This window comes from Tachyglossus aculeatus, chromosome 7 (genome assembly GCF_015852505.1).
Source record: "Tachyglossus aculeatus isolate mTacAcu1 chromosome 7, mTacAcu1.pri, whole genome shotgun sequence".
In the NCBI taxonomy this organism is placed as follows: domain Eukaryota; kingdom Metazoa; phylum Chordata; class Mammalia; order Monotremata; family Tachyglossidae; genus Tachyglossus; species Tachyglossus aculeatus.
In genome coordinates, this window is record NC_052072.1 from 11522064 (window position 1) to 11666242 (window position 144179).

The following is a 144179-nucleotide window of genomic DNA, read 5'->3' on the forward strand; positions in this document are numbered from 1 at the left end:
TTGGAAAGTACAATTCGGCAAAAAACAGAGACAATCCTTACCCAACAAAGGGCTCACAGTCTAGAAGGGGGGAGACAGACAACAAGTAGCCAGGAATCAATAGCATCAAGGTAAATAAATAGAATTATATATGTATACACATCATTAATAAACCAAATAATAAATATGTACTACTAATATACACAAATGCTGTGGGGTGGGGAGAGGGGTAGAGCAGAAGGAGGGAGTCACAGTGATGAGGAGGAGCAGAGAAAGTACTAATAGTGCTGCCACTAGCACAGTAATCAATTCCTCCATGGAGTTTCTTGGTCTGGGAAACTGAGGCCTGAGGCTCATCCATCACTCCCTGAGGACTGTAAGCTCCATGTGGGTGGGGATCCTATCTACCAACTCCGTTGTATAGTGCTCTCCCAAGCGCTTTATACAGAGCTCTGCGCACAAGAAGCGTTCAATAAATACAATGGATTGAGATTCCAAAACTAACAACATGAATTGAGCAGCTGTGGGCAGGGCATTGTACCAGAGACACGGTTCCTGCCCTCTACTTTGCAATATATTGGGAGAAAGAAATCAATTGTGCCAATCAAAAAAAAAATTGATATTCACTCAAGTGTATTTATTGAGCGCTTACTGTGTGCAGAGCACTGTACTAAGCGCTTGGAAAGTACAATTTGGCAACAGAGACAATCCCCACCCTACAATGGGCTCACAGTCTAGAAGGGGGCGACGGACAACGAAAGTAGACAGGCGTCGTCAATATCACTAAAATAAATAAAATTATAGATCTATTCCTGACTCCCAGTGACCACAAATCCACTAAAAAATATAAAGGCCTCAAGTACCATATGTTTTCTTTCTTATATCTCTAACAACATCTTGGATTAAGGACAACTGATCTGGAAATGAATTGCTCCTGATTTATTCATCTGATTTTCCCTGTCTACAGTTGTAAACATGCCAGATAAGAAGCCGGGCCTTCATTCTGTTTGTATTTATAAGGTTGTTAATGTCCCTGTGGGCATAAAGCTCGAGTCCCAGCTTCAGCTCCTATGCGCTGGGACTTCTCTGTGCCTCAGTTTCCCCATCTCTAAAATGGGGGTACCGAAGGGCACGATGACTGGGTGAGGAATAAAAATCGCTGGAAGGTGCTGAGGGGAGGAGGCAGGTTGCAGGCATTAGTATTATTATCAATCAATCAATCAATCGTATTTATTGAGCGCTTACTGTGTGCAGAGCACTGGACTAAGCGCTTGGGAAGTACAAGTTGGCAACATATAGAGACAGTCCCTATCCGACAGTGGGCTCACAGTCTAAAAGGGGGAGACAGAGAACAAAACCAAACGTACTAACAAAATAAAATAAATAGAATAGATATGTACAAGTAAAATACATAAATAAATAGAATAATAAATATGTACAGACATATACATAGATAATAATATTATCATTATTATTGTATTTGTTAAGCACTTATTGTGTGCCAAGCACTGTTGTAAGCACTGCTGTGGATACTTGACAGGTTGGACACAGTCCCCGTCCCATATGGGGCTCACAATCAGTGGTTTTTACTGAGTGCTTCACCTTTGCAGAGCACTGTACTAAGCGCTTGGGAGAGCACAATAAAACAGAATTAGCAGACACTTTCTCCGCCCGTTAAGTAGGACTGACTCCCAGGCAGAATTTGTTAATCGCTGAGTGCCTTTGGGCAAGTGAAGCAGCGTGGCTCAGTGGAAAGAGCACGGGCTTTGGAGTCTGGGGTCATGGGTTCGAATTTCCGCTCTACCAAATGTCAGCTATGTGACTTTGGGCAAGTCACTTCACTTCTCTGTGCCTCAGTTCCCTCGTCTGTAAAATGGGGATTAAGACTGTGAGCCCCCTGTGGGACAACCTGATCCCCTTGTAACCTCCCCTGCGCTTAGAACAGTGCTTTGTACATAGTAAGCAGTTAATAAATACCATTATTATTATTAAGTCACAACTTCTCTGGGCCTCAGTTCCCTCAGCTGTAAAATGGGGATTAAGAATGAGCCCCACATGGGACAACCTGATCACCTTGTATCCTCCCCAGCACTTAGAACAGTGTGTGGCTCATAGTAAGTGCTTAACAAGTACCACCATCATGTGCCAAGCACTGTTCTAAGCATGGGGGTAGATACAAAGTAACGAGGTTGTCCCAAGTGGGGCTCATTGGGACTCCAGTCTGGCTTCCGTCCCCTACATTCCACGGAAACTGCGCTCTCAAAGGTCACCAATGACCTCCTGCTTGCCAAATCCAACGGCTCATACTCCGTCCTAATCCTCCTCGACCTCTCAGCTGCCTTCGACACTGTGGACCCCCCCCTTCTCCTCAACACGCTATCTGACCTTGGCTTCACTGACTCCGTCCTCTCCTGGTTCTCCTCTTACCTCTCCGGGCCGTTCTTTCTCAGTGTCTTTTGCAGGCTCCTCCTCCCCCTCCCATCCTCTCACTGTGGGGGTTCCCCAAGGTTCAGTGCTTGGTCCCCTTCTGTTCTCGATCTACACGCACTCCCTTGGTGACCTCATTCGCTCCCACGGCTTCAACTATCATCTCTACGCTGATGACACCCAGATCTACATCTCTGCCCCTGCTCTCTCCCCCTCTCTCCAGGCTCGCAACTCCTCCTGCCTTCAGGACATCTCCATCCGGATGTCTGCCCGCCACCTAAAGCTCAACATGTCCAAGACTGAGCTCCTTGTCTTCCCTCCCAAACCTTGTCCTCTCCCTGACTTTCCCATCTCTGTTGACGGCACTACCATCCTTCCCGTCTCACAAGCCCGCAACCTTGGTGTCATCCTCGACTCCGCTCTCTCCTTCACCCCTCACATCCAAGCCGTCACCAAAACCTGCCGGTCTCGGCTCCACAACACTGCCAAGATCCGCCCTTTCCTCTCCATCCCAACCGCTACCCTGCTCGTTCAAGCTCTCATCCTATCCCGTCTGGACTACTGCATCAGCCTTCTCTCTGATCTCCCATCCTCGTGTCTCTCTCCACTTCAATCCATACTTCATGCTGCTGCCCGGATTATCTTTGTCCAGAAACACTCTGGGCATATTACTCCCCTCCTCAATAATCTCCAGTGGCTACCGATCAATCTGCGCATCAGGCAGAAACTCCTCACCCTGGGCTTCAAGGCTGTCCATCCCCTGGCCCCCTCCTACCTCACCTCCCTTCTCTCCTTCTCCAGCCCAGCCCTCACCCTCCGCTCCTCCGCCGCTAATCTCCTCACCGTACATCGTTCTAGCCTGTCCCGCCATCGACCCCCGGCCCACGTCATCCCCCGGGCCTGGAATGCCCTCCCTCTGCCCCTCCGCCAAGCTAGCTCTCTTCCTCCCTTCAAGGCCCTGCTGAGAGCTCACCTCCTCCAGGAGGCCTTCCCAGACTGAGCCCCTTCCTTCCTCTCCCCCTCGTCCCCCTCTCCATCCCCCCCTTCTTACCTCCTTCCCTTCCCCACAGCACCTGGATATATGCCTATATGTTTGTACATATTTATTACTCTATTTATTTATTTATTTAACTTGTACATATCTATTCTATTTATTTTATTTTGTTAGTATGTTTGGTTTTGTTCTCTGTCTCCCCCTTTTAGACTGTGAGCCCACTGTTGGGTAGGGACTGTCTCTATGTGTTGCCAATTTGTACTTCCCAAGCGCTTAGTACAGTGCTCTGCACATAGTAAGCGCTCAATAAATACGATTGATGATGATGATGATGATGATGGGGGGGATGCAGAGGGGGACGAGGGGGAGAGGAAGGAAGGGGCTCAGTGTGGGAAGGCCTCCTGGAGGAGGTGAGCTCTCAGCAGGGCCTTGAAGGGAGGAAGAGAGCTAGTTTGGCGGATGGGCAGAGGGAGGGCATTCCCGGCCCGGGGTCGATGGCGGGACAGGCGAGAACGGGCCCCGCTGCTTAATAATAATAATAATAATGGCGTTTATTAAGCGCTTACTATGTGCAAAGCACCGTTCTAAGCGCTGGAGGGGTTACAAAGTGACCCGGTTGTCATCATCACCATCAATCGTATTTATTGAGCGCTTACTGTGTGCAGAGCACTGTACTAAGCGCTTGGGAAGTCCAAATTGGCAACATCTAGAGACAGTCCCTACCCAACAGTGGGCTCACAGTCTAAAAGGGGGAGACGGAGAACAAAACCAAAACATACTAACAAAATAAAATAAATAGAATAGATATGTACAAATAAAAAAAATAAACAGAGTAAAAAATAACCCCACGGGGGGTTCACAGTCTTCATCCCCATTTGACAGATGAGGTCACTGAGGCCCAGAGAAGTGAAGTGACTCGCCCAAAGTCACACAGCTGGCTTTTGGCAGGGGCGGGATTTGAACCCATGACCTCTGACTCCAAAGCCCGGGCTCTGTCCACTGAGCCACGCTGCTTGAGGAGGAGGAGGAGGAGGGGAAGGTGAGCGGTGAGGGCCGTGCCTGGCTCCTGTGGGCGGGCTCCCCGGGCACCGGGCACTGCCCACAGAGGGCACGGACTGGGCAGGAGGGCACACAACGGGGGGGGTCAAGGGCAGGCCAGGACCCACAGGCCTTGTTCCTTACCTCGTCCGAGGGCACCGCTCACCCACCGACGGGGGGCACAAGGTGGGCACCGACCCGCGGGGGGCACCGACCCACGGAGGGCACCTGTGGGCAGGGCAGGGCAGGGCACCTGTGGGCAGGCCGCCGGCTGCTGCTGCTGCTGCTGCTGCTGCTGCTGCTGCTGCTGCTGCTGCTGCTGCTGGCAGGCCCCCGCCACCCACCCAAGATGGCGCCAGCCGACTCGGCAATTTCCGGACGGCGCGCCCGGCCCCCGCACCGCGTTCGGCCATCTCCGGACGAGGGGGCTCCCGTAATCTCCGGCCCGAAGAGGCTTCGGCAATCTCCGCCAAAGGAGGCCTCGCTGACCTCCGGCAAAGGAGGCTTCGGCGATCTCCGGACGAGGAGGCTTCGGCAATCTCCGGACGAGGAGGCCTCGGTAATCTCCGGCAAAGGAGGCTTTGGCAATCTCCGCACAAGGAGGCTTCGGCAATCTCCGGACAAGGAGGCTTCGGCAATCTCCGGACAAGGAGGCTTCGGCAATCTCCGGACAAGGAGGCTTCGGTAATCTCCGGACAAGGAGGCTTCGGCGATCTCCGGACAAGGAGGCTTCGGCAATCTCCGGACAAGGAGGCTTCGGTAAGCTCCGGACAAGGAGGCCTCGGCAACCTCCGGCAAAGGAGGCTTTGGTCATCTCCGGCCGCAAGAGGTTTCGGCAATCTTCGGCAAAGGGGACTTCGGTAATAATAATAATAATAAGAGCATTTATTAAGCACTTACTATGTGCAAAGCCCTGTTCTAAGCACTGGGGAGGTTACAAGGTGATCAGGTTGTCCTACGGGGGGCTCACGGTCCCCATTTTACAGATGAGGTCACTGAGGCACAGAGAAGTTAAGTGACTTGCCCAAAGTCACGCAGCTGACAATTGGCGGAGCTGGGATTTGAACCCATGACCTCTGATTCCACAGCCCGGGCTCTTTCCATTGAGCCACACTGCTTCTCCGGACACTGCTTCTCCCCCTCCTCCCCCTCTCCATCACCCTCATTTTACCTCCTTCCCTTCCCCACAGCACCTGTATATATGTGTATATGTTTGTACATATTTATTTCTCTATTTATTTATTATTATTATTATTATTATTATTATTATTATTATTATTTATTTTACTTGTACATATCTAATCTATTTATTTTATTTTGTTAGTATCTTTTTGGTTTTGTTCTCCGTCTCCCCCTTTTAGACTGTGAGCCCACTGTTGGGTAGGGACTGTATCTATATGTTGCCAACTTGTACTTCCCAAGCGCTTAGTACAGTGCTCTGCACACAGTAAGCGCTCAATAAATACGATTGATTGATTGATTGACAAGGAGGCTTCGGTAATAATAATAATAATAATAATGATGGCATTTATTAAGCGCTTACTATGTGCAAAGCACTGTTCTAAGCGCTGGGGAGGTTACAAGGTGATCAGGTTGTCCCACAGAGGGCTCACAGTCTTAATCCCCATTTTACAGATGAGGGAACTGAGGCCCAGAGAAGTGAAGTGACTTGCCCGAAGTCACACAGCTGACAATTGGCAGAGCTGGGATTTGAACCCATGACCTCTGACTCCAAAGCTCGGGCTCTTTGCACTGAGCCACGCTGCTTCTCTATACGATTGGTAATACGATTGATTTGATTGATTGATTGAGAAGGAGGCTTCGGTAATCTTCGGACAAGGAGGCCTCGGCCATCTCCGGACAAGGAGGCTTCGGCATTCTCCGGCCGGAAGAGGTTTTGGCAATCTCCGGCAAAGGAGACTTCGGCAATCTCCGGCCAGAAAAGTCCCCGGCAATCCCTGGCAAAAGAAACTTCGGCAGTCTCCGGCTTCAATAATAATAATAACGATGGCATTTATTAAGCGCTTACTATGTGCAAAGCACTGTTCTAAGCGCTGGGGAGGTTACAAAGGTTAGTAGATGTCCCACAGGGGGGCTAACAGTCTTAATTCCCATTTTACAGATGAGGGAACTGAGGCCCAGAGAAGTGAAGTGACTTGCCCAAAGTCACACAGCTGACAATTGGCAGAGATGGGATAGAGACTTCGGCCAACCGCGTGTTCGACCGCTTTCAGAAAGCAAATTAAACGGTCATCATTTTTGATCCCCCCCATCTTACCTCCTTCCCTTCCCCACAGCACCTGTATATATGTATATATGTTTGTACATATTTATTACTCTATTTAGTTATTTTACTTGTACATATCTGTTCTATTTATTTTATTTTGTTAGTATGTTTGGTTTTGTTCTCTGTCTCCCCCTTTTAGACTGTGAGCCCACTGTTGGGTAGGGACTGTCTCTAGATGTTGCCAATTTGTACTTCCCAAGCAGTTAGTACAGTGCTCTGCACATAGTAAGCGCTCAATAAATACGATTGATGATGATGATGATCCCAGAAAGCTCCGAGGTTTATATCACTACATTTGTTTACGATTTTTCGACGATTAGAATAAAGGCGCCTCTCCGGCTAATTCGCCTCCTCCAGGAGGCCTTCCCAGACTGAGCCCTCTCCTTCCCCTCCCCACAGCACCTGGATATATGTTTGTACAGATTTATTACTCTATTTATTTTACTTGTACAGATTTACTATTCTATTTATTTCATTTTGTTACTATGTTCTGTTGTCTGTCTCCCTCTTCTAGCCTGTGAGCCCGCTGTTGGGTAGGGACCGTCTCTAGATGTTGCCGACTTGGACTTCCCAAGCGCTTAGTCCAGTGCTCTGCACACAGTAATGGCTTAATAAATACGATTGAGTGAATGTTTATTCATTTTATTTTGTTAATATGTTTTGTTTTGTTGTCTGTCTCCCCCTTCTAGCCTGTGAGCCCGCTGTTGGGTAGGGACCATCTCTAGATGTTGCCGACTTGTCCTTCCCAAGCGCTTAGTCCAGTGCTCTGCACACAGGAAGCGCTCAATAAATACGATTGAATGAATATTTATTCATTTTATTTTGTTAACATGTTTAGTATTGCTGTCTGTCTCCCCCTTCTAGACTGTGGGCCCACTGTTGGGTAGGGACCGTCTCTAGATGTTGCTGACTTGCCCTTCCCAAGCGCTTAGTCCAGTGCTCTGCACACAGTAAGCGCTCAATAAATACGATTGAATGAATGAATTTGTATTAATATGTTTCCGTCTAGACTATAAACTAACCTGCTGTCGACCCCCTGGCCCACATCCTCCCCCTGGCCTGGAATGCCCTCCCTCCGCACATCCAAGCTCGCTCTCCTCCTCCCTTCAAAGCCCTACTGAGAGCTCACCTCCTCCAGGAGGCCTTCCCACACTGAGCCCCCTCCTTCCTCTCCCCTTCCTCACCCTCCCCATCCCCCCACCTTACCTCCGCCCCTTCCTTCCTTCAGTATTTATTGAGCGCTTACTGTGTGCAAAGCACTGGACTAAGCGCTTGGGAAGTCCAAGTTGGCAACATATAGAGACAGTCCCTACCCAACAGTGGGTTCACAGTCCTCTGACTCCCACGGAGCCATGCTGCTTCTCCATACCGTAATAGTAATAATAATGGCACTTATTAAGCGCTTACTATGTGCAAAGCACTGTTGTAAGCGCTGGGGAGGTTGCATCATCGATCATCATCAAATCGTATTTATTGAGCACTTACTGTATGCAGAGCACTGTACTAAGCGCTTGGGAAGTACAAGTCGGCAACATATAGAGACAGTCCCTACCCAACAGTGGGCTCACAGTCTAAAATGGGGAGACAGAGAACAAAACCAAGCACACTAACAAAATAAAATAAATAGAATAGATATGTACAAGTAAAATAAATAAATAGAGTAATAAATATGTGCAAACATATATACATATATACAGGTGCTGTGGGGAAGGTAAGGAGGTAAGATGGGGGGGATGGAGAGGGGGACGAGGGGGAGAGGAAGGAAGGGGCTCAGTCTGGGAGGGCCTCCTGGAGGAGGTGAGCTCTCAGTAAGGCCTTGAAGGGAGGAAGAGAGCTAGCTTGGCGGATGGGCAGAGGGAGGGCATTCCAGGCCCGGGGGAGGACGTGGGCCGGGGGTCGATGGTGGGACAGGCGAGAACGAGGTACGGTGAGGAGATTAGTGGCGGAGGAGCGGAGGGTGCGGGCTGGGCTGGAGAAGGAGAGAAGGGAGGTGAGGTAGGAGGGGGCGAGGGGATGGACAGCCTTGAAGCCCAGGGTGAGGAGTTTCTGCCTGATGCGCAGATTGATTGGTAGCCACTGGAGATTTCTGAGGAGGGGAGTAACATGCCCAGAGCGTTTCTGGACAAAGACAATCCGGGCAGCAGCATGAAGTATGGATTGAAGTGGGGAGAGACAGGAGGATGGGAGATCAGAGAGAAGGCTGATGCAGTAGTCCAGACGGGATAGGATGAGAGCTTGAACGAGCAGGGTAGCGGTATGGATGGAGAGGAAAGGGCGGATCTTGGCAATGTTGCGGAGCTGAGACCGGCAGGTTTTGGTGACGGCTTGGATGTGAGGGGTGAACGAGAGAGCGGAGTCGAGGATGACACCAAGGTTGCGGGCTTGTGAGACGGGAAGGATGGTAGTGCCGTCAACAGAGATGGGAAAGTCAGGGAGAGGGCAGGGTTTGGGAGGGAAGACAAGGAGTTCCGTCTTGGACATGTTGAGTTTCAGGTGGCGGGCAGACATCCAGATGGAGATGTCCTGAAGGCAGGAGGAGATGCGAGCCTGGAGAGAGGGGAAGAGAGCAGGGGCGGAGATGGAGATCTGGGTGTCATCAGCGTAAAGATGATAGTTGAAGCCGTGGGAGCGAATGAGGTCACCAAGGGAGTGTGTGTAGATCGAGAACAGAAGGGGACCAAGCACTGAACCTTGGGGAACCCCCACAGTAAGGGGATGGGAGGGGGAGGAGGAGCCCGCAAAAGAGACTGAGAATGAACGACCGGAGAGATCAGAGGAGAACCAGGAGAGGACGGAGTCTGTGAAGCCAAGGTCAGATAGCGTGTTGAGGAGAAGGGGGTGGGCCACAGTGTCGAAGGCAGCTGAGAGGTCGAGGAGGATTAGGATAGAGTAGGAGCTGTTGGATTTGGCAAGCAGGAGGTCATCGGTGACCTTTGAGAGGGCAGTTTCCGTGGAATGTAGGGGACGGAAGCCAGACTGGAGGGGGTCGAGGAGAGAGTTGGTGTTGAGGAATTCGAGGCAGCACGTGTAGACAACTTGTTCAAGGAGTTTGGAAAGGAATGGTAGGAGGGATATGGGGCGATAACTAGAAGGTGAGGTGGGGTCAAGAGAGGGTTTTTTTAGGATGGGAGAGACATGGGCATGTTTGAAGGCAGAGGGGAAGGAACCAGTGGAGAGTGAGCGGTTGAAGATGGAAGTTAAGGAGGGGAGAAGGGATGGAGCGAGAGATTTCATGAGATGAGAGGGAATGGGGTCTGAAGCACAGGTGGCCGGAGTAGCACTTGAGAGCAGGGAGGAGAGCTCCTCTGAGGATACTGCTGGGAAGGATGGGAGAGTAGCGGAGAGCATTGAGAGCCGGGGGGTTGGAGAAGCGGGGGGAGTGACTTTGGGGAGGTCGGACCTGATGGATTTAATTTTGTTAATGAAGTAGGAGGCCAGATCGTTGGGGGTGAGGGAAGGAGGAGGGGGAGGAACCGGGGGCCTGAGAAGGGAGTTGAATGTACGGAAGAGCTGGCGGGGGTGATGGGCATGGGTGTCAATAAGGGAGGAGAAATAGTTTTGTCTGGTAGAGGAGAGGGCTGAGTTAAGGCAGAAAAGGATAAACTTGAAGTGAACGAGGCTGGCATTTTGTTTAGACTTTCGCCAGCAGCGTTCGGCAGCTCGAGCATAAGAGCGAAGGAGGCGGACAGTGGCAGTGATCCAGGGCTGTGGGTTAGTGGTGCGAGAGCGGCGAAGGGAAAGGGGAGCGAGCGAGTCTAGCTGAGTAGAAAGGGTAGAGTTGAGAGCAGTAATCTGATCATCAAGACTGGGTAGAGAGGAGAGGGCGGCGAGGTGGGGTGTGAGGCGCTCCGAAAGATGGGTGGGGTCCAGAGAGCGGAGATCTCTGTGAGGGAGTAATACGGATTTACAGGGGGAAGGGGTGTGAGAGAGGAGGCAGGTGAGAAGATTATGATCAGAGAGAGGGATTTCCGAGTTGGTGAGGGTGGACACAGTGCAATGGTAGGAGATGATGAGGTCGAGGGTATGACCAAGTTGGTGAGTGGGCGAGGTGGGGTGGAGGAAGAGGTTGGCAGCGTCGAGGAGTGATAGAAGGCGGGCGGCAGAGGAGTCGTCAGGGATATCCATGTGGATATTGAAGTCTCCGAGGATCAGAGTGGGCATGGAGAAGGAGAAAAGGAAGGTGAAGAAGGGGTCAAAGTCGTTAAAGAAGTTGGAGGTGGGGCGGGGGGGGCAGTAGATGAGGGCTACAAGAATCTGGAGGGGGTGGGAGAGGCGAATAATGTGGGCTTCTGACAAGTGCTCAAGGCTTCTGACAAGTCCTCAAAAACCTCCAATGGCTACCGATCAATCTGCGCATCAGGCAGAAACTCCTCACCCTGGGCTTCAAGGCTGTCCATCACCTCGCCCCCTCCTCCCTCACCTCCCTTCTCTCCTTCTCCAGCCCAGCCCGCACCCTCCGCTCCTCTGCCGCTAATCTCCTCACTGTACCTCGCTCTCGCCTGTCCCGCCATCGACCCCCGGCCCACGTCATCCCCCGGGCCTGGAATGCCCTCCCTCTGCCCATCCGCCAAGCTAGCTCTCTTCCTCCCTTCAAGGCCCTGCTGAGAGCTCACCTCCTCCAGGAGGCCTTCCCAGACTGAGCCCCTTCTTTCCTCTCCCCCTCGTCCCCCTCTCCATCCCCCCGTCTTACCTCCTTCCCTTCCCCACAGCACCTGTATATATGTATATATGGTTGTACATATTTATTACTCTATTTATTTATTTTACTTGTACATTTCTATCCTACTTATTTTATTTTGTTGGTATGTTTGGTTCTGTTCTCTGTCTCCCCCTTTTAGACTGTGAGCCCACTGTTGGGTAGGGACTGTCTCTATGTGATGCCAATTTGTACTTCCCAAGCGCTTAGTACAGTGCTCTGCACATAGTAAGTGCTCAATAAATACGATTGATTGATTGATTGAAGTGGTGGAGGTGAGATTTGAACCCATTCATTCATTCATTCATTCATTCAATCGTATTTATTCCCCTCCCCACAGCACCTGTATATATATATATGTCTGTTTGTATATATTTCTCTTATTTATTTTACTTGTACATATTTATTCTATTTATTTTATTTTGTTAATATGTTTTGTTTTCTGTCTCCCCCCTTCTAGACTGTGAGTCCACTGTTGGGTAGGGAAGCAGCGTGGCTCAGTGGAAAGAGCACGGGCTTTGGAGTCAGGGGTCATGGGTTCGAATTGCCCGACTCCACCACTTGTCAGCTGTGTGACATTGGGCAAGTCACTTAACTTCTCTGAGCCTCAGTTCCCTCATCTGGAAAATGGGGATGAAGACTGTGAGCCCCCCCCCAGTGGGACAACCTGATCACCTTGTAACCTCCCTAGCAGTTAGAACAGTGTTTTGCACATAGTAAGTGCTTAATAAATGCCATTATTATTATTAATAATAAATGCCATTGTTATTATTATTATTAATAACAAATGCCATCATTATTATTATTAGGGACCGTCCCTATACGTTGCCAACTTGGACTTCCCAAGCGCTTAGTCCAGTGCTCTGCACACAGTAAGTGCTCAATAAATAGCACTTACTATGTAAGTAAATATTTAACTACTTAACTAAATAGCGCTTACAGTTACTTCCTAGCGCCCAGAAGCAGCGTGGCTCAGTGGAAAGAGCCCGGGCTTGGGAGTCAGAGGTGGTGGGTTCAAATCCCGCTCCGCCCCTTGTCAGCTGTGTGACTTTGGACAAGTCACTTCACTTCCCTGTGCCTCAGTTACCTCATCTGTAAAATGGGGATTAAGACGCCGACCGGGACTTCGCCCTGTCGGCGGCGGAGGGATCCTTCCAGCGGTGGGACTATATAAGCGAGCGGTGCAACTATATAAGCGAGCGGTGCGATGCGGCTGGGACTTTGCCCTGTCGGCGGCGGAGGGATCCGTCTCGCGGGGGCTTATATAAGCGAGCGGCATGGAACAGCCGGGACTTTTCCCTCTCAGCGGCGGAGGGATCCGCCTCGCGGCGGCTATATAAGCGAGCGGCCTGGCACAGCCGGGACTTTGGCCTGTCAGCGGCGGAGGGATCCGCCTCGCGGAGGCTTATATAAGCGAGCGGCATGGCACAGCCGGGACTTTGGCCTGTCAGCGGCGGAGGGATCCGCCTCGCGGCGGCTTATATAAGCGAGCGGCATGGCACAGCCGGGACTTTGGCCTGTCAGCGGCGGAGGGATCCGCCTCGCGGCGGCTTATATAAGCGAGCGGCATGGCACAGCCGGAACTTTGGCCTGTCAGCGGCGGAGGGATCCGCCTCGAGGCGCTTAAATAAGCGAGCGGCATGGCACAGCCGGGACTTTTCCCTGTCAGCGGCGGAGGGATCTTCCTCGCGCGGCATATATAAGCGAGCGGCGCGGCGCGACCCGCTCTTTTCGGCGCGGCGCCGACGGTGGTCGGACGTGCGGGAGCTGCTGCCTCCTGACCGTGCCCAACCTCCCCTCCATCTTCATCGCCCCCCGCCGCCGCCGCCGCCATGGGCTTCGGAGACCTCAAGTCCCCGTTGGGCCTGCAGCTCCTCAATGACTTCCTGGCGGACAAGAGCTACATCGAGGGGTGAGGGCGGCGGCGGCGGATGGGGCGCGTCCCCCAGCCCTCGGGGGGTGCAGCGGCCCCGGCGGGAGGCGGAGGGCGCCCCCTCCCGGCCGGGGGAAGAACGGCCCCAGCGGCGCACCGCGAGTGGGGCGGGGCGCGCACGCGCGCGCGTGGCCCAGGGGAAAGAGCGCGGGCCTTTCATTCATTCAGTCGCATTTATTGAGCGCTTCCTGTGTGCAGAGCACTGCGCTAAGCGCTTGGGAACTACAAGTCGGCCACATCTGGACATGGTCATTCATTCATTATCAATCAATCAATCGTATTTATTGAGCGCTTGCTGTGTGCGGAGCACTGCGCTAAGCGCTTGGGAACTACAAGTCGGCCACATCTGGAGACGGTCATTCATTCATTATCAATCAATCAATCGTATTTATTGAGCGCTTACTGTGTTTGGAGCACTGCGCTAAGCGCTTGGGAACTACAAGTTGGCAACATCTAGAGACGGTCATTCATTCATTCATAATCAATCAGTCGTATTTATTGAGCGCTTTCTGTGTGCGGAGCACTGCGCTAAGCGCTTGGGAACTACAAGTCGGCCACATCGAGAGACGGTCATTCATTCATTCATTATCAATCAATCGTATTGAGCGCTTACTGTGTGCGGAGCACTGGACTAGGCTCTTGGGAACTACAAGTTGGCCACATAGACGGTCATTCATTTATTCGATCGTATTTATTGAGCGCTTGCTGTGTGCGGAGCACTGCGCTAAGCGCTTGGGAACTACAAGTCGGCCACATCGAGAGACGGTCATTCATTCATTCGATCGTATTTATTGAGCGCTTGCTGTGCGCGGAGCACTGGACTAAGCGCTTGGGAAGTACAAGTTTGCCACATAGAGAGACGGTCATTCATTCATTCGATCGTATTTATTGAGCGCTTGCTGTGTGCGGAGCACTGCACTAAGCGCTTGGGAACTACAAGTTGGCCACATAGAGAGACGGTCATTCATTCGTTCGATCGTATTTATTGAGCGCTTGCTGTGTGCGGAGCACTGCGCTAAGCGCTTGGGAACTACAAGTCGGCCACATCTGGACACGGTCATTCATTCATTATCAATCAATCAATCAATCGTATTTATTGAGCGCTTACTGTGTGCGGAGCACTGCGCTAAGCGCTTGGGAACTACAAGTTGGCAACATCTAGAGACGGTCAATCATTCATTATCAATCAATCGTATTTATTGAGCGCTTACTGTGTGCGGAGCACTGGACTAGGCTCTTGGGAACTACACGTTGGCCACATCTAGAGACGGTCATTCATTCATTCGATCGTATTTATTGAGCGCTTGCTGTGTGCGGAGCACTGGACTAAGCGCTTGGGAACTACAAGTCGGCCACATCTAGAGACGGTCATTCATTCATTATCAATCACTCAATCGTATTTATTGAGTGCTTGCTGTGTGCGGAGCACTGCACTAAGCGCTTGGGAACTACAAGTCGGCCACATCTAGAGACGGTCATTCATTCATTATCAATCAATCAGTCGTATTTATTGAGCGCTTACTGTGTGCGGAGCACTGGACTAAGCTCTTGGGAACTACAAGTTGGCAACATCTAGAGACGGTCATTCATTCATAATCAATCAATCAATCGTATTTATTGAACGTTTGCTATGTGCGGAGCACTGCGCTAAGCGCTTGGGAACTACAAGTTGGCCACATCTGGAGACGGTCATTCATTATCAATCAATCGTATTTATTGAGCGCTTGCTGTGTGCGGAGCACTGCACTAAGCGCTTGGGAACTACAAGTCGGCCACATCTAGAGACGGTCATTCATTCGATCGTATTGAGCGCTTACTGTGCGCAGAGCACTGCACTAAGCGCTTGGGAACTACAAGTCGGCAACATAGAGAGACGGTCATTCATCCATTCGATCCTATTTATTGAGCGCTTACCGTGTGCAGAGCACTGGACTAAGCGCTTGGGAGCTACAAGTCGGCAACATCTAGAGGCGGTCATTCATTCATTATCATTCACTCATTCAGTCGTATTTATTGAGCGCTTACTGTGTGCAGGGCACTGGACTAGGCGCTTGGGAACTACAGGTTGGCCACATAGAGGACGGTCATTCATTCATTCGATCGTATTTAGTGAGCGCTTACTGTGTGCGGAGTACTGGACTAAGCGCTTGGGAACTACAAGTTGGCAACATCAAGAGGCGGTCATTCATTCATTCGATCGTATTTATTGAGCGCTTGCTGTGTGCGGAGCACTGCACTAAGCGCTTGGGAACTACAAGTCGGCCACATCGAGAGATGGTCATTCATTCATTATCAATCAATCAATCGTATTTATTGAGCGCTCACTGTGTGCGGAGCACTGCGCTAAGCGCTTGGGAACTACAAGTCGGCCACATCGAGAGACGGTCATTCATTCATTCATTATCAATCAATCGTATTTATTGAGCGCTTACTGTGTGCGGAGCACTGGACTAAGCGCTTGGGAACTACAAGTTGGCAACATCTAGAGACGGTCATTCATTCATTCATTATCAATCTCAATCAATCGTATCGCTTACTGTGTGCGGAGCACTGGACTAGTCTCTTGGGAACTACACGTTGGCCACATCTAGAGACGGTCATCCATTCATTCGATCGTATTTATTGAGCGCTTGCTGTGTGCGGAGCACTGGACTAAGCGCTTGGAACTACAAGTTGGCCACATAGAGAGACGGTCATTCATTCATTCGATCGTATTTATTGAGCATTTGCTGTGTGCGGTGCACTGCACTAAGCGCTTGGGAACTACAAGTTGGCAACATCTAGAGACGGTCATTCATTCATTCATTATCAATCAATCAGTCGTATTTATTGAGCGCTTTCTGTGTGCGGAGCACTGGACTAAGCGCTTGGGAACTGCAAGTCGGCCACATCTAGAGACGGTCATTCATTATCAATCAATCAATCAATTGTATTTATTGAGCGCTTACTGTGTGCGGAGCACTGGACTAGGCTCTTGGGAACTACAAGTTGGCCACATAGACGGTCATTCATTCATTCGATCGTATTTATTGAGCGCTTGCTGTGTGCGGAGCACTGGACTAAGCGCTTGGGAACTACAAGTCGGCCACATCTAGAGACGGTCATTCATTCATTATCAATCAATCAATCAATCGTATTTATTGAGTGCTTACTGTGTGCGGAGCACTGGACTAGGCTCTTGGGAACTACAAGTTGGCCACATCTAGAGACGGTCATTCATTATCTATCAATCAATCAATTGTATTTATTGAGCGCTTACTGTGTGCGGATCACTGGACTAGGCTCTTGGGAACTACAAGTTGGCCACATAGACGGTCATTCATTCATTCGATCCTATTTATTGAGCGCTTACCGTGTGCAGAGCACTGGACTAAGTGCTTGGGAGCTACAAGTTGGCAACATCTAGAGGCGGTCATTCATTCATTATCATTCACTCATTCAATCGTATTTATTGAGCGCTTATTGTGTGCAGGGCACTGGACTAGGCGCTTGGGAACTACAAGTTGGCCACATAGAGGACGGTCGTTCATTCATTCGATCGTATTTATTGAGCGCTTGCTGTGTGCAGAGCACTGGACTAAGCGCTTGGGAAGTAGACGTTGGCAACATCTAGAGACGGTCGCTACCCAATAGTGGGCTCACAGTCTAAAAGGGGGAGACAGAACAAAACCAAACATACTAACAAAGTAAAATAAATAGATATGTGCAAGTAAAATAAATAAATAGAATAATAAATATGTACATATATACAGGTGCTGTGGGGAAGGGAAGGAGGTAAGATGGGGGGATCGAGGGGGAGAGGAAGGAAGGGGCTCAGTCTGGGAAGGCCTCCTGGAGGAGGTGAGCTCTCAGTAGGGCCTTGAAGGGAGGAAGAGAGCTGGCTTGGCGGGTGGGCAGAGGGAGGGCATTTGTATTTATTGAGCGCTTACTGTGTGCAGAGCACTGGACTAAGCGCTTGGGAAGTACAAGTTGGCCACATAGAGAGACGGTCATTCATTCATTCGATCGTATTTATTGAGCGCTTACTGTGCAGAGCACTGGACTAAGCGCTTGGGAAGTACAAGTTGGCCACATAGAGAGACGGTCATTCATTCAATCGTATTTATTGAGCGCTTACTGTGTGCAGAGCACTGGACTAAGCGCTTGGGAAGTACAAGTTGGCAACATCTAGAACCGGTCCCTACCCAACAACAGGCTCAAAGTCTAGAAGGGGGAGGCAGACAACAAAACTAAACATATTAAAATAAAATTATATAAATATTCATTCATTCGATCGTATTTATTGAGCGCTTACTGTGTGCAAAGCACTGGACTAAGCGCTTGGGAAGTACAAGTTGGCAACATCTAGAGACGGTCATTCATTCATTGGGTCGTATTTATTGAGCGCTTACTGTGTGCAGAGCACTGGACTAAGCGCTTGGGAAGTACAAGTTGGCAACATAGAGACGGTCCCTACCCTACAGCGGGCTCACAGTCTAGAAGGGGGAGGCAGACAACAAAACATGTTAACAAAATAAAATGGATGAATATTCACTCATTCAATCGTATTTATTGAGCGCTTACTGTGTGCAGAGTACTGGACTAAGCGCTTGGGAAGGACAAGTTGGCAACATCTAGAGACGGTCCCTACCCGACAGTGGGCTCACAGTCTAGAAGGGGGAGACAGACAACAAAACGTACTAACAAAATAAAATACATAGGAAAATATAGAACACTTCACAAAGGTCACGGGTTCAAATTCCGGCTCTGCCAACTGTCAGTTGTGTGACTTTGGGCAAGTCACTTCCCTTCTCTGGGCCTCAGTCACCTCATCTGTAAAATGGGGATGAAGACCGTGAGCCCCCCGTGGGACAACCTGATCACCTTGTTACCTCCCCAGCACTTACAACAGTGCTTTGCACCTAGTAAGCGCTTAATAAATGCCATTATTAATACTGTTACAGTATGGAGAAGCAGCGTGGCTCAGGAGTCAGAGGACTGTGAGCCCGCTGTTGGGTAGGGACCGTCTCTATATGTTGCCAGCTTGGACTTCCTAAATGCTTAGTCCAGTGCTCTGCACACAGTATGCGCTCAATAAATACGATTGAATGAATGAATGGGTTCAAATCCCGCCACTTGTCAGCCGTGTAACTTTGGACAAGTCACTTCCCTTCTCTGGGCCTCAGTCACCTCATCTGTAAAGTGGGGATGAAGACTGAGCCCCCATAGTGGGACAACCTGATCACCTTGTAACCTCCCCAGTGCTTACAACAGTGCTTTGCATATAGTAAGCGCTTAATAATTGCCGTTATTATTACTATTGCGGGATGGAGACGCAGCGTAGCTCGGTGGGAGTCAGAGGTCATGGATTCAAATCCCAGCTCTGCCACTTAGCAGTGTGATTTTACACAAGTCACTTCCCTTCTCTGGGCCTCAGTCACCTCATCTGTAGAATGGGGATGAAGACTGTGAGCACCCCCCCCCCCCCCCCCCCCCCCGTGGGACAACCTGATCACCTTGTAACCTCCCCAGCGCTTACAGCAGTGCTTTGCACGTAGTAAGCGCTTAATAAATGCCATTATTACTGTTACGGTATGGAGAAGCAGCGTGGCTCGGTGGGAGTCAGGACTGTGAGCCCGCTGTTGGGTAGGGACCGTCTCTGTCTGTTGCCAACTTGTACTTCCCAAGCGCTTAGTCCAGTGCTCTGCACACAGTAAGCGCTCAATAAATACGGTTGAACGAATGGGTTCAAATCCCGCCACTTGCCAGCTGTGTGACTTTGGGCAAGTCACTTCCCTTCTCTGGGCCTCAGTCACCTCATCTGTAAAGTGGGGATGAAGACTGTGAGCCCCCCATGGGACAACCTGATCACCTTGTAACCTCCCCAGCGCTTACAACGGTGCTTTGCACATAGCAAGCGCTTAGTAAGTGCCATTATTATTACTATTACGGAATGGAGAAGCAGCGTGGCTCTGTGGGAGTCGGAGGACTGTGAGCCTGCTGTTGGGTAGGAACCGTCTCTATATGTTGCCAACTTGGACTTCCCAAGCGCTTAGTACAGTGCTCTGCACCCAGTAAGCGCTCAATAAATGATTGAATGAATGGGTTCAAATCCCACCACTTGTCAGCTGTGTGACTTTGGGCAAGTCACTTGCCTTCTTTATGCCTCAGTTCCCTCATCTGTAAAATGGGGATGAACACTGAGCCCTGAGTGGGACAACCTGATCACCTTGTAACCTCCCCAGCACTTACAACAGTGCTTTGCACCTAGTAAGCGCTTAATAAATGCCATTATTATTACTGTTACAGTATGGAGAAGCAGCGTGGCTCGGTGGGAGTCAGAGGACTGTGAGCCCGCTATTGGGTAGGGACTGTCTCTATCTGTTGCCAACTTGGACTTCCCAAGCGCTTAGTCCAGTGCTCTGCACACAGTAAGCGCTCAATAAATACGATTGAATGAACGAATGGGTTCAAATCCCGCCTCCGCTACTTGCCAGCTGTGTGACTTTGGTGGGTCACTTCCCTTCTCTGGACCTCAGTCACCTCATCTGTGAAGTGGGGGTGAAGACTGTGAGCCCCCCGTGGGACAACCTGATCACCTTGTAACCTCCCCAGCGCTTATAACAGTGCTCCACACATAGTAAACGCTTAACAAATGCCATCATCATTATGGAGCCCGGGTTTAGGAGTCAGAGGTTGTGGGTTCAAGTTCCGGCTCCACCACTTGTCAGCTGTGTCACTTCTTGGTGCCTCAGTGACCTCATCTGGAAGTGGGGATTAAGACTGAGCCCCCCCCCGTGGGACAACCTGATTACCCTGTCTCTACCCCAAAGCTTAGAATAGTGCTTGGCACATAGATAACACTTAACAAATATCAACATTATTATTAAGCGCTTACTGTGTGCCGAGCACTGTTCTAAGCGCTGAGGGGGGAATACAAGGTGAGAAGCAGTGTGGCTCAGTGGAAAGAGCGCGGGATTGGGAGTCGGAGTCGTGGGTTCTAATCCCGGCTCCACCTCTTGTCAGCTGTGTGACTTTGAGCAAGTCACTTAACTTCTCTTTGCCTCAGTTCCCTCATCTGGAAAATGGGGATTAAGACTGAGCCTCACGGGGGACAACCTCATTACCTTGTATCCTCCCCAGTGCCTAGAACCGTGCTTGGCGCATAGTAAGCGCTTAACAAATGCCATCATTATTATACAAGGTGATCAGGTTGTCCCATTTGGGGCTCACAGTCTTCAACCCCATTTTGCAGATGAGGGAACTGAGGCCCAGAGAAGTGAAGTAACCTGCCCAAGGTCACACAGCTGGCAAGTGGTGGAGCGGGGATTAGAACCCATGTGTTAAGTGCTTACTATGTGCCAGGCACTGTGCTGAGTGCTGTGGTAGGTAATAATAATAACAATGATATTAAGTGCTTAATGTGTGCCAAGTACTGTTCTGAGCGCTGGGGGAGATACAGGGTAATCAGGCTGTCCCATGTGGGGCTAACACTTTAATCCCTATTTTACAGGTGAAGTCACTGAGGCCCAGAGGAAAAAAAAAAATGGCATTTGTTAAGCGCTTACTATGTGCAAAGCATTGTTCTAAGCGCTGGGGGTATACAAGGTGATCAGGTTGTCCCGTGTGGGGCTCACAGTCTTCATCCCCATTTTACGGATGAGGTAACTGAGGCTCCGAGAAGTGATTTGCCCAAGGTCACACAGCAGACATGTTGGCAGAGCTGGGATTCGAACCCATGACCTGACTCCAAAGCCCGTGCTCTTTCCACTGAGCCAGACTTGTCCGAAGTCACACAGCTGACAAGTGGCGGAGCCGGGATTAGAACCCATGACCTCTGACTCCTCAGCCCAGGCTCATTCTATTGAGCCACGCCGCTTCTCTAGGTAGATAGGTGTATATATACACCTATAATTCTATTTCTCTATTTCGAGAAGCAGCGTGGCTTAGTGGAAAGAGCCCAGGCTGGGGAGTCAGAAGTTGTGGGTTCTAATTCCTGCTCTGTCAGCTGTGTGACTTTGGGCAAGTCACTTAGCTTCTCTGTGTCTCAGTGACCTCATCTGTAAAATGGGGATTAAGACCGTGAGCCCCACATGGGACAACCTGATGACCTTGTATCTATCCCAGCACTTAACAAGTACCATCCTTACTATTATTATCTGTTTTGATTGTATGGACACCTGTCTATTTGTTTTGTTTTGTTGTCTGTCTCCCCCCTTCTAGACTATGAGCCCATTGTTGGGTAGGGATTGTCTCTGTTGCTGAAGTGTACTTTCCAAGCACTTAGTACAGTGCTCTGCACACAGTAAGCACTCAGTAAATATGATTGAATGAATGAATATAAGGTGATCAGGTTGTCCCACCGGGGGCTCACAGTCTTCATCCCCATTTTACAGATGAGGGAACTGAGGCCCAGAGAAGTTAAGTGACTTGCCCAAGGTCACAAAGCAGACAAGTAGCAGAGCCAAGTTTAGAAGCCCTGGCCTTTTGGATCCCGGGCCCAGGCTCAGTCCCCTATTCCATGCTGCTAAATACCATTGCTTGATAAGTGGAGGAGTGTGGGGATCTGCTTTGTACTGAGGCTGGGAAGAAATCACGAGCGGTCTGTGAGGAGGTCTAAGCAGCAGCCTGGAGTAGTGGATAGACCTTGAGCCTGGGAGTCAGCAGGTCCTGGGTTCTAATCCTGACCCTGCTGCTTATCTGCTATGGGGACTGGAGCATCTCCTGGCCTCAGTCACCTCATCTGTAAAATGGGGATTACGACTGTGAGCCCCACCTGGGACAACCTCATTACCTTGTACCTACCCCAGAGCTTAGAACAGTGCATGGCACATAATAAGCGCTCAACAGATAACATTATTATTACACGTGGGACGGGGACTGTCCGACCTGATTTACTCACAGCCACTCTAGTGCTTACAGTGCCTGGCACGAAGTGCTTTAACAAATACCACAATTATTATATTCACTCATTCAATCGTATTTATTGAGCGCTTGAATGAGTGACTAATAACTGGTACTTTGTATTCCCCCAAGCACAATAGTACAGTGCTCTGCACACAATGAATCCTCATTTGATACAACTGACTGACTAGGTGGTGTGAGTGCAATATCACAGCCTAATCTGGGATTTCCTGCGAAACTCACCCGTTGTGGGGTGGGGGGCAGGGGTGTTTCCCAGCCTGTAGTTTGCATTAACTGCTTGCATCTAAAGTTGTTGTATGTTCCTCATGGCTCTCTGCTTCGTCTACAGGTACGTGCCTTCCCAGGCAGATATCGCAGTGTTTGAAGCCGTCTCTGGCCCGCCACCTGCGGATTTGTACCATGCCCTCCGTTGGTACAACCACATCAAGTCTTTTGAGAAGCAAAAGTCAAGGTGAGCATCTTTCCTGGGCTTACTGAAGAGGTGCAGTTAAACGTGTTTCCAAGAAACTCTGTTTTTTGGTCCTTCATTCATTCAGTCGTATTTATTGAACGCTTACTGTGTGCAGAGCACTGTACTAAGTGCATGAGGGGAAGGAGGTAGGGCTGGGGGGGATGGGGAGGAGGAGAGTAAAAAGGGGGCTCAGTCTGGGAAGGCCTCCTGGAGGAGGTGAGCTCTCAGTAGGGCTTTGAAGAAGGAAGAGAGCTAGCTTGGCGGTTGTGTGGAGGGAAGGCAATCCAGGCCAGGGGAATCACGGGGGTGTTTAAAATGTTCAGTGCCACGAAAACTGGAGGGCAAGAGGTGGAACAAGCCAAGAGTAAGAATAATTGTGTATTATGGGATCGATCCGTGGTAATTCAGTTGGGCAGTCCCTGTGCCACACACACTTCCTGCTCTAGAGAAGCAACCAGGCCTAGTGGAAAGAGCACGGGCCTGGGTATATAATCTCAAGACCACTGTGTACCCGCAAGAAACTCCCCTGTGCCTCAGGTCCTTCATCTGCATAATGGGGGGTTCATTAGCAGTTCTCCCTTCTACTTTGACTGTGAGCCCCATGTGGGATACAGTAAGCGCTCAATAAATATGATTGATTGATTGGGATAGGGACTGTCTCCATCCCCATTTGCTTGTATCCACCTGGGTGCTTAGTAGAGTGCCTGGCATGCAGTAAGTGCTTCACCAATACCACAGTTATTGTAATGTGGGACCAGGTTATCTCGTTGAACCATTACCCTGTAGGTTTCCCGCCACGCTGACCTGGGCAGACCACCTCAGTTGTTATGCCTCTTTGATGTATGGCTCTTCCACAGAAACTGCCAGCAGGTTGCCAGACTTGATGACTTGGAGTTGACCCCAGTGCAGTATGGAGGGGACTGAATTCATCGCTGATAGGGATTTACTTGTAAGTTCAGTATTGAACATACCAGCGTTGTAAAGTGGTTAGGGCCTGGAAGTATTCCACAGAGAAATGCGCAGAAGAGCTATCATTTCTATTCCCATTCTACACCATTTCATATTTCCAACTGGCTACTCCTCCCCTTATTAGATGGAGTGCAGAATTGCCAGGCTCCCAACATTCATGAGAAAGCTAATGTCTAAATCTTGATTTTGGAGGGAGGGCTTGTGGTTTTAGTGGCCATGATCGTTCTGGAATTAAGCTCTTACACTTTTCCACCGTCTGTCCCCGTCATCACTAGTAGCACCCGTCGACACCTGCGCGCAGAGCCCTCTATTCACTTGAATGAGTACAAGAGTAAGAAAACACGATCCCTGCCCTCTGGCAGGGGGAGGCAGACACCTAAATAAATTATAACTTAGGTATGCTGTTGTGCTTTTTAAGAGCTTCGGGGACTGTCGTCATTGAGGTATTGGAGCAGAAGGCCCACGATGGCGTGTTGTGATGAAGCACTTGGGAATTCGAAACCCCAGTCCTTGCACATGTCACTCTTCCTTTTATTTTCTTTTCGTATTTGTCTCCCTCGCTGGATGGCAAACTCCTTGAGGGAAGAGGTTACGTCTACTAACAAAGCGGCGGGGGCTAGTGGATAGAGCACAGCACGGGAGCCGGCTCTGCTGGCTGTGTGATCTTGGACAACAACCGTTATGAGTGATATTTCCGTTGTATTGTGCCCATGACTGGCACACTGTAAATACATTAATTGAGGTAGTTGTAGGGTATATATATGCGGATTGGACCCAGTTCCCATCCCTCTCTAAGGTGTACAGTCCACAGACCCAAGTGTACACTCAATAACCCTGCTTCCTGAAATGTCAGGAGAGCTAATGTGCGATATCTGATACAAGGTGTGACTAGCTGATTCCTTAGGGGACTCACGTAGGTGGCCGTTGGGATGAAAAATTACGTGGTGGTTTTCCAAATGACCAGCTTTTTTAATCCAACCCTAATTGCAAGTCTGGTTTTAAAAAAAACAATTCTTCAAAGCCAAGTCCTAATTATTTGTGTAACTGGACTTATATCAAGGGTTTGCTCTGTGCCAAGCACTGTAGGAGGTTCAAAATAAGCAGGTTGGACACAATTTAAGGAAGGAATAGTATTTAATCCTCATTTTACAGGTAAGGAAACTGAGGCACAGAGCAGTTAAAGTAACTTGCTGCAGGTCTCACAGCAGATGAGTGGTGGAGCTGGGGTCAGAACCCAAGTCCTCTGACTTGAGGTTCATGCTGTTTCCACTAGGCCACATTGCACTGTATTTAATTAATAATAATAATAATAATAATGGCATTTATTAAGTGCTTACTATGTGCAAAGCACTGTTCTAAACGCTGGGGAGGTTACAAGGTGATCAGGTTGTCCCATGGGGGGCTTGCAGTCTTCATCCCCATTTGACAGATGAGGGAACTGAGGCACAGAGAAGTGAAGTGACTTGCCCAAACTCACATAGGTGACAATTGGCGGAGCCGGGATTTGAACCCATGACCTGGCTCCAAAGCCCGGGCTCTTTCCACTGAGCAATGCTGCTTCTCCAATTAATTAATTAATTCCCCATTAATTAATGGGGAAACCATGTGGAAAGAACAGTCGGGGGACTTGTGTTCCAATCCCGACTCTGCCACTTGCTTGTCAATGGGCCTGTTCTCCCTCCTACTGCAGACTGTGAACCTCACAGTACAGTGCCGGGCACATAGTAAGCACTTAATAAGTGCCAAGATGGTTAATACGATTTATTAATGGGCTTAAAAAGTGACGGCATGTCTTCCCCCTTTCCCACCCCCTCCAGCCTGCCGGGAGTGAAGAAGGCTTTGGGCAAGTACGGTCCCGCCGATGTGGAAGACAGCACAGGAAGTGGTGCCGCCGACAGCAAAGATGACGATGACATTGACCTTTTTGGCTCTGATGATGAGGAGGTGAGTCTCGGCCCGCAGAGCTTTCCTTTAGCCTACATTATAATTTTACCTACTTAGTTCAGTTAATCTGGCACTTAGTACAGTGCTCTGCACACAGTACGTGCCCAATACATTGATTGCCTCACTCATCTCGAACCAAATCGTTCCTTGAAAGGGAATTTGGGGGTGGGGGGGGGACAGGAAGCAAAACGGATACGAATTTCATCGTGCTGACCTGCAGGTAAGAGGCACGGGGTTACTCTTGCTGCACTGATGATACGGGGGTGTTCGGTTTCAACCAATGGGAACAAAATTAAGCCTAGAACATTGCTGGCTACATGATGAATAAAATCAAATCACCATCTTTCGGCTGAGATCGTGATGGATCTGCTTTATTCTGACCAAGCTAGCTTACTTGACCGCACCATCTAGGACTGCTGTAAGATTCGAGTAGTAAACTCTTTTTCTCTGACAGGAAAGCGAAGAAGCCAAGAGACTAAGGGAAGAGCGCCTTGCTCAGTATGAATCCAAGAAGTCTAAAAGTAGGTCTAGTTAATTTTAAAGTCACAATCTTAACGACTGCGGGAACGCTCATTCCCAGTCAGATGGGTAGTTGACCTAACCTTGGGGAGGGGAGGCCTAGTTTTTGGTGAGAGTGGGATTCCAAAACCTGGAATGCCTTCCACAGCTACTGGTCTGCAGCTGTTGTGCTCTGTAGCAGTCGCAGTATTCCGTCTGTGGGAAAGAAACTTGTTTACACTGTTCATTACCCCTTTCTCAACAACAGAATGGGGTTTTCGGTGCGACAGACAAACGCAACAAAAGATTCCGCTTTGTCGGTCGGTTATTCTTTCATTCGGACGGGCCGGAGGTCCGGAAATGCTAAAGTGTTGGGTGTGAAGAAGAATCAAGGTGTCGTCACTGGGCCCGGTTAATGCTGAGTCTTCTCTCTGCTAGAGCCTGCACTCGTTGCCAAGTCTTCCCTATTGTTGGATGTGAAACCTTGGGATGACGAGACGGATATGGCAAAATTGGAGGAATGCGTCAGGAGCATTCAGGCAGACGGCTTGGTGTGGGGATCGTGTAAGTTGGAAGTGATTACCTTATTGTATCGGGATTTTTTTTATGGTGAAAAATGTAAGTGCTGCAACGGGATCCTTGTAAACCGCCTTGTGCTTTCCTGTCTCCTTTCAGCCAAACTCGTTCCAGTGGGTTATGGCATCAAGAAACTCCAAATCCAGTGTGTGGTGGAGGATGACAAAGTTGGAACAGACATGTTGGAGGAGCAGATAACGGCCTTTGAAGATTACGTGCAGTCCATGGATGTTGCTGCTTTCAATAAGATCTAAGTCATCCTCGAAGATGGCACAGCAATAAAAGAATGTGCAAGACTGACCTTGTTTGGTCCGAGTGTCTCTGTTCCAGAGGGCCATATCCGAGGGCCTGAAAGCACAAAAGTATTGTGCTTACGGTGTGCCGAGCATTGTCCTAAACACTTGGGAGATGTGCCTGCAGACTTGGTAAATGTGTTCCCTGACCACCAAGACCTTCTATTCCAGAGAGGGAGACAAAGATTAGTATAAATGAACAGATTCGCTGTGGGGTGCAAATTCAGCCGTAAGGGTTTGACGCCTGAGGTGTCCTGGAGCCAACTTCTTGCTCTTCAGGTGTGATTGCCTTCAAATGTCCGGCTCCTCTTCAGTCCCTCCCTCCTGCCCCTTCAACCCCTCCCATTTTTTTTTCCTGCAGTGTGGCGAGAGGTGACACTCCGGCTTTCTCTCAATCAACCCCCTGACCTCATCCCGTCACTGAGCGCTCAGTTCAGTATAAGAGTTGGTAGATACTGAGCCCACTGTTGGGTAGGGACTGTTTCTATGTTGCCAACTTGTACTTCCCAAGCGCTTAGTACAGTGCTCTGCACACAGTAAGCGCTCGATTGATTGATATGTTCCCGAGCCGCCTTTTCCAAGGCCATGGTGTGTCTGGGACTCCTGAGGTATCACCTAGCTTGGGTGGAGGAGGGCCTCTCTCAATCACTTGCCCCTTTCCTCCTTGATGGTGCATCAACTGTTGGCTCTCCCACAGCTTCTTCCCCAACTGCTCATTAATAATAATAATTTTGTTATTTGTTAAACACTGTGCCAAGCACTGGGGAGGATACAAGGGGATCAGGTTGTCCCATGTGGGGCTCACAATCTTAATCCCCGTTTTACAGATGAGGGAACTGAGGCACGGAGAAGTGAAGTGACTTGCCGGACGTCACACAGCTGTCAAGCGGTGGAGCTGGGATTTGAACCCATGATTTCTGACTCCCAAGCCCATGCTCTTTCCACTGAGCCATGCTGCTTTTAAACAGGCCCACGTCTCCCTTATCAAAAAAAGCCCTCCCTTGACCCCACGGTTCCCTCTAGATATTACTCCGGGTCCTTACCATTCCTCTGTAAACACACTGAGTGAGTCTGGCTTCTGTCCCCTTCACTCCTCAGAAACCACCTGCCCTCTCAGGTCGGAAATGATTGCCTTTTTGTTAAATCTAGCGGCCTCTACTAAACCTTGACCTCTCAGCCGCCTATGGCCCTGTGGACCACGCTTTTCTGGAAACAGCCAACCTCCGTTTCAGCTGACACCGTCCTGGTTCTCTCTGGCTGCTCATTTTCTCTATTTTTGGCCGACTTCTCGGCCTCCCACCCTCTTAACTGTGAATGTCCTTCAAGGTTCACTCTGGGTCTCCCTGTAGTCTTCATCCACTCCCTTGGAGGACTCGGTCTGTCCTGTGCCTTCATTACTACCTCTATGCAGACAATCTACATTTCCAACCCTGATCTCTGTCTCCCTGCAGTTGCACATTTCCTCCTGCCTTCAGGACATCTCTACTTGGGATGTTCTCCTGTCATCGCAAACTAAACACGTCAAAATTCAGAAAAGCAGCATGGCTCAGTGGAAGAACAGGCTGGGGAGCCGGAAGTCATGGGTTCTAATCCCGGCTCCGCCACTTGTCAGCTGTGTGACCTTGTGGAAAGAGCACGGGCTTTGGAGTCAGAGGTCATGGGTTCGAATCCCGACTCCACCACATGACTGCTGTGTGACCTTGGGCAAGTCACTTGACTTCTTTGAGCCTCAGTTACCTCATCTGTAAAATGGGGATTAAGATTGTGAGCCCCACTTGGGGCAACTTGATCACGTTGTATCCCCCCAGCGCTTAGAACAGTGCTCTGCACATAGTAAGCGCTTAACAAATGCCATTATTATTATTCACTTCTCTGGGCCTCAGTTCCCTCATCTGAAAAATGGGGATGAAGACTGTGAGCCCCATGTGGGACAACCTGATTATCTTGTATGTACCCCAGCGCTTGGAACAGTGCATGGCACATAGTAAGAGCTTAACAAATGCCAGCATCATTATTATTAAGAGCAGAACTCCCTTTCTTCCCATCCAAACCCTGTCCTCCCCATGAGTTTTCCCATCATTGTAGGTGGCACCACCATCCTTCCTGTCTCAAGCCCATAACCCTGGTGTTGCCCTCAACTCATCTCTGAGTTGAGAAGCAGCGTGGCTCAGTGGAAAGAGAATGGGCTTTGGAGTCAGAGGTCATGGGTTTGAATCCCAGCTCTGCCACATGTCTGCTGTGTGACCTTGGGCAAGTCAGTTAACTTCTCTGAGCTTCAGTGACCTCATCTGTAAAGTGGGGATTAAGAAAGACTGTGAGCTCCATGTGGGCCAACCTGATCACCTTGTATCCCCCTGCAGTGCTTAGAACAGTGCTTTGCACATAGCGCTTAACAAATGCCATCATTATTATTATTATTATTATTATCTCTGACATTCAGAGAAGCAGCGTGGCTCAGTGGAAAGAGCCCGGGCTTGGGTGTCAGAAGTCATGGGTTCTAATCCTAGCTCTGCCACTTGTCTGTTGTGTGACTGTGGGTAAGTCACTTCACTGCCTCTTCCCTCATCTGTAAAATGGGGATTAAGACTGTGAGCCCCAAGTGGGACAATCTGACTACTTTGTATCCTTGCAGCGCTTAGAACAATGATTGGCACATAGCAAGCGCTTAACAAAAGCCATCATTACTATTCATTCAATTGTATTTATTGAGCGCTTACTGTGTGCAGAGCACTGCACTAAGCGCTTGGGAAGTCCAAGTTGGCAACATATAGAGACGGTCCCTACCCAACAGCGGGCTCACAGTCTAGAAGGTATTCAACCCACATAGTCTATCACTAAATCCTGTCAATTCGACCTTTACGGCATTGCTAAAATCCATCCTTTCCTCTTCATCCAACTGCTACCGCATTGTTATTATTCCGAGTACTTACCCTATCCCACCTTGGTCACCGCATCGCCCTTGCTGACCCTGCCTGCCTCCCGCCTCTCACGGCACTCCGGTCTAAATTTCACCCTGCTGATTCACCGGATCATTTTTTCTCAAAAACATTCGGTCCATTTTTCCCCACTCAAGAGCCTCCAGTGATTGCCCCTCCACTTCTGCCTCCTACAGAAACTCCACCATTGGGCCTTAAAGCTCTCGCTCACCTCACCCCCTCCTACCTCACCTTGCTGCTGCTGCAGCCGCCTGGCGAAGCGGCTGGAGCCCTGGCCTGGGATTCAGAAGGTCACGGGTTCTCTCCCCCTTTTCGACTGTGAGCCCACTGTTGGGTAGGGACCGTCTCTCTATGTTGCCAACTTGTACTTCCCAAGCGCTTAGTACAGTGCTCTGCACATAGTAAGCGCTCAATAAATACGATTGGTGATGATGATGCTGCTGCCTCTGCCAGTTATCTGCTGCGTGATCTCGGGCAAATCACTTCACTTCTCTGGGCCTCAGTTACCTCCTCTGTAAAATGGGGATTGTTCTCTGTTTTGTTCTCCGTCTCCCCCTTCTAGACTGTGAGCCCACTGTTGGGTAGGGACCGTCTCTCTCTCTATATGTCCACTGTTGGGTCAGGACTATATGTCTCTATATGTTGCCAACTTGTACTTCCCAAGTGCTTAGTACAGTGCTCTGCACACAGCGCTCAATAAATATGATTGATTGATTGATATATGTATACATATATATGTTTGTACATATTTATTACTCTTTATTTATTTTACTTGTACATATCTATTCTATTTTATTTTGTTAATATGTTTGGTTTTGTTCTCTGTCTCCCCCTTCTAGACTGCGAGCACACTGTTGGGTAGGGACCGTCTCGCTCTATATATGTATATATATATATATATATATATATGTCTCTAGGGACTATATGTCTCTATATGTTGTCAACTTGTACTTCCCAAGCGCTTAGTACAGTGCTCTGCACACACACAGCACTCAATAAATATGATTGATTGATTGATATATGTATACATATATATGTATATATGTTTGTACATATTTATTACTCTCTATTTTACTTGTACATATCTATTCTATTTATTTTATTTTGTTAATAAGTTTGGTTTTGTTCTCTGTCTCCTCCTTCTAGACTGTGAGCACACTGTTGGGTAGGGACCGTCTCTCTCTCTCTATATGTGTGTATATATATATATATATATGCCCACTGTTGGGTCGGGACTATATGTCTCTAGGGACTATATGTCTCTATATGTTGCCAACTTGTACTTCCCAAGCGCTTAGTACAGTGCTCTGCACACAGCGCTCAATAAATATGATTGATTGATTGATATATGTATACATATATATGTATATGTTTGTACATATTTATTACTCTTTATTTATTTTACTTGTACATATCTATTCTATTTATTTTATTTTGTTAATATGTTTGGTTTTGTTCTCTGTCTCCCCGTTCTAGACTGTGAGCACACTGTTGGGTAGGGACCGTCTCTCTCTCTCTCTATGTATGTATATATATATATATATATATATATATGCCCACTGTTGGGTCGGGACTATATGTCTCTATATGTTGCCAACTTGTACTTCCCAAGCGCTTAGTACAGTGCTCTGCACACAGCGCTCAATAAATATGATTGATTGATTGATATATGTATACATATATATATGTATATATGTTTGTACATATTTATTACTCTTTATTTTACTTGTACATATCTATTCTATTTTATTTTGTTAATATGTTTTGTTTTGTTGTCTGTCTCCCCACTCTAGACTGCGAGCCCGTGGTTGGGTAGGGACCGTCTCTATATGTTGCCAACTTGTACTTCCCAAGCACTTAGTACAGTGCTTTGCACACAGTAAGTGCTCAATAAATATGATTGATTGATATGTTGCCAACTTGTACTTCCCAAGTGCTCTGCACACAGTAAGTGCTCAATAACTACGATTGATTGATTGATTGATATGTTGCCAACTTGTACTTCCCAAGTGCTCTGCACACAGTAAGTGCTCAATAAATATGATTGATTGATTGATTGATTGATTTGATTGATTGAGACTGTGAACCCCATGGGGGACAGGGACCGTGTCCAACCCGATTTGCTTGAGTCCACCCCAGTGCTTAATACAGTGCCTGGCACATAGTAAGTGCCTAACAAACACCATCATTATTAATACTAATGATAATAATTTTGACATTTGTTAAGTGCTTACTATGTGCCAAGCACTGTTCTAAGCACTGAGTAGATACAAGGTAATGAGGTTGTCTCACATGGGGCTCACAGTCTTCATCCCCATTTTGCAGATGAGGTCACTGAGGCCCAGAGAAGTAAAGTGACTTGCCCAAAGTCACACAGCTGATAAGTGGCAGAGCGGGGGTTAGAACCCACGACCTCTGACTCCAAAGCCCGGGCTCTTTCCACTGAGCCACCCAGCCCACACACTTTGCTGACTTAAATGACACCCTTTTCACTGTACCTCCATCTCATCTGTTTCTCCACTGACCTCTTCGTCCATGTCCTGCCTCTGGCCTGAAACACCCTCCATCCGTCTCCATACCGGACAATCTCTCTCCCTGTCTTCAAAGCCTCATTGAAGGCACATCTCTTCCAACAGGAGGACTTCCCTAACTTATCCCTCATTTCCTTTTCTCCCACCAGCTCTGCTTCATCTTGTTTTGCTCCCTTTATTCACCCCCCTACTCCTGTAATTGATTTGTTACGGACTGAGCCCCCTTTTCCTCTCTTCCTCCCCACCCCCCGGCCCTACCTCCTTCCCCTTCCCACAGCACCTGTATATATGTTTGTACTGATTTATTACTCCTATTTATTTTACTTGTACATATTTACTATTCTATTTATTTTGTTAATGATGTGCATCTAGCTTTAATTCTATTTGTTCTGATGACTTTGACACCTGTCTCCACGTTTTGTTTTGTTGTCTGTCTCCCCCTTCTAGACTGTGAGCCCGCTGTTGGGTAGGGACCGTCTCTCTACGTTGCAAACTTGTACTTCCCAAGCGCTTAGTCCAGTGGTCTGCACACAGTAAGCGCTCAATAAATACGATTGAATGAATGAATTTGTATTATTATGCTTCCCTCTAGACTATAAACTCACCTGCTGTCGACCCCCGGCCCATGTCCTCCCCCGGGCCTGGAATGCCCTCCCTCTGCCCCTCCGCCAAGCTAGCTCTCTTCCTCCCTTCAAAGCCCTACTGAGCGCTCACCTCCTCCAGGAGGCCTTCCCAGACTGAGCCCCTTTTTCCTCTCCTCCCCATCCCCCCCGCCCTACCTCCTTCCCCTCCCCACTGCACCTGCATATATATTTGTATAGATTTATTACTCTATTTATTGTACATATTTACTATTGATTTTGTTAATGTGCATCTAGCTTAAATTCTATTTGTTCTGACGACTTTGACACCTGTCCACATGTTTTGTTGTCTGTCTCCCCCTTCTAGACTGTGAGCCCATTGTTGGGTAGGGACCGCATCTATATGTTGCCAACTTGTACTTCCCAAGCGCTTAGTACAGTGCTGGGCACACAGTAAGTGCTCAATAAATACGATTGAATGAATGAACATGGTTAGGGAACGTGTCTGCCAACTGTTTTACTGTATGCTCCCAAGTGCTCAGTACAGCGCTCTGCACACAATAAGCGAGCAATAAATGCTATTGATTGATTGCTTTTCCTCCCAGCGCTTAGAACAGTGCTTTGCACATAGTAAGCGCTTAACAAATACCATTATTATTATTATTATTATTATTACCTGCGGTGCTCTACTTCAGGTTCAGTTGCCCCCAGGTTTCTTATACTCCATAATCATTTGCAACCAGGGTTACTGGATCCCCCTGGAGATCCCCTAAATCACATTGCATTGTAGTAGACTGTAAGCTCGCTGTTTAGACTGTGAGCCCACTGTTGGGTAGGGACTGTCTCTATATGTTGCCAACTTGTACTTCCCAAGCGCTTAGTACAGTGCTCTGCACACAGTAAGCGCTCAATAAATACGATTGATGATGATGATGATGATGATGAATGTGTCTGTTTATTGTCTTGTACTCTCCCAAGCACTTAGTACAGTGATTTTAGACTGTGAGCCCACTGTTGGGTAGGGACCGTCTCTATATGTTGCCAACTTGTACTTCCCAAGCGCTTAATACAGTGCTCTGCACACAGGAAGCGCTCAATAAATACGATTGATGATGGTCCGCTATGTATATATGTATATATGCTTGTACATATTTATTACTCTATTTATTTATTTATTTGTTTTACTTGTACATATCTATTCTATTTATTCTATTTATTTTATTCTGTTACTATGTTTGGTTTTGTTCTCTGTCTCCCCCTTTTAGACTGTGAGCCCACTGTTGGGTAGGGACTGTCTCTATATGTTGCCAATGTGTACTTCCCAAGCGCTTAGTACAGTGCTCTGCACACAGTAAGCGCTCAATAAATGCGATTGATGATGATGATGATGATGAATGTGTCTGTTTATTCTTGTCTTGTACTCTCCCAAGCACTTAGTACAGTGATTTTAGACTGTGAGCCCACTGTTGGGTCGGGACCGTCTCTATATGTTGCCAACTTGTACTTCCCAAGCGCTTAGTACAGTGCTCTGCCCACAGTAAGCGCTCAATAAATACGATTGATGATGATGATGATGATGATGATGATGAATGTGTCTGTTTATTCTTGTCTTGTACTCTCCCAAGCACTTAGTACAGTGATTTTAGACTGTGAGCCCACTGTTGGGTAGGGACCGTCTCCATATGTTGCCAACTTGTACTTCCCAAGCGCTTAGTACAGTGCTCTGAACACAGGAAGCGCTCAATAAATACGATTGATGATGATCCGCTGTGTATATATGTATATATGTTTGTACATATTTATTACTCTATTTATTTTATTTATACGTATCTATTCTATTTATTTTATTTTGTTAGTATGTTTGGTTTTGTTCTCTGTCTCCCCTTTTCAGACTGTGAGCCCACTGTTGTGTAGGGACTGTCTCTATATGTTGCCAACTTGTACTTCCCAAGCGCTTAATACAGTGCTCTGCACACAGGAAGCGCTCAATAAATACGATTGATGATGATCCGCTGTGTATATATGTATATATGTTTGTACATATTTATTACTCTATTTATTTATTTATTTATTTTACTTGTGCGTATCTATTCTATTCATTTTATTTTGTTAGTATGTTTGGTTTTGTTCTCTGTCTCCCGCTTCTAGACTGTGAGCCCACTGGTGGGTAGGGACTGTCTCTATATGTTGCCAATTTGTACTTCCCAAGCGCTTAGTACAGTGCTCTGCACACAGTAAGCGCTCAATAAATACGATTGATGATGATGATGACAGTAAGTGCCCAATAAATGAGATTCCTCAATAAATGAAGAAACCAGCAGAGGGCAGCACTTAACAGTGTTGGGGAACTTGGCGGGAGTCCATTGGTTTGGCAGAAAAATAATGAGAATAATTAAATAATGTAATTAAATAATGTAGGGTGCTTTCCCCGTTCACTTGTTTGGCTGCCTGCCTCCCCCTTTCTAGACTGTGAGCCCGTTGTGGGCAGGGATTGGTCTCTATTTGTTGCTGAATTGTACTTTCCAAGTGCTCAATAAATATGAATGAATGAATAATAATAATAATAATGATGGTATTTGTCAAGAGAAGCAGCGTGGCTCAGTGGAAAGAGCCCGGGCTTTGGAGCCAGAGGTCATGGGTTCAAATCCCGGCTCTGCCAATTGTTAGCTGTGTGACTTTGGGAAAGTCACTTCTCTGGGCCTCAGTTACCTCATCCCCAAAATGGGGATTAAGACTGTGAGCCCCCCCGTGGGACAAACTGATCACCTTGTAACCTCCCCAGCTCTTAGAACAGTGCTTAGCACATAGTAAGCGCTTAATAAATGCCATTATTATTATTATTTTCCCAAGTGCTCAGTAAATATGAATGAATGAATAATAATAATAGTGATGGTATTTGTTAAGAGAAGCAGCATGGCTCGGTGGAAAGAGCCCGGGCTTGGGAGTCAGAGACTGTGGGTTCTAATTCTGGCCCTGTCTGCTGTGTGACCTTGGGCAAGTCACTTAACTTCTCTGAGCCTCAGTGACCTCATCTGTAAAATGGGGATTAAGACTGCTTCTAAGCCTGCTTCTCAGTGCCAAGCAGTGTTCTAAGTGCTGGGGGAGATACAAGGTAATGAGGTTGTCCCACAGGCGGCTCACAGTCTTCTTCCCTATTTTACAGACGAGGGAACTGAGCCACAGAGAAAGGTAATAATAATGTTTGTTAATCACTTACTATGTGCCAAGCACTGTTCTAAGCGCTGGGGCAGATACAAGGTAATCAGGTTATCCCATGTGGGGCTCACAGTCTTAATCCTCATTTTACAGATGAGGGAACTGAGGCACAGAGAAGTTAAGTGACTTGCCCAAAGTCACACAGCTGACGTGCCTGGCACGGGGCAGCTAAATTCATGTCAATCCTTTGATCGATCAATCAATTGTTTTTATTGAGCACTTACTGGGTGCAGGGCTTACTGTACTACATGTTTGGGAGAGGACAATATAACCCAGTTGGTAGACACGTTCCTTGATGATGATGATGATGATGGTATTTGTTAAGCGCTTACTATGTATCAAGCACTGTTCTAAGTGCTGGGGGAGATATAAGGTAATCGGGTTGACTCACACGGGGCTCACAGTCTTAATCCCATTTGCTCCCAACAACCTTACAGTCTAGATGGGGAGGCATAAAAATATAGCAATAGTAATTGTGGTATTTGTTAATCGCTTACTATGTGTCAGGCACGCTACTGAGAGAAGCAGTGTGGCTCAGTGGAAAGAGCCCGGGTTTTGGAGTCAGAGGTCATGGGTTCAAATCTTGGCTCCGCCAATTGTCAGCTGTGTGACTTTGGGCAAGTCACTTAACTTCTCTGGGCCTCAGTTACCTCACCTGTAAAATGAGGATGAAGACTGTGAGCCCCACATGGCACAACTTGATCACCTTGTAACTTCCCCAGGGCTTAGAACGGTGCTTTGCACATAGTAAGCGCTTAATAAATGCCATCAAAAAAAAAAAGTGGTGGGGTGGATATAAGCAAATCAGGTTGGACACAGTCCCTGTCCCAATATAGGGCTCACAGGCTTAATTCCCATTTTACGGATGAGGTAACTGAGGCCCAGAGGAGTGAAGTGACTTGCCCAAGGCCACACAGCAGACAAGTGGCAGAGCCGGGATTAGAATCCATGACCTTCTGATTCCCAGGCTAGTGCTGTGGGGCTGAGGGAAGGGTGAATAAAGGGTACAAATCCAAGTGTAAAGGTGACATCTATCCATCTATCTGTCTATCTATCTATCTATCTATCTATCTATCTATCTATCTATCTATCTATCTATCCATCCATCCATCCATCCATCCATCCATCTATCTATACCTATCTATCTATCTATCTATCTATCTATCTATCTATCTATCTATCTATCTATCTATCTATTTATCTATCTATCTATCTATCTATCTATCTATCTATCTATCTATCTATCTATCTATCTATCTATCTATCCATCCATCCATCCATCCATCCATCCATCCATCCATCCATCCATCCATCCATCTATCTATCTATCTATCTATCTATCTATCTATCTATCTATCTAGCTGTGCATTCCTATATATCTACAACAATAATACACACACACACACCCTAAGCACCAGTTTTAAAAACGTTTATTTGCAGTATGCTACATCAACAACTTGCAGCAGAATATGTACTGGAGGCACTAAGACTACACAGGAGATTAAATGCGTCCGCAGTATACCGAGCGTATGCCTGGGATCGGTGCCTGCGCGGTAATACCTAAAGACCAAAATGAATTCCAGGCCCGGAAAGTCCCATCTTTTGGAATGAATCAGTCTGATCTTCAACAATCGGATGGGGCGTTTTAAGGCGTTTTCGACGGATGTTTGAAGAGACAGTAGGAGAGGTGTTTGAAGACAGAGAAAGCGACAGCGGTTGCAGTTGTCTTAACCGGTAAGAATGAAACAGAACGCCCTTCCCAAGGCTCGTGTTGGCACTGGGGCCGTCTGCCCTCTTCAACCGATGAGACAACTTGGTCGCGCCCCTCACGCGGCCGGGGGGCCCGGAGGTATCCCCGGCGAGGGGACCCCAGAAAATCGGGCTGGGCAGTCACGCCGCTCTAGAGGAGAAGACGGTCGACTCACTGTGTGGTCTCCAGAAGGCACAGGTTTTTGTTCTCCGAGTTCCTAAACTGTTCGCTCACCGTCCCGGACCAGCTGACCTCCCACAGGGTGTGCTTCAGGATCTCGGCGACCGAAGCCCGGAAGCGCACCTGGAACTTCTTGCTAATCAGCACGTAGAGGATGGGGTTCAAGCAGCTGTTGAGGAACGCGAAGCCCGTGGAGAGCGGGATCCCGGCCTGCAGCACGTCGTGGAAGTGGCCGCCGTGGTGGATCGACAGCTCCAGGATGCTAAATATGTGGTAGGGCGTCCAGCACACCAGAAAGGCCGCCACCACGGCCAGGATGGCCCAGAAGTGCCTGCTGGACGTCAGGACGCTCCTCCGCTTCACCTGGAGGACCAGGCAGGAGTAGCAGACGACCAGGGTCAGCAAGGGGAAGAGGTACCCGAAAACGAACCTCAGCCAGATCAAGGCGTGGTGCCTCAGCAACACGATGCCCGCGTCGCTCTGGTGGAAGTTGTTGTAGCAGATGGTGTGATTGTCGTACTCGAGGGTGTCCCGGAAGTACAAGGCGGGGCCGGCGATCAGGGCGGCCGCGAGCCAGACGGCGCCGATGACCAGGAGGGTGTTCTTCAGGGTCCGGCGCCGGTGGGAGAAGACGGGGTGGACCAAGTGGACGTAGCGGTCCAGGCTGATGGCCGTCAGGAAGAAGACGCTGGCGAACATGTTCAACAGGCCGACGAAGGAGTTGGCCTTGCACAGCCAGACGCCGAAGGGCCAGTGGAAGTTCAGGGCCACGTAGGTGATGTAGAGAGGCAGGAAGAGGACGAAGATGAAATCCGCCACGGCCAGGTTGAGGAACCAGAGGGTGGTGACGGTCTTGTCCCACTTGAACCCCGTGAACCAGATGACCACGGCATTCCCCGGGATCCCCAGGACGAACGCCACGCTGTACAGCACGAGGGACACCGAGTGAACGGCCGTCAGGTGGGCCGTCTCTTCTTGGTCCACCTCCGCGTAGTACTCTAACGAGTAGGAGTAGTTCTCCGAGTCTTCGAACAGCAACGCTTCGAGGTCTTCCATGGCGGCTCAGCGCCTGGAAAAGAATAATAACAATAATGATGATGGCATTTGTTAAGCGCTTACTATGTGCAGAGCACTGTTCTAAGCGCTGGGGGGGATACAAGGTGATCAAGTTGTCCCACGTGGGGCTCACAGTCTTAATCCCCATTTTACAGATGAGGGAACTGAGGCTCAGAGAAGGTAAGTGACTTGCCCAAGGCCACACGGCAGACATGTGGCCGAGCCGGGATTCGAACCCATGACCTCTGACTCCAAAGCCCGGGCTCTTTCCAATGAGCCACATGTGGACAGGGTGGGAAAAAAAAAATAGACAAATACCATCGGTTTTGAGGAATGCGAGAACCACACCTCTGGAAATCTCAGGAGCTAAGCAGTGTGATTTTTAACCTCTTCTGATTCCTGGTTTTATTATTATTAATAATAATTATTATTATAATGATAACAATGGTATTTGTTAAGCGCTTGCCATTCCAAGCCCTGGGGTAGATACGAGGTAATCAGGTTGGACATAATCCCTGTCCCACACTGGGCTCACAGTCTTAATCCCCATTTTACAGATGAGGGAACTGAGGCTCAGAGAAGTTAAGTGACTTGCCCAAGGTCACACGGCAGTCATGTGGCCGAGCCGGGATTCGAACCCATGACCTCTGACTCCAAAGCCCGTGCTCTTTCCAATGAGCCACATGTGGACAGGGTGGGAAAAAAAAAATAGACAAATACCATCGGTTTTGAGGAATGCGAGAACCACACCTCTGGAAATCTCAGGAGCTAAGCAGTGTGATTTTTAACCTCTTCTGATTCCTGGTTTTATTATTATTATTAATAATTATTATTATAATGATAACAATGGTATTTGTTAAGCGCTTGCCATTCCAAGCCCTGGGGTAGATACGAGGTAATCAGGTTGGACATAATCCCTGTCCCACACTGGGCGCATAGTCTTATTCCCCATTTGACAGATAAGGAAAGAGGCCCAGAGGAGTTAAGCGACTAGCCCAAGGTCACACAGCAGGCGAGTGGCAGAGCCAGGATTAGAACCGAGTCTTCCGACGTCCAGGCTCATGCTCTCTCCACTAGACCATGCAGCTTCTCAAGATTAGTTCTCCAGAGCCTAGAAAAGCCGGGATTTTCCAGGACTTAATCTGAGAAAAAGAAATGGCTTTCTGCCCCCAAACCCTGTGTGCTGGAGAAAGTTGAATAAAGGGCTCAGGAGAAATGAGGAGAATAAGGGCATGCAATGGCAAAATGGTCAACTAACTCCTCAAGAAACTGCAGAGTTTGCCTTGTACACACATACCCTTGCGTAAATTGGTCCATGTGTGTCAGAAGCTCGTGAACAATGCCCGGTATGGGGAGGGAGCACCGTGTGATTTAGTGGTGTGGTTACAAAAGAAAATTGTTCCGATCACGTCCTGTCCTCTGATTAGAAGATGAGGCCCCAAAGCCATCTGGATACCCATATGAAAGAGTGCGTATGCCCTGAACAGCTCTTCAAAATAGGATGGAAGTTAATTTATAAGCAATCAATCAATCGTATTTATTGAACACTTACTATTGCACAGCACTGTGCTAAGCGCTTGGGAGAGTACAATTCAACAGAGTTGATAGATGCATTCCATGCCTACAAGGAGTTTACAGTCCAGAAGCTTCTCTGAACCTATAGGTTGGGCTGTGTTCAATCCCATTTGCTTGCACCCACCCCGGTGCTTAATTCAGCGCTTGGCACATAGTAAGTGCTTAACAAGCGCCATAATTATGATTATTATCCTCTGAGCCTGTACTACAAAATGCAACTTCTCCCTAGACTTTATGCTATCTTTACATCATCATCATCAATCATATTTATTGAGCGCTTACTGTGTGCAGAGCACTGTACTAAGCGCTTGGGAAGTACAAATTGGCAACATCTAGAGACAGTCCCTACCCAACAGTGGGCTCACAGTCTAGAAGGGGGAGACAGAGAACAAAACCAAACATACTAACAAAATAAAATAAATAGAATAGATTGTTTACATCAAACAATCCTCTATTTAGGCAGCAAGGAAATGCTAGGCTGTAAAAAGAAAAAAGTCTTCAAGTATTCCAAAAGGAGCAGCGTGGCCTAGTGGAAAGAGCATGGGTCTCGGGGTCAGAGGTTTCGGGTTCTAATCCTGGCTTTGTCACTTGTCTGCCATAAGTGACCTTAGTTGTATATATGTTTGTACATATTTATTACTCTATTTATTTATTTATTTATTTATTTATGCATTTATTTTACTTGTACATATCTATTGTATTTATTTTATTTTGTTAATACGTTTGGTTTTGTTCTCTGTCTCCCCCTTCTAGACTGTGAGCCCACTGTTGGGTAGGGACTGTCTCTATATGTTGCCAACTTGTACTTCCCAAGCGCTTAGTACAATGCTCTGCACACAGCGCTCAATAAATACGATTGATTGATTGATTGATTGAACTAATTTGTATCTCCCCAGTGCACAGCAGATTGCTTGACTGTAGTAAGAGCTAAACAAATAATATCATGGTTCCTACAAGCTTCACCACAAAATGGAAAAATTCTCCCTCTTAGCATGTATATAGGCTATATAGTATATATACACACACACATACATATATAGTAGTATAGTAGTATACACATTCATTACATAGATATATATATCTCAATCAATCATCAGGCCCAAATGAATCTTAAAGTAGACAAAGAAAAATAAGCTTTCAACCCAGTATGAGAAGCAGTGTGGCCTAATGAATAGAGCTTAGACCTGGGATTCAGAAGGACAAGGAATGTGTCTACTAAGTCCATTATATTATGGACTTAGTTATGTATATATGTTTGTACATATTTATTATTCTATTCATTTATTTATTTATCTTGTACATATCTATTCTATTTATTTTATTTTGTTAGTATGTTTGGTTTTGTTCTCTGTCTCCCTCTTCTAGACTGTGAGCCCGCTGTTGGGTAGGGACTGTCTCTATGTGTTGCCGACTTGGACTTCCCAAGCGCTTAGTACAGTGCTCTGCACACAGTAAGCGCTCAATAAATACGATTGATTGATTGATTGATTTTTTTTGATGGCATTTATTAAGCGCTTACTATGTGCAAAGCACTGTTCTAAGCGCTGGGGAAGTTACAAGGTGATCAGGTTGTCCCTCAGGGGGCTCACAGTCCTAATCCCCATTTTACAGATGAGGTAACTGAGGCACAGAGAAGTGAAGTGACTTGCCCAAAGTCACACAGCTGACAATTGGCAGAGCCGGGATTTGAACCCATGACCTCTGACTCCAAAGCCCAGGCTCTTTCCACTGAGCCACGCTGCTTCTCTGATTGATTGATTATATTGTACTCTCCCAAGAGCCGAGAACAGTGCCCAGCACACAGGAAACACTCAATAAGTACCGTGGATTGCTTGATTGACCTGGGTTCTAATCCCAGCTCTGCCACTTTTGTCTGCTGTGTGACCTTGGGCTAGTCACTAAAGTTCTGTGCCTCAGTTACTTGTTATCGGAAAAACGGGAATTAAAACTGTGAGCTCCATATAAGACGAGCACTGAGCCCAACCTGATCATCTTGTATCTACCCCAGCACTTACTATAATGCCTGGAACGTAGTAATCGCTTAACAAATACCTTATAAAAGCAAAACAAACAAAAAAACCCACTCTCTGAGGTCATTTTCTGCTCTAATCATCCCTGACTCTAAGGCAAAATGCTCCCCTCCCTTTCACCAAATTAGATGTTTTTTTCTGATTTGATGAAGGGGTGGGCAGTGGAAGAGAGAGCCCAATAGGACATTGCTGAGCTGGATGCCTTTGATAATTTTTATCATCTCTGAGTGCGAAAAATGAGGTGTGGCGGGGAGAGGAACGAAAGCAAGTGGAAAAAATGAGCGGGTGTGAGGGAGAAGCACATGTGCTGCTGCTTGGACGTCAGATTTGGTGCACTGACAAAGAATCTCAGTCAAGCACTCGACGGACCTCCTTGCCAAACTCTTGTGTCGTCCAGTATCGGCAGGGATATGTCTTCCTCGGGAAGTTTGCTTGACCTAGTTAAAAAAAAAAGTCTTGGTTAGCATTGAATGTTTTTGTGCTTGGTGAAAAACAGAAAACGTGTTCCCCACCCATCGTTCCAAGATGTGCTCAAGATGTTGGGCCCTGCTGATCTCAGTGGCCCCTTGGATGGAAGACTTTTATACAGAGATGAAAATTAGGGGAAGAAGTGGAGGCCAGGTGGGACAGTCGTCAGCTTTCACGAAGGAGGGTGTCCAATTTTCTGCTGGTCACTTGACCCTCTCGCCTCCATCCCCTCATTCATGCGGGTTTTAAAATCTTCTTTTTATCACTTAAAATAAATTAAGAGATAAATAAATGACCAAATAAATAAATTACAGGATAAATATAGAAATATGCATATGTGCTGTGGGGATTGGGAGGGAGGATGAATGAAGGAGCAAGTAAAAGTAGCACAGAAGGGAGTGGGAGAAGAGGAGTGGAGGGCTTAGTCAGGGAAGGCTTCTTGGAGTAGATACAAATGTGCATCAATCAATCAATCATATTTATTGAGCACTTACTGTGTGCAGAGCACTGTACTAAGCGCTTGGGAAGTACAAGTTGGCAACATATAGAGACAGTCCCTACCCAACAGTGGGCTCACAGTCTAAAAAGTGGGCTCACAGTCTAAAATATGTATATAAATATGCATACATATATATATATATATATATACACACCCACACACTCACATATATGCATATATTCCTATACATACAAATACACACATGTAAGGGTGCATGCACACACACATACACATATATAGAGAGCATAAGCCTAGAAATATCATTATTATTTCAAGCAGAAATATCATTTCCTGCATAGGGTGGAGTATTTAGGTGATCACTCGTAATTTAGACTTTGAACTCCTCTAGAATGTAAGCTCTTTATGGGCAGGAAATGTGTCTGTTTATTGTCATCTCGCACTCTCCAAAGCGCTTAGTCCCGTGCTTTGCACCAGTAAGTGTTCAATATATATACCTATAACTGAATGTGTGTGTGTGTGTGTGTGTATAGACAGAGAGAATTGTCTTTCATATAATTTGAAATTATAATATAATACATTATATAAATATAATATTATACAAATTATATTAATTAATATTATTTTAATATTATATAAATATAATTTGAAAAATATTTGAAATATTTGAAAATATTTGAAATATTTGAAAAATAGGGTCAATAAATACGATTGATGAAAAAGGCACCAGTGACAATTTCATTCATTCATTCATTCATTCATTCAATCGTCTTTACTGAGCACTTACTGTGTGCAGAGCACTGTGCTAAGCGCTTGGGAAGTACAAATTGGCAACACATAGAGACGGTCCTACCCAACAACAGGCTCACAGTCTATAAGGGGGAGAGAGACAACAAAACGCAACAAGTAGACAGGTGTCACTACCATCAGAAGTTCACCTATGTGTGCAGAGGTGACTGAAAAGACCCAGCTGCATTGGGCAAACAAAAACTGTGTCCCTAGTTGTGTTGCTGTACTTAAGGTTTGTAAGGCCCGGCATTGTTTTCTCTTTTGCTACCTTGTCTCTCCTACAAAGTTTTGCTCAAAGAGAGCCTCTCTCAATGGCAGCACACCCTGTACACCCGTCTTCAGCCTACTAAACGCCGGGGTAGATACAAGCAAATCGGGTTGGACGCAGTCCCTGTCCCACACGGGGCTAGCAGTCTTCATCCCCATTTTGCGGATGAGGTCACTGAGGCCCAGAGAAGTGAACTAAACTTGCCCCAAACCACCCAGTAGACGAGTGGCAGATGCGGGATTCGATCGGCTGGGGCACGGCATTGCGGGAGGCTTTGTTAGAACAATTCCTCTGACCTTCTTGCTTTGGGTTTCCTCATTTCAGCTCTGATCACACGCCGAAGATGAACTGCTGGGGGGCAATAATAGGGGAACTAGTCTTCAGCAATGAACCGAAATCTAAGAGGCGCTCGGAAAACCCCAAGGGGAGCGTTAAAAGAGGGTCCCTATCTGGTAGGGAAGGGGGTGAGTGTTGAGAGTAAAGGACAGCAAGGTCTCTGCATTGGACATCAATCGGTAATGTTCACTGAGCGCTTACTGAGAGATGGTAATCATTAATTATAATAAAAATGATATTTCTCGCTATAGATATATTTATATTTTTATGATATTTGTTAAACACTGACTATGTGTCAGGTACTTACTGTGTGTCAAGCACTGTACTAAGCGCTGAGACAGATACAAGATAATCAGGTTGGACCCAGTCCCTGTACCACATGGGATTCACAGTGTAAGTAGGAGGGAGATAATAATAATAATAATAATGATGGCATTTATTAAGTGCTTATTATGTGCAAAGCACTGTTCTAAGCGCTGGGGAGGTTACAAGGTGATCAGGTTGCCCCACGGGGGGGCTCACAGTCTTAATCCCCATTTTACAGATGAGGTAACTGGGGCACAGAAAAATTAAATGACTTGCCCAAGGTCACACAGCTGACAGTTGGCAGAGCCGGGATTTGAACCCATGACCTCTGACTCCAAAGCCCGGGCTCTTTCCACTGAGTCATGCTGCTTCTCTTGGGCGAAGCAGGATTCACAGTCTAAGTAGGAGGGAGATAATAATAACAATGGCATTTATTATTATTATTATTATTGATAATAATGATGGCATTTATTAAGCACTTACTATGTGCAAAGCACTGTTCTAAGCGCTGGGGAGGTTACAGGGTGATCAGGTTGTCCCACAGGGGGGCTCACAGTCTTCATCCCCATTTTCCAGATGAGGGAACTGAGGCACAGAGAAGGTAAGCAACTTGCCTAAGGTCACACAGCTGACAATTGGTGGAGTCGGGATTTGAACCCATGACCTCTGGCTCCAAAGCCCGTGCTCTTTCCACTGAGCCATGCTGCTTCTCAGCTGCTTCTCAGATAACAAGGATGGTTCTTGTTAAGCACTTACTCTGTGCCAAGCACTGTAGTAAGTGCTGGGGCAGATCATCATCATCAATCGTATTTATTGAGCGCTTACTATGTGCAGAGCACTGTACTAAGCGCTTGGGTAGTACAAATTGGCAACATATAGAGACAGTCCCTACCCAACAGTGGGCTCACAGTCTAAAAGGGGGAGACAGAGAACAAAACCAAACATACTAGCAAAATAAAATAAATACAAATACAAATAAATATAAATACAGATACAAGATAATCAAGTTGGACACGGTCCCTGGCCCACATGGGGTTCATAGTCTAAGTGGGAGGGAAAAGAAGTATGTCATTCCCATTTTACAGATAAGGAAACTGAGACACAGAGAAGTTAAGGGATTTGCCCAAGGTCAAGTAGCAGCCAAGTATTGGAAGCAGCATGGCTCAGAGGAAAGAGCCCGGGCTTTGGAGTCAGAGGTCAGGGGTTCAAATCTCGGCTCCACCAGTTGTCAGCTGTGTGACTTTGGGCAAGTCACCTCACTTCTCTGGGCCTCAGTTACCTCATCTGTAAAATGGGGATGAAGACTGAAGCCCCCCGTGGGACAACCTGATCACCTTGTAACCTCCCCAATGCTTAGAACAGTGCTTGGCACATAGGAAGCGCATAATAAATGCCATTATTATTATTATTATTATTAAGACAAGTGGCAGAGCTGGGATTAGAACCCAGGTCTTTTTGACTTCTAGGCCCATGTGCTATCCACTATTCTATTTATTTTATTTTGTTAGTATGTTTGGTTTTGTTCTCTGTCTCCCCCTTTTAGACTGTGAGCCCACTGTTGGGTAGGGACTGTCTCTATATGTTGCCAATTTGCACTTCCCAAGCGCTTAGTACAGTGCTCTGCACATAGTAAGCGCTCAATAAATACGATTGATAATGATCTAAGGAAGGTGGTTACATGAAAAGTCTTAAAAGGCCGAGATCTCAGTCCAAATATCAAAACTCTGGGAGCCTCTAGATTATAAATTCCCCGTGTACAGGGATCACATCTACCAACTCGCTTGCACCGTTTAGCGCTAAGCGGAGTGGTATACACAAGGTAAGTGCTTAAAAAATACTAATTACTACCTCCAGACTGCAAGCGCATCGTGGGGACAGAAAATGTCTATTTATTGTTATATCGTACTCAATCAAGACTTTAGTACAGTGCCCTGCATTCAGTAAGCACCCAGTAAATACAATTGAAGGAATGAATATTAATAAGGTTAATATTAATGGGTAGGGACCATCTCTATATGTTGCCGACTTGTGCTTCCCAAGCGCTTAGTACACTGCTCTGCACACAGTAAACGCTCAATAAATACGATTGAATGAATGACTGAATGAATAAATAATAACGGTATTGGTTAAGTGCTTACTATGTGCCAGACACAGTACTAAGCGCTGGGGTGGATACAAGCAAATCAGGTTGGACAGAGTCCCTGTCCCCTACGGGGCTCACAGTCTCAATCCCCATTTTACAGATGAGGTAGCTGAGGCCCAGAGAAGTGAAGTGACTTGCCCAAGGTCACCCAGCAGACCTGTGGCAGAGCCAGGATTAGAATTCATAGCCTTCTTACTCCCAGGCCTGCGCTCTATCCACTGTGCCAACTAGTACTAGTATTTATTAAGTACTCACTATTTACCCAACAATGTTTTAAGCACTGAAGAAGCAGCTAGAGAAGCAGCGTGGCTCAGGGGAAAAGAGCCCGGGCTTTGGAGTCAGAGGTCATGGGTTCGAATCCTGACTCCGCCACATGTCTGCTGTGTGACCTTAGGCAAGTCACTTCACTTCTCTGAGCCTCAGTTCCCTCATCTGGAAAATGGGGATTAAGACTGTGAGCCCCACATGGGACGACTTAATCACCTTGTATCCCCCCCAGCGCTTAGAACAGTGCTCTGCACATAGTAAGCGCTTAACAAATGCCATTATAAAGCACTGGGAAATTCACTCATTCACTCAATCGTATTTATTGAGCGCTTACTGTATGCAGAGCACTGTACTAAGCACTTGGAAAGTACAAGTCGGCAACATATAGAGACGGTCCCTACCCAACAGCGGGCTCACAGTCTAGAAGGGGGAGACAGACAACAAAACAAAACAATGTGGACAGGTGTCAAAATCATCAGAACAAATAGAATTAAAGCTATATGCGCATCATTAACAAAATAAGTGGAATAGTAAACATGTACAAGTAAAATAAATAGAGTAATAAATCCGTACAAATAATATCCAGGGGAGAATTGGACACGGTTCCTGACCCTCAAGGTGCTCACAATCTAAGGAATGGGAAGCAGAATGGCTTGGTGGGGAAGATCACAGACCTGAGAGTCAGAGGGATGTGAGTTCTAAAATCCCAGCTCCATCACTTGTCTGCCGTATGTCCTTAGACAAGTCACTTCTCTGGGCCTCATTTACCTCATCTGTAAAATGGGGATTAAGACCCATGTGGGACAGGGACTATGTCAGTCTGATGATCTTGTATCTACCCCAGCACTTAGAACAGTACTTGACACATAGTAAGCTCTAAACAAAAACCATCAACATTTTTAAGAATTTAAGTGGGAACTGGAGGCGGGCAAGGCGCTAACTTTGGAAATTGACTATAGAGGGAACACTGTAAATTCCTCTAGACTGTAAACTCTTTTTGGGCAGGAAATGTGTCTGTTTACTGTCATATTGTACTCTCCCAGGAGCTTAGTACAGTGCTTTACACCCAGTAAGTGTTCAATAAATACGACTGAGTGAATGACTTACTCTGGATTTAAATAGCTTTACTCACAGGATATTTCTCCGATCATACATAAACACTTGTTCAAAATCCCAGCTCCATCACTTGTCTGCTCTATGTCCTTGGACAAGTCACTTCTCTGGGCCTCATTTACCTCATCTGTAAAATGGGGATTTTTTTACACCCAGTAAGTATTCAATAAATACGACTGAGTGAATGGATTACTCTGGATTTAAATAGATTTACTCGCAGGATATTTCCCCCATCATACACAAACACTTGTTCAAAGCCAAACACACACAGATACACACACAGACAGACACACACACACACACAAGCACTTTTCTGGTCCATGTTATGTCTGGTAAGGAACTGTTCTTGGAAGGCTATTGGAGAAATGACAAGCACAGAAAGGCATAAAACCGTCACATAAGCAAGAAAGTTTTTTCCACTCCATAAAAAGTACGAGCTAGACATGGACCACATTTGTCCATGTCAGGTCCTGGAGTCCCGCCTCACAGTCTGAAGCAGATCAAGCTCAGAATTGCCTTGGGACACCAGGGATGGGCGGAGGGAGTCCGGGGGTCCCCACCCTTTTGGGGTCCCACCTCTTTCTGCGGTTGCACCACTGGCAAAGACGCTCCGCTCTTGTATTGAGCAGCCCGTCAGCTCAGGGAGCAGTCTGGTTTCCTGAACCCCTTAGGAAAAGGAATCCCAAGACCCTAAAACAGGATATCATCATCATCAATCGTATTTATTGAGCGCTTACTATGTGCAGAGCACTGTACTAAGCGCTTGGGAAGTACAAATTGGCAACACATAGAGACAGTCCCTACCCAACAGTGGGCTCACAGGCTAAAAGGGGGAGACAGAGAACAAAACCAAACATACTAACAAAATAAAATAAATAGAATAGCTATGTACAAGTAAAATAAATAAATAAATAGAGTAATAAATATGTACCAACATATATACATATATACAGGATATCATCATCAGTGGGATTTATCAAGCGCTTACTGTGTGTAGAGCACTGTACTAAGCGCTTGGGAGTGGATAGAGAACGGGTCTGGGAGTAAGAAGGACCTGAGTGGTTACCCCGGCTCCGCCATTTGTCTGCTGCGTGACTTTGGGCAAGTCACTTCACTTCTCTGGGCCTCGATGACTTCATCTGTAAAATGGGGATGAAGACTGTGAGCCCCCTGTGGGACATGGACTGGGCCCAAACTGATTAGCTTGTATCTATCCCAGCGCTTAGTAAAGTGCCTGGCACATAGTAAAGCACTGGGACATGGACTGGGCCCAAACTGATTAGCTTGTATCTATCCCAGCGCTTAGTAAAGTGCCTGGCACATAGTAAAGCACTTAACGAATACAATTAAAAAAACCCACAAAAAAATGAGCTTACATTCTAGAGAACAAGTTTACAGAACAAGGACTTCCTTGTAACATAGTGAGGAAAGAGACCCAGCACAAACACACATTCCCATTGCAATCCTATCCAATTTAAGATCTGGGTATATGGTCATATAGAGCTGCAGGGAAACATAAAAATAATATACATTGATAATAATAATAATAATTGTTATTATAATGTTTTATGGTATTTATTAAAAACTTACTATGTGCAAGGCACTGTATTAAACACTAAGGTAGATATAAGCTAATCACGTTGGACACAGCCTATGCCCCACATGGGGCTCCAGTCTTCATCCCCATTTTACAGACGAGGTAACTGAGGCCCAGAGAAGTGAAGTGACTTGCCTAAGATCACACAGCAGACAAGTGGCGGAGCAGGGATTAGAACCCACTACCTTCGGACACCCAGGCCTGCACTCTATCCACTAGGCCACACTGCTTCCCGCTACTTATTAAGAATGTTATTTATTAAGCATGTACTGTTTGCCAGCCCAATATATATTATTAAAATCAGGCTGCATATATTGCTTCTATGCAGCACTGCATATATTGCGGGAAGTTGGAGTTGAGGGCCTGAGTTGTAAGGATCTAAAAATAAAACTAGAAAGAGAAGTAGAAAGAGAGAGAGAGCCCGTTGTTGGGTAGGGCCCGTCTCTATACGTTGCTGACTTGTACTTCCCAAGCGCTTAGTACAGTGCTCTGCACACAGTAAGCGCTCAAGGAACACGATTGAATGAATGAATGAATTACTCAATTAGTGTTCTGCACACAGTAAGCGCTCAAGGAACACGATTGAATGAATGAATGAATGAGTTACTCAATTAGTGCTCTGCCCTCAGTAAGCGCTCAAGGAACACGATTGAATGAATGAATGAATTACTCAATTAGTAAAGATGTACTATTCTATTTATTTTATTTTGTTACAATGTTTTGTTTTGTTGTCTGTCTCCCCCTTCTAGACTGTCAGCCCACTGTTGGGTAGGGACCGTCTCTATATGTTGCCAACTTGGACTTCCCAAGCGCTTAATACAGTGCTCTGCTCACAGTAAGTGCTCAATAAATAAGATTGAATGAATGAATGAATGAAAACTAGAAAGAGAAGTAGAAAGAGAGAGAGAGAGCCCGTTGTTGGGTAGGGACCGTCTCTATACAATGCCGATATATTGCTTCTATGTAGCACTGCATATATTGCGGGATGTTGGAATTGAGGGCCCGAGTTCTAAGAATCTAAAAATAAAACTAGAAAGAGAAGTAGAAAGAGAGAGAGAGAGAGAGCCCGTTGTTGGGTAGGGGCCGTCTCTATACATTGCCGACTTGTACTTCCCAAGCGCTTAGTCCAGTGCTCTGCACACCGTAAGCGCTCAATAAATACGATTGAATGAATGGATGAGAAAAACTAAGTCACTCCCTTTCACTCCTCTCCACTGAGAAGAAAATTAAGACAGGACTTGAAGCTGGTCCGCTCTCTATGCCTGGAAACGTCTAGTTGAATTTGTTTTTCCAGGAAAGAATTCTCCCAAATATTTAAGGTTTGGAGGGAATTCTAGTTGTGCAATCATCCATGCCTCGGAGGAGTTCACGCTGTACCAGATAGCAGAACCACCCTTGTGAGTCAGTTTTCATAAAATATAACATCTGGTACAAAAGGTTAGAGACGTGCAGTTGGGTTCCAAGCGGCTAGGAGAGGAGATTGGATGAAGCAGGGCTCTCATCTGCCAAATAAACGGCTTTTAGTATGCAAGTTTGCCGAACCACAACACACACACACACACACACACACACACACACACGCACGCACGCACGCACAACCCAAGTGCTTAATACAGTGCTCTGCACATGGTAAGTACTCACCTGGGAGTCAGAAGGACCTGAGTTCTAATCCCAGCTCCACCCCAAGTCTGCTGTTTGAGTCCTTAGGCAAGTCACTTCACCACTTCACTTCTCCGGGCCTCAGTTACCTCATTTGTAGACTGTGAGTCCACTGTTGGGTAGAGACTGTCTCTATATGTTGCCAACCTGTACTTCCCAAGCGCTTAGTACAGTGCTCTGCACACAGTAAGTGCTTAACAAATGCCATAGGGCTCACAGTCTTAATCCCCATTTTACAGATGAGGTAACTGAGGCCCAGAGAAGTGAAGTGATTTGCCCAAGGTCACACAGAGGCAAGTGGAGGAGACAGGATTAGAACCCAGGTCCTTCTGACTCCGGGGTCTGTGCTCTATCCACTGGGCCATGCTGCTTCCCGTCATCGTCTTTACCTGGAAGCTTGTGGGGAGAAATAGTTACAGGATCCCCAACCAGCTAGAACACAAGTCATTTGTGGAAAAAATTAAGTCAACACTGCAGTAATATTGTCAACTTTACCAGTTCGAGGGAAGCATTACATTTCCATCACTATTTCCTCTTCTCCTGTCTAACTCCCACAATCCCATCTCTTCTCTCTAGTTCAGAGCTTTATGGTCTCTCCTCTGGGTTTGGGTGAGGATTCTAAAGAAAACGGACATAACCGATAGGGACTTCATCCAATCTGATTATTTTAGCTCTACTCCAGCACTTAGTACAGTGCTTGGCACATAGTAAGTACTTAAGAAATACAATAATAATAATAATAAGCTAGGCCTGTCCTGGGTCACCTCATCAGCCCATCTAGTTCACCACTTTACATTTGTTGAATCATGCGACAATAAAAATTATGGTCTTTCTATAATAATCTGTGCTAAGTGCCGGAGTAGAGCTAAGATAATCAGATCAGATATGGTCCCTGTCCTCCACCTGGCTCACAGTCTAATCTATTGTATTTACCGAGCACTTACTGTGTGTGCAGAGCACTGTACTAAGCACTTGGGAGAGTATAATATAACGGAATTGGTAGACAAGGTAGACATTGGTAGACATCTCTCCCCCTTCTAGACTGTGAGCCCGTCGTTGGGTAGGGACCATCTCTATATGTTATCGATTTGTACTTCCCAAGCGCTTAGTACAGTGCTCTGCACACAGTAAATGCTCAATAAATACGATTGAATGAATGAATGAATGAATGTGCCCCGCCCACAATGAGCCCCCTCATCCCCACTTTTGCAAGGCCGGGGGGTGTGAGATAGAGAGGATGGCGGTGGTAACCAATTAGTCAATGGTATTTATTGAGCATTATACATACACCTGAGTTGGTAGACGTGTTTCCTGCCCACAACAAGCTTAGGGTCTCCAGGGGGATACAGACTGTAATAAAACTAAACAAACTATGGATACACACATAATTGCCATGGGGCTGTGAGAAGGGTGAATAAAGGGTGCAAATCCAAGTGCCAAGGTGATACAGAAGGGAGTGGGTAAGAGGCATGTATTTTATCCCCATTTTACAGGTGAAGAAACTGAGAACCAGAGAGGTGAAGAGACATTCCTAAGGTCACCCAGCAGGCTAGTATCAGAGCTGGGAATAGGGCCTTGGTCTCCCGGCCCCTAATTCTGTGCTCTTTTCACTAGGCCGTGCTATGAAGGTTGCCTTCTGAACTACCACCTTGGTGGTTAGGGGTGTCCAATGTCCCTAACACCCCAGTAGAAGCTCTCGATGGATTTACTGTTCTGTAGTCGCTCATCCAGGTGACAGTCTACCAAGGAACCACTCGTCTCCACATTTCCTATGGGCCTCCAAGATGGCACTTTACACCAGCCTCCAGACAATCAGCAGCCCCCATCTGTCTGTTTCTTTCTTTCGACTCCTTTCATCTTTCTCGTAACCGACGTTTGCATGTTTCCTCGTTCCCTTTTGTTAAAATTTAATATCCTTGTGGGTTTTGGAGGAGGCTTTTGCTCCCCCTCAGGAACATGTAACTTGATTGTGCGGCAGTCCTTGGGTTGGCGGGGCCCTCCAAGTAGTTCCTGCACCTGGAGGCCCAGGAACAATGGATGCGGTGTGTGGCAGAGCCAAGAAAGGGGAACCTGGGGTTGCCAACATACACTCCCCCACCCTCACTTCAGTTCAGCAACTCCCACTGCAGGCCTAGGAGTCAGAAGTTCATGATGATGATTATGATGGCATTTATTAAGCACCTATTGTGTGCAAAGCACTGTTCTAAGCGCTGGGGAGGTTACAAGGTGATCAGGTCGTCCCTCGTGGGGCTCACAGTCTTTATCCCCATTTTACAGATGAGGTAACTGAGGCCCAGAGAAGTTAAGTGACTTGCCCGAAGTCACACAGCTGACAAGTGGCGGAGCCAGGATTTGAACCCATGACTTCTGACTCTCAAGCCCAGGCTCTTTCCACTGAGCCACGCTGCTTCTCTAATCTCATGGGTTCTAATCCCGGCTACACCACTTGTCTGCTGTGGGACTTTGGACAAGTCACTTGGCTTCCCTGTGCCTCAGTTACCTCATCTGTAAAAAATGAGGATTAAGAGTGGGAGCCCAACGTGGTACAGGGACTGGATCCAACCCGTATAACTTGTATCTACCCTAGTGCTTAGAACAGTTCTTGGCACATAGTAAGCACTTAACAAGTACCATTATTATTATTCTCTTTGCCTCAGTTACCTCATCTGTAAAATGGGGATGAAGACTGAGAGCCCCACATGGGACAGGGACTGTGTTCAACCCCTTTACCTTGTATCTACCCCAGTGCTTAGTACAGTGCCCAGTACAAACTAAGTGTTTAACTAATACCACAGCGATTATTAAGGTGCTGGTGGGCTAGAGAATGTCTGGATCGGAAAGCAGTGGAGTGGCGTGTTTCACAAGTGGACGGTCCTTTCCTTCTGCTTTGTCACTCCCCAGCTCTGGATTGCAGTCAGTGAGAGGACCGCAGTAGAAATAAAGGAATTTCCAGCAGCTGCTCCAGTGGAAACAGCTCACCGCCCCTCCCCTCAACATCCCGGTTTTCCTACTAAATAGAAAGAACTAGATCAGTTGCTGAATTGTCCCAGTGACAACGTGGTCCTCATCTCTTCTACCTCTCCTAAGAGCATTGCCCCTTGTCTGATGTGTGACCTTGGGCAAGTCAGCTAATTGCTCCAAGCCTCAGTTACCTCCTCTGTAAAATGGAGTTCATTCATTCAATCGTATTTATTGAGCGCTTACTGTGTGCAGAGCACCGTACTAAGTGCTTGGAAAGTACAGTTAGGCAACATATAGAAACAGTCCCTACCCAACAACGGGCTCACAGTCTAGAAGGGGGAGACAGCTGGCCCCATGTGGGGCGTGAGCTGTGTCTAATCTGACTAGTTGTATTATAATAATAATGGCATTTATTAAGCGCTTACTATGTGCAAAGCACTGTTCTAAGCGCTGGGGGTGGATACAAGGTGATCAGGTTGTCCCACATGGGGCTCACAGTCTTCATCCCCATTTTACAGATGAGGGAACTGAGGCCCAGAGAAGTGAAGTGACTTGCCCGAAGTCACACAGCTGACAAGTGGAAGAGCCAGGATTTGAACCCATGACCTCTGACTCCAAAGCCTGGGCTCTTTTCCACTGAGCCACGTTGCTTCTCTAGTATTATATTGTCTTGTCTTATGCTGTTGAGTCGCTTCCGACCCATTACGATGTCTTGGATGCATCTCTCCCAGAACGCCCCACCTCCACCTGCAATCATTCTGGTAGTGGATCCATTGAGTTTTCTTGGTCAAAATCCAGAAGTGGTTCACCATTGCTCCTTCCATGTGGTAAACTCGAGTCTCCACCCTCAACTCTCTCCCGTGCTGCTGCTGCTGCCCAACACAGGGGAGTTTTGCCTTGTAGCAGATTACCTTCCACTCGCTAGCCACTGCCCAAGCTACGAATGGAATAGGTAGGCCTCTGCTTGACTCTCCCTCCCGTAGTCGAGACTGGTAAGGTACTGGAAACTCTCCAGGTGTGACCCTGAGAGGGGCTGTATTATTTACCTCAGTGCTTAGTACAGAGCCTGACACATAGTAAGCGCTTAACAAATGCCATGAAAAAAGAATTTTGTCTATTAACTCCATGGCACTCTCCCAAATGCAAAGTAAGTACAGTGCTCTGCCCACAGTAGATGCTCTTTAAATACCTTCCAAACAGCTACCAGAGAGAACTGTGTCATCTAGGTGAAACCAATATTATTTGGAACAATTGTTTAAAATCAATTAGTTGTATTTACTGAACACTTATTCTATACAGAGCACTGTACTTAGCATTTGGGAGAATAGAAGAGAGTTAGAAGATACGATTCTTTTTTACGGCATTTGTTTAGTGCTTACTCTGTGTTAGGTGCTGTACTAAGCGCTGAGGTAGATAATGCAAATTAGTCAGGATGGACACAGTTTAATTCCCACTTAACCCCATTTTGCAGATGAGGTAACTGAGGCACAGAGCAGTTAAGTGACTTTATGGTACCCTACCATACACTATACTGAGCACTTACTGTATACAGAGTCCAGTCTGTACTTCAATCTGCTGCCCAGATCATTTTTCTACAAAAGGTTCAGTCCTTGCTTCCCCATTCCTCAAAAACCTCCGTTGTTGTTTGTTTTTTGTTTATAATAATAATAATAATGGCATTTGTTAAACGTTATGTGCAAAGCACTGTTCTAAGTGCTGGGGGGGGGGAATACAAGGTGATCAGGTTGTCCTACGTGGTGCTCACAGTCTTAATCCCTATTCTAGAGATGAGGTAACTAAGGCTCAGAGAAGTGAAGTGATTTGCCCAAAGTCACACAGCTGACAAGTGGTGGAGCTGGGATTAGAACCCATGACCTCTGACTCCCAAGCCTGGGCTCTTTCCACGGAGCCACGTTGCTTTAATGGTATTTGTTAAGCACTTACTATGTGCCAAGTGCTGCACTAAGCACTGGAGTAGATAAATTAATCGTGTTGGACAAAGTCCCTGCCCCAACTAGAATGCACAGTCTTAATCCCCATTTTCCAGATGAGGGAACTGAGGCACAGGGAAGTGAAGTGACTTGCTCAAGGTCCAATAAGTGGCAGAGTCGGGATTAGAATCCAGGTCTTTCTGACTCCAAGGCCCGGGCTCTGTCTTCCACCTCCGGATCAAACAGAAGTGCCTTACCATCAGAGAGAGAACCCCTCTCTCTACCTTCAAAGCCTTATTAAAATCACATCCTCTCCAAGAGGCCTTCTCCCACTAAGCCCTCATTTCCCCTACCCTCTCTCCCTTCTGTGTCGTCCTTACGCTTGGATTTGTACGCTTTATTCACCCTGCCCTCAGCCCCACAGCATTTATGTGCATATCTGTAATTTATTTTAATATCGGTCTCTCCCTTGAGTCCGTAAGCTCCTTGTGGGCAGAGAACATGCCTACCAACATTGTAATACTGTAATCTCCCAAGGGCTGTAAGTAACACAATAAGTGTTCACTAAATATGATTAATTGATTGATGTGTTGTACTCTCCTAAATGCCAAATACAGTCATTCATTCAGTTGTATTTATTGAGCGCTTACTGTGTGCAGAGCATTGTACTAAGCACTTGGGAAGTACAAGTTGACAACATATAGAGATGGTCCCTGCCCAACAACGGGCTCACAGTCTAGAAGGGGGTCCTCTTCACATAGTAAGCCCTCACTAAATACCATTGATTGACTGATTGATTATTGTATTGTACTCTCCTAAGCGTTTAGCAGAGTGTTCTACACACAGTAAGTGCCCACTAAATACCATTGATTGGTTGACCGATTGTTATATTGTACTCTCCCAGCACTTAATAATAATAATAATAATGGCATTTGTTAAGTGTTTACTCTGTGCGAAGCACTGTTCTAAATGCTGGGGGGATACAAGGTGATCAGGTTGTCCCACGTGGGGCTCACAGTCTGCATCCCCATTTTACAGATGAGGGAACTGAGGCTCAGAGAAGTTAAATGACTTGTCCAAGGTCACACAGCAGACATGTGGCAGAGCCGGGATTAGAACCCATGACTTCTGGCTCCCAAGCCCGTGCTCTTTCCACTGAGCCACGCATGCTGCTTAGTAGAATGCTTTGCACATAGTAAGCCCTCACTGAATACGACTGATTGTTGCGTTGTACTCTCCTAAGTGCTTAGTATAGTGCTCTACACCCAGTAAGCGCTCACTAAATACACTTGATTATCATATTATACTCTCCTAAGCTCTTAGTACAGTACTCTGCACACGGTAAGCACTCACTAGAAGCACTTGATTATTGTATTATACTCTTCTAAGCACTTAGTACAGTGCTCAGCAGGCAGTAAGCACTTGCTAAGTACACTTAATGGTTATGTTATAATCTTCTAAGGGCTTAGTACAGTACTCTGCACACAGTAAGCGCTCACTAAATAAGATTACTTGACTGAATCCCTATAACACAGGGATCATAGTCTTAATCCCCATGTGTATATTCATGCGGTACATGTACATATACACATATACAAATATGAACATTCAATTATTTACTCAGTTGATTTGTCCAGACATAATGACACTGACAGGGACTCCACTGTCTGCCGTGTGACCTTGGGCAAATCGTTTCCCTTCTCTGTGCCTCGGTTACCTCATCTGTAAAATGGGGATTGAGACCTTAAGGCCCATATGGGGCTTATTTATTTTATTTTGTTAGTATGTTTGGTTTTGTTCTCTGTCTCCCCCTTTTAGACTGTGAGCCCACCGCTGGGTAGGGACTGTCTCTATATGTTACCAACTTGTACTTCCCAAGCGCTTAGTACAGTGCTCTGCACACAGTAAGCACTCAATAAATACGATTGATGATGATGATGACACGCCTATCTGTTCCAGGCTCATTTTTCCTCCTACTCCCACTATCGTAAATACACAGTAAGCGCTCACTAAATAAGATCGATTGACTGAATGATTGTTGTACTGTACTCTCCTAAGCGCTCAGTATAGCACTTTGCATGCAGTAAGCGCTCATTAAATGCTACCGATCGATCGACTGATCGACATGTGCCTCTCCCCGCTGGTCCCTGCTGAGCAAACTTCCTTCCTGCGACCTTGTCCCTGCCGACAGCCGATTATCCCTCACCCGGGGAGTGGTGACTCTCTCCTGCAGGAACGGGACCGATCCTTCCCAGGCCGCCAATCTTCTCCGACGGCGTTCTGCTTTTCACCTGCCTCGACCGAGTGGAGGAACGGGGCGGGAGACGCTGACCCGAAATGGGGAGTCGTGTGAAGGGTCAGTCTCCGGGTCCAGGTTGAATATCCAGCAAGGCTCTGCAGGCCGCAGGCTCTTCCTGCCCGGAGCCTTCCGGCCCATCCGGGAATGGGCGTCGCGGCCCTGTCTTTGCCACCACTCCTGTCTTTCAGGAATGTTCCAGCCTTGTCTTCTCAGTCCACCGCTCCCCTATTTAGACAGGAGGTTCCTCTTCGGGGATTAACAAACCCCTGTAGGACAGGCCTCGCAGGTTAGCCGGCTCACGCAGATACTTGCCGAAATCATCATTTTTCTATCCAGGCGGCAGACGGGATTTCCTTCCTTTTCTGAGTAGTGGAGATCATGAGCCCTTGGAGGGATAGGGTCCGTGCCGTATTCCTATCTGTAGACTCTTTACTAATTATGGCATCTGTTAAGCGCTTACTACGTGCCAGTCACTGTACTAAGCGCTGGGGTGGATACAAGCAAATCAGGTTGGACACAGTCCCTGTCCCACGTAGGGCTCACAATCTTAATCCCCATTTTACAGATGAGGTAACTGAGGCACAGAGAAGTGAAGTGACTTGCCCAAGGCCACTCAGCAGATAAGTGGCGAGCCAGGATTAGAACCCATGACCTTCTGAATCCCAGGCCTGGGCTCTATCCATTGCGCCATGCTGCTTCCATACTCTTTCTTAGTGTTTAGTAATAATAATGACAGTGTTAAGATATGTATATATGTTTGTACATATTTATTACTCTATTTATTTATTTATTTATTTATTTTGCTTGTACATATCTATTATATTTATTTTATTTTGTTAGTATGTTTGGTTTTGTTCTCTGTCTCCCCCTTCTAGACTGTGAGCTCACTGTTGGGTAGGGACTGTCTCTATATGTTGCCAACTTGTACTTCCCAAGTGCTTAGTACAGTGCTCTGCACACAGTAAGCGCTCAATAAATATGATTGATTGATTGATTGATTGATTAAGAGCTTACTGTGTGTCAAACTGTTCATCATTCATTCATTCATTTGTTCATTTGAATTTATTAAGCACTTACTGTGTTCAAAGCACTGTTTAAGCGCTTGGGAAAGTACAATACAACAAAAAACAGTGACATTCCCTGCCCACAATGAGCTCACAGTCTAGAGTCGGAGAGACAGACATCAATACAAATAAATAAAGTTACAGATATATACATAAATGCTGTGGGGCTGGGAAGGTTGGGGAAGAGCAAAGGGAGCAAGTCACTGTTCTAAGCACTGGGGTAGATAAAAAAGCTGGTCAGGTTGGACACAGTCCCTGTCTCACACAGGGATCATAGTCTTAATCCCCAAGTGCATATTCATGTGGTACATGTACATATACACATATACAAATTTGTACATTCAATTATTTACTCAGTTGATTTGTCCAGACATAATGACACGCCTATCTGTTCCAGGCTCATTTTTCCTCCTGCTCCCACTATTTGTAAATACTTACTGTCTGTCTGTCTCCCTCGCTGGATTATAGTTCCAAATGCAGTTCTGTCAAGAGGTATAGATACATATCTTAGTGATTTTTATATCTGAAGTGTTGAAAATATTATAGCCATTGATCCTCATTGGGTTCTGAAACCACGGAGTCAGAGGTCATGGGTTCTAATCCTGGCTCCGCCACTTATAATAATAATAATAATGGCATTTATTAAGCGCTTACTATGTGCAAAGCACTGTTCTAAGTGCTGGGGAGGTTACAAGGTGATCAGGTTATCCCACGTGGGGCTCACAGTCTTAATCCCCATTTTACAGATGAGGTAGCTGAGGCCCAGAGAAGTGACTTGCCCAAAGTCACACAGCTGACAATTGACAGAGCAGGGATTCGAACCCCTGACCTCTGACTCCAAAGCCCGGTGGGCAAGTCACTTACCTTCTCTGTGCCTCAGTTTCCTCATCTGTAAAATGGGGATTAAGACTGTGAGCCCCACGTGGGACAACCTTAATTACCTCGTATACCTTGTATCCCCGCTAAGCACTTATAACAGTGCTTGGCACATAGTAAGCGCTTAACAAATATCAACATTATTATACGCAAATTTGTACATTCAATTGTTTATTCAGTTGATTTGTCCTGAGGTAATTGCACTCCTATCTATTCCAGGCTATTTTTTCCTCCTGCTCCCACTATGTGTAAATAATTATTGTCTTAAGTGCAGGGAACAGTACTTTGCTTGACTGCCCAAGTCTTGGTCAGCATTCTTCAGCCCCAGTTAAGGTGTCTTTGTCCCAGTTCCCTCTCTCTTCCACGTTATCCCTGCACTTGTATCTGTCACCTCTGGACATTTGATGTCCACCCCACTTCCAACCCATAGCACTTATGTGCAAATCTTGAAATTTTATATTATCATTTACTTATTTATGTCAATGTCTGTCTCCCCGTCTGGACCGTAAGCTCATAATGGGCAGGGAACATGTCTGCTAACTGTATGTTCCCAAGTGTTTAGTACTGTGCTCTCCGCTTACAGCAAGCACTCAATAAACACCAATTATTGATTGATTTAGCTCTTAAATTGTACCAGCTGTTGGAAGCTGGGTCCTGGCCCTCTCCCTCTCAACTGAGCAGGCTGTTTGTTGGGAAGGAGAAGTAGAGGTAAACACACAATGGAGAACTAAAACAACACAGAGAGAGGCAAAGCAAACTTTAAGAGGAAAGAATCCTTTTCCACTAAAGACAATGATCAGTTATCTAAGGCAAACCAATAACCTTATACAATTCTTTTTTTTCTTTCCCTCAGACAATGCTGCATCCCAGCCCAAAACTGAGAGTCCATAGCTGAGTAGTTAATCGTATTTATTGAGCGCTTACTGTGGGCAGAGCACTGTACTAAGCGCTTGAGAGTAAAATATTTTGTGGATTTTGTTTTGGCCTTTACAGCCACAGACACAAGCCAATACGGCACACTGCCATCGAGAAGGGAGTAGCTCTCTTTAAAAGGAAAGAGAAACCAGGAGGTAAAAGAGAAAACCGAACCAAGGATTACAAAAATTAAATACAACAACACAGTTAGGAATAAGCTTTTTATATGCCTGGTTTACTGGGGTTGTCAGTCAATCATATTTACTGAGCACTTACTCTGTTCAGAGCACTGTACTAGGTACTTGAGAGTAAAATATGCTGTGGATTTTGTTTTGGCCTTTACAGCCACAGATGCACTCATAGATAAACTTCACCAGCAGTGATATATTCTTCGAACCGGAAGGACAACTCTATAAATCAACACTTGAGAGCTTTGCCCTTGGAAATGAGAATGACTTAGCGTGTTGTAAAGTGCCATTGATTGTAAACATACTACAGATTGAAAAGCATCACTTTTGGCTCTGCAACCAGCACTGTTCCAAGAGTAAGATAAATGAAAACGATTCTTGATTCCTGACCCACTGGAAATCAAATATAATCAATTGATATACTTGATGCAGTATCAATTACAATGAGATCTGTAATGATGACTTCGGGTTCCTTTTGTCGAAACAATTACAAGCAAATACTACATTTTTAGGGACCCAAGAGGAAGTAACTCCCATGTTGTGGGTAGAATTGGGATAGAAACTGGGACCCCTGAATCCATTCTCCACGTTTGACCCTCAGTGGTCATTGTGGGAGGCCAGGGCTGTGGCTACATCCCTTTTAGTAGGGGTCAGTAAGAAGCAGCATAACAGCGTGGCTCAGTGGGAAGAGCACGGGATTTGGAGTCAGAGGTCATGGGTTCAAATCCCAACTCTGCCCATTGTCAGCTGTGTGACTTTGGGCAAGTCACTTAACTTCTCTGGGCCTCAGTTCCCTCATCTGTAAAATGAGGATTAAGACTGTGAGCCCCCCTGTGGGACAACCTGATCACCTTGTAACCTCCCCTAGCGCTTAGAACAGTGCTTTGCACATAGTAAGCGCTTAATAAATGCCATCATTATTATTATTATTATAACCTAGTGGATAGAGCAAAGGCTTAGGAGTCAGAAGGACCTGGGTCCTAATCCCGGCTCTGTCACTTGTCTGCTGTGTGACGTTGGGCCAGTCGCTTCACTTCTCTGTGCCTCGGTTCCTCATCTGTAAAATGGGGATTATGACTGTGAGCTCCGTGTGGGACAGAGATGGTGTCTAACCCGATTTGCTTGTACCCACCCCAGTGCTTAGTACAGTGCCTGCACATGGTAAGTGCTTAATAAATACCACAATGATCATTATCATTCCTAGGCACCTCCAGCTCTTCCCCTTCCTCTCTGTCCCCCCGATCCTTCACACTTCTCTTTGGACAGGTGAGTTTCCGCAGGTGTATAAGTCTAGTGAGGACAGTTGCTGATGGGAAAGGTGGCAATTTCAGGCCAACTCTCTGGAAGGAGAAGCAATGGAGCAAACCTAAGCTCATCTGTCACCTCTGGTAGAGCATGGGGGGTCTTGGACCCCTAGATTTGAGCATAGAGGATAGCGCAAGGGCCTGGGAATCAGAAGGACCTGGGTTCTAATCCCAGCTCTGCCACTTATCTTCTGTGTGACTCTGGGAAAGTCACATCACTTCCCTGTGTCTCAGTTCCCTCATCTGTAAAAGGGGGATTAAGACTGTAAATCCCATATGGAACAGGGATTGTGTCCAACCTGTTTACCTTCTGTCTATCCCAGGGTTCAGAACGGTGTTTGGCACATAATAAGCACTTAACAAATACCACAATTATTATTATTAGTATTATTATTTGAGAGCATAGGGGAGGAGGATGGAAGAATTACCCCATGGAACTGGATGACCACTGACTAAAAAGGAATGATGATAATAATTATTGTAAGCTTGTTGTGGGCAGGGAATATCACCATTCACTGTTGTGTTGTACTTTCCCAAGTGCTTAGTACAGTGCTCTGCACACAGTAGGCACGCAATAAATATGATTGAATGAATGAATATTCATTAAATGCTTACTCTGTGTTAAACATTGTGCTAAACATTCAATAAATATGCTTGATTGATTGCTCAGCTCCAGGACTGTCGGGGAGGATTTCTTTTTCTGGCCATGGACTGTTCATTATTATTATTATTATGATGGCATTTATTAAGCGCTTACTATGTGCAAAACACTGTTCTTCAAATCCCACTCTGGATTGGACCACTTCCCTTTGCCCCAAGGGGAAGAGAGATGGGGGAAGACTCTCTTCTTCCTCCTCCCTGCCTCACTGTCTCTCTCAGTCAATCATTCAGTCGTATTTATTGAGCGCTTACTGTGTGCACAGCACTGTATTAAGTGCTTGGGAGAGTACAATACCACAATAAACAGACACATTCCCTGCCCACAACACACTTAAAGTCTAGAGTTCTTACTCTCCTGTCCCCCAGAATGCTTCCACCAGGACCCATTCCTAAACACCCTCCACTCCTTGCCTGAAATGGAAAATTGGCACCTAAAACTGCAACTAGTCTCAAAAAGTGTGAATCGATTCAAGGCACTTCCTGACCCCTAAATATCCAGATTGGGTTCATCCCAGGAGTGTGAATTGGCTAAACTGTGTAGGATTGGATAAAGGTGAGCCTGAAGCTTTTAGCTGATTGTCCTCAACCCAGCTGTTGAGGTTGATTTATGACACATTTGTTGATCGGTATTGTCTGATTGTTTCCTGCAGACAGGCTCTGATTAGCTTGGATTAGCTGTCAATCATATGATGTGATCTGATACAGGTGGTGGGGGCGGGAGGGTCTCACACATCCCCATGAGTCTCAGAGTGCTGCATGCTGGCTCCTCTGTTCTCTGGGTGAGGGGAGGCCATATCTGCCACCATAATCGTGTGGCTTTGGGATTAGAACCCAGCTCCTTCTGACTTTCAGGCTCGTGCTTTATCTGTGAAGTCATGCTGCTTCTCCTAGCCAGCCAGGAGGCTTGTTTGGCAAGAAGAGGAGTAAGAGGTACTTTATCAGATTATAGATATGCCTGGGCATCCTCATCTGATCTTCCTTCACCTAGTGACCCAAAATTGCTGATTGATATCTGCCAAGAATTAGGATGCATTCTGACACGAGCAATATCTAATCCTCTGGGGAACCAAAGTACTAATGCCTCAAAAGAGCAGAAGGGTCTTTGCACCTTAGAAACAGCCAACACCTGAACCCACCTTAAAAAACCAGGCAAGACGCAGCTGACTCATTGCTTCTGTCCTAAGGATAGGCTCGTTGACCATCCTTAAATTCAACTCAATCTCTTGAGAAGTAGCATAGCTTAGTAGAAAGCACATTGGCCTGAGAGTCAGAAGGACCTGTATTCTTATCCTAGGTCTGTCACTTGTCTGCTCTGTGATGTGGGACAAGTTGCTTAACTTCTCTGTGCCTCAGGTACCTCATCTGTGAAATGGGGATTAAGACTGTGAGCCACATGTGGGACAGGTTAGAGGGTAGAGATGGTCAAAAAAAAAAAAAGAGTATTAAATTGAACACTGGAAGTTTCATTCTCCCAGTCTCTGTTTACCCAATTTCCCATTCCAACGGCATTTTTATGGGTGATCTCTTTTGCCTACTATAGTAGAAATGTGTGCTCTAGGGCAATGGTAGCTTCTTTCTAACTTCAGTTCTTCTACAGTGAGAGGGGAGGAAGTAGGGTCTAGTGGAAGGAGGACAGAACCGGTAGTTGGAAGAAACACATTCTAATCCCTCCTCATCTACTTGGCCTGCTGTGTGACCTTAAACTAGTCATTGCACCTCTCTGGGACTCATGAGTAAAATGGAGATAATGTTAGCTCCCTACCTCATAGGGATGCTGTGAGCATAAAAGAAGTGACGTTAAAAGCTTTCGGGTTGTGGGGGGGAAGCGCACTGTCCAAATTCAAGATATTATTCTAATCTTGTTGCTACATAAGCTTGATATTCCCTTTATATTTCTCTTTAGACTCCTGGCATAATTTCCTCCTCTGTAACTATTCATTGGCTCTCAGGTCTCTGAAGAGTCCTGGATTTAGCCAGTGATGTAGTTTGGTACATACCCTCCCTTTGTGAACTGGCAGATCTTGTTTCTGAGCTTGCAGCAGTGTCTTTTTAAATAGTAGCCAGGGTTTCTTGCGCTTTTCTTGGCCTCCCAAACTCTTTCAGTTGAGTTCCTTCTGATAAAGTTGGCTTTCTCAAACTCCCTTTCCTTTATCGTGCCAGCTTCTCTCTTCCCTTCCCTTAGGATTTTGACTACAATCATCTTGCGCTTCTGGCAGCCAAGGTTTCCATCCATCTTCAGATTCTAATGCTTTAAACTAGAGAAAAATCCATTTCCCATGGCTCAAAGCCAGATCTTGACAAAAACGTCATTCATTCAACTTTATCTGGATACTTTTCGTCCAGTAGACACATTGATACAAATGTCCCCCACCGTAATCACACACGGATCCTTTAATAGATGTCTGAGTTGAAAGATAAGCAACTTTTCACTCATCCAGTTTGACTTAAGCTCAATAACTCAACTCTAAGGTCTTGATTTTGACATGACAAGTTTAGATAACATTTTGGGTCTGTGCTCATTCTTAAGGGAAAATGTCAACTGAAGGAGACTGCTGAAAAATAGCAGGATTGTCATCCCCTACTGTTGCAATGAAGCATTGATGTATTCATTCCTTCCCAAGGACACGTTGATCCCACGATAATGGTCTATGAAAGGAAGTTTATTTGGTTTATACCGAATGAGTCTTGAAGATTTATTCATTCCATCGGATGGATGTTGGTGCAACGGAGCTGAGAAGCTCTCAGTGTGTAGGATCCCTGACCTGCTGATATTCCAGCTGCCAGAGAGAGAAGAAGCCATTTGTATGCCTCACAATGAAACCAATTTATCCACGCCAGTTCAATTTGGACTTCTTTCAATCCTGTGAATAAGTTGTTTGCTGACTGGCAGGATTCTTTTTTCTTATGCAATAAGTTATTGAGAAGTCAGAGGGAAATTCAACATCCCAGTTGCTATGTTCAGATTCTATTTGCCCCATTAAAGAAATAGACCTGTGGCCAAAGCCGCCTCTTTTTAATTAGGGCCCTTATACCCAAGCTGTGGGACTGAAAATATTTTAAAGGGGAAATCGGGAACTTGAAAACATCAGTGACTAGTGGAATCACAGTTGCCCTTGGGTGCTATAAGGGGTAGGGAGGGGGTTTATCTCCTCTCACTTCCTACCTCTGGCCTGGAACGCCCTCCCTCCTCATATCCCACAGACAATTACTCTCCCCCCCTTTAAAGCTTTATTGAAGGCACATCTCCAAGAGGCCTTCCCAGACTAAGCCCTCCTTTCCTCTTCTCCCACTCCCTTCTGCGTTGCCCTGACTTGCTCCCTTTATTCATCCCCCCTCCTAGCCCCACAGCACTTACGTACATATCTGTCATTTTAGTTATTCATATTGATGTCTATCTCCCCCTCCATGCATTCATTCAATGGCATTTATTGAGCACTTACTGTATGCAGAGCACTGTACTACGAGCTTGGGAAAGTACAATACAGCAATAAAGAGAGACAATCCCTGCCCACAGTGAGCTCACAGTCTAGACAGGGGTCTGCACTGTAAGCTCGCTGTGGGCAGGGGATGTGTCCGTTTATTGTTCTATCGCACTCTCCCAAGCTCTTAGCACAGTGCTTTGTACACAGTAAGCACTTAATACATGTGAGTGAATTGAATTGAACTTCCTCATCACCTGACTCCCAACTGAATGGCTCAGACTTACAAAGAGCATTTTTTGTCATGGGGAAGGAGTGGGAGGGGGAAAGGCCATGCGGGCAACTGGTCTCACCTCCCCAGAGTGGAGCCCCCCAGAAAGCCCCTTCCTGCGGTCAGATGGGAGACGGCCAGTGTTCCACTAAATAATGGGTCCAAATGGACTTGCGGTTGCCAACTTGTACTTCCCAAGTGCTTAGTACAGTGCTCTGCACACAGTAAGAGCTCAATAAATATGACTGATTGATTGCAGAAGAGATAGTCCTGCAACAGAACATGGGGAGGTGGAGGAGAAAATCAGACACCGGTTGTAGCGAGGGTTTCCGAGTTGAGTGCGAAGAGCAGGGTAAGCCACATTCATCCATTTGTTCAGTTGTACTTATTGAGCGCTTACTGTGTGCGAAGCACTGTAATAAGTCCTTGAGAGACTACGATATAACAATAGACACATTCCCTGAACGAATGCATTAGTTCAGGAAAGCAGCATGGCCTAATAATAATAATAATAATGTTGGCATTTGTTAAGTGCTTACTATGTGCAAAGCACTGTTCTAAGCGCTTGGGGGGATACAAAGTGATCAGGTTGTCCCACGTGGGGCTCACAGTCTTAATCCCCATTTTACAGATGAGGTAACTGAGGCTCAGAGAAGTTAGGTGACTCACCCAAGGTCACACAGCAGACATGTGGTGGAGCCAGGATTTGAACCCATGACCTCTGCCTCCAAAGCCTGTGCTCTTTCCACTGAGCCACGCTGCTTCTCGAAAGAACACGAGAAAGAAAGAAAACCAGTTGCAGAGCTAGTAGAAAGAACACGAGCCTGGGAATAAGAGGACCTGAATACTAATCCTGGCTCTGCCAGGTGTCTGCTAGGTGACCTTGAGCAAGTCAATTCACTTCTCTGTGCCTCAGTTTCCTCACCTGTAAAATGGGGATTCAATACGTGTATTCCCTCCTCCTTAGACTTCCAGCCTCATGTGGGGCAGGGACTGTGTCCGATCTGATTAACCTGTATGTGCCCCAGTGCTTAGGACAGTACTTACCCATAGTAAATGCTTAAAAAATACCATAATAAATAAATACATTTAATTATGGTGTTTATTAAACACAGGTGCTAAGCAATGAGCTAAGGACTGGGGCAGCTACAAGATGAGCCGATCAGCCGGGGTTCCCATTCCACATGGGGATCACGATCTATGAGGTAGAGCAAAAATCTTACCCCCATTGTACAGATGAGCACACTGAGGCCCAGAGGGGTTAAGTGACTTGACCAAAGCAAAGAAAACCAGTTGCAGATCTGGGATTAGAACCCAGGTTTCCTGATTTCCAGATCCATGTTTTTGTCAAATGGCATCGATCCCTTGATCTCCCCTTTTCTCCCCTCCTTCTTGGAAATTTTCTGGAAGCTCTGTGGCTTGGAAAACTCTTCCTCTAGAGTGGGGTCACTGATGGAAAATGGGGGGCATCTAAAATGGAAAGGAAATACTGTGGCCTAGGGAACAGAGCACAGGCCTGGCAGTCGGGAAGACCAGGGTTCAAATCCTGGCTCCGTGACTCATCTGCCGTGTGACCTTGGACAAGTCACTTCACTTTCCTGGGCCTCACTTATCTTATCTGTAAAATGGGGATAAAGACTGTGAGCGCTTAGCATGGTGCCTGACACACAGTAAGTATTTAACAAATACCATAAAATAGAATAAAAAAGGAAGAAATGAGGGCAGCAGAGGTGGGGCATGTCACTCAGTGCTATTTATTGAGCATTTACTATGAGCAAGAGTACTGTCCTAAGCATTTGGGAGAGTACGATAGAGTCAGTAGGCATGAACCCTGTGTATGAGGAACTTAGAATCTAGTGGGGGCGGGGAAACAGACATTAAAATAAATTACTCATAGGGGAAGCAACAGAGTGTAGGGAGATAAACATAAATGTTCTGGGGTAGGCTGAGTAACAGAGTGCTTAATGGGTCTGGACACAAGAACAGAGACAACACAGAAAACTTTGTAGCCTTTTACTTCTCTCTTAGAATGACCCTGGTTTAGCAACAAAATGAACTTGTACAGTTTAATATTAATCAAGAAACAAAACTCTTGGGTAAAGGGAACGATCGGTTCATTGAAGTCAAGGCACCAGAAATGAAAATACCGAATAAGCATTTTAGTTACAAAATATAATGCACCAGAATCCCAGAAACTAAGTTAAAAAAGGAACATTTGCATTACATAGAGCAGTACGGTACACAGCGGAGATTATTCCTAGTCAAAAAAATAAAACCCACTCAATTTTGGAATTTGCTAAGGTTTAGTTCTTGCTTGAGGTGTTATCTCTTCCTCATTAAAAGAAGAAAAAAAATCTTGCACAGCTCTTGAAAACCTTGATTTGTCGTAAGGTGAAACTTCTAAGAATTTCATTTTTTTCTCTCTATTCATATCAGTTTAAACATCACCAAGTTTAGTAACCGATCTAAGGAATTTTAGATTTTCTGGAGAATTTGGTTTATTAATATTAAGCCAAAATAACATTCACATAGACAATCATTTACTACAGGCAGAGATGAAATTAAATTCTGTAAATCACAACTACTATGACAGCCATAGCTTTATAGCACACTTTTTTATAAGTAAATTGTAAGGTCCCTGAGGGCAGGGATTATATGTCTTGCTCCCCAAGGACCTGGGACAGTGCTCTGTGAATATAGTAAGCGTCCAGAGAATATACTATGATTATTAGTATTATTATGAGGAGCAGTGTGGCATAATCAGAGAAGCAGTGTGGCTCAGTGGAAAGAGCCCAGGCTGTGGAGTCAGAGGTCATGGGTTCAAATCCCGGCTCCACCACTTCTCAGCTGCGTGACTTTGGGCAAGTCACTTAACTTCTCTGTGCCTCAGTTCCCTCATCTGTAAAATGGGGATTAGGTCTGTGAGCCCCCCGGGGGACAACCTGATCACCTTGTAACCTCCCCAGCACTTAGAACAGTGCTTTGCACATAGTAAGTGCTTAATAAATGCTATTATTATTATTATTCTACAGATATCCTTCCAGCTTCCAGTCATCTCGACTGAGTGCATTGGGTAACTTTCCCTCTAAACTTTGAGGTCTAATACAGAGGTAAGAAGTAAAAGTGGTCTTTAGGAATACTATTTCCAAGGAGAAGAAAACATTGGTCCTCTAGAAATAACCTGCGTATATACTATCCTGGTAATTCAAGAACGCCGATCCTATGATTGGGAGAGTCATTTAATGACTCTGGACCCCAGTTTCTTAAATAACTTACAGGTAATATTCTGCCACCTATCTCACAGGCATTCTTTGGGTTTTCTAACAACAATTATGACAGTACTTATTAAGCTCTTGATAAATATGTATCAAGCACCCTGCTATGCCCTGGGGATGATACAAGATGATCACACTGGGGACTATGCCTGTCCTTCACAGGGTTCACAATCTAAGAGGTATTTTTTAATCCCCATTTTACAGATAAAGAAACTGAGGCACAGAGAAGCAAAGTGACATTCCCAAAGTTCCACAGCAGGTAAGTGGAGGAGTCGGGACTAGAACTTCAGTCTCCTGACTCCCAATCCCACACTCTTTCCATTAGGCCGTGCTTAAGAAATTTGAAAATAGAGTTTACATCTATTAATATGCCCTCCTACAGATGGGTAATTGTCTGTAACTGCTGTGGAAAAAAATCACGCTGAAAAGGTCTGTCAGATTGAAATGTCAGGGCTTCGTTTGAATGTGAAACTTATTTAGTACCCCAAATGAGAGCGAATAGCTTGATTTAGTTCAACTAATACCAAACTAATTTGTCCAACAGTGAAGAGAAGCTGCATGACTTAGTAGAGAAGAGCACGGGCCTGGGAATCAGAAGGAACTGGGTTCTAATCCTGACTCCATCCCATGTCGGCTGTGTGACCTTCAGCAAGTCAATTCACTTCTCTGGGCCTCAGTTGCCTCATCTGAAAAATGGAGTTAATAGTTTTGGTATTTGTTAAGTGCTTACTATGTGCCAAGCACTGGTTTAAGCACTGGGGAAGATACAAAGTGATCAGGTTGTCCCACATGCGGCTCACAGTCTTCATCCTCATTTTCCAGATGAGGGAACTGAGGCACAGAGAAGTGAAGCAACTTGCCCAAAGTCACACAGCTAAGTGGTGGAGCAGAGATTAGAACCCATGACCTCTGACTCCCAAACCTGTGCTCTTTCCACTGAACCACACTATCTCTCTAAGCAGTTAAGAGTTAAGGATTAAGAGTGTGAGCCCCATGTGGGACAGGGGCTGTGTCTGACCTGATCAACTTTTATCTACCCCAGAGCTTAGAACAGTGCTTGGTACATAGTAAATGCTTAGGGAGCATCATTATTATTATTATTATTATAAGACTCACAACCTAATTACCTAAGTTCTTTGACAGGAGTAATGAAATCTCCTGAGCACTTAGCCTTGCACCTGATTAGCCTAAGCACCTGATAACGTTCATCTGAAGCATAAGGTACATTCCCTGCCCACAAGAAGCTTATTTGCTTCCACAGAGACAGACAAGTTGGGGCCTATCGCTATATGTGTAAACTGGCTTCAATAAGCGTGTTAATCTGTGCAGTGTAAAGTCATCATCATCAATCGTATTTATTGAGCGCTTACTGTGTGCAGAGCACTGTACTAAGCGCTTGGGAAGTACAAATTGGCAACATATAGAGACAGTCCCTACCCAACGGTGGGCTCACAGTCTAAAAGGGGGAGACAAAACCAAACATACTAACAAAATAAAATAAATAAATAAATAGAATAGAATAGATATGTACCCATCGATAGCACTTGGAACCAGCATCTGTCACCCAGAAGCACCTGAAGTTCTGTGCATTACACCAGACAAGCGGCACAAAGGAATGATGTCATCTGGAACATTTCTGGAAATCCTATCGATCAATTAATGGTATTTATTGAGCACTTACTATGTGCAGAGCACTGTACTAAGTGCTTGGGAACGTGGCTCAGTGGAAAGAGCACGGGCTTTGGAGTCAGAGGTCATGGGTTCAAATACTGGCTCCACCAATTGTCAGCTGTGTAACTTTGGACAAGTCACTTAACTTCTCTGGGCCTCAGTTACCTCATCTGTAAAATGGGGATTAAGACTGTTAGCCCCCCCGTGGGACAACCTGATCACCTTGTAACCTCCCCAGCACTTAGAACAGTGCTTTGCACATAGTAAGTGCTTAATAAATGCCATCATTATTGGGAAAATATGATGATGATAATAATAACTGCAGTATTTGTTAAACTCTTACTATGTCTCAGGCACCGTTCTAAGTGCTGGGGTAGATACAAGCTAATCGGTTTGGACAAGTCTCTGTCCTATCTAGGGCTCCCAGTCTTCATCCCCATTTTACAGAGGCACAGAGAAGTTAAGTGACTTACCCCAAGTCCCGCAGCAGAAAAGTGGTGGAGGCAGAATTAGAACCCTGGTCCTTTTGACTCCCAGGGCTGTGCTCTGTCTACCTGGCCATGCTGTTTCTAGTCCCTTCCATTCCCTCTGCCTCCATTCTCCTGTGAGATTCTAATGAACATTGTCAGAGGCTTTAAAACAGCCTTCTCTGTGCCACAACAGAGTTAGCAGACACATTCTTTGCCCACAATGAGTTTAGGGTCCAGAGGGGTAGACAGACGTTAATATGAATATATATTATATTATATATTTATATATTATATTATAAATATATAATAGACGTTAAATAAGTTATTTACAATACAGATATGTTGTGGGGTTGGGAGTGGGGCTAATATCAAAAGCCCAAACATCACAGATCCAAGTGCACTGATGACAGAGAAGGGAAAGAGAGCAGGGGAAAAGAGGGCTTAGTAGGGGAAGGTCTCTTGGAGGAAATGTGACCTCAATAAAGGCTTTGAAGGTGGAGAGAGTGGTGGTCTGGCATATATGAAGGGGGAGGGAGTTACCGGCGAAGGGGAGGATGTGGGAAAGGGGTCGGCGGTGAGCTAGATGAGATCGGGGCCCAGTGAGTAAGCTGGAGCTAGAGGGGTGAAGGGTGCGGGTTAGGCTGGAGTGCTGAATTGTACTTTCCAAGCACTTAGTACAGTGTTGTGCACACAATAAGTGCTCAATAAATGCGATTGAATGGATGACTGGATGAGAGCAGTGAGTCCACCCACACCTAGCATGTCTCTCCTGGGGACCTGAGACCCCCTTGTCCAGAGCCATTGGGTTTCCTTCCCAGCTTCCCGTGGACACGGCTATAGCTTCAGCCACGGGACTCGGTGACAGATGCTGAGGCGGAGGGAAACATCTGTACAGAAAGCCATCCGGTGCTGTCTCCACTTGGGAAAGGGAACAGGCCAGATGAACGCTTAACTGTCTGGTGGAAAACCCAGTGAAAGATCACCCTAATGAGGAGTGAAGTCAAGGCTGACCAGCAGTTCAGGCCCAAATTTCACCTCTTCTTTCACAGGTTGTTTGACATTCTCCCTTTTACCTCAGAGATTAAATAATAATTGTTGCATTTCTTAAATGCTTATTGTGTATCAGGCACTGTACTAAGCACTAGGGTAAGATGATAGGGTAGACTGGATGCGGTTCCACTCTCTCACGGGACCCACTGTCTAAAGGGGAAGGAGAACAGGTATTTTATTCCCATGTGAAGCAGTGTGGACTAGTGGAAAGTGCACAGGCCTGAGAGACAGAGGACCTGGGTTCTAATCTCAGCTTTGCCACGGGCCTGCTCTTTGTCTTTGGGCAAGTCACTGAACTTCTCCATGCTTCAGTTCTCTCATATGTAAAATGGGGATTCAATGTCTGTTTTTTTCTACTTAGATTGTAAGCGCCATATAATAATAATGATGATGGCATTTATTAAGCGCTATGTGCAAAGCACTGTTCTAAGCACTGGGGGGGTTACAAGGAGATCAGGTTGTCCCACGGAGGGCTCACAGTCTTCACCCTCATTTTACAGATGAGGGAACTGAGGCACAGGTAAGTTAAGTGACTTGCCCAAAGTCACATGGGAAAAGGACTCGGTCCAACCTGAATAACTCGCATCTACTCCAGCGCTTACAGTAGTGCTTGTTATATAGTAAGAGCTTAACAAATACAATAATAATTTCACAGACGAGGAAACTGAGGCTCGGGGCTGACTTTTTCTCACATCTTCTGCCAGTCTTTACCAAACACATTCCTTTTTGGAGAGGGAATCACTGTTGGAGGTAGGAGGCTGGCTTTAAAAAGCCAATGTTGCTCTCAGCTCTTCTGTGTGAGCCGCTCAAGTTGCTTGACCACATCTCTCCTCGGTCTTTCCCACTAGGTAATTCCTCCCGCTAAACCCCTTGTGGGCTCACTCTCTGGGGAGAAGGAGAAATGAGAGAGTTCTTTGGTCTCAGAAACCAAAATAAACCTTTCTGTTTCACTGTTTCCAGGTGGAAATGTTCGATAACTTTTGAGTTCCGGGGAGAAGTGGGTGGAGAAGAGGGATGAGCAATGCTTGTTGTCCTACCTGTGGTGACCACCTAACTCAAATCGTTAATATTAATGGCGATGGCATTGGTTAAGCCCTTACTGTGTGCCAGGCACTGTGTAGTGGATACAAAGAAATCAGGTTGGATACAGTCTCCGTCTCACCTGGGGCTCGTGGTCTTAATCACCATTTTACAGATGAGGTAAGTGAGGCACAGAGAGGTGAAGTGAGTTGCTCAAGATCACACAGCAGACAAGTGGGGGAACCAGGATTAGAATTCATGACCTTCTGACTCCCAAGCCCGAGCTCTATCCACTAGGCCATGTTTGTAAAGACAGGTTTGCCTATGCCAGAGTCAGAAATGTAGATCTGTGTCCTCAAAGACCTATTCATCTGTCCCTGTGCCTCTCAAGGTTGTTTAGACATTGAAGACAGATCTGGGCATAGGTAAGCTTCCAGCTGCCAGACACCTAATGAGGGACATTGATATTTGTCAAATGCACTCAACCAACATCTCCTGCTCCTCCAAAAAGGAGGTGCATCTCCTCCAAAAAGGAATGTGTTTGGTAAAGACTGGCAGAAGACGTGAGAAAAAGTCAGCCCTGAGCCTCAGTTTCTTCGTCTGTGAAATTATTATTGTATTTGTTAAGCTCTTACTATATATCAAGCACTACTGGAAGTGCTGGAGTAGATGCGAGTTATTCAGGTTGGACCTAGTCCTTTTCCCATGTAACTTGGTGCAAGTCACTTAACTTCTCTGTTCAGCTAATAGACTCTGAACCGACTGAGAGAGTCTCCATCCAATCTACTCTCAGGGTACGTTTTGGACATGTTCTATGGTGACACAATATCAGTAGAGAAGCAGCATGGCCTAGTGGATAGAGCCCGGGCCTGGGAATCAGAAGGACCTGGATTCTAATTTCGGTTCCACCGCTTGTCTGCTGGGTGACCGTGGGCGAGTCACCTCACTTCTCTGGGCCTCAGTTACCTCATCTTAAAAATGGGGATTGAGATTGTGAGCCCCACATGGCACAGGGACTGTGTCCAACCTCATTATCTTGTATCTACCCCCTTGGTTAGAACAGTGTCTGGTACATAGTAAGCGTTTGATAAATACTATAAAAAATCCGTCAATATTATTTAATGAGTGCTTATTGTGTACTAATCACTGTACGAAGCATTTGAAAGAGTCCAGTAGAATTAGTAGATGTGAGCCCTACCTTTAAGGACTTTACAATCCAATGGAGGAGATTGACACTAAAATAAATTACAAAGAGGAAGTACTAAAAATAATGGTATTTGTTAAGCACTACTATGTACATAAGTACTACTATAGAATAGAGAGTAACTAACCCTGAAATTATTCAATAGCTGTCATTACTAGTGCCATGTAATTGCTCAATAATTAAAAAATCCGTCAATATTATTTAATGAGTGCTTATTGTGTACTAATCACTGTACGAAGCGTTCGAAAGAGTCCAGTAGAATTAGTAGATGTGAGCCCTACCTTTAAGGAGTTTACAATCCAATGGAGGAAATTGACACTGAAATAAATTACAAAGAAGAGGAAGTACTAAAAATAATGGTATTTGTTAAGCACTTACTATGTACATAAGTACTACTATAGAATAGAGAGTAACTAACCCTGAAATTATTCAATAGCTGTCATTACTAGTGCCATGTAATTGCTCAATAATTAAAAAATCCGTCAATATTATTTAATGAGTGCTTATTGAGTACTAATCACTGTGTGAAGCGCTTGAAAGAGTCCAGTAGAATTAGTAGATGTGAGCCCTACCTTTAAGGAGTTTACAATCCAATGGAGGAGATTGACGCTAAAATAAATTACAAAGAAGAGGAAGTACTAAGAATAATGGTATTTGTTAAGCACTTACTATGCACATAAGTACTACTATAGAATAGAGAGTAACTAACCCTGAAATTATTCAGTAGCTGTCATTATTAGTGCCACGTAATTGCTCAATAATTAATAAATCAGTCAAGACTATTTATTGAGTGGAGCAGTATGGCCTAGTGGAAAGAGTATGGGCCAGAGTGCCAGGGGACTTGGGTTGTAATCCAATTTTGCCCAAAATATGCCTCCTGTGTGTCCTTGGGGAAGTCATTTCACTGGTTTTTTTTAATAATATTTGTTAAGCTCTTAGTATGTTCCAGATACTATACTAAGCTCTGGAATAGTTACAGGATAATCAGGTAGGACACAGTCCATGTCCACAATGGAGGTCACAGTCTTAATCCCCATTTTACAGATGAGGTAACTGCAGCACAGAGCAGTGAAGTGGCTTGCCCCAGGTCACTCAGCAACCAAGTGGTTGAAGAGAGATTAGAACTCAGGTCCTCCTGACTTTCCAGCCCATGCTCTATCCACTAGGTCACCCTGCTTCGCTTAGTACAGTGCTCTGCACACAGTAAGCACTTGTACTTCCCAAGCACTTAGTACAGTGCTCTGCACACAGTAAGCACTTAATAAATACGATTGACTGAATGAACCAAATGAACTCTCTGTCCCTCAGTTCCCTCATCTGTATAGTAATAATGATAGTATTTGTTAAGCGCTTACTATGTGCAAAGCACTGTTCTAAGCGCTGGGGGGTTACAAGGTGGTCAGATTGTCCTACGGTGGGGGGCTCACAGTCTTCATCCCCATTTTACAGACGAGGGAACTGAGGCCCAGAGAAGTGAAGTGACTTGCCCAAAGTCACACAGCTGACAATTGGCGGAGCCGGAATTTGAACTCATGACCTCTGACTCCAAAGCCCGGGCTCTTTCCACTGAGCCACGCTGCTTCTCATAATATATGGAGATTGGTATAATGATTGGTATAATTGGTATAATGTATATTTATATTTATATGTATGTATATATATTATATATATTTATATGTATATATTTATATGTACAATGTATAAATGTATATGTATAATGTATGTACATTATACATACAATATACAATATGTACAATATACAATATGTACAATATATGTACATTATATGTATAATGTATAAATATATACATATATATTTATATGTATGTATTTATATGTATAATGGATATTTATAGATTGGTATAATGGAGATTTAATACCTGTTCTCCCTTCTAATTAGACTGTGAACCCTCTGTGAGACACGGACTGTATCAAATATGATTATATGGTCTCTGCCCCAGCGATTGGGATGGCGCTTGGCCATAGTAAGTGTTTTGCAAATACCACAGTTCTTACTGTTATAAATATTCATTCAGTCAATCGTATTTATCGAGCACTAAATGTGTGCAGAGCACCGTACTTAACGCTTGCGAAGTACAAATCAGCAACATATAGAGACGGTCTCTACCCAACAACTGGTTCACAGTGTAGAAGGGGGAGACAGACAACAAAACAAAACAAGTAGACAGGTGTCAATACTAGCAGAATAAATAGAATTATAGCTATATGCACATCATTAATAAAATAAATATAGTAAATATGTACAAATAAAATAGAGTAATAAATATGTAGAAATAGATACGAGTGCTGTGGGGAGGGGAAGGGGGTAGGGCAGAGGGAGGGAGGGGATAAATAAACGTCATTAATTCATTATTTCCCTTTAGTTTGAAACTTTCAAAACTTGGAGTCAAGCAGATGCACAGGGAGATGCATTGGTATTCCTCGTCATCACCAGAAGGAATCCGTGGGCTCCAACACTTGGGGCATCACAGAGGAAACCGCATGAAGATGGAGAGCCCGTGATACATGCACTAAAGGGATGCAGTTCCTAGTCCTACATGGTCCAGAATCCCCCTAAGGATGTACCAAAACGAGAGTCCTCTGGTTGGGAATTCTTTAATAATAATAATAATAATAATAATAATAATAATAATAATAATAATGACATTTATTAAGCGCTTACTATGTGCAAAGCACTGTTCGAAGCACTGGGGGGATACAAGGTGATCAGATTGTCCCATGTGGGGCTCACAGTCTTAATCCCCACTTTACAGATGAGGTAACTGAGGCCCAGAGAAGTTAACTGACTTGCCCAAAGTCACACAGCTGACAAGTGGCGGAGCCAGGATTTGAACCCATGACCTCTGACTCCAAAGCCCGGGCTCTTTCCACTGAACCACAGTGCTTCTCATACCACCACCTGCAAGAGCAGCAGCTGAACTTGATACCCTGAATTTGCAGAGACCTTTTTTATTTGCAAAACCCTTCCACGGTACTTCTCTCAATTTGTCCTCATAACATCTCTGCGAGATCGGGATAATAATAGCTGCCGCTCCCTGTTTTATAGAAAAGGAAACTCATAGTGCAGAGAGCTGGAATGATTTGCCTGAAGTCACACAGCAGGCCAACTACAGAGTCAGGACTAGAACCTAAATCCTCTGACTCCCAAATCCATACCCTTTTTTTAATGGTATTTGTTGAGCACTGACTATGTGCCAGGCACTGTACTGAGCGCTGGGGTAGATACAAGCTCATCAGGTAGGACGCCGTCCATGTCCCACATGGGGCTTACTGTCTTAATCCCTATTTTACAGGTGAGGGAACTGAGGCCTGGAGAAGAGAAGTGACTTGGCCAAGGTCACACAGCAGACAGGTGGTGGAACAGGGATTAGAACCCAGGGCTTTCTAACTCCCACACCCATGCTCTATCCACTAGGCAACGTTGCTTCTCCTGCTTTCCTGTCCATTACACTACACTGCCTCTCTTCTCCCCCATTTTATCAGCGATCGAGGTTCAAGTAAGGATGAGTGATTAGCTGGACAGGCCAAAGACTGAAGATACATTTTTAAAAGTTGAAGTCTGTCTTCTATACGGTAGGAAAAATGAATGAGAAAATAGAGGTTAGAAATGGGAGCCCATTGTTGGGTAGGGACGTTCTCTGTATGTTGCCAACTTGTACTTCCCAAGTGCTTAGTACAGTGGTCTGCACACAGTAAGCGCTCAATAAATGATTGAATCAATGAATGAATGAAATGTAATCTTTGAAAAGCAATTCTGGGGTTCCCAGTCTCTTCCTTCATCTCCCACCCCCTAACTTTTGAAGTCCCTCCAGGCTCAGTTCTGGGTCCCTTTCTATTCTTCAGCTACATTCACTCCCTTGGAGAACTCATTTCTCCCACGGCTTCAACCATCACCTCGACGTGAATAATTGCTAAATCTATGTCTCTAGCCCTGACCTCTCTCCTTTGCTGAAATCTCACACTTCCTCCTGCCTTCAGGATATCCCTACTTGGACGTACTGCCGATAACTCAAACTTAACACGTCCAAAACAGAACTTATTTCCCCCCAAACCCTATCCTCCCTCTATTTTTCCCATCACTGTAGATTACTTTCCCACATCATTCATTCATTCATTTATTCAATCGTATTTATTAAGCACTTACTGTGTGCAGAGCACTATACTAAGCGCTTGAAAAGTACAATTCGGCAACAGAGACAATCCCTACCCAACGGGCTCACAGTCTAGAAGTGGGGAGACAGACAACAAAACAAAACAAAGCAAGTGGACAGGCATCAAGAGCATAAATTGATATTAACTGATATTAATAGACCTCACCCTTCTGACCCTGAACTCCCTCCCCATTCAAATACAACAGACCACTACTTTCCCCACCTTCAAAATTTTATTAAAATCACATCTCATTCATTCATTCAATCGTATTTATTGAGCGCTTACTGTGTGCAGAGCACTGTACTAAGCACTTGGGAAGTACAAGTTGGCAACATATAGAGACGGTCCCTACCCAACATTGGGCTCACAGTCTAGAAGGGGGAGACAGACAACAAAACAAAATATGTGGACAGCTGTCAAGTCATCAGAATAAATAGAAATAGAGCTAGATGGACATCATTAATAAAATAAAAAGAATAGTAAATATGTACAAGTAAAATGAATAGAGTAATAAATCTGTACAAACATATATACAGGTGCTGTGGGGAGGGGAAGGAGGTAGGGCGGGGGAATGGGGAGGAGGAGAGGAAAAAGGGATTGAGACAAGAGGCTTTCCTTCTTTAGCCCTCTTTTCCCTTGTAGCTTTTAAACACTTGATATTCACTTCCCCCTCAGCCCCACAGCACTTATGTACATATCAGTAATTTATGTATATTAATATTGTCTCCCCCTCTACACTGTAAGCTCATTGTGGGCAGGGACCATGTCTACCAATTCTGATGTACTCTCCCAAGTGCTTAGTGTAGTGCTCAATAAATACCACTGATTAACTGGACAACACTATCATCCTCCCTGTCTCACAAGGCTTTATCCTTAATAATAATAATAATGATAATGGCATTTATTAAGCACTTACTATGTGCAAAGCACCATTCTAAGTGCTGGGATCAGGTTGTCCCACGTGGGGTTCACAATCTTAATCCCTATTTTACAGATGAGACCCTATTTTACAGATGATGATGATGATAATTATTAGTTTTATCTTTGACACATATCTCTCATTCAGGAAAAATATATTCCTTTTGTCACCAAGTCCTGTCGGTTCTACCTTCACAACATCTCTAGAATCCTCCCTTTCCTCTTCATCCAAACTGCATCCATGCTTATCCCGCCTCAATTACTGCATCAGCCTCCTTGCTGAGCTCCTTGCCTCCTGTCTCTATTCGCTAGAGTCCGTGCTTCACCCTGTTACCCGGATCATTTTTCTACAAAACCATCCAGTTCCTATTTCACAGCTCCTCAAGAACCTCCAGTGGTTTCCCGTCCACTGCCTCATTAAATAGAAATTATCATCATCATCATCATCAATCGTATTTATTGAGCGCTTACTGTGTGCAGAGCACTGTACTAAGTGCTTGGGAAGTACAAGTTGGCAACATATAGAGACAGTCCCTACCCAACAGTGGGCTCACAGTCTAAAAGAAATTCCTCATTAGGGGCTTCCAGGTAATCAATCGACTCTCCCTCTCCTATCTTAATAACAGATCTTCTACAGTCCAACCCACACCACTTGGCTCCTCTGATGCCAACCTGCTCGGTGTAAATCCATCTTCTCTGTCTTGCTTTTGATCCCTTGTCCCCATTCTCCCTCTGGCCTGGCCCTCCCTCCCTTCATACCGGACAGACCACCCCTCTCCCCACTTTCAAAACCTTATTAGCCCTCCCTTCTGTATTCATTCATTCATTCATTCATTCAATCATATTTATTGAGCACTTACTGTATGCAGAGCACTGTACTAAGCACTTGGGAACTACAATTTGGCAACAAATAGAGACAATCCCTGCCCACAACAGCCTCACAGTCTAGAAGGGGGGAGACAGACATCAAAACAAGTCAACAGGCATCAGTAGCATCATTATAAATGAATAGAATTATAGGTATATATGCATCAGTAATAAAAATAAATAGAATTATAATACTAAATATGTACATATATACACAAGTGCTGTGGAGCTGGTGGTGGGGGGTAAAATATAGGGAGCGGGTCGGGGCAATGGGGAGAGGTGGAGGAGCAAAGGAAAAAGGGGGCTTAATCTAGGTCTGAACGCTTTAAGGATTTGAAATTCACTCCACTCCCAACCCCACAGCACTTATGTACATATCCAACTGTATTTTAATGTCTGTCTCCTCCTCTAGTCTGTAAATTCCTTGTGGACAGGGATTAAGTCTACCTACCTAGTCAGTCAATTGTATTTATTGAGAGTTTACTCTGTGCAGAGCACTATACCAAGTGCTTGGGAGAGTACGTTCCCTGCCCACAATGAGCTTACAGTCTAGAGGGGAAGACAGATATTAATATAAATAAATAAAATTACAGATAGCTAAGTGCTGCGAGGCTGAGTTGGGGGATGAATAAAGGGAGCAAATCAGGGTGATGCAAGGGAATGGGAGAAGAGGAAAGGAGGGCTTAGTCAGGGAAGGCTTCTTGGAGGAGATGCGTCTTCAACAAGGCTTTGAAGCCGGGGAGAGGAATTGTCTGTCGGATATGAAGAGGGAAGGAGTTCCAGGCCAGAAGCGGGAGATGGGCAAGAGGTTGGTGGTGAGATTGACAAGATAGAGTTACGCTGAGAAGGTTAGCATTAGAGGACCTGTTGTATCACACTCTCCCAAGCTCTTTGAATGGAGCCTGGCACACAGTAAATGCTAAAAAAAATTAATTGATTGATTAGTAATAATTATGACATTGTTAAGCACTTACTGTGTGTCAAGCACTGTTGATTGACCTATAATCCTGCTCTGAAGAGCAAGTATTTTATCCTTTTCCGGGTGAATGAACAAGCAGTATTTTGCAAGGCTGAATATACTTGAAGAATGAGAGCATGACATAATCTTTGGGCAGTGGGGGAAAAAGAACAAAGACTGGCTGAATTTTCCAAATTTCATAACACAGTTAACAAGTCTATTAAAGCACTGTGGTATATTTTAGGAATTAGGAGAATACGAATTTTAGTTGAATACACACACTGGAGAAAGGCAAAGAAGAAAACAATTTGGAATTTTTCTTAATTTAAGGGTGTTTTAGTATTAGAATTTACCTAAACTCTTCTTGAATCTGTTGATATATTCTGCCTGCACAACTTTCTGTGCAGACGAATTCACATGCTTACTATCTGCTGCATGAAGAAGTGTTTCCTTCTGTTTGCTTTGAACCTTTTCCCTTCAAGTTTCAATGAATGTTGCCTCTTCCAATCGTGAGACTTTGCGAACGACGTTTCCAAGTTGACTGTGCTCGCAATCATCATGCTTTGATAGAATTCAGGCATGTTCCCTTCGCTCAGTTTCCTGCTTTTCAATTTGCCTTCCTAAGAAAACCACTCAATTCCCTTGACTGCCTTGGTTGCCCTTTTGAGTGCTTTCTGAGATGACCTTATGTTTAGTGGTGTTTTTTGAGGTTTTTCTATAATAATAATAATAATTGTGGTACTTGCTAAGTGCTTACTATGTGCCGGTTACTGTTCTAAGCACTGGCGTAGTTATAAGCTAATTGCTTTGGCCCACACAGGGCTCACAGTTTAATCCCCATTTTACAGATGAGGTAACAGGCACAGAGAAGTTAAATGACTTGCCCAAGGTCACACAGCAGACAGGTGGCAGAGCTGGGACTAGAGCCCAGAACTTGCTGACTCCCGGTCTGTGTCCTATTCACTAGACCACACTGCTTCTCCTGAGAAGGTTGTACTTTGACACTGGGCCTCACTCACATACCCCAAATTACTGAGATTACTAAATAGATGCAGCCTAAGGAACAGTCATATTATTTTGTATATTAATCTAATAAGGTTAAAGACTAGACTCCTATTTAACGTAACACTACTAATAAGTACAACTTTCATGTAACAAGTTCAACTCTCCCTACCCCAGACGGCCAAGTTTTTTGCCTTCTTGGCTAATCACAGTTTTAGTTGAGTTTTCTCTTCTTAGATTTCAAGAAACTAAATCCCTTCACTGACTAATGTTAATCACTATTCCTTATGTCTCCTTGAATGACCCAATTGCAAAGCACACTTGAAACCCTACTGAACTCGATCTCTTCCTGCCCTCCTCCTCTTGGATGCTAAAGCCCTATGAGTACTTTGGATTTTTTTTCTCATTTTAGGAGGCGGAAAAGTTTACTGAATAAAATACATCCGAAAAAATCTGAAAAAAGGAGATGGTGGATTTCTGCAGGGGTCCGAAGATTTGTAAGATTTGATCTTAATGAATATTGGCAGCAGAATCCATGGGGGACGTTCCATTAAGCAACATGGCTTGGTGGATAGAGCCAGAAGGACCTGGGTTCTAATCCCGTCTCTGCCGATTGTCTGCTGTGTGACCTTGGGCAAGTCACATCACTTCTCTGGGCCTCAGTTACCTCATCTGTAAAATGGGGATTAAGACTGTGAGCCTCATGTGGGACAGGGACTGTGTCTAACCTGATTAACTTGTCTTTAACCCAGTGCTTAGACAGTGATTTGCATGTAGTAAGTGCTTAATAAGTACCATAATTACTATTATTAATATTTGTATTACTTGCAGGTATGGCTTCAGCAATGGAGAAAACAAATTGGATGAACAGATTATGTTGCCAACTTGTACTTCCCAAGCTCTTAGTACAGTGCTCTGCACACAGTAAGCGCTCAATAAATACAATTGATTGATTGATTGATTGATTTGAAAAGTGAGTGGTGAGGCACCTAGACTTCCCAAGCACTTAGTACAGTGCTCTGCACACAGTAAGCGCTTAATAAGTATGATTGAATTAATGAATAGGGACTAGAAAAAGGAGATGAAATACCTGCCTGCAAGAAAATAAATTAAGCTATTTGAAGAACTATACCTTAGCAAAGTCTCCTTATATGGTGTGAAGAACCTGAGATATTAGAGAATCATTGAGAATTTTAAAACCATTCACTGCCTAAAGCTGAACAAATAGTTTGGGTGTTATTCAGCATGGTGAATTTCTTGTATGAGTTATCATGAGGTCTGAGGGAGGGAGGGCGGGAGGGAGAGAAAAAGGAAGGGGTAGAGAGACGGGGAGGAAAGGATGTTGATCCTTTCTGGCTTACTTTGACAAAAATCAATCAGTCAATCATATTTACTGAGTGCTTACTCTGTACAGAGCACTGTACTAAGCGCTTGAGAGAGTATAGTGCAACAGAGTTAGTAGACATGTTCCCATAGGCTGGCATTGCAATTGGGAGGGTCTCTTTCAGGCATAGAGATATTAGCAAGAGGTTTTAGCTTTCTGTGTGAAATAATGTTAATCATGATTGTGGTATCTGTTAAGCACCTGACTACACACAAAGCACTGTACTAAATGCTGGGGTAGAAAAAATCCGACCAGATCAAACATAGTACCCATCCCACATGGGGCTCACGATTGGAAGAAAAGAGAATGGATTTTTCTTCCCCATTTTACAGATAAGGGAAATGAGGCAAAGGTAAATGACTTGCTCCAAGTCATACAACAGACAAGTGGTAGAGCCGGAATTAGAACTCAGGTTCCTCAACTCCCAGCCTAGACTGTTTTCACTAGGCCATGCTGCTTCTCATCTCCTTTCACTAAGTAGTCATTAAATAATGGGGATTATCTTCAAGAAAAAAGAATGGATGGGGTATTCAAGGGACCCCAGGGATAGAAATCTGAAATTTGTAGCTTTTATTTAGTAATAATAATAATGATGGTATTTGTTAAGCGCTTACTATGTGCAAAGCACTGTTCTAAGTGCTGGGGAGGTTACAAGGTGATCAGGTTGTCCCACGGGGGCTCACAGTTTTAACCCCCATTTTACAGATGAGGGAACTGAGGCACAGAGAAGTGAGTTGCCCAAAGTCACCCAGCTTACAGTTGGCGGAGCCGGGATTTGAACCCGTGACCTCTGACTCCAAAGCCCATTCTATTTCCACTGAGCCACAAGTTGCATCAAATACTTCAACTTAGCCATTTTAGCACTTACATATTTATGTATACCCTTCTTTGTCAGCACTTGGGAATATATGAAGGTAATCATTTGCACAACCTATTGTTCATTAGGATTACTTGATATGTATATATTTACGGTCTTTTCCCACCCTTACAATGGAAGCTCTTTTTGATCAGGGAACAGGGAACATGTGTTGTGTATCTTTTTAAGTGCTTATTATATGACACTGCACCTAGTAGGTGCACAAAAATACCACTACTGCTACTACTACTACTATTGCTAATGGAAAAGCAGCATGGCTTAGTGGAAAGAGCTAAGGAGTCAGAGATCGTGGGTTCTAATCCCACCTCTGCCGCTTGTCAGCTGTGTGACTTTGGGCAAGTCACTTACCTTCTCTGTGCCTCAGTTACTTCATCTGTAAAATGGGGATTAAGATTTTGAGCCCCACGTGGGACAACCTGATTACCTTGTATCTACCCCAGCGCTTAGAACAGTGCTTGGCACATAGTAAGTGCTTAACAAATGCCATCATTATTATTATTATTGCTACTAATTATAAGCAGCATGGCTCAGTGGAAAGAGCACAGGCTTGGGAGTCACTGGTCATGGGTTCTGATCCCAGCTCTGCCAATTGTCAGCTGTGTGACTTTGGGCAAGTCACTTCACTTCTCTCTGCCTCAGTTACCTCATCTGTAAAATGGGGATGAAGACTGTGAGCCCCACGTGGGACAACCTGATCACCTTGTAACTTCCCCAGCGCTTAGAACAGTGCTTTGCACATAGTATGCACTTATAAATGCCATTATTATTATTATTACTGTCTTATCTTATGCTGTCGAGTCGTCTCCGACCCATAGCGATGCCATGGACACATCTCTCCCAGAGCACCCTACCTCTACCTCAAATCATTCTGGAAGTGTATTCATAGAGTTTTCTTCGTAAAAATCCAGAAGTGCTTTACTCCTTCCAGGCAGTAAATTCAAGTCTCCGCCTTTGACTCTCTCCCATGCTGCTGCTGCTCAGCTCAGGTGAGTTTTGACTTGTGGCAGATTGCCTTCTCTTCACTAGTCACTGCCCAAGCTAGGAACGGAATCGTTATGCCTCTGATGATGATGATGATGATGATGGCATTTGTTAAGTGCTTACTATGTGCAAAGCACTGTTCTAAGCACTGGGGGGATACAAGGTGATTAAGTTGTCCCACGTGGGGCTCACAGTCTTAATCCCCATTTTACAGATGAGGTAACTGAGGCTCAGAGAAGTGAAGTAACTTGCCCAAGGTCACACAGCAGACATGTGGCGGAGCTGGGATTCGAACACATGACCTCTGACTCCAAAGCCCGGGCTCTTTCCACTGAGCCACGCTGCCTCTGCTTGACTCTCCCTCCTGTAGTAGAGACTGGTAGAGTTCTGGAAACTCTCCAGGTGTGCCCCTGAGAGGAGATACTACAGCTATGAATACTACTACTACTACTACTACTACTACTACTACTAATAATAATGTTGATATTTGTTAAGCACTTACTAAGTGCCAAGCACTGTTCTAAGCACTGGGGGTGATACAAGTTAATCAAGGTTGCCCCACGAAGGGCTCACAGTCTTGATCCCCATTTTACAGATGAGGGAACTGAGGCCCAGAGAAGGTAAGTGATTTGCCCAAAATCACACAGCTGACAGGTGGCGGAGGTGGGATTAGAACCCATGACCTCTGACTCCCAAGCCCAGGCCCTTGCCACTGAGCCACGCTGCTTCTCTATACTACTACTATGACTGTGAATACTACTAGTAAGACTACTGCTGCTACTACTTCTACTATGACTACTTCCCAGACTAAGCCCCCCTTTTCCTCAGCTCCCCCTCCCCTCCTTGTCACCCAACTCTCTCCCTTTGCTCTACCCCCCTCTCCGCCCCATAGCACTTATGTATATATGTACATATCTATAATTCTATTTATTTTCATTGATGCCTGTTGACTTGTTTTGATGAGTACATAACATATCTATAATTCTACCTATTTATAACGATGCCTGTTGAGTTGTTTTGATGTCTGTCTCCCCGCTTCTAGACTGTAAACCCGTTGTGGGCAGGGATTGTCTCTCATTATTGCTGAACTGTACTTTCCAAGCGCTTAGTACACTGCTCTGCACACAGTAAGCGATCAGTAAATACGATTGAATAAATGAATGAATACTACTACTGATATTACTATTACTACAATGATTCATTCATTCAATTGTATTTATTGAGCGCTTACTGTGTGCAGAGCACTGTACTAAGCGCTTGGGAAGTACAAGTTGGCAACATATAGAGACAGTCCCTACCCAACAACGGGCTCACATTCTAGAAGGGGGAGACAGACAACAAAACAAAACATGTGGAGAGGTGTCAAGTCGTCAGAATAAATAGAATTAAAGCCAAACCACTGCAGTCATGATAACGACAGCTACTACTACCACTGTCTTTGAAGGGTTAGATGTTGAACAGGTTACTCTCACCACCCTCTCCAACTCCTCTACCCCAAGAAGATTCCATTTTGTGGTCTCGAGTTGTCTGTGCCTGTAAATTCTCAGTAGACCACTCTTTCATTCATTTATTCATTCATTCACTCATTCATTCATTCAGTCAGTCATTCAGTCAGTCAGTCGTATTTTTTGAGCTCTTAATGTGTGCAGAGTACCACACTAAGTGCTTGGGAGAGTAGTCCAACAATAGACGCATCCCCTGTCCACAACAAGCTTACAGTCTAGAGGGACGAGATTATATTGCCCATAAATCCGACCTCTTGCCCTTCATTCTAAGAGCCCAAGTGGGCAAGCTGAGAGTCTGTTATCATTTTCATCCCTGTTCACTTCAACCTACATAATAATAATAATGATGGCATTTATTAAGTGCTTACTATGTGCAAAGCACTGTTCTAAGTGCTGGGGAGGTACAAGGTGATCAGGTTGTCCCAAAGGGGGCTCACAGTCTTAATCCTCATTTTACAGGTGAGGGAACTGAGGCCCAGAGAAGTTAAGTACAACTATAGGATTACTTCCCCCTTGCAAAGAATAAAAAGTAAAAAATAAAAAAAAAAACGCAGGCATCCTAAAAGCATCCCCACGACACTGATGTTCATGTTATTATACTCGGTTGCTGTCTTTACCTGGAATTTATTGTAACATCTGTCTCCCTCACTAGACTGTAAACTGATTTAGAGACAGGATCGTGTCTACCAACTGTAGTGTACTTTCTCAAGTTCTTAGCAGTGCTCTGCATAAAGTGAGTGCTCAGTAAATACGATTAATTGACTGATTGATATCTTTTAAAAGCATTGTAATTGGACTCAGGGCCTCTCCCTCATTTGGATTAGGGATCTAATCAGGATGATGATTTCAGTGACGATGGATCGCATTCATCCAGCGACTCACCATAAGGGCTTTATTCTCATTTTGCTCTTCTAGGTTGACAGTCGTGCATTTAGACTTATAAACTGTTACTAGTTGGGTAAAGGCAGTAGGATTTTTTCAAAGTTTTTGTTCCTCTTTTTTTCCTTGAAAACCTCAGCTCCTCTTGCTTGCAGATATTTTAGAGTTAACGCCTAGTTGGAACAAATGCGCTGTGTGCTCTAAACCATTGTGACTTAGGGTAAAAACTGCGAGTCTGCACAGAGAGATAATTTTACCATTAGCGATCTTTTTTCGCCAGCTGCTAAACATCGAAAGCCTGTTGAGGGAATAAATCACCCGCAAAAATTGTTACTGCAAATTGGTTAGTTAGAGAGAAGGAAACTGAAAAATCCCCAAACGAATCACTTACCAGTTAATTTTCTGTCAAGCGAGAAGCTATTGTGATCCCGGATGCAGGAATGGAGTGGAGTTAGGATTTCAGAAGGACAGTATATGAGGATTTCCCAGATGCCTTAGGCGGCTTTTATCCGGCTTTGGAAATGACATTGTCTAGGGGGAAATGCCTGATTTTGGCCTTTTAAATCCTGGAACCTGTTTTGACCACGTGGGCGCTTTTGCCCCTTTTGCAGATCCAGAGCTTCCCCTGAAGTAAACTAAGCGGTAAACATACTGAAAGAATGAATCATTTTGGTCAGCGAACGCCTGGAACAGAAGTTCGCCGTTGAATGGAAATAGATCTGTTAAAGGCACACTGCTGAAAGCTGTGCAGTGGGGAGGGGAGGGAGGAGAAGGAGTAGGAGAATGGGGAATGGGCTAAACAGTCACACTGTTGGAATTGTGTTTTTGTTCATACCAAACTTAAGAAAAAGCAAAAAGCAACCGGGTGGAAATGGGTTTTGGATACGTCCAAAGGAGGACTTTTCTTGGGTTTAGTCTGCTCACTGTCAGACCTACTCTGGGTACTGTTTCAGAATTCTTCCAATCTCTTCAGTTCTCCACAAACATTTTAATTTTACTTTTCCAGTGTACAGACTCTCTGAACTAAGTCCAGGATTTCAGTGTCACGCTGCCTGAGAGGATGCCTCTCCCTCGGTGCAGTTTCTAGATTTCCGAATGAACAAAGAACGGCTGGGTGGCTAGAAAAACCCTGAAGCTTTGGTTTTTGTCCTGACTTATTTTGTTTGCAGCTGGAATCCCGGCATGCCCATATGTCTTCCTGAGACAAGGCGGGGAGTCTAGAAAATATGGGATTCAGTGAGGAGGGGAGGGGAAATGGAAAGGGAAAGATTGGAGAGAGGGTGATTAGAGAAGCAGCGTGGCTCAGTGGAAAGAGCACGGGCTTTGGAGTCAGAAGTCATGGGTTCGAATCCCACCTCCGTCGCATGTCTGCTGTGTGATCTTGGGCAAGTCACTTAACTTCTCTGGGCCTCAGTTACCTCATCTGTAAAATGGGGATTAAGACTGTGAGCCCCACATGGGACAGCCTGATCACCCTGTATCCTCTCCAGCACTTAGAACAGTTCTTTGCACATAGTAAGCGCTTAAATGCCAATTATTATGATTATTATTATCCTGGGTAGAGAAAGGGACTGGAACATCCATGACTTTTAGTTTCAAAAGTCCCTCTTAAGTGGCATATGCTTTAAGTGTCAGATGCCTTAAGAATGAAGTATGTTGTAAATAATACAATATTGGCATTATGTTGCTGTGACTTTGGCCACATGTGGGTTTTGGGTACATGTGGGTTTTGTGCATAGGCTTCAGAACGATAATAATAATAGTGGAAATGGTATTTGTTAAGTGCTTTCTATGCACCAAGCACCATACTAAGCCCTGGTATTGAAACAAGTTCATTAGATAGGACACAACGGTTCTTGTCCCACATGGGGCTCACAGTCTTAATCACCATTTTACAGATGAGGTAACTGAGGCCCACAGCACCTGTATATATGTATATATGTTTGTACATATTTATTACTCTATTTATTTTACTTGTACATATCTATTCTATTTATTTTATTTTGTTGGTATGTTTTGGTTTTGTCCTCTGTCTCCACCTTTTTAGACTGTGAGCCCACTGTTGGGTAGGGACTGTCTCTATATGTTGCCAACTTGTACTTCCCAAGCGCTTAGTCCAGTGCTCTGCACACATAAGCGCTCAATAAATACGATTGATTGATTGATTGAAGTGACTTGTCCAAGATCACACAACAGACATGTGGCGGAGCTGCTATTAGAACCCAAGTCCTTCTGATTACCATGACCTTGATCTACCCACATAGCCATGCTGCTTCTCTCCCAAGCACTTAGTACAGTGTTCGGCACACAGTAAGCTCTCAAAAAAAATATTGATTGATTGATGGGAAGGTGTGAGTTGCACTGTGCAAGACCCTCTTATATTCCACACATGATTCCGTTGGGCTGGGCCTCAGTCCCGGGAGCCTTGGCTGAGACACACCTATCATTTTATGATGGGAGACTACAGCACTATTATTATTTAATTAACTAATTAATTCATGCAAATTCTAATAAGAATAACCGTGGTATTTGCTAAACCCTAACTATGCAGCGTGGCTCAGTGGAAAGAGCATGGGCTTTGGAGTCAGAGGTCATGGGTTCGAATCCAGGCTCTGCCACATGTCTGCTATGTGACCTTGGGCAAATCACTTAACTTCTTGGAGCCTCAGTTACCTCATCTGTAAAATGGGGTTGAAGACTGTGAGCACCACATGGGACAACCTGATCACCTTGTATCCCCCCCAGCGCTTAGAACAGTGCTCTGCATATAGTAAGCGCTTAACAAATACCATTATTATTATTATTATTATTATTGTTATTATGCGCCAAGCACTATACTACTACTACTACTACTACTACTAATAGTGGTATTTGATAAGCGCTTACTGTGTGCTGAGCACTATACTAAACTCTGGGGTGGATACAAGCAAATCTGGTTGGACACAGTCCCTGTTCCACGTGGGGCTCACAGTCTCAACCCCCATTTTACAGATGAGGTAACTGAGGCCCAGAGAAGTGAAGTGACTTGCCCAAGGTCACACAGCAGATAAGTGGCAGAGCTGGGATTAGAATCCACAGCCTTCTGACACCCAGGCCTCGCTTTAGCCTCTACACCATGGTAGATTAAAAAGTAATCGGATCAGATACTGTCCCTGTCCCACACGCGGCTTACTGTCTAAGGGAGGATGAGAAAAAGTGTTGAATCCCCATTTGATAGAGAAATAATTTTTATAATTCTTATGGCAATTATTGGTCTGGGAGAGGTCAATAAGTCCAGTCCCCTGCCTGTGGAGCAAGGACCTTTCCGGAGACCATAGTCCTAGACTCACAAACCGTGCATGGAGGATGATCAATGGCACTCTAGTTAGAGTTAAGACCCACAAAGTTTCAAATCATCTGTAGAAAGATAACTATGGTCATCAACAGCATTTATTGAGTACCTGTTGATTCATTCAGTCATTCAATCGTATTTATTGAGCACTTACTGTGTGCAGAGCACTGTACTAAGCACTTGGGAAGTGCAAGTTGGCAACATATAGAGACGGTCCCTACCCAACAGTGGGCTCACAGTCTAGAAGATATAGAGAAGCAGCGTGGCTCAGTGGAAAGAGCACGGGCTTGGGAATCAGAGGTCATGGGTTTGAATCCTGCCTCAGCCACTTGTCAGCTGTGTGAACCTGGGCAAGCCAATTAACTTCTCTGTGCCTCAGTTATCTCATCTGTAAAATGGGGATTAACACTGCGAGCCCCACGTGGGACAACCTGATCACCTTGTATTCCCCCAACGCTTAGAACAGTGCTTTGCACATAGTAAGCGCTTAACAAATACCATCATTATTATTATGTAAGAACCTTTTAGGCAGGGATCAATCAATCAGTGGGATTTATTGAGTACTTACTAGGTGCAGAGCACTGTACTAAGTGCTTGGGAGAGTACAAGAAGTCAAGAATTCAGGGGAAGTCAGTAATTAAAAGTAGAACCAAAAATAAAAAAGAACAAAAATGTTGAAAACCCCCTCTCAAGCCCAAGCCAAATATGAAACACAGTGCTACACAGGGGGATGTTTTATAAAGACAAAACATCCTTCTTTAATCAATCAATCAATCAATCAATTGTATTTATTGAGCACTTACTGTGTGCAGAGCACTGTACTAAGCGCTTGGGAAGTACAAGTCGGCAACACATAGAGACAGTCCCTACCCAACAGCGGGCTCACAGTCTAGGAGGGGGAGACAGAGAACAAAACCAAACATACTAACAAAATAAAATAAATAGAATAGATATGTACAAGTAAGATAAATAAATAAATTAATAGAGTAATAAATATGTACAAACATATATACATATATACAGGTGCTGTGGGGAAGGGAAGGAGGTAAGATGGGGGGCATGGAGAGGGGAATGAGGGGGAGAGGAAGGATGGGGCTCAGTCTGGGAAGGCCTCCTGGAGGAGGTGAGCTCTCAGTAGGGCCTTGAAGGGAGGAAGAGAGCGAGCTGGGTGGATGGGCAGAGGGAGGGCATTTCTTTAAAAGAAATGCTCTTTGTTTCTTTCTTTCTTTCTTTCTTTCTTTCTTTCTTTCTTTCTTTCTTTCTTTCTTTCTTTCTTTCTTTCTTTCTTTCTTTCTTTCTTTCTTTCTTTCTTTCTTTCTTTCTTTCTTTCTTTCTTCCTTCCTTCCTTCCTTCCTTCCTTCCTTCCTTCCTTCCTTCCTTCCTTCCTTCCTTCCTTCCTTCCTTCCTTCCTTCCTTCCTTTCCTTCCTTTCCTTCCTTTCCTTCCTTTCCTTCCTTTCCTTCTTTCCTTCTTTCCTTCTTTCCTTCCTTCCTTCCTTCCTGCCTTCCTGCCTTCCTGCCTTCCTGCCTTCCTGCCTTCCTTCCTTCCCTCCCTCCCTCCCTCCCTCCCTCCAATGAAAACCAGAGTCCCTCTCCGCCTTCATTAACCAGAGGTGCTCACCGCCCCAGTTGGACCCAGACAAACCAGATCTGCACCCAGACCCACTCTCCCATCTGACCCCCTGAGGATTGCTGGTTTCGGGAGCCTTTCAGTTTGCACACAGTAAGCGCTCAATAAATACAATTGAATGAATGAATGAATGAATGAATGAATGGTTTCCCAGCCAAACTATATCATCATCATCATCATCAATCGTATTTATTGAGCGCTTACTATGTGCAGAGCACTGTACTAAGCGCTTGGGAAGTACAAATTGGCAACACATAGAGACAGTCCCTACCCAACAGCGGGCTCACAGTCTAAAAGGGGGAGACAGAGAACAAAGCCAAACATACCAACAAAATAAAATAAATAGAATAGATATGTACAAGTAGAATAAATAAATAAATAGAGTAATAAATCTGTACAAACATATATACATATATACAGGTGCTGTGGGGAAGGGAAGGAGGTAAGATGGGGGGAATGGAGAGGGGGACGAGGGGGAGAGGAAGGAGAAGAAGCAGCGTGGCTCAGTGGAAAGAGCCCGGGCTTTGGAGTCAGAGGTCGTGCGTTCAAATCCCAGCTCCGCCAACTGTCAGCTGTGTGACTTTGAGCAAGTCACTTAACTTCTCTGTGCCCCAGTTACCTCATAGGTAAAACGGGGATTAAGACTGTGAGCCCCCAGTGGGACAACCCCATCACCTTGTAACCTCCCCAGTGCTTAGAATAGTGCTTTGCACGTAGCAAGCACTTAATAAATGCGATTATTGTTATTATTATTACATCACCAGCTTTAATTGTACTCAGAAACAATTGTTGGGGGGAGGGGTTGGGGAAACATAGAGGAGCTGTGGTGATCACTGTTTTCCGTATCATCTTCGGTCCAAAGTCTTCAAGACACTTAGGAGAAATGATTCATTTGTTCAACAGATAGGGAGGATCACTCTGTCAAGGGGTGGAATGAGCAAAACAGGCCATTGTAAACTATTCTCAGATGCCCTATAATCTCAGGAAAAAAAAAAAGCAGGACATCAACAACATCAGCCCCATACTTCTTCTGTCCTGCATTTCAGAGGAGAACTTATTCTTGCATTTCCAAAGAAATAATGATGATGATGATGGCATTTGTTATGCACTTACTATGTGCCAAGCACTGTTCTAAGCGCTGGGTAGATACAAGGTAATCAGGTTGTCCCACGTGGGGCTCACAGTCTTAATCCCTACTTTACAGATGAGGTAACTGAGGCCCAGAGAAATAAAGTGACTTGCCCAAAGTCACACAGCAGGCAAGTGAGGGAGGCAGCATTAGAACCCATGACCTCTGACTCCCAAGCCTGGGCTCTTGCCACTAAGCCACGGTGCTGAGGAATATGACATGAAATCAGAAGCAGCATGGCCCATTAGAAAAATCATGGGACTGAGGGGCATATAATAAGAACTCTGGTATTTGTTAAGCGCTTACTATGCGCCAAGCACTATACTAAGTGCTGGGGTGGATACTAGCAAATCGGGTTGGACAAAGTCCCTGTCCCATGTGGGGCTCAAGGTCTCCATCCCCATTTTATGAGATGAGGTAACTGAGGCACAGAGAAGTAAAGTGGTTTGCCCAGTGTTGCACAGCAGATGAGTGGCAGAGTCAGAATTAGAACCCATGACCTGAATCTTTATTTTGTTAGTATGTTTGGTTTTGTTCTCTGTCTCCCCCTTTTAGACTGTGAGCCCACTGTTGGGCAGGGACTGTCTCTATATGTTGCCAATTTGTGCTTCCCAAGCGTTTAGTACAGTGCTCTGCACACAGTAAGCGCTCAATAAATACAATTGATGATGATCCTCTATGCCATGTGGCTTCTTAATAATAATAATAATAATGGCATTTATTAAGCGCTTACTATGTGCAAAGCACTATTCTAAGCGCTGGGGAGGTTACAAGGTGATCAGGTTGTCCCACAGGGGGCTCACAGTCAATCCCCATTTTACAGATGAGAGAACTGAGGCACAGAGAAGTTAAATGACTTGCCCAAAGTCACACAGCTGACAACTGGTGGAGCCGGGATTTGAACCCCTGACCTCGCTGCTTCTCCTAGTGACCGAGGTTGAAGTCCCAGTACTTCACTGGCCTACTGGTTGGCTTAAAGAAGTCACTTAGGCTCTCTGGCCCTCAGTTTCCTCATCTGTAAAATGGGGAGAAGGTAGATTGTGACTCCTGTTGAGGATAGGGATTGTGTCTGATCTCAAGTATATTGCCTCTCTGTTCATCACTGAAGTTAGGTAACTCTCTTCTTCTTTCAATAATAATGGTAGCTTTTTATCCATCATGGCTAAGTAGCCCAGCACTGATTTAGGAGCTGGAGGACACAGGTTCGAGTCTGAGCTGGGCCTCTAACCTGCCTTTCTAGAATGTGAGCCCATCGTTGGGTAGGAATTGTCTTTATCTGTTGCCAAATTGTACTTTCCAAGTGCTTAGAAATAAAAATAATAACAATACTGGTATTTGTTAAGTGCTTACTATGTTACAGGCACTGTACTAAGCACTGGGGTGGTTACAAGCAAATTGGGTTGGAGACAGTCCCTGTCCCACGTGAGACACACAGTCTCAATTCTCATTTTGCAGATGAGGTAACTGAGGCATAGAGAAGTGAAGTTAGTTAGCTATGGTATTTGTTAAGCATTTACTATGTGCCAGGCACTGTACTAGGCACTGGGGTGGATACAAGCAAATCGGGTTGGAAACAGTCCCTGTCCCACGTAAGGCTCACAGTCTCAATTCTCATTTTACAGATGAGGAAACTGAGGCATAGAGAAGTGAAGCTAATTAGCTACGGTATTTGTTAAGCACTTACTATGTGCCAGGCACTGTACTAAGCACTGGGGTGGATACAAGCAAATCAAGTTGGAAATAGTCCCTGTCCCACATAAGGCTCACAGTCTCAATTCTCATTTTACAGATGAAGTAACTGAGGCATAGAGAAGTGACGTTAGTTAGCTATGGTATTTGTTAAGTGTTTACTATGTGCCAGGCACTGTGCTAAGCACTGGGGTGGATACAAGCAAATCAAGTTGGAAACAGTCCCTGTCCCACATGAGGCTCACAGTCTCAATTCTCATCTTACAGATGAGGAAACTGAGGCACAGAGAAGCAAAGAGACTTGCCCGAGGTCACACAGCAGACAAGTGAGAGAGCCAGGATTAGAACCCAAGACCTTCTGACTCTCAGGCCCGTGTATTCACTTAATATCCACTAAGCCATGCTGCTTCTCCTGTACAGTGCTCTGCACACAGTAAGTGCTCAATAAATACGATTGAATGAATGAATGAATGATTGAATGCCTTGCGACTGTCAGCGGGTCACTTACCTCCCCTGTACCTCAGTTTCCTCATCTGCAAAATGGGGATAATAAACCTGCCTTCTCTACCTAGCTCACAGAGTTGATAGGAGGACTAAAATAAACTAATTAATGTGAGGGTGTTTTGGGGAGAGCTGGTCCTGATCTCCCAAAAGTGGTCTTGAAACCATCCCTCTAGACTTTAAACTCTTGTGTTCGGGGAACATGTCTACCAACTCTGTTGTATTGTACTCTCCCAAGTTCAGTACAGTGCTCTGCACACAGGAAGTGCTCAATAAGTCCCATTGGTCGATTCCACCTTCTAGGATATGATGATGATGATGATGGCATTTATTAAGCGCTATGTGCAAAGCACTGTTCTAAGCACTGGGGAGGTTACAAGGTGATCATGTTGTCCCATGGGTGGCTCACAGTCAATCCCCATTTTACAGATGAGGTAAATGAGGCACAGAGAAGTTAAGTGACTTGCCCAAAGTCGCACAGCTGACAATTGTGGAGCCGGGATTTAATAATAATAATAATAATAATAATAATAATAATAATAATGGCATTTATTAAGCACTTACTATGTGCAAAGCACTGTTCTAAGCGCTGGGGAGGTTACAAGGTGATCAGGTTGTTCCACGGGGGGCTCACAGTCTTAATCCCCATTTTACTAGACGGGGTAACTGAGCCCCAGTGAAGAGACTTGCCCAAAGTCACACAGATGACGATTGGTGGAGCCAGGATTTGAACCCATGACCTCTGACTCCAAAGCCCGGGCTCTTTCCACTGAGCCACGCTGCTTCTCTTGTTTGTTTTGTTGTCTGAGCCCATGACCACTGACTCCAAAGCCCGTGCTTTTTTCACTGAGCCACGCTGCTAATCTAAGAAGGAGGCACGTATTCGGAAGGATTTGAACCTGCGCGGGGAAACCCCAATGGATTTCTAGGCCATCGCCTTAACCACTCGGCCATGACTACAACCAATATTGAGGAAAGCAAAGCTCTTCCTGGAAGCTAATGAGTTCAAGGGCTTTACCAATCTTGTGGTTGTGTTGAATATCGCACAACACACAAACATACTGTAAAAGCAGCGCAGGAGCTAGGAGTAAAGTATAATGAGCACAAACAAAAACTCATCACTCTTGGCTTCAAGGCTGTCCATCCCCTCTCCCCCTCCTACCTCACCTCCCTTCTGTCCTTCTCCAGCCCAGCCCGCACCCTCCACTCCTCTGCCACTCACCTCCTCACTGTGCCTCGTTCTCGCCTGTCCTGCCGTCGACCCCCGGCCCACGTCCTTCCCCTGGCCCGGAATGCCCTCCCTCCTCACATCCGCCAAACTAGCTCTCTTCCTCCCTTCAAAGCCCTACTGAGAGCTCACCTCCTCCAGGAGGCCTTCCCACACTGAGCCCTCTTTTTCCTCTCCTCCCCAACCCCCCTCTGCCCTACCTCCTTCCCCTCCCCACAGCACTTGTATATATTTGTACAGATTTACTACTCTATTTTACTTGTACATATTTACTATTCTATTTATTTTGTTAATGATTTGCATATAGCTATAATTCTATTTGTTCTGACCATTTTGACCATTTCTTCCCCATTTGGGGAAGCAGCGTGGCTCAGTAGAAAAAGCCCGGGCTTTGGAGTCAGAGGTAAGGGGTTCAAATCCAGGCTCCGCCAATTGTCAGCTGTGTGACTTCGGGCAAATCACTTAACTTCTCTGTGCCTCAGTTCCCTCATCTGTAAAATGGGGATTAAGACTGTGAGCACCCCCGTGGGACAATCTGATCACCTTGTGACCTCCCCAGCGCTTAGACCGGTGCTTTGCACATAGTAAGTGCTTAATAAATGCCATTATTATTATTATTTGACACCTGTTTACATATTTTGTTCTGTTGTCTGTCTCCCCCTTCTAGACTGCAAGCCCGTTGTTGGGTAGGGACCGTCTCTATATGTTGCCGACGTGTACTTTCCAAGCTCTTAGTACAGTGCTCTGCACACAGTAAGCGCTCAATAAATACAATTGAATGAATGAATGACGGTATTTGTTCGTGGGGTAGATACAAGGTTGGGCACAGGTCCTGTCCCACGAGGAACTCATAGTCTAAGGGGAAAGAGGTTTCACATCCCCATTTTACAGCCGAGTAGACTGACGCACAGAGAAGTTGTGTGGTTTAGTGGAAAGAGCACAGGCTTGGAAGTCAGATGACATGCGTTCTAATCCCGGCTCTGCCACTTCACTGCTGCGTGACCTTGGAAAAGTCACTTCACTTCTCAGTAACCTCATCTGTAAAATGGAGATTAAGACTGTGTGCCCCACGTGGGACAGCTTGATTACCTTGTATCTACCCCAGCGCCTAGAACAGTGCTTGGCACATAACTGCTTAACAGATACCATAATAATAATGATTATTATTGCGACTTATCCAAAGTCACAAGTAGAGAAGCAGCATGATGAAGTGGATAGGGCACGGGCTTGAGAGTCGGAAGGATCTGAGTTCTAATCCCAGCTCCGCCCTTTGTCTGCTGTGTGGCCTTGGGCAAGTCGCTAAATTTCTCTATGCCTCAGTTCCCTCTTCTGAAAAATGGGGATGAAGACTATGAGCCCCATGTGGAACATGGACTATATCCCACCTGATTATCTTGTATCTACTCCAGTGCTTAGTACAGTGTCTGACACATAGTAAGCACTTGACAAATACCATTTTTTTTAAAATGACAGACAGGATAAAAATTAAGTTCCTCTGACTCCCAAGGCTCTGGACTTTTGACTAGGCCATGCTGTTCCTCAAAATATGAGCTAGATGAACAAACTGTTTCAGCATTTGACATCTTTCTAATTGTAATGACCAAGTAGCACAACCTCTAAGCACCCAGGGAACAGTTCAAGCTTAATTTAAGTGAATACTTTCTGCTGACGAGCACACATTTGGAAACACTGTATGCAAAACTCGCACCAGATTTTTAGGCTAAAAAGGCCAAGGATTCACTTCATCTGTGTAAGAATGGGACCTTATCTGAAAGAAAAACGAACACTCACCTCTGAAAATTCTGTCCGCGGTCCAGCTCTTGAGGTGATTTTGGGAGGAGTTTTTCAGGACTTTGCAGTCAAACAGTCTTAATATTGGTGGCTTAATAATTACTCTGCAAGAATGGGCTTCAGCTATCTTGATGTCAGGAAAAAGACCATTTCCTCCAAGTTACTAGCACAAATTAATAACATTTCCCTATTCCAACTTATTGCATGGGACACAGAAGCACTGTATGCTGACAGTTGTGTGTCTATTATATATCGTCTTCTGACTCAGAAGACATTTGGGTGACACCATCTAGGCACTGTGTAATGGCAGATTTAATTGGAATCATCTGATGCGTTGTAGGATATTAAGGCATGTCCACTCCCATCCAACTCTTAAAATTTCAAAATAGCACATTTTAAAAATCCCGAGTTCAGGGCAAGATTTAGATAATTCTGTTTGTGATGTTACTGCCTCTGACGTTGCCCCACCAGATGTTCCGTCTTCATAAAACTTCTCACCCTGGGCTCCAAGGCTGTTCATCACCTCGCCCCCTCCTACCTCACCTCCCTTCTCTCCTTCTCCAGCCCAGCCGGCACCCTCCGCTCCTCTGCCACTAATCTCCTCACTGTGCCTCGTTCTCGCCTGTCCCTCTGTCTACCCCCGGCCCACATCATCCCCCTGTCCCGGAATGCCCTCCCTCCGCACATCCGTCAAGCTAGCTCTCTTCCTCCCTTCAAAGCCCTACTGAGAGCTCACCTCCTCCAGGAGGCCTTCCCAGACTGAGCCCCCTTTTACCTCTCCTCCTCCCCATCCCTGCCACCCAATCTCCCTCCCCTCCCCATAGCACTTGTATATATTGGTACATATTTACTACTCTATTTATTTTACTTGTACATATTTACTACTCTATTTTGTTAATGATGTGCATATAGCTATAATTCTATTTTTTCTGATGGTTTTGACACCTGTCTACATGTTTTGTTTTGTTCATTCATTCATTCATTCATTCAATCATATTTATTGAGCGCTTACTGTGTGCAGAGCGCTGTACTAAGCACTTGGGAAGTACAAGTGGGCAACATATAGAGATGGTCCCTACCCAACAGTGGGCTCACAGTCTAGAAGGGGGAGACAGAGAACAAAACAAAACATATTAACAAAATAAAATATGTAGAATAAATATGTACAAGTAAAATAAACAAATAAATAGAGTAATAATTGTTGTCTGTCTCCCCCTTCTAGACTGTGAGCCGTTGTTGGGTAGGGACCGTCTCCGTATGTTGCCGACTTGTACTTCCCAAGCGCTTAGTACAGTGTTCTGCACACAGTAAGCGCTCAATAAATGTGATTGAATGAATGAAGAAAGAGAAATCCAAGGCTGACAGATTCAGAGATCCCCCAAAGTTTCCTCACTGCTACGTGGTTTAGGAGGAGACCCAGGGGAAAGCGCTGGGGCCTGGAAGGTGGAGAACCTGGTTTCTAATCCCAGCCATGCCTCTGTGCCTGTTGTGTGACCTTGGGCAAGTCACAACTTCTCTCTGTGCCACAGTTTCCTCATCCATGTGAAATGGGGATTCAATACCTGTTCTCTCTCTCACTTAGACCCCGAGCTCCATGGGGAACAGGGACTGTGTCCTACCCAATTAACTCGCATCTGCCCCAGTGCCTAGCATAGCGCTTGACACATGGTCAGCACTTAACAAAGACCATGATAATAATACAGCAACACTTTCAATTCAAGGTTTCTCTAATCCATGGCTTAATGGGGAGAGAGTGAGGCAGAGAGTCTGGAGTCCTGGGTCCCACCTATGGTGCCGGTCCATTACGTGACCTCGGGCAAGTCACAAAACTGCCCTGGGCCTCAATTTCCACATCAGTAAAATGGGGATTAAGACTGTGAGCCCCACGTGGGACATCCTTGGAAAGAGCACGGGCTTGGAAGTCAGAGGTTGTGGGTTCTAATTCCGCCTCCTCCACTTATCAGCTGTGTGACTTTGGACAAGTCACTTAACTTCTCTGTGCCTCAGGTACTTCATCCGTAAAATGGGGATTAAGACTGTGAGCCCTGTGTGGGACAACCTCATTACCTTGTAACTAATCCAGCACTTAGAACAGTGCTTGGCACATAGTAAACGCTTAAAAAATATAAAAAAACCACCTGATCACCTTGTATCTACCCCAGTGCACATAGTAAGCACTTAACAAATACAATCATCATCATCATTATTATTATTAAGTGGTTAGTACAGTGCTCTGCATATAGTAAGTGCTCAATAAATACGACTGAATGAATTGTATTTATAAATGAATGAATTATTATTATTGCAATCTAGCAGGGCAGTCAGAAATTAAAAAGAATTACAGGTAGGAGAAGCAACTGAGTATAAGGATATGTAGGTAAGAGCTACCAGAGGGCAGGAGGCGGGGTACACATTGCTTATGTAACTTGGAAGTGTTGAAGTGTCCAAAACTGAACTCCTCTTTGCACCCTAATTCTCTCCTCCCCTTAACTTTCCCACCATCCTCCCTGTGTCACAGTTTGTAACTTTGGCAAATTCTCCTTAGTTCATTTCCCTCATTCTGACCACCTATTCAGTCATTCCTTCAAAAAAAAAATATCCAGTGGGCCTACCTTCACAACGTCTCTGGTGTCTGCCACGTCTGCTCCCTCCTTACAGCCGCCGAGCTGGTCAAAGCACTTGTCAAAACCTGTCTTGATTGCGGCATCAGCCTCCCCTCTGACCTTCTTGCCTCCTGTCTTTCCCCTCTCCTGTCCGTTCTGCCGCCCAGATCATTCATTCGATTGTATTTATTGAGCACTTACTGTGTGCAGAACACTGTACTAATCGCTTGAACAGTACAATTCTGCAATAAAGAGAGACAATCCCTGCTCATATCGGGTTTGCAGTCTAGAAGGGGGGAGACAGACATCAAAACAAGTAAACAGGCGTCGATATTTCCAAAAATCTTATTTCCAAAAAGATTGCATGTCTCCCCGCTCTTCAAAAATCTCCCATGCCTGTCAGTCCATTACTGGATCAAGCAGAAACCCTTCAGCATCAGCTTTAAGTCCACCAACTTTGCTTCTCTAACACCAACTTGCTCCCTGTGTCTCGATCTCATTTCTCTTGCCGTTGGCCCCTTGATCTCTTCCTCCCTCCTGCTTAGAATTCCTTCCTCCTTAATATCCAACGGATCACCTGTATATATGTATATATGTTAGTACATATTTATTACTCTATTTATTTATTTATTTTACTTGTACATATCTATTCTATTTATTTTATTTTGTTAATATGTTTTGTTTTGTTCTCCGTCTCCCCCTTTTAGACTGTGAGCCCACTGTTGGGTAGGGACTGTCTCTATATGTTGCCAACTTGTACTTCCCAAGTGCTTAGTACAGTGCTCTGCACACAGTAAGCGCTCAGTAAATATGATTGATTGATTAGAATGATAATAATCGTGGTATTTGTTAAGCGTTAACTATGTGCTAAGCACTGTTCTAAGCACTGGGGTAGATACAAGATAATCGGGTTGGACACAGCCCCTGTCCCACACGGGGCTCACGGTCATAATCCCCCTTTAACGGATGAGGTAACTGAGGCCCAGAGGAGTGAAATGACTTGCTCAAGGTCACACAGGAGACATTTGGCTGAGCCAGGATTAGAACTCACATCCTTTGACCCAGGCCGGTGTTCTTTCCCCTAGGCCATGCTGCTCCTCATCTCCCCCATCCTATTTTCCCTCTAGACTGCAAAGCTTACTGTGGGCAGGAAACGTGTCAACCAATGAGGTTATATTGTACTCTTCCAAGCATTTAGTACAGTGCTCTGCACACAATAAGTACTCAATAAATACCACTGATGATTGATTCCCTCCCTTTTGCATCACCTATATATGTAAGTCCATATCCTCTGAGCACTTTCTTACTCTCCCCACACCCACAGCACAAATGCTTATATCCTAATACTCTGTTGCTTTCCCTACCTGTAATTTATTTTAATATCTGTTTCCCCCAAGAGTTTGTAAACTCCCTAAGGCTTTGGATCATGTCTATTATCTTATCGATCTCCTCCTCCAAGTGTTTAGTACAGTGCTGTACATACAGTAAGCATTCAATAAATATGATTGATTGATTGATTTGATTTGATTGATTGAAGTGGCAATAGAAAGGGAAAGAGGGTAGAAAAATGAGATTATTCTCCGGGATGATTCCTGTAGATGTGATTTCAAAAGGGTCTCGAAGATCAGGAGAAAAGTGGTTTTCCAGATGTGAAGTGGGAGGGAGTTCCAGACAGTAAGAACAGTAAGGATGTTCCCTCCTCCCCCTTTCCATCCCCTACCTTACCTCCTTCCCCTCCCCACAGCACCTGTATATATGTATATATGTTTGTACATATTTATTACTCTATTTATTTTACTTGTACATATTTATTCTGTTTATTTTATTTTGTTAATATGTTTTGTTGTCTGTCTCCCCCTTCTAGACTGTGAGGCCGCTGTTGGGTGGGGACCATCTCTATATGTTGCCAACTTGTCCTTCCCAAGCGCCTAGTACAGTGCTCCGCACACAGTAAGCACTCAATAAATATGATTGAATGAATGAATGAATAAGGAGTGTGGGAGGAAGAGCTGGTAGTGGACAGGAATGTGTCTGTTTGTTGTCATATTGTATTCTCCCAAGCGCTTAGTACAGTGATTTGCACGCGTAAGACCTCAATAAATATGATTGATTGAGTGAATGGTGAGACATATGAGAAGCAGCATGGCTCAGTGGAAAGAGCACGGGCTTTGGAGCAAGAGGTCATGGGTTCAAATCCCGGCTCTGCCAACTGTCAGCTGTGTGACTTTGGGCAAGTCACTCAACTGTGAGCTGTCAGCTGTGTGACTTTGGGCAAGTCATTTAACTTCTCTGTGCCTCAGTTCCCTCATCTGTAAAAGGGGATTAAAACTGTGAGCCCCCCGTGGGGCAACCTGATCACCTTGTAACCTGAACAGTGCTTTGCACATAGCAAATGCTTTACAAATACCATCATTATTATTATTATATGAGAATGAGGCCCAGTGAGTAGATTTGCTTGAGGACATTCCTTCTGACTGCTGCATGTATTCCAAATGTCTGGGAAGAAGATAATCCCTGGTTTTACCCCTGAACTTCCAATTAGGCTCCCGTCGAAGGGATTGATCGAACTGGGGTGGATATACCTGAGAGAAGGGAGGACAAGGAAAGACATTTATGCCAAGCTTCTACCCTTGCTATCAAGGGCTACTAGGACCAATGCAGGAAAAACTACTGAACATGCAGGGTCATGGGAAAAATTAGTAGGGGCCAAATGAGGGAAAATCTGAGGGCCAGGGAGAGGAAGAAGTTGGAGACTCCCCATTCCTTAGCTCAGCCTGGATTCAGTTGGAACCGGGCCATAATGACAGCTCTGTAATTCCCAGGAGAGGGAGAAGGAGAGAGAAAGAGGGACTCTTCTGACTCATCCTTGGGTCCAATCCCAGCTCTGCCAAGGGAGTGGAAATGAATCAAAGGAAGCACCTGGTCTAAGGCAATCAGTCTGGGGAGGGACTTGAGGTGGGATAGAGTGCGTTTGAGAAAGGATTCATGACCAAAAAGAAGGAAGGGCAGAAAAGGTTGAGAAAAGGAAAGAGAAGAAAAGCAGCAGAGAAGCAGCGTGGCTCAGTGGAAAGAGCACGGGCTTTGGAGGCAGAGGTCATGGGTTCAAATCCCAACTCCACCAATTGTCAGCTGTGTGACTTGGGCAAGTCACTTAACTTCTCCGTGCCTCAGTGACCTCATCTGTAAAATGGGGATTAAGACTGTGAGCCCCATGTGGGACAACCTGATCACCTTGTAACCTCCCCAGCGCTTAGAACAGTGCTTTGCACATAGTAAGCACTTAATAAATGTCATTATCATTATTATTATAAGAACAGAAGGAAAGAAGCAGCATGGCCTAATGGACAGAGCATGGGCCGGGAAATCAGAAGAACCTGGGTTCTGATCCTGACTCCGCCACTTGTCTGCTTGTGTGACCCTGGGCAAGTCACTTCACTTCTCTGGGCCTCAGTTATTACATCTGTAAAATGGGGATTAAAACCGTGAGTTTCATGGGGGACATGGACTGTGTCCAACCTGATTACATTGTATCTACCGCAGCACTTAGAACAGTGCCTCAAACATACTAAATGTGAAACAAATACCACAAAAAAGTCGGGAATTTGATTTTGTTTATAATAATAATGATTGTGGCACTTAAGCGCTTACTATGTGCCAAGCAGTGGCTGGGGTGGATACAAGCAAATCGGGTTGGACACAGTCCCTGTCACTCTTGAGGCTCACAATCTTGATCCCCATTTTACAGATGGGGTAAATGAGGCCCAGAGAGGTGAAGCAATTTGCCCGTGGCCACACGGCAGACAAGTTGTGGAGCCAGGATTAGGACGCATGATCTTCTAACTCCAAGGCCCGTGCTCTGTCTGCTACTCCATGCCGCTTCCCCTAGATTCTCCACCAGATTCTCACTCTGCATATACTTAGAGGGATTGGGACTTTAGAAATAAGAAGCGTGGCCTAAGCTAAAGAGCACAGGCCTGGAATTCAGAGGACCTGGTTCTAATCTACCAGGATAAAACATATTTGCCTCACAAAGGTACAAAATCTGAAATAGGGGCTGAAATGGGGCCGGCTATTATGGAATTCACCAGATTTCAAATAAGCAGATGAGACAAGTACACGATGAGGCATCTCAAACTTAAATTCAAGATTGAAGCAGAACCATTTAGGATTCATTAACTCTTGCCACATAATATATAGAGTTAGGGACATAGAAATAGACTCTGATGTCATCTGTCAGCATGGAAATCATTTCAGAAAGCCTTTGCCATAAAATCAGATAATGATGTGTGAGGTGAATATAAAACCCCATTTGATGGACTATAATTACAGTAATGAGACATTAAAAATAATGAGAAGCAGCATTCAAAATTTAGAAGTCATGCTAAGAAGAGCTATTTTCTGTTGCTCTGCTATTAGGGTGTCTAATATTTTCCTTTTAAAAGCAGAATTTTGGCCAGATCCGATAAGCAGAATGCTGAGAAATTTGTGTCAAATTATGGGCAGATTGCATTTTAAAAATAAAAGCTTCTCTTCCTGTCCCTGGAAAGAGTTGCTAGACTGTTCAAAACACATAGAGTTGAAGTGATTAATTGATTGATTGACTGATTGATTATGCTATTTATTAAGCACTAACTGTGTGCTGAGCACTGGGCAAAGCACTGGAATAAGTACAAATTAGGTCAATTAAGCATTTTCCTCTACCCAAATTCTATGGCTACACTAGCAGAACGATTGCACATGGAGAGAGGGTTGTTCCGGGAGAAATGTGTCCGTGATGTCGCTATGGGTCGGAAACGACTCGACGGCATAAGACAAGACATAGATTTTATTAAAAAGTTTAGCTAAGGCTCTAAGGAGCAAACCTAGTGAATCCTTATTAAACTGCTCAGTCGGACTGTCTGTGTTCCAAGCGTTTCCGTTTTTTAATAATTTTCTGACTAACCACAAAACCCTCTGAATCGGCACCTATTTGTCTCTCAGTCTTATCTTTGGTACATCAGTCAATCAATCCATCAGTCAACAATCCATGGTATTATGCTCTGTACATAGTAAGCACTCAATAAATTCCACTGATTGATTGGTATTTGTTGAGCGTTTATGCGTATGCAGAGAATGTTAGGAAGCACTTGGGAGATTACGAAACAATAGAGTTGGTAGACATGTCTCCTGCCCTCAAGGTACTTACTGTCTAGTGGGGAGGCAGACATTAAAATACATATCTGTTTAAAATTTAAATAAATTGAAATAAAATGTCCCATTAAAATAAATATCCCAGACTAATCCCCACTTTTCCTCAGCTCCCATTCCCTTCTGCATCACCACAGCTCGCTCACTTTGCTCTTTCCTCTTCTCCCCACCCCATAACACCTATATATTTATATAATATATAATAATAATAATAATAATAATAATGGCATTTGCTAAGTGCTTACTATGTGCAAGGCACTGTTCTAAGTGCTGGGGGGATGCAAGGTGATCAGGTTGCCCCACGTGGGGCTCACAGTCTTCATCCCCATTTTACAGATGAGGGAACTGAGGCTCAGAGAAGTTAAGTGACTTGCCCAAAGTCACACAGCTGACAAGTGACGGAGCCGGGATTAGAACCTATGCCCTCTGACTTCCAAGCCCCTGTTCTTTCCACGGAGCCACGCTGCTTCTCTACTTCTACTTCTATGTAGAATATATGTACATATATAATATACACAATATATATTCATTCAATCGTATTTATTGAGCGCTTACAGTGTGCAGAGCACTGTACTAAGCGCTTGGGAAGTACAAGTTGGCAACATATAGACTGGGTAGGGACTGTCTCTATATGTTGCCAACTTGTACTTCCCAAGCGCTTAGTACAGTGCTCTGCACACAGTAAGAGCTCAATAAATACGATTGAATGAATGAATGTAGTATTCTATTTATTTATATAGATGCCTATTTCCTTATGTTGATGTCTCTCTCTCTCCCCCCCCCCCGGCCCCCCAGACTGTGAGCTCGTTGTGGGCAGGGATTGCCTCTCTTTATTGCTCCATTGTACTTTCCAAGCACTTAGTACAGTGCTCTGCACACAGTAAGCGCTCAATAAATATGATTGAATGAATGAATGATTGAATGAATGAAATTACAGATAGGGTAAGCAGCATGCACTTGAATAATAATAATAATAATAATGATGGCATTTATCAAGCACTTACTATGTGCAAAGCACTGTTCTAAGCTCTGGGGATGTTACAAGGTGATCAGGTTATCCCACGGGGCACTCACAGTCTTAATCCCCATTTTACAGATGAGGGAACCGAGGCCCAGAGAAGTTAAGTGACTTGCCCAAAGTCACAAAGCTGACAATTGGAGGAGCTGGGATTTGAACCCATGACCTCTGACTCCAAAGCCCGTGCTCTTTCCACTAAGCCACACTATTGTTTACACACCTGATGTTAACCCCACCCTCGTTCTTACAACATTTATCACCTTGGGCAAGTCACTTAACTTCTCTGTGCCTCAGTTACCTCATCTGTAAAATGGGGATTAAGACTGTGAGCCCCGCGTGGGACAACCTGATCACCTTGTATCCCTCCAGCGCTTAGAACAGTGCTTTGCACGTAGTAAGCACTTAACAAACGCCATCATCATTATTATTTTTATGTATATATCCAGAGCATAAGTGCTGTGGGGTTTGGGAGCAGTATCAAAGTGCATGACGATACAGACCCAAGTGCATAGGTGACACAGAAGGGAAAGTAAATAGGGATGTATATATGTTTGTACATATTTATTACTCTATTTATTTATTTATTTATTTTACCTGTACATATCTATTCTATTTATTTTATTTTGTTAGTATGTTTGGTTTTGTTCTCTGTCTCCCCCTTTTAGACTGTGAGCCCACTGTTGGGTAGGGACTGTCTCTATATGTTGCCAACTTGTACTTCCCAAGTGCTTAGTACAGTGCTCTGCACACAGTAAGCGCTCAATAAATACAATTGATTGATTGATTGATTGAGAGGTTAGTCAGGGAAGAGATTTTAGTAGGGCTTTGAAGATGGGCAGAGTGGTAACCCACTGGATATGAAGAGGCGAGCACCGATCTTGTAAACCAGGGGTCGTGAGTTCAAATCTTGCTGCGACCTGTGTAGCTCTGATTTTATCTTCTAGGTTATAAGTTCAATGTGGGCAAGGAATGTGTCTGTTTATTGTTATATTGCACTCTCCCAAGATCTTAGTACAGTGCTCTGCACACAGTAAGCGCTTAATAAATATAATTGACTGAGCGAGGGAGGGAGTTCCATGCCAGGGGGAGGACGAGAGCAAGGGTTTGATGAAGAAAAAAATAAGGTCAAAGCACAAAGAGAAGCAGAGAAGCAGAGAAGCAGCGTGGCTCAGTGGAAAAAGCCCGGGCTTGGGAGTTAGAGGTCATGGGTTCAAATCCTGGCTCCATCACTTGTCAGCTGTGTGACTTTGGGCAAGTCACTTAACTTCTCTGGGCCTCAGTTACCTCATCTGTAAAAATGGGGATGAAGATGTGAGCCCCCCGTGGGACAACCTGATCACCTTGTAAGCTCCCCAGAGCTTAGAACAGTGCTTTGCATATAGTAAGCACTTAATAAATGCCATCATTATTATTACTATTATTATCTACTATGTTGTACTCTCCCGAGTGCTTAGTACAGTGCTCTGCACACAGGCTGATGCAATAGTTGAGACAGGATATGACAAGTTTTTGGATGTTTGTGGCAGCAGTTGAGAGAGAGAGAGAGAGGAAGGGGTGAATTCTAGGGATGAAGAGAACCAACAGGATTTGGTGACAGACTGAATATGTGGATAGAATGAAAGAGACAAATCAAGGATAATGCTAAAGTTACGGGATTGTGAGACAGAGAGGTTGGCGTTCTCTACAGTAATGGGAAAGCTTAGGGGAGGAGAGGGTTTGGGTGGGAAGATGAGGATTTGTGTTAAGTTTGAGGGATCAGCAGGAAATCCAAGTAGAGATGTCCTGGAGACAGAAGGAAGTGTGAGACTGCAGAGAAGTAGAGAGGTCAGGGCTGGAGAGGTAGATTTGGGCATCATCCTCTTAGAGATGGAAGTTGAAGACATAGGAGTAAACGAGTTCTCCAAGGGAGTGGGTATACATGGAGAATAGCAGCATGGCCTAGTGGATAGAGCGCAGCCCTGAGAGTCAGAAAGTCATGGGTTCTAATCCCGGCTTTGCCACTCGTCTGCTGTGTAATCTTAGGCAAGCCACTTCACTTCTCTGTGCCCCACTTCACTCATCTGTAAAATGGGGATTAAGACTGTGAGCCCTATGCGGGATAGGGACTGCGTCCAACCCAAGTACCTTGCATCCACCCCAGCACTTAGAACAGTTCCTGGCACATAATAAGGGCATAACAAATACCATAATAATGAATGAGAATAAAAAAGGACCCTGAACAGAGCCTTGAGGCACAGGCAAAGTTAGAGGGTGAGAGGCAGAGGAGGAGCTGTTTAAAGAGTCTTTCCATATCCATCTTTAGCTTATCTCCCGCTTCCTTCCTGACTGGAGCCTTATAAAATTTGGCTACGATCCCTAGAATTTCCGTTTTTTCATTCTTGACCCGACCTCCATGTCCCTTGAGTGTTCCCTCAACCTGCTCTTCTCGCCTTCCCTCGGCATTGTCAATCCGTTGAGCTGCCCCCTTTTCCCTTATCCCTGTTCCCACAGACGCTGCTTCCGATGAGTTGGTACTTTAAAAATGTTAACCACTGGCCCTCCACCCCTGCTGCCTCCCTGCTGTGTCCACCATCCCTCCGATGGTGGGCCCTGACCAAAGCAATAAATTAAAAATACTCGAGAAATTTGCTTGGAAGTAATTAGCCTGCATACAAATGACAATGAACTGGGACATGTATAATGCAGGAAGTAAGGAGTGAAAAACTGTGCTTTCTGTCATTTAGGAAATAAGCTGTAATTTGAGTGATATCCTCCGCTTAAGAATAATAACTGTGGGATTTGTTAAGCACTTACTATGAGCCAGGCACTGTATTAAGTGCTGGGGTAGATATGAGTTAATCAGGTTGAACATAGTCCCTGTCCCTGTCCCACAGTCTTAATTCCCATTTTACAGGTAAGGAAACTGAGGCACAGAGAAGTGAAGTGACTTGCCCCTGGTCACAGAGCAGGCAAGTGGTGGAGCCAGGATTAGAACCCAGTTCTTTCTTACTCTCAGGCCCGTGCTCTATCCACTAGGCCACTCTGCTCACTTGCTGAAGAATGTGGGCATTTTCACTTCTCCATCACTCATCCTTCTATTCTTCTCTTCTTTGGAAAAGCTATTGTTTCACAGGTTTCTGGGGTTTAATAGGAAATTACTAAATCTTTGACAGTGGTTATGGGAATTTGATGTTGAAATGATAGGAAGTGCCCTTTCTGTCCCCAGTACTATTTTTTTTTCAAAGGGCTAAACTCCTTTTGACAAATATTCTGGCTCCTTTCAATGAGCCTTGACAATGAATGAGCTAGGGATCAAGCCTGCCAACTCCATTGTGTTGGATCCATACTCTTTTAGCACTTAGTCTTCACCCCATTCTCAATCCCACAGCTGTTATGTACATATCCATAATCTATTTATTTATATTAATGTCTGTCTCCCCAGTAGAATGTAAGCTAATTGTGTCCAGGGAACGTGTCTGCCAACTCTGTTGTATTGTGCTTTCCCACATGCCTTGTACAGTACTTTGTGCACAATAAGCTCTTAATAAATACCATTCACTGTTACTCCTCTGAAAGCTTAGTACAATGCTTTGCACGCAGCATGCACTCAATAAATATGCACTCAGTAAATACCACTGACTAACTGCGGTTTTCTACTGCTTTCAAGTCTCCTTTAACAAAAGCATATTCAAATACTTCTAGATCCTATTCAGTTCTCTTTCCCAGAAAGAGTAGTTTGGGATAAAATTTGTGATTTATTACAGATGGGGCCCACTTCCTGCAGAGGTCTTTTGTTCCATTCTCCTGCCAAAGATCAAATGTTTTCTGAAGTCTGCGCTGATGCTCAGTATATCAGCAGGGTGGGGGGCTGAGAAGAGTCCTTAAAAAAGCTGGAGAGAATCGTGGAAACAAAATGCTTCTCCGGTGCAGGGTCCATTAGTTAGCGTGCTAGTTTTGGGGGTTGTTAGATATTCTTGGCCACTTGCTAGCTGCCCAGAATCCAGCTCCTGAAGAGGGTCACTGCTTCCAATGGGACAGGTGCCAACATTTTATTCTCAGGGTCGTCGGGGTGGGCGAGGTTTCGGGACGGGGGTGAAGGGTTGGGCAAGGTTGGAGAAAAGGTTTCTGGGGATAAAATGGACAGGAGAAGGAGATCCAATTAAACACCCCGAAATGCAGGCAGAGACACAGCCTGAGAATGCCAGAGGCCTCGTGCCGAGGAAGATACCAGTTAATCATCAGGTTGCATAGCATTCCTGTCCCATGGGGCCCACAGTCAAAATTGGAGGGAGAATGAGTATTTCATCCCTATTTTGCAGCCGAGGAAATTGAGGCACAGAAAAATTAAATGACTTACCCGAGGTCACACAGATGAGAGTAGAACCCAGGCCTCTGCTCTCTCCACTAAGTGATGAAACTTCCTTTTTGGGGTAATTGTTGGCTTTCCACCATGAATAGATCGATGAAAATCTGTACGCCGCCTTAATGAAACCTGTCAGAAGTGATAATCTGCACGATTTAGAAAAGGATACCATTGAAGGGGGGCAAGGAACTGAAAAAAGGACAAAAACTTCATTGACTACAGGATGATAGCTGTTGGGGATGTGGAATAATCTTGGGTGTGTTTCATTTTGTGCTTTGAAGCCTTCTCAAGTCATAAACTAACCCTGGTGCCCCATCGTTTTTCGATTAAGGACCGTTTAAAGATCCATTGACTCCCTTTCTCCAAGGAAAGGATAAGTGGGTGAAAATTTGCCCTCCCCCCCCCCACCCCCCAATATGTAGAGGCATTGTGATGAGAACAAGAATACTCTTTGGGTCTCCTGAATTGCAGTCAGTGCTTAGAACAGTGCTTTGCACACAGTAAGCGCTTAACAAATTAGTAGTAGTAAAGCCAGGAGACCCACTCTAGGCCAGAATTGGTTTTACCTGCAGCCAGAAATACGGTGAATTGTATTTTGGACAAAAAAAAAAAATGTAATCTCCTTGTGGGCAGGGAACTTATCTGCTGACTATTGTATTGTCCTCTCCCAAGCACTTAGTACAGTGCTCTGCACATAGTAAGCGCTCAATAAATACCATTGATTGACTGATTGATTCCAAGTGCATCCAGAATAAGAGACTCCAGCCAGTGATCCCAGAGATCCCGGCTCTGCCACTTGTCTTCTGTGTGACCTTGGGCAAGTCACTTCATCTTTCTGTCCCTCAGTTTCCTTATCTGTAAAGTGGGGCTCGAGACTATGAGCCCCACGTGGGACAGGGACTGGTGTCCAACCTATTTTACTTGTAATAATAATAATAATAATGATGATGGTATTTGTTAAGCACTTACTATGTGCCAGGCACTGTACTAAGTGCTGGGGTGGATACAAGCAAATTGGGTTGGACAAAGTCACCTGTCCCACGTGGGGCTCATGGTCTCAATCCCCATTTTTCAGATAAGAGAACTGAGGCACAGAGAAGTGAAGTGACTTGCCCAAGGTCACACAACAGACTAGTGGCAGATCTGGGATTAGAACCCATGACCTTCTGACTTCTTGGCCTGTGCTGTATCCACTATGTCCGAGAAGCAGCGTGGCTCAGTGGAAAGAGCGCGGACTTGGGAGTCACAGGTCATGGGTTCTAATCCCAGTTCGTCCACTTGTCAGCTGTGTGATTTTGGGCTAGTCACTTAACTTCTCTGGGCCTCAGTTACCTCATCTGTAAAATAGGGATGAAGACTGCCTTCCTTCCTTCCTCTCCCCCTCGTGCCCCTCTCCATCCCCCTCATCTTACCTCCTTCCCTTCCCCACAGCACCTGTATATATATATATATATGTTTGTACATATTTATTACTCTATTTATTTATTTTACTTGTACATATCTATTCTATTTATTTTATTTTGTTAATATGTTTGGTTTTGTTCTCTGTCTCCCCCTTTTAGACTGTGAGCCCACTGTTGGGTAGGGACTGTCTCTATATGTTGCCAATTTGTACTTCCCAAGCGCTTAGTACAGTGCTCTGCACACAGTAAGTGCTCAATAAATACGATTGATTGATTGATTGATTGACTGTGAGCCCCATGTGGGACAACCTGGTTACCTTGTATCTCCCCCAGCGCTTAGAACAGTGCTTGACACATAGTAAGCGCTTAACAAATGCTATTCTTCTGGACTGCGAGCCCGTTGTTGGGTAGGGACCGTCTCTATATGTTGCCAACTTGTACTTCCCAAGTGCTTAGTACAGTGCTCTGCACACAGTAAGCACTCAATAAATACGATTGAATGAATGAATGAATGTTATGCTGCTTACAGTGGCTGGGACATAGTAAGCACTTAACCCCAGCACTTAGAACAGTGCTTGGCACATAGTAAATGCTGAACAAATACCAACATTATTACTATTATTACTATGAACAAATACTATAATTAAATAGAAGTCAGAGATCATGGCTCAGTGGAAAGAGCCCGGGCTTTGGAGTCTGAGGTCATGGGTTCAAATCCCGTCTCCGCCAACTGTCAGCTGTGTGACTTTGGCCAAGTCACTTAACTTCTCTGGGCCTCAGTTACCTCATCTGTAAAATGGGGATTAAAACTGGGAGCCCCCTGTGGGACAACCTGATCATCTTGTAAACTCCCCAGCGCTTAGAACAGTGCCTTGCACATAGTAAGCGCTTAACAAATACCATCATCATCATCATCTAGCCAGGGCAAAGGAGGTATGGAGAAAAGCAGAGAGATGAGAGAAAAAAGACAAACTCATCCGCTCTTCTTCCTGGAGTGTGGCTCTCTCTGCTCCTCATGCTGAGGCAGCCTGGGAGCCGGAGTTACGGATCGGGCCATTTTTGGCCCTGGGGAGGGGCAGAATTGAGCTATCAGTGGCCCTAGTAGGGGTGAGGTGGGCCTAGTTTGGCACTTTCTGCTTCTACTTCATCGCTCAGCCAGCAGGTAGACGGGGAGGGGGTTAGTTCTGGCTGCCCTCGGGACACAGAAAGCTGTGGGAGCAGAGCAGCTGGTCATTCCCAACAGAGCCAATCTTGGAGCGGCAACCATCTCCTCCAAGTTAACACCCCTGGCCCCCGGCAAGCCGGTCTCGACTCTTAAACCCCTCAACATGGAGCCGGGGGAGACCTGCTGACAACGGGATTCAGCAACAGGAGCCAAGGTGGAGGGAAGCTGAAGGTTTAAAGTAAAAAACAGTGGGCAGAAAGGTACCTGATGCCATATCACTACCATTCATTCATTCAATCGTATTTAGTGAGCGCTTACTGTGTGCAGAGCACTGTACTAAGCACTTGGGAAGTACAAGTTGGCAACATACAGAGATGGTCCCTACCCAACCACGGGCTCACAGTCTACCGTGCAGGGAACAGTCCAGTTCAAAACTGGATAATTGGCTACACTGACAAGAGAACAAATGTGGTAAACAATGTGACCCCTTCCTCTAGATTGTAAGCTCATTGTGGGAAGGGAACGTGTCTGTTTGTTGTTGTATCGTACTCTCCCAAGGGCTTTGTACAGTGCTCTGCACACAGTAAGTCTCAGTAAATACGACTGACTGACTGACTGACAAGCAGTGGAATATTTCAGAGCCCCCAGTTAAGACAGTATTAGTCGGCTATGACTGGTGCTAGAGACCCTCTGAAGTGAGGCGGCAAGGTGAAAGATGAATAGGAATCTACAATGCTTATGTAGGAACCTATCTCCCCTCTCAGGGTGGCAGCTGGAGAGTTTCCAGTACTCTACCAGTCTCGACTATGGGAGGTTGAGCCAAGCAGAGGCCTACCCATTCCATTCCTAGGTTGGCCAGTGGCTAGGCAATCTGCTACAAGCCAAAACTCACCCATGCTGGGCAGCAGCGGCACAGGAGAGAGTCGAGGGTGGAGACTCGAGTTTACCGCGCGGAAGGATTTTGACCAAGAAAACTCAATGGGTACACTACCAGAACGATTGCAGATGGAGAGCGGGGCATTCTGAGAGAGACGAGCCCGTGGCATCGCTATGGTCTGGAAATGACTCGACAGCATAAGACAAGACAAGGAACCTATCAAGGTCATCCTCCCTCTATATTTGGCTATTCTGTCCAGAGCTGGGCACTGCCGCTTGAGACGGATTTGGAGAATCTGGAGATGAGGATCACTCACATGATTAAAGAGATAGAAAAAAGAACCCATGGGAGAGAAGATTAAAAGTATTTGAATTATTTAGCCTGAAGAACAGAAGATGGAGTGGGGACTTAATTACAGTCCTACAAGAATGTGAGGCAAAGAATGACTAATTGCTCATCGCTGCTAAAGATAGAACCCAAGGAAATGGACTTCACACACAGTGTGAGGGATTTAGGTTAGAGAAAAGGAAAACTTTCTTGGCGGTGAGATTTGTTAACTTATAGAATGGTTTCCTAAGGAATAGTGCAGACTCTCCTTTTCTGAAAGGATTTACACGTCTGTGGTGGTTCAGGGGTGTTGTGACAGAAGATCGTAAGCTCCTTCAGGAGAAGGATCATGTTCACTCATTCTACCGTACTCTCTCAAGCAGTTAGGACAGTGTTCTCTGTACATGATAGGTGCTCAATAAATACCACTAATTGTTTAGTAAGGTGCTAAGTGCTTAGAACACAATAAGCATTCAATGCGTGGCTAGTGGAAAGAGCCCGGACTTTGGAGTCAGAGGTCATAGGTTCAAATCCCAGCTCTGCCAATTGTCAGCTATGGCACTTTGGGCAAGTCACTTCACTTCTCTGTGCCTCAGTTACCTCATCTGTAAAATGGGGATGAAGACTGTGAGCCCCGCATGGGACAACCTGATCACCTCTCCAGCACTTAGAACAGTGCTTTGCACATAGTAAGCGCTTAATAAATGCTATCATTATTATTATTATTACCACTGATATGTTAGGAAGCCAAGAATATAAGATTCCTATCAGCTTTTTCTACCTCGGAAGGATGGACTGGATTCTCACTTATAGCTTAAACAAAAACAAAGAAAGATTTCTCTCTCAGCAGAAGTACCTTCTAGTGTATAGGAAAAGCCATCTCATTTTTTATTTTTGTTTGCTTATTTTCCCACATTGCTGAATCTTGGGAACAGCTCACTGCTGACACAGCAGATGATTTCAACCAAGCAACAATTAAGCGGCCGTTGGGTCATGTTGTCCCTATCTTCAATTTATGCTAGTTTCTTGGAGCAGCTGGGATCACTTTGAAAACCTTCTAGAGGCCTATTCCCTCCTGTGGAGATCTAGGATGATTTAGTATTCAGAATTTAGAAAACTCATTTCTCCATCTACAAAGGTAGGGCAGGGAGAGGAGGTTTGAGAGTCTGCCAGGTGCTTGGCTTGAGAACAGAGGAGGGGACTTTCCCTTTATATTTTCTACCTTGGGGGCAAGGGGCGGGGAGGAATTGGTGGTACACTGGTAAACCGGTGAGAGCCCAGAGAGGGATTGGTAATGAGACAGTGGTTCAGGAGAAACACCTGTTCCTGCTCTGGTTTGGAGTCAGAAAGTGAAGAGGGAAAGGACCTAGGACATGGGGAAGAGAGAGGGGCTTGGGACACTGGGGAAGATTCGGTCAACCAAAAGGGACGACAGCTTCAGAGGATCAGATATGGAAAAATGGGCAGAACAGAAAAGATTCTGCATATACACAGAGGAAAGAGTACAAGCACAAATCAGAGGACAATCCCAACTTGCCACTTGTCTGCTGCGTGCCCTTGGGCAAATCATTTAACTTCTCTGGCCTCAATTCCCTCATTTTCAAAATAGGGATTCAATACCTGTTCTCCCTCCTACTCAGGCCCCGAACCCCACATGAGGCCTGATTATCTTATATCTACCCCAGTGCTTGGTACCGTGCTTAGCACACAGTAAACACTTAACAATTACCACAGTTATCATCATCATTATTATTACTATTATTTGGGGAGAATTATATTCTGGAATAAGATAGTAAGCATCGAGGAGGGCACAGAATGAGGCACAGAAGCACCAGCCATCTTTATTGTTCACAGTTGTAAATGCTTTTTTATTTATGGTATTTGTTAATCACTTACTATGTGACAGGCACTGTACTAAGTGCCGGGGTAGATACAAGCTAATCAGGTTGAACACTGTCCACGTCTCACATGGGCTCACGGTCTTTAATCTCCATTTTACAGAGGAGGAAGCTGAGGCCCAGAGATGTTAAGTAACTTGCCCAAGGTCACAGAGCATATCGTGCTTTATTTGTGACAGAACAGAAGAGCCACATTAGATTTATTATCGATCCATGTCTCCTGATCTTCTGGTGTTTATTCATCTGAACGTACAATCATTTATTTCGATTAATTTCTTTGTAAATATTTGTATCTCTGTCTCTTCCATTAATGTGAAATGTGCCTCTTCTTTGCTTTAAACTTCCCAGGCCTGTGGTGCAGTGCATTGAATCTGCATCACAGTGAGGCAAAAGGCTCAGAAGACTTTCAGATCGCAACCGCCCTACGTGGAGCCAAAGTTGAGATGGACCACTGTCTCACACATGCTGAGCTTACACTGTACTTAGTACAGTGCTCTGCACACAGTAAGCGCTCAATAAATACAATTGATGATGATGATGATTTACTGTGTGCAGAGCACTGTACTAAGTGCTTGGGAAGTACGATTCTGTTATATTGTTATATTGGACTTTCCCAAGTGCTTAGTACCATGTTCTTCCCACAGTAAATGCTCAATAAATATGACTGATTTATTAAAGCCAAACAAATGACTAAGAATACAGGCTAGGGAAATCAATCATTTCATCTTATTTAGTAGTGTACTGAGTGAGCATCATCATCATCATCATCAATCGTATTTATTGAGCGCTTACTATGTGCAGAGCACTGTACTAAGCGCTTGGGAAGTACAAATTGGCAACAATTTGAGCACAATTGAGCACTTGGGAGAATACAGTTTGCCAGTGTTGGTAGACATATCCCCTGTCCACAAGGAGCTTACAAGACTGGTTTAGCACAAAAGAGCCAAATAGACTTGGGGATGAGTTGGGGAAGAGAGGTCTATGGAGGACCGCCTACCCGCTGAATGGGAGATAACAAAATTTGGGCTGTGACTGCTACGGTTGTGTGAACAAGGGGCTATCACACCTGGGCCAAACAGAATTACTTCCACTTGTCTGTGAAGCGGCATGTCCTAATGGTTAGAGCCCAGGGCTGGAAGTCAGAAGACCTGTGTTCTAATCTTGAGTCTGCCATGTGACCTTCATCATCATCATCAATCGTATTTATTGAGCGCTTACTGTGTGCAGAGCACTGTACTAAGTGCTTGGGAAGTACAAATTGGCAACATATAGAGACAGTCCCTATCCAACAGAGGGCTCACAGTCTAAAAAGGGAAGACAGAGAACAAAACCAAACATACTAGCAAAATAAAATAAATAGAATAGATATGTACAAGTAAAATAAATAAATAAATAAATAGAATAATAAATATGTACAAACATATATACATGTATACAGGTGCTGTGGGGAAGGGAAGGAGGTAAGAAGGGGGGGATGGAGAGGGGGACGAGGGGGAGAGGACCTTGCCCGCTGTGTGACCTTGGGCAAGTCACTTAGCTTCTCTGAGCCTCGGTTTCCTTATCTGTAAAATGAGGATTAATTACCCGTTCTCTCTCCCCTTTAGATGGTAAATTCTGTGTGGAGCAGACACTGTTTCTGATCTTATTGTATTTGCCTCAGTGCTCGGCACACAGTAAACTCTTAATCTTCCCAGAATTATTATTACTCCCAAATTATTAGGCCCTGTATATATATGTACGTATTTATTACTCTATTTATTTTATTTGTACATATTTATTCTATTTATTTTATTTTGTTAATATGTTTTGTCGTGTTGTCTGTCTCCCCCTTCTAGACTGCTTTATTGTTATATTGGACATTCCCAAGTGCTTAGTACCATGTTCTTCCCACAGTAAATGCTCAATAAATATGATTGATTTATTAAAGCCAAATAAATGACTAAGAATACAGGCTAGGGAAATCAATCATTTCCCACTGTTGGGTAGGGACCGTCTCTATGTGTTGCCAACTTGTACTTCCCAAGCACTTGGTACAGTGCTCTGCACACAGTAAGCACTCAATAAATACGATTGAATGAATGAATGCAATGAATATTACTGTTCTCTAAACTGATCAGGTTCTTTGTGAATGCTGTGTCCAGTTTTAGACATTTTTAAAGGGTTGGTAAAGCAGACCCGTGTGGAAAGATTAAAAGAATTGGGGTTGTCTAGCCTGGAGAAGAGTCAGCCCCACAGCATTTATGTATGTAGTTTTTGTGGTATTTGCTAAGCAGAGAAGCAGCATGGCTTAGTGGAAAGAGCACGGGCTTGGGAGTCAGAGGGCATGGGTTCTAATCCCGGCTCTGCCACTTGTCTGCTGTGTGATCTTGGGCAAGCCACTTAACTTCTCTGTGCCTCAGTTACCTCATCTGTAAAATGAGGATTAAAACTGTGAGCCCCATGTGGGACAACCTGATTATCTTGTATCTACCCCAGCGCTTAGAATGGTGCTTGGCACATGGTAAGCACTTAATCAGTACCATAATAATAATAATTATTAACTATATGCCAAATACTGTTCTAAAAACTGGGGTAGCTACAAGGTTATCAGATTGGACACAGTCTTTGTCCTTATGGGGCTCACAGTCTAGGTAGAAAGGAGTAGGATTTAATCACCACTATGCAGATGAGGAAAATGAGGCCCACAGAAGTGAAGTAACTTGCCCAAGGTCACACTGCAGACAAGCAGCTTGGCTCAGTGGAAAGAGCCTGGGCTTTGGAGTCAGAGGTCATCGGTTCAAATCCCAGCTCCGCCAATTGTCAGCTGTGTGACTTTGGGCAAGTCACTTCACTTCTCTGTGCCTCAGTTACCTCATCTGTAAAACGGGGATTAAGACTGTGAGCCCCCAGTGGGACAACCTGATCACCTTGTAACCTCCCCAGCGCTTAGAACAGTGCTTTGCACATAGTAAGCGCTTAATAAATGTCATTATTATTATTATTATTATTATAAGTGGCAGTGCTAGGATTAGAACCCAGGTCCTCTGATTCCCAGTCCCGTTTTCATTCCAATAGGCCATAATCTTCCTCAGTGCATTATAATAATAATAATGGTATTTGTTAAGCATTTACTATGTGCCAAGCATTGTCCCCTCAGTGGGACAACCTGATCTCCTTGTAACCACCCCAGCACTTAGAACAGTGCTTTGCACATAGTAAGTGCTTAATAAATGCCATTATTATTATTATTATTATTATTATGATTATTATTACTAAGCTCAGGGCTGGATACAAGCAAATCGGGTTGGAGACAGTCCCTGTCCCAGGTGGGGTTCTCAGTCCCAATCCCCATTTTACAGATGAGGTAACTGAGGCCTAGAGAAGTGAAGTGACTTGCCCAAAGTCACACGGCAGACAAGTGGCAGAGGCGGGTCTAGAACCCACATCCTTCTGACTCTCAGGCCTGGGCTCTATCCATTAGGCCACGCTGCTTCTCCGAGCTGCTGGAGAAGCCCATGGTCAAGAATTTCTGCTGGATGAATAGAGAAATGGGTAATAATAGTAATAATGATGGCATTTATTAAGCGCTTACTCTGTGCAAAGCACTGTTCTAAGAGCTGGGGAGGTTACCAGGTGATCAGGTTGTCCCACGTGGGGCTCACGGTCTTAATCTGTAAACGTTTTACAGATGAGGTAACTGAGGCACAGAGACGTTAAGTGACTTGTCCAAAGTCACACAGCTGACAATTGGCAGAGCCGGAATTTGAACCCATGACCTCTGACTCCAAAGCCCGGGCTCTTTTCACTGAGTCACGGTGCTTCTCTCATTGGAGGTTTTTGAGGAGCAGAGAGAGTGAGAGGTTCAGGTTGTGACATTGTAGGAAAATAATGTGGGGGGGGGCACAGTGAAGTATGGACTGGTGAGGAGAGAGCCTGAGAACAGAGAGACCAGTGAAGGGGCTGATACAGCACCTAGCAGGAGGTAGATAAATGAAGAGCAAGGGGCAGATAAGGAAAATGTTGTGGAAGAATTATTGGCAGGGTTTAGTGACAGATTGAATGTGAAAGTTCAAAGAGAGTAAGGAGTTGAGGATTGTGGGATTCTGGGACTAAGAGAATAGCGGGATTGTGGAATATGCCAAGAACGTTAGGTGTAGGAGTGGGTTTGGGAGGGAAGCTGAAGAATATGGATTTGAATGTATTGAGCTTAGGATGCCGGCGGGAGATCCTTGTGAAGGTGTCTCGGTGTCAGGAGGAAATGAAGAAATTTCGGATATGAAAGTGCTCAACCACAATTAATTAGGGGAACCTGGCAGTGGAGAGATGGAAATAGCCAGCTCCTTCCCCAGCCCCGTGGTGGAGTGAAGGGAGATGAATCCCCAGCCTTGTAGGCAGTCAGGAGCCCTGACGGATGGGGAGGGTGGGGGGGGGACCCCCACCCCCCCGCAACCATCCCTGGGTGAGTGAGGGGGGAGAACCAGATGGTTCCTCACAAGTGGGGACTTAGGAAGGGAGCCCCAGCACGCCTTGGTTTCTGGTAGCAGGCTCATTCATTCATTCATACAGTTGTATTTATTGAGCGCTTGCTGTGTGCAGAGCACTGTCCTAAGTACTTGGGAAGTCCAATGTAGCAATTAAGAGAGACAATCCCCCTCCCCACGTTGGAGTGGAGGCTGCTGCCTTTCAACTCTGGGTGGGATCAGGGTCTCATTTCTCCCAAGCCCACCTAGCCCACACCCCCAGCTCCTCAGCCCCCGGCCTCCCAGCCCATCAGTGCTCACCCTGCTCCCCTGGCTCCTCCACTCCCTGGACTCCCAGCCCCAACCTCTCCACCCGTAGCCCCTCGATCCCTGACCCCCTGACTACTCTAGACACTGGCCGCCCCAGCCTTTCTGTTCCCCAGACTCTGAGGCCCTCAATCAATCAATCAATCAATCAATCAATCATATTTATTGAGCGCTTACTATGTGCAGAGCACTGTACTAAGCGCTTGGGAAGTACAAATTGGCATCACATAGAGACAGTCCCTACCCAACAGTGGGCTCACAGTCTAAAAGGGGGAGACAGAGAACAGAACCAAACATACCAACAAAATAAAATAAGTAGGATAGAAATGTACAAGTAAAATAAATAAATAGAGTAATAAATATGTACAACCATATATACATATATACAGGTGCTGTGGGGAAGGGAAGGAGGTAAGACGGGGGGATGGAGAGGGGGACGAGGGGGAGAGGAAAGAAGGGGCTCAGTCTGGGAAGGCCTCCCTCAGCCCCCTCCTCCTCTATCTTCAACCCCCCCATTCCTTCAGCCACCCCTCGACCCTCTGCTCCTGACATCTCCACTCCCAGGACCCACAGATGGGGGACAGGAGTCCCAGGAGAAAAGCAAGGGGGAAACACCACCCTTTCTCTTTCTTCTTTCTCTCTCTCTCTCCCCACTCTCTGCCCTTCCCCATTTTTCTACCTCTCCGAACCACACAGTCGACTCTTCTCTTCCCCCCGGGTGGTGGCAACAATCGATGGTATTTACTGAGCACTGATTGTGTACAGAACACTTAACTAAGCACTCGGGAGAGTACAGGAAAACAGAGTTGATGGCACATCCCCCAGCTGGTTCCCCAGCCTGGAGTGGCAAATTTAGGGGTTGGGGGGTGCGGAGGAAAACGTGAAGATGGGGCATCCTAATTATTCAGGAAAAAGAAAAATCCAAAAATTAAATCTTCCAGGATAACGAGAACACACTCTCTCTCCCATTTCAGTTTGCATCCTACGAACTATCTACAGACATTGCAACACAATAACCAAAGTGTTGGATCCCTTGTGTGACCACAGTGGTGAAAATGAGTTTTCCTCAGTAACCTCCGTTACAACATGGAAGAATGCTTTAAAGAAAATAAAAATACTAAACTGTATGTTTTTGACCATTCCACCCCTTCCCCTAGTAACAGAATTCCCTCGCCGAATGGATAATTGAAAGGTTAAATGGAATTTTCAGCGAACTGGGCACAAAACTTCCGCTTCTTCCTCTCTCTTTCCTCTCTCGGCCCTCTGTAGACATAGATCCTACATAATCCGGAGCCGCAATGACAGCTTTCGAGGAGGGCCTTGGGATCCAAGATGAGATTCCATTAGGTTCTACGGGAATTCACGGAGACCCAGCAGGGAGGAATGACAGAGCTTAGCTCTCATCTCAAGCAGGTTCGCCAGTACTAATCAGAATGGGAGGGATCTGGGGGAGATTGAGTCCCTTGCTGAATATAAAATGTTTTGAGCTCAACTCATGTGTTTACATCTTGTGAACATTTTAAAACATCCTTTGGAAACTGGACGCAGTTTCTCTTTTTAGATCATCCGCAAGGAAGAACGTAGGACACAGGGTAATTATGTCGGACCCCGACTTGGGAAACATCTGGGTTTTTGGCCAGTGATCCGGCTCATCATCTTGCAATCTTATTCTTGTCAACGGTCCCACTCCAACTTCAACCTGGCAGAAGGCCGCACGTGATCTCACACGTCGGCTCGCCATAAAAATACGCCTGGACTTGTCACAGGAAATATTTTCTCCAATAAACAAGTGATGGATGATGAAGGCTTTCACCAATTCAAACTTCTCTTTTTAAAAAATGATATACCATGAACTACTTACTGATATTAATTTCTATCTTCCTCTCAGGATGGAAAGCTCGTTATGGGCAGAAAATGTGTCTGCGAATCCTGTTGTGTTGTACTCTCCCAAGCGTTTAGTACAGTGCTCTGTGCGTAGTAAGTGCTCAATAAATACCATTAATTGATTGATTTTATTTTCCACATGATTCTTTACTTGTCTGACAGGTGTCGACAATAATGAAAAGCCTTGTGGAACAACAACTTTGAAAGCATTGCTCGCTTGGAAATGTTCTCTTTCTCCTGGCTTGAATTTAATAATAATAATAATAATAATAATAATAATAATAATAATGGTATTTGTTAAGCACTTACTTTGTGCCAAGCAGTGTATTAAGCACAGGGGTGGATACAAGCAGATAGGATTGGAGACAGTCCCTGTCCCATGTGGGGCTCGCAGTCTCAATCCCCATTTTACAGATGAGGTAACTGAGGCCCAGTGAAGTGAAGGGACTTGCCCAGTCAAGTGGCAGAGCAGGATTAGAACCCATGACCTTCTGCCTCCAGGCCTGCACTCTACCCATTACACCGTGCTGCTTCCCTACGTGTCCAGGGGTCAGGGTGGAGATGTGGCTGTTTCCAGAGGGTTCAGGCAAGTCTGACCCTTGCAAGGACAAGGAGTGTGACTCAATTTGTTTATTACAGTCACTGCTATTAAAGAGAAAGTGTTGATTTTCACAGATGTGGACTTCACAGGATTTGATGAGCTGTTCAAGCCAAGTTGGGAACGTTTGAGTGGTTCTACTGCTCTTCCCGAAATTGCCCAATTTATTAACTGAAAGACTGCCTAATGCGTGTCTGATGGTGGAAGAGGAAAAACTGTCACCGTTAGTACAGTGCTCTGCACACAGTAAGCGCTCAATAAATACGATTGAATGAATGAATTTAACCTGGGTTGATAGTTTCGGCACCAGTCTCTCCTCTTGAAATGTAACCCACTTGAAGGCAGGGGCCTTATCTTTGCTTTCCCAAGTCCCTTTTGCCCTGCTCGGCATGCAATAGGTGTTTGGTCGATCCATGGTTGACTGATTGAATCATTCCCAATCCACAGAGTCGTTTTGCTCCAGGGCCTAGTGGAAAGAGTTTGGGTGGGCCTGGGAGTCGATCAATCAATCAATCATCATCATCAATCGTATTTATTGAGCGCTTACTGTGTGCAGAGCACTGTACTAAGCGCTTGGGAAGTACAAGTTGGCAACATATAGAGACAGTCCCTACCCAACAGTGGGGATTCAACCAATTAACTAACCAATCCTATTTATAGAGTGCTTACTGTGTGCAGAAAACTGTATTAAGCGCTCGGGAGAGTACAAGATAACAGCGTAACAGAGTTGATGTTCCCTGCCCACAGCGAGTTTACAATCTAGCACTCGTTATGGGTAGGGTTTTGATTGTTGTACCGTACTCTCTAAAGTGCTTAGTACAGTGCTGCGCACACAGTAAGTGCTCAATAAATATGATTGATGAATGACTGAATAGTAATAATCATGGTATTTATTAAGCACTTACTATGTGCCAGACACTGTACTAAGCACTGAGGCGCTGTACGTGAATGTACTAAGTGTTCTAGATAGATTACTGGGAACGGAAACTATTTGTAAATGCAGAAACGTTTAGCTCCACACAGCTCAACTTCCATGGCCCAGCTTCATTTCCACATTACAGCAAACACAAATATACATCGCTCATTTCCCCTGGAGCAGCTAGCAATGCCAGTATTTTCATTCATTCAATCATATTTATTGAGGGCTTACTGTGTGCAGAGCACTGTACTAAGCGCTTGGGAAGTACAAGTTGGCAACATATAGAGACGGTCCCTACTCAACAACGGGCTCACAGCCAGTAGAAGGGTAACGACCATTGCTGTGCCAGTTGGGCTGTCTTTTCCATTTTTGCCAACAGATCCATAATGAATGCATTAGGGTGCAACATTAATTGTGCAAATCAATAATAATAATAATAATAATGATATGTGTTAAGCGCTTACTATGTATCAGGCATTGTTCTAAGCCCTGGGGTAGATACAAGGTAATCAGGTTGGACACAGTCCCTGTCCCATATGGGGCTCACAGTCTCAATCCCCATTCTACAGATGAGGTAACTGAGGCACACAGAAGTAAAGTGACTTGCCCAGGGTCACGCAGCAGACGAGTGGCAGAGCCTGGATTATTCATTCATTCATTCAATCGTATTTATTGAGCGCTTACTGTGTGTAGAGCACTATACTTTGCACTTGGGAAGTACAAGTCGGCAACATATAGAGACGGTCCCTACCTGACAACGGGCTCACAGTCTAGAAGGGGGAGACAGACGACAAAACAAAGCATGTGGACAGGTGTCAAGTCATCAGAACAAATAGAAGTAAAGCTAGATGTACATCATTAACAAAGTAGATTAGTAAATATGTACAAGTCAAATAAATAGAGTAATAAATCTGTACAAACATATATACAGGTGCAGTGGGGATTAGAACCCACATCCTCTGACTCTCAAGCCTGTTCTCTTGCCACTAAGCCATTCTGTTTCTGCTTATTAATCTATAGTATAGTGCCCTTTAAGCACTTTTTAAAAAAAAATGGTATTTGCTAAGTGCTTACTACGTGCCAGGCACTGTTCTAAGCACTGGGGTAGATACAAGATATTCAGATTAGACACAGTCCCTGTCCCACGTGGGGCTCACAGTCTTCATGCCCATTTGACAGATGAGGTAACTGAGGCATAGAGAAGCGACTTGCCCAAGGTCACACCAGTAGACAAATTGTGGAACCGGGATTAGAACCCAGGTCCTTCTAACTCCCAGGCCTGTGCTCTATCCACTAGGCTTCCCTACTTCTCAGTGGCTTTAAAGGCAATGGTCAGACATTTCTGTTTGATGTGGAGATGGAGGTAGAGTTCACACTGGAGAGAGGGGGTCAAGGAGAGAATTGGAGGAGAGGAACTTGAGCTAGGATGTGTAGACAACTCGCTCAAGGAGATTGGAGAGGAATGATAGAAGGGAGCTAGGGCGATATGAGACATGTCCCCTAACTGACCCATTTAGATTTGATTTAGATTTGAAAGAGTTTAGCAAGCAGAGACTTAGATCCCCAGCAGGCTGTGTAAATGAAATGTGGGGGATTATGAGAGATGTAGAGACCGAGGAGAAGAAGAATAGATCTTTTGAGAGCAGAATTAGGTTTCACCTTGAACATCCTGTCTGCTAGCACCTGATATCCCAAGGATAACACAGGACAAAAGATTGTTATTGAGATCATTTTTTTAAAGGAAGAGATCTTTCAAGATTTTTAATTCGAAAACATTGCTGTCACCCAAGTTCTTGTGGATTCCGGTGTATTTTTTAAATTAATGGAGTTCTAAGTCTCAAGAACTACCGGGAAGGTCAGCAGTGTCTTCATTCAAACTGAAATGTATTTTTTGAAATGATGCAAATGGAGTATTCATCTTCAGCACTTTAGGGCATGGAAGTTGCAGTTGTTTCCAAGGATCCATCAGCTTCCGCTCTCTTGCAGCTACTTCCGAGACTGTTTGAGTTTTGCCCTAGGGAAATAGAGGGAGAGGCATCTATTTGGCAGCCAAATGTCCTTCATTTATTTCATAATGATACTATTAGGGTTCCATGAGAAGGAGGAATGGTTACCAAAGGGACTTGACTTAAGCCAGGCTAGAAATTTATGAAGTTAAGGCACCAAGACCTCAATCTTTTTCAGTTAAATTGCAAGAGCTCTGGGCTGTTGGGAGTGGAAAGGTGGAAATCTGTATCAATCTATACTGAAAGGGAATCAAAAGAACAAAATAAAAGAATGAAATAAATTGTGAAACTTTAAAAAGTGATTTCTGCCAGATTAGACAAAGTCATTCATCATCATCATCATCATCAATCGTATTTATTGAGCACTTACTGTGTGCAGAGCACTGTACTAAGCATTTGGGAAGTACAAATTGGCAACATATAGAGACAGTCCCTACCCAACAGTGGGCTCACAGTCTAAAAGGGGGAGACAAAACCAAACATACTAACAAAATAAAATAAATAGAATAGATATGTACAAGTATAATAAATAAATAAATAAATAGAGTAATAAATATGTACAAACATATATACATATATACAGGTGCTGTGGGGAAGGGAAGGAGGTAAGATGGGGGGGATGGAGAGGGGGACGAGGGGGAGAGGAAGGAAGGGGCTCAGTCTGGGAAGGCCTCCTGGAGGAGGTGAGCTCTCAGTAGGGCCTTGAAGGGAGGAATAGAGCGAGCTTGGCGGATGGGCAGAGGGAGGGCATTCCAGGCCCGGGGGAGGACGTGGGCCGGGGGTCAATGGCGGGACAGGCGAGAACGAGGCCTAACGGTGAGGAGATTAGCGGCAGAGGAGCGGAGAGTGCGGGGTGGGCTGGAGAAGGAGAGAAGGGAGGTGAGGTAGGAGGGAGCGAGGTGATGGACAGCCTTGAAGCCGAGAGTGAGGAGTTTCTGCCTGATGCGCAGATTGATTGGGAGCCACTGGAGATTTTTGAGGAGGGGAGTAATATGCCCAGAGCGTTTCTGGACAAAGATAATCCGGGCAACAGCATGAAGTATGGATTGAAGTGGGAAGAGACATGAGGATGGGAGATCAGAGAGAAGGCTGATGCAGTAGTCCAGACGGGATAGGACGAGAGCTTGAATGAGCAGGGTAGCGATACGGATGGAGAGGAAAGGGTGGATCTTGGCAATGTTGCGGAGCTGAGACCGGCTGGTTTTGGTGACGGCTTGGATGTGAGGGGTGAATGAGAGAGCGGAGTCGAGGATGACACCACATTCATTTTTGGAGGTCTCTGGGTAGGTCTTCAAGACCAGGAAACAGAGATGCATTACTGTGTCCAAGCTGATTACTTTATATCTACCTTACTATTTATTCATTCATTCAATTGTATTTATTGAGCACTTACTGTGTGCAGAGCACTGTACTAAGCGCTTGGGAAGTACAAGTCGGCAACATATAGAGACGGTTCCTACCCAACAACGGGCTCTTATATGTGCTTACAAAACACATAATAGAGTAAGCACTTAACAAGTACAATACTACTGCTGCTAATAATATTATTAATAATAGTTGCTTATCAGACAAAGTCTGGCGTGTTGATTGATCTAAAAAAATGCTGTCATTGCTTCCAAGCCATAGACCTGATGATGGGAGCGGAGGCAGAGAGAGATTGGGATCCACTGGAAAAATATGCACATAAAGTTGTCCACTGCTATATCAATCAATCAATCAATCAATCGTATTTATTGAGCGTTTACTGTGTGCAGAGCACTGTACTAAGTGCTTGGGAAGTACCTATGTCAGTACCAGATGGGGGAAACATCCAAAATCAGCACGGCCTAATGGATAAAGTGAGGGCCTAGAAGTCAGAAGGACCTCGGTGGTTCTAATCCCGGCTCCGCCACTTGCCTGCTGTGTGACCTTGGACAAGTCACTTCACTTCTCTGAGCCTTAGCTGTAAAATGGGGATTAAGACGGGGAACTACTTGTGGGACATGGGCTGTGTCCAATCTGATTAGCTTGTATCTGCCCTGGTGCTTAGTTCAGTGTTTGGCACATAGTAAGAGCTTAAGAAGTACCGTAAAAACAAAAAACAAAAACAAAAAACCCCCAACCATCTGGCCTTGTATTCCACTGTCCGGGCTCATTCCTTGTCTGTCCATTATCATTGCAGGCATACGTGTTTTGTGTGTGCAGGGTGGGCTGAAGGATTGTAAAGTTTATACTAGGACACTGAATGTTAGTTTTGCTTGAGGTCTCCCTCTCTCTATGTAAAGATAGTTTTTGTGACTCTCTGATTCTCTATTATTATTATGATTATTTTCCCTGTCTGTTCCAGTGCTTAGAACAGTGCCTGGCACATAATAAGCATTTAACAAATACCATTTATTATTAATATTGTTTGATGAAGTCCATAATCTCAATTTCTTTTACTATTTTCACACCTGGACAAAGCATAATAATAATAATAATGTCGGAGCTCCTGGAAATGTTTACTCGGGCAGCAATTACTGTTTCAAAATATAGTTTATAAATAGTGGCACCAAAGTTCTTTGATTTGAAAATCTCATCTCTACTGTTGTGATATTAACAATCTTCCAGATTAGTATTTCATCTGGTTTGCAGATTATTGGTTAGTGTTCATAGTCTAAATGTCCTTTATATATGTGTTCACATCAATCCACTCAATCCTTCCATTAATGAGTGTTAGGACTACTTGTTTTGACTAAAATGTTGCTAGGGAATTAAAAAACATTTTATGGGAAGCAGGATGGTCTAATGGATAAAGTATGTGCCTGGGAGCCAGAGGATTTGGGTTCCAATCCCGACTCCACCACTTACCTACTGTGAGACCTTGGGCAAGTCACTTAACTTCTCTGTGCCTCAGTTTCCTCAGTTGCAAAATGGTGATTCAATACCTGTTCTCCCTCCTACTTGATTGTAAGCCCTGTGTGGGACAGGGACTGTAACTGGCCTGATTACCTTGGATTCATTCATTCAATCGTATTTATTGAGCGCTGATTGTGTTCAGAGCACCGTACTAAGGGCTTGGGCAGTCCAAGTTGGCAACAAAGAGAGATGGTCCCTACCCAACGGCGGCTCACAGTCTAGAAGGGGGAAACAGAATGCTTGACACATGGAAGCACTTAACAAATACCATAAAAAAGTGAGTAAAACAGCCATGAGAGCCATCTCATTTACATTTTTCCACCAGCTTTGGTCAGTTCAACTCCCAGCTTGGGTAAACTAATTCCAGAGGAGGAGAGAAAATTATGAGTTTTTTCCCCTATGGCCCCAGATTCAACAAACATTGATTTACATGCAGGAACGGGGTCTCTGTAAGAAGAAGGCTAGAAAAACAATCAATCAAGCAATCGTATTTATGGAGCGCTTACTGTGTGCAATGCACTGTTCTAAGCGCTGGGGAGGTTACAAGGTGAGTAGATGTCCCACAGGGGGGCTAACAGTCTTAATCCCCATTTTACAGATGAGGTCACTGAGGCACAGAGAAATTAAGTGTCTTGCCCAAAGTCACACAGCTGACAATTGGCAGAGCCAGAATTTGAACCCATGACCTCTGACTCCCAAGCCCGTGTTCTTTCCACTGAGCCATGCTGCTTCTCCATTATTATTATGATTATTTTCCCTGTCTGTTCCAGTGCTTAGAACAGTGCCTGGCACATAAGTGTTTAACAAATACCATAATTGTTATTATTAATATTGTTTCATGAAGTCCATAATCTCAATTTCCTCTACTATTTTCACACCTGGACAAAGCATAATAATAATAATGGCATTGTTAAGCACTTACTATGTACCAAGCACTGTTCTAAGGACTGGGGGGGATACAAGGTGATCAGGTTGTCCCACATGGAGCTCACAGTCTGAATCCCCATTTTACAGATGAGGTAACTGAGACACAGGGAAGTTAAGTGACTTGCCCAAAGTCACACAGCTGACAAGTAGCAGAGCTGGGATTAGAACCCATGACCTCTGACTCCCAAGCCCATACTCTTTCCACTGAGTCACACTGCTTCTCTACAGCGTAGTAGTAACTGTAGTAGTAGTAATAGTGTTCATCATCATCATCATCATCATCAATCGTATTTATTGAGCGCTTACTGGGTGCAGAGCACTGTACTAAGCGGTTGGGAAGTACAAGTTGGCAACATATAGAGACAGTCCCTACCCAACAGCGGGCTCACAGTCTAAAAGGGGGAGACAGAGAACAAAACCAAACATACTAACAAAATAAAATAAATAGAATAGATATGTACAAGTAAAATGAATACAGTAACAAATATGTACAAACATATATACATCATCATCATCATCATCATCAATCGTATTTATTGAGCGCTTACTATGTGCAGAGCACTGTACTAAGAGCTTGGGAAGTACAAAATGGCAACATATAGAGACAGTCATCATCATCATCATCATCATCATCAATCGTATTTATTGAGCGCTTACTATGTGCAGAGCACTGTACTAAGCACTTGGGAAGTACAAAATTGCAACATATAGAGACAGTCCCTACACAACAGTGGGCTCACAGTCTAAAAGGGGGAGACAGAGAACAAAACCAGACATACTAACAAAATAAAATAAATAGGATAGATATGTACAAGTAAAATAAATAAATAAATAGAGTAACAAATATGTACAAACATATATACATATATACAGGTTCATTCAGTTGTATTTATTGAACGCTTACTGTGTGCAGAGCAGTGTACGAAGCGCTTAGGAAAATACAAAATAACAATAAATAGACACATTCCCTGTCCAATAATAGTGGTAGTGGCAGCAGCACCCAAGGTATTTATTGAATATCAATTAGTCAGTGGTATTTATTGAGCAGTTACTGTGTCCAGAATACTGTTTTAAACATCTCTGTCTTGTCTTATACCGTCAAATCATCTCTGACCCATAGCGACGCCATGGACACATCTCTTCCAGACCGTCCCACCTCCATCGGCAATCGTTCTGGTAGCGTATCCGTAGGGTTTTCTTGGTAAAAATACAAAAATGGTTTACCATTGCCTTCTTTCGTGCAGTAAACTTGACTCTCCGCTCTAAACTCTCTTCCATACCTCGGCTGCCCTGCACAGGTGAGTTTTGACATGTAGCAGTTTGCCCCTCCACTCGCTAGCTACTGGCCAAGCTAGGAATCATCATCATCAATCGTATTTATTGAGCGCTTACTGTGTGCAGAGAACTGTACTAAGCGCTTGGGAAGTACAAGTTGGCAACATATAGAGACAGTCCCTACCCAACAGTGGGCTCACAGTCTAAAGATGAAATGGGCATACCTCTGCTTGACTCTCCCTCCCGTAGCCGAGACGGGAGTCCCGGAAACTCTCCGGGTGCCATCCTCAGAGGGGAAACACTCTTTACTTCGTATAATATAATAGAGTTGATAGACACAATTCCTGCCCACAAGGAGCTTATAGTTAACAGGGGAAGACAGACATTAAAATAAATGACTGTACTCCAGCATGCCGTGTAACCCTAGACCTAACCTAAAGTAGTTTTTCATGTGTTTTTTAAGTGCTTGGCAAAGTACAACAGGAGCATGAGATGTATTTCCCATCCAAAAGGAGCATATAGTCTACAAGGAGAAAAGAGGCGTGATATTTATTAACAGAGTTATCAGAATAAATTAATTGTACCATTGATTATTCACACATATATAACCCTTCCTCTTCACTATGTATATATATATATATATGTCAAGATATATATCTATCTATATGTGTGTGATATATATATATATGTGTGTGATATCATCATCAATCGTATTTATTGAGCGCTTACTATGATATAGTATATGATATATATCTGTATCTATATACATGTGTGAATATATATATATATATACACATGTATATATATATATATACGTATATATAACCCTTCCTCTTCACTACATATACAGCGTGGCTCAGTGGAAAGAGCATGGGCTTTGGAGTCGGAGGTCAAGGGTTCAAATCCTGGCTCCGCCACTTGTCAGCCATGTGACTTTGGGCAAGTCACTTAACGTCTCTGTGCCTCCGTTACCTCATCTGTAAAATGGGAATTAAGACTGTGAGCCCCACGTGGGACAACCTGATCACCTTGCATCCTCCACAGTGCTTAGAACAGTGCTTTGTACATAGTAAGTGCTTAATAAATGCCATTATTATATATATATACATATATATATATGCATAGAGAAGAGGAAGGGTTATAAGTAAGTAAATATAACCTGTCACCAATGACTTCTTGGAAAATTCAACAACCTCTATTACATACATCCTAGCTCTTTTTGACATCTCAGCTGCCTTTGACACTGTGGACCACCTCCTTTTCCTTGAAACATTACCTAACCTTGTTTTCACCGACACTGCCCTCTCATTTCTTTGTTGTTGTTGTTTCGTTTTGTTTCATTTTATGGTACTTGTTAAGCACTTACTATTTGCCAGGCACTGTACTAAGCGCTGGGGTAGATATAAGCTAATCAGGTTGAACCCAATCCATGTCCCACATGGGGCTCACAGTCTTCATCCCTATTTTAAAGATGAGTTAACTGAGGCACAGAGTAGTTAAGTGACTTGTCCAAGGCCACACAGCAGGCGTGGGTGGAGCTGGAATTAGAACCAAGGTCATTGTGTCTCCCAGGCCGGTGCTAGTCATAATCCTCCCATCTCTCTGACTGCTCCTTCTCGGTCTCTTTTCCGGCCTCCTCCTCGGCCTCCCACTCTCTGACGATGAGGGTCTCTCAATAATAATAATGGCATTTATTAAGCGCTTACTATGTGCAAAGCACTGTTCAGTTCTAAGTCCTCTCTGATTCTCCACCTCCATCCACTCCCTTGAAGAACTCATTTATTCAACCCGCTTTGCCTGTATTCACCCCAGCGCTTAGTATGATGATCATCATCATCAATCGTATTTATTGAGCGCTTACTATGTGCAGAGCACTGTACTAAGCGCTTGGGCAGTACAAATTGGCAACATATAGAGACAGTCCCTACCCAACAGTGGGCTCACAGTCTAAAAGGGGGAGACAGAGAACAAAACCAAACATACTAACAAAATAAAATAACTAGTATGATGCCAAGCACATAGTAATCACATAAATACTTCTATCATTATTGTTATACTATTATTTGCCCCTATAGATTCAACTACCATCTCTATGGAGATGATTCCCAAATCTACATCTCCAGTCCTGACTTCTCTTTTCTGCAATCTTGTATTTCCTCCTGCCTTCAGGACGTCCCAATTTGGATGAAGGAGAAGCAGCGTGGCTCAATGGAAGGAGCGCGGGCTTTGGAGTCTCATCATCAATCGTATTTATTGAGCGCTTACTGTGTGCAGAGCACTGTACTAAGCGCTTGGAAAGTACAAGTTGTACAAGTACAAGTCAGAGGTCTTGGGTTCAAATCCCGGCTCCACCAGTTGTCAGCTGTGTGACTTACTCTATTTATTTATTTTATTTGTACATATTTATTCTATTTATTTTATTTTGCCAATATGTTTTGTTTTGTTGTCTGTCTCCCCCTTCTAGACTGTGAGCCCACTGTTGGATAGGGACTGTCTCTATGTTACCAACTTGGACTTCCCAAGCGCTTAGTACAGTGCTCTGCACACAGTAAGCGCTCAATAAATACAATTGAATGAATGAATGACTTTGGTCAAGTCACTTCACTTCTCTGGGCCTCAGTTGCCTCATCTGTAAAATGGGGATGAAGACTGTGAGGCCCCCCGTGGGGCAACCTGAACACCTTGTAACCTCCCCAGTGCTTAGAACAGTGCTTGGCACATAGTAAGCGCTTAATGCAGCGTGGCTCAGTGGAAAGAGCCCGGGCTTGGGAGTCAGAGGTCATGGGTTCAAGTCCCGGCTCGGCCACTTGTCAGCTGTGTGACTTTGGGCGAGTCACCTCACTTCTCTGGGCCTCAGTTACCTCATCTGGAAAATGGGGATTGTGAGCCCCACATGGGACAACCTGATCACCTTGCATCCTCCCCAGCGCTTAGAACAGTGCTTTGCACATAGTAAGCGCTTAACAAATACCAAAATTATTATTATTATTAATAAATGCCGTTATGATTAAATGGCAGAGAAGCCGCGCTAGAGAAGCAGCGTGGCTCAGTGGAAAGAGCACAGGCTTTGGGGTCAGAGGTCATGGGTTTGAGTGCCAGCTCCGCCACATCAATCAGTCGTATTTATTGAGCACTTGCTGTGTGCAGAGCACTGTAGTAAGCGCTTGGGAATCAATCAATCATATTTATTGAGCGCTTACTGTGTGCAGAGCACTGTACTAAGCGCTTGGGAATCAATTGTATTTATTGAGCGCTTACTGTGTGCAAAGCACTGTACTAAGCGCTTGGGAGTACAAGTTGGCAACACATAGAGACAGTCCCTACCCAACAGTGGGCTCACAGTCTAAAAGGGGGAGACAGAGAACAAAACCAAACACACTAACAAAATAAAATAAACAGATATGTACAAGTACAAGATGGCAACATATAGAGACAGTCCCTACCCAACAGTGGGCTCACAGTCTACATGTCTGCTGTGTGACCTTGGGCAAGTCACTTCACTTCTCAGAGCCTCAGTTCCCTCATCCGTAAAATGGGGACGATGACTGTAAGCCCCACGTGGGACAACCTGATCACCTTGTATCACCCCCAGCGCTTAGAACACTGCTTGCACATAGTAAGCGCTTCACAAATGCCATCATTATTATCAATCAATCGTATTTATGGAGCGCTTCCTGTGTGCAGAGCACTGGACTAAGCGCTTGGGAAGGACTAGTTGGCAACATACAGAGGCGGTCCCTACCCAACAGTGGGCTCACAGTCTACATGTCTGCTGTGTGACCTTGGGCAAGTCACTTCACTCCTCAGAGCCTCAGTTCCCTCATCTGTAAAATGGGGATGATGACTGTAAGCCCCACGTGGGACAACCTGATCACCTTGTATCCCCCCTCCCAGTGCTTAGAACAGTGCTTTGCACATAGTAAGCGCTTCACAAATGCCATCATTATTATCAATCAATCAATCGGATTTATTGAGCGCTTCCTGTGTGCAGAGCACTGGACTAAGCGCTTGGGAGGGACAAGTTGGCAACATATAGAGACGGTCCCTACCCAACAGTGGGCTCACAGTCTACATGTCTGCTGTGTGACCTTGGGCAAGTCACTTCACTCCTCAGAGCCTCAGTTCCCTCATCTGTAAAATGGGGACGATGACTGTGAGCCCCACGTGGGCCAACCTGATCACCTTGTATCCCCCCCTCAGCACTTAAAACAGTGCTTTGCACATAGTAAGCGCTTCACAAATGCCATCATTATTATCAATCAGTCAATCGTATTTATTGAGCGCTTCCTGTGTGCAGAGCACTGGACTAAGCGCTTGGGAGGGACAAGTTGGCGACATATAGAGGCGGTCCCTACCCAACAGTGGGCTCACAGTCTATTATGATGATGATTTTTAGACTGTGAGCCCACTGTTGGGTAGGGACTGTCTCCATATGTTGCCAATTTGTCCTTCCCAAGCGCTTAGTACAGTGCTCTGCACATAGTAAGCGCTCTATAAATACGATTGATGAGGATGATGATTAGCTGGGTGTGAATGAATGAGCGTGGGTCGGGCCTTTGGCCGCCCGCCAGGCGCTGGGCCTCGCTGACCCGGAAGCGGAAACGGGAGCGCCCGCCCCCTGACCCCGCCGTGACCCCGCCGTGACCCCGCCGGCGGCCCGGAAGGGATGGCTGCGAGCGCCGCGATGGAGGTGAGTGGCGGCAGATTGAGTGTGGTGGGGGGAGGGGGAGAGGGGGCCGCGCGCCGCGGGGGGCCCCGACCCTTCGCGGCCGTTTCCAGGCGGCCCCGGCGCGCGCCGCCCCGCCCCGCCCCGCGCGGGAAAGGGGGCACGCGCGCCGCGGGGGGCCCCGACGCCTCGCGGCCGTTTCCAGGCGGCCCCGGCGCGCGCAGCTTGGGGGCGGGGCCTCGGCTCTCCCGGCCCTTCCCACCCGGCGGGAAAAGAAAAAACCCCCAGAACGAAATTAGCAGGAAGCCGCCCTCACCTTCAATCAATCAATCAATCAATCAATCAGTCAGTCGTATTTATTGAGCGCTTACTATGTGCAGAGCACTGGACTAAGCGCTTGGGAAGTACAAGTTGGCAACATAGAGAGACGGTCCCTACCCAACAGTGGGCTCACAGTCTAAAAGGGGGAGACAAAACCAAACATACTAACAAAATAAATAGAATAGATATGTACAAGTAAAATAAATAAGTAAATAAATAGAGTAATAAATATGTACAAACATATGTACATATATACAGGTGCTGTTGGAAGGGAAGGAGGTAAGATGGGGGGGGATGGAGAGGGGGACGAGGGGGAGAGGATTGATTCAGTCAATCAATCAATCAATCGTATTTATTGAGCACTTACTGTGTGCAGAGCACTGCAGTAAGCGCTTGGGAAGGACAAGTTGGCAACATAGAGAGACGGTCCCTATCCAACAGTGGGCTCACAGTCTAATTCAGTCAATCAATCAACCACTCAATCGTATTTATTGAGCGCTTACTGTGTGCAGAGCACTGGACTAAGCGCTTGGGAAGGACAAGTTGGCAACATATAGAGACGGTCCCTACCCAACAGTGGGCTCACAGTCTCTTCAGGGGATCGGGTCACTCATTCAATCTATCAATCAACCAGTAGTATTTATTGAGCGCTTATTGTGTGCAGAGCACTGGACTAAGCACTTGGGAAGTCCAAGTGGGCAACATAGAGAGACAGTCCCTACCCAACAGTGGGCTCACAGTCTCTTCATGAGGGTGGGGCACTCATTCAATCAATCAATCAATCGTATTTATTGAGCGCTTACTGTGCAGAGCACTGTACTAAGCGCTTGGGAAGTACAAGTTTCCTATTGAGCACTTACTGTGTGTGTACCACTGGACTAACCTCTTGGGAAGGACAAGTTGGCAGCAGATAGAGACGGTCCCTACCCAGCAGCGGGCCCACGGTCTAGAAGGGGGAGACAGGCAACAAAACAAGACATATTAACAAAATAAAATAAATAGAATAAATATGTGCAAGTAAAATAAATAGGGTAATAAATATGTACAAACATATAAACCTGTTGAGCCCGCTTTTGGCTAGGGACCGTCTCTATATGTTGCCAACTTGGACTTCCCCAGCGGGCTCACAGTCTAGAAGGGGGAGACAGGCAACAACACAAGACATATTAACAAAATAAAATAAATAGAATAAATATGTGCAAGAAAAATAAATTAAAAAATAGAGTAATAAATACGTACAAACATATATACATGTTGAGCCCGCTGTTGGCTAGGGACCATCTCTATATGTTGCCACTTTATACTTCCCTAGCGGGCTCACAGTCTAGAAGGGGGAGACAGACAACAAAACAAGACATATTAACAAAATAAAATAAATAGAATAAATATGTGCAAGTAAAATAAATAGGGTAATAAATATGTACAAGCATATATACATGTTGAGCCCGCTGTTGGCTAGGGACCGTCTCTATATGTTGCCACCTTATACTTCCCCAGCGGGCTCACAGTCTAGAAGGGGGAGACAGACAACAAAACAAAACATATTAACAAAATAAAATAAATAGAATAAATATGTGCAAGTAAAATAAATTAAAAAATAGGGTAATAAATACGTACAAACATATATACATGTTGAGCCCGCTGTTGGCTAGGGACCGTCTCTGTATGTTGCCAACTTGGACTTCCCAATCGCTTAGTACAGTGCTCTGCACACAGTAAGCGCTCAGTAAATACGATTGAATGAATATATACATATATACAGGCACTCGAATGCCCTCCCTCCACACATCCGCCAAGCTAGCTCTCTTCCTCCCTTCAAAGCCCTACTGAGGCCTCACCTCCTCCAGGAGGCCTTCCCAGATTGGGCCCCCCTAATAATAATAATAATTAATAATAATGTGGGTATTTGTTAAGCGCTTTCTATGTGCAAAGCACCATTCTAAGCCCTGGGGAGGATACAAGGTGATCAGGTTGTCCCATATGAGGCTAACAATCTTAATCCCCATTTTCCAGACGAGGTAACTGAGGCACAGAGAAGTTGTCACACAGTCACACGGCTGACAAGCGGCGGAGCAGGGATTTGAACCCACGACCCTTATCCTCTGCTCCTCCCCATCTCCCCTGCCCTACCCCCTTCCCCTCCCCACAGCAGTTGTATATCTTTATTACTCTATTTATTTTACATATGCGTATTTACTATTCTATTAATTTTGTTAATGATGTGCATCTAGCTTTATTTCTATTTATTCTGATGACACCTGTCCCCATGTTTTGTTTTGTTGTCTGTCTCCCCCTTCTAGACTGTGAGCCCGTTGTGGGGTAGGGAGAAGCAGCGTGGCTCAGTGGAAAGAGCACGGACTTTGGAGTCAGAGGTCATGGGTTCAAATCCTGGCTTCGCCAACTGTCAGCTGTGTGACTTCACTTCTCTGTGCCTCAGTTACCTGATCTGTAAAATGGGGATTAAAACTGAGCTTCCCCGTGGGACAAACTGATCACCTTGTAACCTCCCCAGCGCTTAGAACAGTGCTTTGCACATAGTAAGCGCTTAACAAATACCATTATTATTATTATTATTAGGGGCCGTTTCTATCTGTTGCCGACTTGTACTTCCCCAGCCCTTAGTACCCGTAAGTACTCACAGCCTTAGCATATACATACATGTCGTTATTTTCTAGAAAAGCAGCGTGGCTCAGTGGAAACAGCATGGGCTTTGGAGTCAGAGGTCATGGGTTCAAATCTTGGCTCCGCCACTTGTCAGCTGTGTGACTTTGGGCAAGTCACTTCATTTCTCTGTGCCTCAGTGACCTCATCTGTAAAAATAGGGATTGACTGTGATCCCCCCGTGGGACAAACTGATCACCTTGTAACCTCCCCAGCGCTTAGAACAGTGCTTTGCACATAGTAAGCCCTTAATAAATGCCATTATTATTATTACAACACTCTGCACATAGTAAGCGCTCAATAAACACGATAGAATGAAATGAATGAATGACAGGATTCAGTGATGGATTGAATCTGTGTGTTGAATGACAGTCTTCTATACTGTGAGCCCGCTGTTGGGTAGGGACCGTCTCTATATGTTGCCAACTTGTACTTCCCAAGCGCTTAGTACAGTGCTCCGCACACAGTAAGCGCCCAATAAATTCATTCATTCATTCATTCGATCGTATTTATTGAGCGCTTACTGTGTGCGGAGCACTGGAATAAGCGCTTGGGAAGCATAAGTTGGCAACATATAGAGACGGTCCCTACCCAACAGCGGGCTCACAGTCTTGAAGGGGGAGACAGACAACAAAACAAAACATATTAACAAAATAAAATAAATAGAATAAATATGTACAAATAAAATAAATAAATAGATTGAATGAATGAATGAGAGGGAGAAGTCAAGGTTAACACCAAGGTTATGGGCTTGTGAGACAGGAAGGATGTTAGTGCCTTCTACAGTGAATAA

At 45.1% G+C, this 144179-nt stretch overlaps 2 protein-coding genes and 4 non-coding genes across 6 annotated transcripts; 3 read left to right on the forward strand and 3 right to left on the reverse strand.

Annotated features, from left to right (window-relative positions):
- Positions 1 to 13136: 13136 nt before the first annotated feature.
- EEF1B2 (eukaryotic translation elongation factor 1 beta 2) lies at positions 13137 to 26996 on the forward strand. The gene is made up of 6 exons (XM_038749092.1): positions 13137 to 13333; positions 22587 to 22709; positions 25496 to 25622; positions 26077 to 26143; positions 26559 to 26684; positions 26796 to 26996. The coding sequence occupies exons 1-6, from the start codon at positions 13254 to 13256 to the stop codon at positions 26948 to 26950; spliced, it is 678 nt and encodes a 225-aa protein (XP_038605020.1). The 5' UTR covers positions 13137 to 13253; the 3' UTR covers positions 26951 to 26996.
- Positions 25932 to 26010, forward strand: LOC119931256. The gene has a single exon (XR_005452106.1). It is a non-coding gene; the product is annotated as a small nucleolar RNA SNORD51 (small nucleolar RNA).
- LOC119931258 lies at positions 26282 to 26416 on the forward strand. Its single transcript, XR_005452108.1, has one exon. It is a non-coding gene; the product is annotated as a small nucleolar RNA SNORA41 (small nucleolar RNA).
- A 10677-nt stretch (positions 26997 to 37673) lies between the features above and the next one.
- GPR1 (G protein-coupled receptor 1) lies at positions 37674 to 91029 on the reverse strand. The gene is made up of 3 exons (XM_038749319.1): positions 90761 to 91029; positions 43214 to 43281; positions 37674 to 39252 (listed from the first exon to the last, which is right to left on the reverse strand). Exon 3 carries the CDS (start codon positions 39237 to 39239, stop codon positions 38175 to 38177), a length of 1065 nt encoding a protein of 354 aa, XP_038605247.1. The 5' UTR covers positions 39240 to 39252; positions 43214 to 43281; positions 90761 to 91029; the 3' UTR covers positions 37674 to 38174.
- Positions 56104 to 56241, reverse strand: LOC119931166. Its single transcript, XR_005452023.1, has one exon. It is a non-coding gene; the product is annotated as a small nucleolar RNA SNORA7 (small nucleolar RNA).
- An 8496-nt stretch (positions 91030 to 99525) lies between the features above and the next one.
- TRNAS-AGA lies at positions 99526 to 99607 on the reverse strand. The gene has a single exon. It is a non-coding gene; the product is annotated as a tRNA-Ser (tRNA).
- Between the last annotated feature and the right edge of the window lie 44572 nt (positions 99608 to 144179).

Bases quoted from the DNA above. Each gene is read 5' to 3' on its own strand.
- GPR1 (XM_038749319.1), bottom strand. From the start codon at position 39,239: ATGGAAGACCTCGAAGCGTTGCTGTTCGAAGACTCGGAGAACTACTCC.
- EEF1B2 (XM_038749092.1), top strand. From the start codon at position 13,254: ATGGGCTTCGGAGACCTCAAGTCCCCGTTGGGCCTGCAGCTCCTCAAT. The intron at 13,334-22,586 runs GTGAGGGCGGCG...CTTCGTCTACAG, and splicing joins GACAAGAGCTACATCGAGGG to GTACGTGCCTTCCCAGGCAG. The intron at 22,710-25,495 runs GTGAGCATCTTT...CACCCCCTCCAG, and splicing joins TTTGAGAAGCAAAAGTCAAG to CCTGCCGGGAGTGAAGAAGG.